At 38.2% G+C, this 127700-nt stretch overlaps 15 protein-coding genes and 1 long non-coding RNA gene across 22 annotated transcripts in view; 4 read left to right on the forward strand and 12 right to left on the reverse strand.

The window, feature by feature from the left end:
• LOC131768285 (uncharacterized) overlaps nt 1–5729 on the reverse strand; it is a 10558-nt gene extending 4829 nt beyond the window's left edge. The window contains exons 1-6 of the mRNA XM_059084018.2: nt 5567–5729; nt 3752–4162; nt 2669–2866; nt 1927–2070; nt 1051–1236; nt 112–318 (exon numbers count right to left, since the gene is read on the reverse strand). Coding sequence (XP_058940001.2) covers nt 112–318; nt 1051–1236; nt 1927–2070; nt 2669–2866; nt 3752–4162 — 1146 coding nt within the window. The 5' untranslated portion in view covers nt 5567–5729. The remainder of the gene's footprint in view (nt 1–111; nt 319–1050; nt 1237–1926; nt 2071–2668; nt 2867–3751; nt 4163–5566) is intronic.
• Nucleotides 5730–7416: 1687 nt separating this feature from the next.
• LOC131768292 (plasmolipin-like) lies at nt 7417–13064 on the reverse strand. Of its 2 annotated transcripts, none has more exons than XM_066163267.1 (5): nt 12902–13064; nt 11388–11564; nt 10147–10323; nt 9362–9493; nt 7417–8761 (listed from the first exon to the last, which is right to left on the reverse strand). In XM_066163267.1, exons 2-5 carry the CDS (start codon nt 11547–11549, stop codon nt 8666–8668), a joined length of 567 nt encoding a protein of 188 aa, XP_066019364.1. In that variant the 5' UTR covers nt 11550–11564; nt 12902–13064; the 3' UTR covers nt 7417–8665. The 2 variants fall into 2 exon arrangements, with proteins under 2 accessions (XP_066019364.1, XP_066019363.1); XM_066163266.1 differs by having other exon boundaries at nt 12891–13064.
• Nucleotides 13065–14986: 1922 nt separating this feature from the next.
• LOC131800293 (plasmolipin) lies at nt 14987–24532 on the reverse strand. The gene is made up of 5 exons (XM_059117978.2): nt 24393–24532; nt 18988–19125; nt 18185–18382; nt 16404–16517; nt 14987–15754 (listed from the first exon to the last, which is right to left on the reverse strand). The coding sequence occupies exons 2-5, from the start codon at nt 19108–19110 to the stop codon at nt 15677–15679; spliced, it is 513 nt and encodes a 170-aa protein (XP_058973961.2). The 5' UTR covers nt 19111–19125; nt 24393–24532; the 3' UTR covers nt 14987–15676.
• Nucleotides 24533–28602: 4070 nt separating this feature from the next.
• Nucleotides 28603–38369, reverse strand: LOC131800292 (plasmolipin-like). 2 transcript variants are annotated; one of them, XM_059117976.2, is made up of 5 exons: nt 38231–38369; nt 32765–32929; nt 31870–32049; nt 30381–30503; nt 28603–29759 (listed from the first exon to the last, which is right to left on the reverse strand). In XM_059117976.2, exons 2-5 carry the CDS (start codon nt 32912–32914, stop codon nt 29682–29684), a joined length of 531 nt encoding a protein of 176 aa, XP_058973959.1. In that variant the 5' UTR covers nt 32915–32929; nt 38231–38369; the 3' UTR covers nt 28603–29681. The 2 variants fall into 2 exon arrangements, with proteins under 2 accessions (XP_058973959.1, XP_058973960.1); XM_059117977.2 differs by lacking the exon at nt 38231–38369 and adding an exon at nt 35908–36067.
• A 4366-nt stretch (nt 38370–42735) lies between these two features.
• On the reverse strand, nt 42736–46936 carry LOC131800316 (uncharacterized). Its single transcript, XM_059118006.2, has 5 exons — nt 46785–46936; nt 45469–45563; nt 44587–44763; nt 43740–43874; nt 42736–43059 (listed from the first exon to the last, which is right to left on the reverse strand). Exons 2-5 carry the CDS (start codon nt 45553–45555, stop codon nt 42967–42969), a joined length of 492 nt encoding a protein of 163 aa, XP_058973989.1. The 5' UTR covers nt 45556–45563; nt 46785–46936; the 3' UTR covers nt 42736–42966.
• A 2882-nt stretch (nt 46937–49818) lies between these two features.
• Nucleotides 49819–51080, reverse strand: LOC131768298 (beta-1 adrenergic receptor-like). The gene has a single exon (XM_059084031.2). It carries the CDS (start codon nt 51078–51080, stop codon nt 50124–50126), a length of 957 nt encoding a protein of 318 aa, XP_058940014.2. The 3' UTR covers nt 49819–50123.
• Nucleotides 51081–53639: 2559 nt separating this feature from the next.
• Nucleotides 53640–58723, reverse strand: LOC131768276 (uncharacterized). 4 transcript variants are annotated; one of them, XM_066163958.1, is made up of 6 exons: nt 58594–58723; nt 58250–58446; nt 56092–56171; nt 55134–55334; nt 54628–54771; nt 53640–54173 (listed from the first exon to the last, which is right to left on the reverse strand). In XM_066163958.1, exons 3-6 carry the CDS (start codon nt 56155–56157, stop codon nt 54051–54053), a joined length of 534 nt encoding a protein of 177 aa, XP_066020055.1. In that variant the 5' UTR covers nt 56158–56171; nt 58250–58446; nt 58594–58723; the 3' UTR covers nt 53640–54050. The 4 variants fall into 4 exon arrangements, with proteins under 4 accessions (XP_066020055.1, XP_066020054.1, XP_058939993.1 ...); XM_066163957.1 differs by having other exon boundaries at nt 58250–58418; nt 58594–58705; XM_059084010.2 differs by lacking the exon at nt 58250–58446 and having other exon boundaries at nt 58594–58694.
• Nucleotides 58724–59797: 1074 nt separating this feature from the next.
• LOC131800282 (trafficking protein particle complex subunit 8) lies at nt 59798–79603 on the reverse strand. The gene is made up of 28 exons (XM_059117967.2): nt 79299–79603; nt 77793–77975; nt 77156–77245; nt 76499–76670; nt 75364–75520; nt 74377–74826; nt 73587–73693; nt 73007–73157; nt 72538–72635; nt 71934–72039; nt 71342–71473; nt 71039–71110; nt 70171–70323; nt 69088–69505; nt 68603–68721; nt 68255–68329; nt 67729–68007; nt 67064–67410; nt 66545–66643; nt 66355–66409; nt 65767–65863; nt 65331–65396; nt 64473–64531; nt 63740–63883; nt 63075–63179; nt 62697–62830; nt 62052–62132; nt 59798–61828 (listed from the first exon to the last, which is right to left on the reverse strand). Exons 1-28 carry the CDS (start codon nt 79453–79455, stop codon nt 61489–61491), a joined length of 4446 nt encoding a protein of 1481 aa, XP_058973950.2. The 5' UTR covers nt 79456–79603; the 3' UTR covers nt 59798–61488.
• Nucleotides 79604–81902: 2299 nt separating this feature from the next.
• Nucleotides 81903–85779, forward strand: LOC131800285 (calmodulin-like). Its single transcript, XM_059117969.2, has 5 exons — nt 81903–82081; nt 83776–83806; nt 84170–84313; nt 84689–84934; nt 85496–85779. The coding sequence occupies exons 1-5, from the start codon at nt 82079–82081 to the stop codon at nt 85528–85530; spliced, it is 459 nt and encodes a 152-aa protein (XP_058973952.1). The 5' UTR covers nt 81903–82078; the 3' UTR covers nt 85531–85779.
• LOC131800286 (uncharacterized) lies at nt 82111–83719 on the forward strand. The gene is made up of 2 exons (XR_009341451.2): nt 82111–82715; nt 83473–83719. It is a non-coding gene; the product is annotated as an uncharacterized lncRNA (long non-coding RNA).
• A 139-nt stretch (nt 85780–85918) lies between the features above and the next one.
• Nucleotides 85919–88677, reverse strand: LOC131800283 (retinitis pigmentosa 9 protein-like). 2 transcript variants are annotated; one of them, XM_059117968.2, is made up of 6 exons: nt 88520–88676; nt 88318–88348; nt 87763–87892; nt 87114–87205; nt 86709–86770; nt 85919–86376 (listed from the first exon to the last, which is right to left on the reverse strand). In XM_059117968.2, exons 1-6 carry the CDS (start codon nt 88645–88647, stop codon nt 86145–86147), a joined length of 675 nt encoding a protein of 224 aa, XP_058973951.1. In that variant the 5' UTR covers nt 88648–88676; the 3' UTR covers nt 85919–86144. The 2 variants fall into 2 exon arrangements, with proteins under 2 accessions (XP_058973951.1, XP_066020327.1); XM_066164230.1 differs by having other exon boundaries at nt 86359–86492; nt 88520–88677.
• Nucleotides 88678–88701: 24 nt separating this feature from the next.
• On the forward strand, nt 88702–91232 carry LOC131800299 (NADH dehydrogenase [ubiquinone] iron-sulfur protein 6, mitochondrial-like). The gene is made up of 5 exons (XM_059117983.2): nt 88702–88861; nt 88977–89030; nt 89184–89265; nt 90252–90292; nt 90905–91232. The coding sequence occupies exons 1-5, from the start codon at nt 88736–88738 to the stop codon at nt 90971–90973; spliced, it is 372 nt and encodes a 123-aa protein (XP_058973966.2). The 5' UTR covers nt 88702–88735; the 3' UTR covers nt 90974–91232.
• Nucleotides 91233–91705: 473 nt separating this feature from the next.
• LOC131800298 (protein VAC14 homolog) lies at nt 91706–101533 on the reverse strand. The gene is made up of 16 exons (XM_059117982.2): nt 101362–101533; nt 100920–101070; nt 99925–100092; nt 98614–98676; nt 97499–97606; nt 97257–97366; nt 96839–96945; nt 96586–96725; nt 95878–96126; nt 95409–95474; nt 95082–95311; nt 94287–94461; nt 94060–94178; nt 93518–93597; nt 92817–92973; nt 91706–92141 (listed from the first exon to the last, which is right to left on the reverse strand). Exons 1-16 carry the CDS (start codon nt 101460–101462, stop codon nt 91985–91987), a joined length of 2181 nt encoding a protein of 726 aa, XP_058973965.2. The 5' UTR covers nt 101463–101533; the 3' UTR covers nt 91706–91984.
• Nucleotides 101534–103463: 1930 nt separating this feature from the next.
• Nucleotides 103464–104975, forward strand: LOC131768274 (uncharacterized). Its single transcript, XM_059084007.2, has one exon. It carries the CDS (start codon nt 103612–103614, stop codon nt 104107–104109), a length of 498 nt encoding a protein of 165 aa, XP_058939990.2. The 5' UTR covers nt 103464–103611; the 3' UTR covers nt 104110–104975.
• A 2034-nt stretch (nt 104976–107009) lies between these two features.
• Nucleotides 107010–109874, reverse strand: LOC131768299 (proline-rich transmembrane protein 4-like). The gene is made up of 2 exons (XM_059084032.2): nt 109763–109874; nt 107010–108602 (listed from the first exon to the last, which is right to left on the reverse strand). Exon 2 carries the CDS (start codon nt 108597–108599, stop codon nt 107574–107576), a length of 1026 nt encoding a protein of 341 aa, XP_058940015.2. The 5' UTR covers nt 108600–108602; nt 109763–109874; the 3' UTR covers nt 107010–107573.
• A 3317-nt stretch (nt 109875–113191) lies between these two features.
• Nucleotides 113192–120687, reverse strand: LOC131768275 (proline-rich transmembrane protein 4-like). Its single transcript, XM_066164086.1, has 2 exons — nt 120377–120687; nt 113192–115100 (listed from the first exon to the last, which is right to left on the reverse strand). The coding sequence occupies exon 2, from the start codon at nt 115085–115087 to the stop codon at nt 114110–114112; it is 978 nt and encodes a 325-aa protein (XP_066020183.1). The 5' UTR covers nt 115088–115100; nt 120377–120687; the 3' UTR covers nt 113192–114109.
• Nucleotides 120688–127700: the final 7013 nt, after the last annotated feature.

Genomic DNA, 127700 nt, shown 5'->3' on the forward strand with positions numbered 1-127700 from the left:
TAGGGAGAAGTTACATGTTCATCACTTCTGAGAGTTAACGGGTTAAGACGAGCGGGGTCATTTTTCTATCAAAGAGGGGGCCATGGGAAGAAAAAGGGGATCGTTACTTGCCGTCAATGTCCAGCGTGAAGGCCGAGCACAAAGCTTGTCGAAACTCATCACAAATGTCAACGTCACAAGAACAGTCATCACCCAGGAAAAGATTGTGATTCCTCTAAAGAATTCTGCTGCCGGTTCTTCGTAAGTCTTATTCGTATATTTGAAAATATTCATGTCAAAGTATTTCAGGACGCACACCCATGCCGCAAAGAGCAGGAACTGAAAATGGATGAAAAATAGGGTAAGCTTTGGAGGAATTACTAATATTGATGTAAAGTAAGTGAGAATGATCTGAAATAGAGGAGAGGATTGGCCCACTAAACGTGAACTGTTGTTATAGAACCCTACACTCCACCGTTTGGAAGTAATCCTTCCAAAATTATCTCCACCCGCTCAAGCACTCCTTGCCCGTTGAGTGAAGGTAGCACCACCTTACGTCCCAACCAATTTCCGTTATTCATTTTAATCGTTCTGTTTTAAAGTTACTAATCTGTCAAGTAAAAAGGCATCAAAGGCATGCATTACTGATTTTTGATCGTCGTGCTTATCAAATGGAAGACAGTTAATCGTCTTTCGGACTACAGTGGTGCCCAGGAGTAGGACTTAAAGGAAAAAAAACTATTCATTACAGAAAAAAAAAACCTGTTGCCCCGTGATTCTTGACCGTCTATCCTAACTGAGCCGCTGGTGTCTAGGTGTGCCTATATAATCATCTTTTCACGGGCCTTCTGTATTCTCCAAGTTTAGAGCTCGAGTTCCCGCGTGAACGCAATAAAAGGCGCTGGAAATTTGACTAATGCAAACACAAGAGCTTAGGGGAGGGGGTGGGGGAGAAAATGAAAAGACAAACCCTGCGCTCATCCTCACGTGCTCTTTCTGCGCTTCTTCGCTAATATTTAAAGAAGTAAAATAGCTTTACACAGATTTCTTCCACAAACACTCATAATTTACCAATTCCGCTAGTTTGACGAAAAAGTATTGTGACTGTAAATACTCCTTGTTGATATCCAAGGCCTGTCTTTGGGGAGATTCCTGCGCTTGTTCGGTTGGTGTCTCCTGAGCTCGCTGTGTCTGAAACAATTTGTACTGTAATACCATATCCAATGCAAACGCTATACATGACAAAAATCCAAAGACCTGCCAGGATTTAGAAAAGAGAAATTATATCTATATGGTTATTTCGACCGAGTGTCGGAGACCGAGCCGTACAAACCGATCAAAACAGAAGAAAACATCAGAAGAAGCTGATAAGAATTAAAGAAGGTAAAAAGTAAAGGAAACCGCCAGCAGGTAGCGGTTTTCTTTAGGATATAAATATGATTGGTTTATAGCGTTGACTAATCAGAGAGTGCAAAAGTCAAATAAGAAAAAATAAATTCATCAAACCCACGCTGCCTCGTCTATACAGAGGGATTATCTCAGATTTCCCTGAAATACTTCGGTTAAGCAACCGAGGACTGAAACAACTCACAATACCTTTCGGGGTTGTCGCGTGCACTGTTAGGCTTTTATCCGACAACCTTTCTCGAAACAGCTGTATACTTAAAGTAAAAGTCTTTCCAGAATAAGCTTAAGTGGGATTCGCCGCGTGAATATTCACCATGTATTGAAACTGATTTCAATTCAATTTGTTTCCCGTCCCTTTTTGTGTGTGTGTGTGTGTGTGTGTGTGTGTGTGTGTGTGTGTGTGTGTGACCGAAGTGTCCTCTTGTACAAGAGAGTCCAAAGCCTCAATTGATATTTAATCCTGGTTCAGTACAATACGCCCATGGGGAATCGGAAATCATATTCATCTTCGGATATTTTACATTTTATTGTAGAACTTACCAGGGCAACACTAAGGGATGCCACGAATGGTCTGTATGTGCTTGGCCTAATTTTCTGGAATTTTCCAAAGTCAACGGCCCTAGGGACCAAGTTTCCAGTACAGGCGAGCAGCAGCGCAAACATGATGAAATAAAAGACGAGAGACTGCAAAAGATAGAAAACATAATATATCCAAGAATAAGAAAAAGATAACCATACAGGTTTAAATTAATAGAAAAATAAATGAACACATGAATGAGTGGATGAATGAATAATGAAAGACCAATAAGAAAGAATATATAAATTGATAACTAAATGATTGAAAGATCAATAGGCTAGTATCGAATTGTTTGTGCGAGAAAGTCTGGTAACTAGTTTTGAGCACCAGTCGGGGCTGAGGGGAATAGGAGTCGTCTCGACATGGCAGATTATGATGCTCTTTTCCCAAATATGAAAGTTCCTGAGCTAGCTACAGAAGTTTTCAAAGGAAAGGGATATTCAAATTTCTGTAAACGGTAAGAGGGCGGAAAGGGGCAGAACTGTTAGAGCTTGGTAAGAATGCGGACGAAGTGAAGGTTCCAAAACTTGACAAGGAAACAGTGCAACGCGACGAGTTGATTAATTCCAAGATAACACTACCAGGAGGAAAGTTACTTCCCCATCTACTTTCGCGTAAGTTTTGGACTCATGAATTCACCGGTATTCAATCAATCAAAATCCGATGATACCGAAACAAAAGTTATTTAAATGAATCATAACTTACCACCAAAGTAAGTCTAGACTCTCGACCACAACTACAAAGTTTGGTAAAGCTGAAAATATGAATGATCATGTAAAATATCACCATCAGCCAGCAAAAAATGGTAATACCCTTGAAGAAGTTGGCTTTTTCGTCTGCATCTGGAACGCTGAGATCACCAGAGTACTTCACGATACTTGCCCAGGCCCCTAGGAGAACAACCTGCAAAACAGATATTTTATAATTCTCGGAGGAAATAGGTCATGACAAATGCATCAATTTTTTTTTGCAATGCGGCTTCATCTTCTCCATCCTTAATCATATCTTTTAGTCTTTTCTTGTCCCTTATTGTTTTTCTACCCTGACAAATGTTTTGTAAATAAAGGAGAAGTGTGGCCCGGGAACCCATTAATTTTCATTTCCGTCATGAAAAAAATGGAAACTCACTGCGGTTTATTCTCTGCAACTAACAAGCTAACCAATCGCAAACCGTTTCCAAATGTGCAAATGTTCGACTACGGAAGGCCGCCATTATGTAAATGCTCGGTAACCTGGCCGCAAAGAGAAGATGACAACACATGGTTCATGAACTGTTCCTACCCGGTTTATCGCAGAAAAGCCACTATTTGAGTCAAGAATGCCTTTATGTATAGCTCCGAATTAGTCCAGCAGATTTATAAGACTCATTACTGACTTGTGAGCGAGCAGGTTGCCAGGTAAGAATCAAAATAGAGGCGTTCTTGGCCTAAGTCTTAGCACATTGAAAGAAAAATTCGAACGGCTATTTTTATTTTTTTTAAATATCAAACTGCAGTCTGTGTCATAATCTCATAAATGAATTCTAATGGCAGAGGTAAAAATTGTATGGTTTCTGAAGACAAACTTTTCTTTTAAGGTTCTCTCTGGTTAACGACAACTACCATAACTGAGAAACAAAACAGTGCGACATAGTAATAAGACCTAACACTTAAGATTTGTGAACAATTAAGAAACCATACCATTGTTCTCTTACGGTTGCATAAGCCGCGTAAACCTCAAATTTACACAAAATCGTGGGCACCAAAACCTTTTGTCTTTACATTAGAAAGCAGCAAAGTCAGTACTTACAAATTCCACTATCTTAATGTAGCAGAGAGGGGACTTGAGGAAATTGGTATCGATCGTAAGGTCTAGACCCTGTCCAGCCTGTGGTTGAGAATATACAGGTTGACCAGGTTGGCTTGGGACATTAACCGGTTGAACCGGTTGCATTAATTGACCTGGCTGAACTGGTTGTTGACCATAGTAATACTGAATAGGCTGCCCATCTGGTGTTGTTGCTGGGTGACCAGCAGGCATTTGCACAAAAACCGGTTGTTGTCCGGGTGGCATCTGGTACATGATTGGCTGTCCAGGGGTGGGAGCCATGATTGGCTGGCCGGGAGCCATCTGTTGATGAGATGTTACAGGCTGACCAGGGGGACCCTTCACCTGGGTTTCGTGCTTGACTGGAAGTTCGGCTGGACTTTCACCCTCCATCTACGATAACACAAGACGAGTGTCTAAATGCTAAAGAGGATTTCTGCACTTGAAAAATATTTCTGAACTAGCGATTTAATGTTAGAGACAAGCTCGGAAAACTCCTCCCCTATACTAAACTATACTTTGGAAAAATCAAAATAGATTTTGAATCGCTTGACATTTCTAAACAAACATCAGATAGCGTTAAAATTTTGAAAGAACCTTTTAGTGGAAATTCTCTGAAAATTTCTCCCTTCGGGGTATTTCAAAGTCAATTAAAGACCGTGCCTGGCGCACTGCGTTTCAAGACTAAATACACTTAATTTACAGGGGCGACGGCAGTTTGTGAGAGTTAAAGAAATATTATCAAATTTCCATTTCAACTGAAAAATAATTAGCTACAGCGACCACATACGTTTTCATGCTCTCTCCGCTACTATCACTTTCAGGATCGGATCATGTTAATGAAATTAGATATTTTGCGTGACAAGCCAAAATAAAGTCTGCGTGACATAATTGAGCGTGGGCCAGTCACTAGAAGTTTTTTTCGCCCAAAAAACCTAACGGACCGGATCACGGTTCGGAAAAAAAAAAAGAGAGATTTGAGAAATAAACAATCTAAAGTTCGAGATCATTACGCGATGTCAATTTCACTAATCCCTTGGGCATGGAGTTTCCACTACATATTTCACGGTTGTTCAAACAAAACCTTGCGCTACCCTTAAATCAATACTACCCACATCCATTTCTAATAAGAAATGATGACTGATCTCTCGCCAAAATCGTTTTTCCTTAGACCTTGAAACAACTTTTTACCATACATTTCTTTCTAGCGAGTTGTAATTTTTGCCCTGTGGCAATCGCAGAACTATTTTCCGCAAACACAAGGCTTGATTACTAGCATCTCATTCATTAGAGAGGTTAAGTTACGACCAGCTAAGAAACAAGAGAAGTGAGTGTCGTATAGACAAAAGAAAATTAGCATATAATTTCGCAGCCGTTGAATTGCAAGCTATCAAGTTATCGTACACAGTAGTGAAAGCTCTTGAATACAGTTTCGAGAGCTCTCAAGCTCATTCTTGAAACAAAAACGGATCGTTCAACATCTAAACTGTTCTGATTGAGAGAAATTAAGTCTAACCGAAGCAGAATGCGCCATCGAATGGCGTATAAATCAACAGACTGTATCGAGCTTGTTTAAAAATGTTAGCTGTTTCCTAGATATTAAAGACAACACACCCTTTGAAAAGGTGATCACTTTACAACGCAAGTACCGATAATGAGAGGCAATCAAGGATTGCTTTAAAGGAAAATAAGTGAGGTAAAAACGCAAAAAATTCAGGCGGAAATTGTTAAAAAAAACGAGGTGTTGTTGTGATCTCATGGATGCAACAAATTTCGAATGCTGTGCGTTATCCTTACCTCACTTCAGCTATGATCCTTGCAATGATTTTTTTCTCCTGTCACCGCAAATCGAGAGGCACGATGTTGTGTTCTGTTGAATATTGTAAAACTTCGACACGCCAGCTGAATACTCAAGCTAACATATAGCCGTGGGTGTTGTCTAGACGTCACGTACGTTTCTCGGAATCTCCGGAACCAAATCAAATCAGCAAGCGATTGACTGAAACGTCATGATCAAGTGCTTAGTAAACCGGAAGTAGTTTTATCAGAGGTATGTTAGCTCACTTCCGCTCAGTACGTTACAGAACGAGCGGGGGTCTTAATTTACCAGAAATTAGTGTAACCTTGCCAAATAATCCTTAACCTATCCATACTTTTGCAGCTCAGAAGAGAAGAGCTGTTTTGAAAGTCGTCCAGGTCCTTGTCTAATTATTATGTCTTGTGCTTCTGTTTCCGTTTTTCTCCGAATCAGTGCGTGACTGAATGAAATGCCTCAAACGGAAATGACACAACTGGCCTATTGAAAGACTCATTTGAGCTCTGAAACGCAAGAAAAAAAAAGAGGAAACATTTTCTGTATCGTCTAGTAACCACTAGTGGTTTAAAAGGAAAAAGTAGGGCACATTTCGCAGAGATCTCATGCTGGTTTTTTCCAACGCCCATAAATAAAGACATGTCACATAGTTTCAAGCAAATCTGATTGATCTTACAATATCTAACAACGCTCGTAATGTACTTCGTAAAACTCGAATCAATAACGCGTTACCATATCATTTTATGTTAAATCCATCACTTCGTGTTAAGGTCAGCTTTTCTTTTTTTACGTTGAATTCTGGACACAAGTTTTGCTTTCGGTAGGCAAGCGTTTGCTTCATAAACATTTCTACTGTTGCGTCACGAAAATAAAATCTGGTGTGCCTAGACTGCCTGTGACAAAACAAACAAATAACAGAGTATCTTGCACAGCCCAGTGTTGTTGCGTGGGGAGTTTAAATCAACTCTGACCCCGAGATGTACAAAAATGGTCGCGCTAGGGAGCCTGACGTTCAAGAGGAAAATCGATACTGAAACCGTATGGATCCACAAGTCATTTCTATATCTCATGATCTCATCAGTAAATTACTCAACGTATACTCAATATGCTACTCAGCTGACTCGTTCCCGGACAGTCTGCTGCGTGTACCTTTGCACTTCGAAAAGTGTTTCTCGTTAAATCACTTGAATCAGATCATGTATAAAACTTTCCACTACGCTTTCCAATACGAGAATTACTTCTGAACTATTCCCCCCTGAGTGGTCAGTTATCGGAAACACAAAATCAAATCTTGAAGGAGGTTGTAGTCGCTAAGGAAGTCAAAACCGCGTTCGTTTATTACCGTCTAGACCCTAAGTTTAAGAGACAGTATGTCTGTGTGTACGACTTTTTTTCCTTAATAGAATTTTAGGAGGAAACTACGGAATCCGAGTTGGCTCAGTCACTATTCAAGTTTTTTTATTTTTATAGACAGAACGGTTGCAAAATTGTCGCTTAAGAGCAGTGGTCGAGTAATAGAGTTGTTGTCGTTTACTGTCACATTCCACACATGAAAGGCTTCAAAATAATCAGTAAAATGACATGTATGAGTAAAGACATATGAAGAATACAGTGAGAAGCAGAAGATAAAAAATGCGTTATTAAATGAGCCAGAATGAAATTTACGGAATTAAAACTGATGGGTTCAGTAACACCCTGTATGTAAGGAATAACAGCAAAACCAGTCGCTGGTTCCCTTTCATCAAGAGCGTTACTATTTGTAACTGGTTTTTGGCAGTTAATTGATGAAAGGGAACCAGCGACTGGTTTTGCTGTTATTCCTTACATACAGGGTGTTACTGAACCCATCAAGAGAATTTTGAATAGCCACAACGTTAAAGTTGCTCAAAAACCTTTTCAGACTTTGGGGCATATTTTCGCCAAACCTAAGGATCCTGTCACGAAAGAACAACGAACCGACGCCATTTATTCTATTCCTTGCAATGACTGTGATAACGAATACATCGGACAGACCAAACGCCAGTTTGGTACACGGTTAAAAGAGCACCAAAAAGCGGTTTTTCTTTGCAAAAAGGAAAATTCAGCTTTATCGGAGCATACTTGCCTAACCAACCATACAATTGGGTGGGATAATTCTAAAATTATCACTACTAATCGGCGTTACCACCAGCGCCTTTGTTTGGAGGCTTGGCACATAAACTCCGCCCACGCTCCTTTAAATCGTGACGATGGCGGTCTGCTTCCTGACGCCTATTTACACCTCGTCAGAAAAAAGGCCGCTAATTAGTTGATCATATAAAAGGACCTCTTGTTGCAGCGTTTAGATCACCCCTGATGAAGGCACTAGACAGGAGTGTCGAAACGTTGGGTCTATGAATTGTAACTTCTTCGGTTACATTCATTAAATCTGCAAACCAGTGTAGCTTCAAACTATGTCTGATTGTCCACCTGGTTGCCGTGTGAACTGAACTTTAATATATTAAACAGTATGCATGTTTTCCATACTGTTCTTTATTCCTTTTGAGCTGACTGGAGAAAGTTGCATGTTCAAGAGCTTCTTTAGTTGGTGATCATTCCCTTTACTCCTGTGATCTTAATGTTTGATTTAACCCTTTAACTTCCGGGTCAAACTTATCATTCTCTTGACTGCCAACCATGCAATTCTTATAATGTTAGAAATTAGATGCTAAACACTTGTAGGGCTGAAGCCGCACTTATGACATAATAGATAACAACGTACTTTTTGGTTCATTCGCACAGAACGTTTGTTCGTGTTCCCTGAAGAGCTTTTATTTGGTCTCCTGTTCCGTGACGAGACAAAACAACAGCTACGAAAAAAGGCACTACCTTTGTTGCGGGCTAATATTTAATAGGTTTTACCTAATAAAGGACCATAAGTAGGAATAATGAAGATCTGAGACACATCCAGAAACGGCTATCTCGGTACCTTGAAAACCTTCCCAAAATCACTCTTGTTACTTCTTTTACATCTGGATAGGAAGCGTTCACTGATGTGACAGTATCGATAACGAAATAAATCGAGGAAATAAGAGAAAATCAAGCGTCTTTAAGGTGGTCCAAGTCTATAAAGCGATTTGCACTTGCGTCTTTCCAGTAATTTTAAGGATGTTCACAACAGCATCTCCAATGAACACAAACATGGCAATAAATCCAAACGCCTTTAACGGAAAAAGTGTGAAATCGGAGTAAATTTCAGCGGAATAATGAATCCTAGTCATCTTTTTCTGTGTTAAAGACACAGATCGTCTCTGAATACTTAACTCCTTTAAACCCTAAAATCAGTATCCATATTCTCCAGACTACTCTTTATACATTTCCTATAATGCTGACAGGGAGAATTCGTTTAAAAAATCAAAATACTCTTTTATTGGTGATCATTTCCTTTATTCTCTTGACCTTAACGTGTGATTCAGAAGTGATATTATAGGGAGAAATTTGATGCTTGTCACTCTTAGGGTTTAAAGGGTTAAAAGGCCCTTAAAACACCAGTAGGTGTCATGGCTGACCAGCTAGCCGGCCTTCATTATTAACGCTGCAGGACGCGCGTTTCCACGCTCGTTGAAAGATTTGAGACGAGCCGGGGAGAGATTTGCCAGGCGTCTGACACTGATATTGTGTGCCAGACTCCTTGCAGATCCCTCAATTGCTAGCATTGCTCAAGGTCTCATACATATCCCCAAGGAAAAAAACTCTTGTGCCGAAACGCTGCACAAAGAGGGCGTGTGCTCGCAGGCAGTTGAACTTTACTTAAGACATACCACAGCAGCGCGTAACGGGCCCAAAAAAGGAAGAGAGTAACCAGACTTTTCTTCTATCTTTCTGACATCATCAGCCAACAACGCCGAACTGATCAGCAAAAGAAAAGCCACAACAGCAGCAAATATCAGGAGCTGGAAAGGAGAGCAGAGGACTTCATACAGATGATGAACTAACTTAAACCTTTAACCTGATTTACGTCGATAAACTGATTCATTTTTCCTTAATTAAGTAGATTTGTGACGAGACAGCGTAACTGTCCTGTTGGCTGTAATCGGCCATTGACATCAGCCAATTAGACTGGGCACACCTAAATGAATTCTTAATCAGAGGATTGACTCTGTTCAGAACCGCTTTAAATCATCCATGAATTAAGGAGTCATCGAATGGTATGCAAAGTTTTTTTTTCAAATTTGCAGAGGGTTGTGTCTACTGATTGCAATTCAATGATTTAGTAGTTGCTTTTGAGCTTTAGACTAAAGAGAAAAAATTGGATGTTTTGGGGGGCTGCAGTGTTGCCTTGACAACTTTGCAAACTGTTGAAGTTGCGTTACTTTTTTTATGGAGTTTAGTCAGTTGTTTTAGAGCTTTCATTGGCGTAAATTTGTTACCCCTTTGTTTGGAATTTGAAGAAGATTCGGAGTTTTTATTTTAGCCAAATGCTGTGGTTCATTTAACAGGTTTAAGATATATTTTTAACGGAGTTTGGACTCTAGCCTCTTTTTCCGTAAATTGATTTTCAAGACCTTCTATCGACTGGAGCTTGATGAAAAAAAAAATCTTTTACCGTAATATTCCAGTTAATGTTGAGGTTGATCTTTGTGTGCAAATTGAAGGTGAACAGCACAAACCAGGCGATTACAAGAAGCCATGAAGTAATGGTAACAAAAAGGAAAAAACTCATGCGTCCCCAGTTTGCGACGTTTATGTCAGCGCCGATAGAAAACGCTAGCAACAACAGGATCTGTGGAGAAGACGATAAGAAAAGTTACATTACTCTTGATTAATACATATCGCTTTTCAAATATATTCGGTAACTCAAAACTATAATAACCTAGAGGACAAATGAGATCAATGCAAAATTACTTTAAAAAAAGCGAATTTTGAGTAAAAACGTGTAAACAGTGTTGAACCCATAAAATACAAGTGACTGAGTCACAAAGTTTTTTTCTTTATCTTTCTGATTGTACTGGAAGAAATTAAAATTATAGTGGTGCGTGTTTCCTCGGCCAATCGCAAGACGTGATAGAGAAAAACCATGGGCAGTCGATCATAATTGCCCTGCTGCGATTGATTTGACTATAATCAGCTGACAAATTTTTGTCGAAACCTCAAACAATTGAAATTCAGCTGCCTTTGTTTTTTCTGTCGACTGTTTTACAGTCGTCTGACATTACATTCGAGCAAGGGGAAAGAATAGGAAAATTATTTTTTCTTGATTCGAGATGATAGAAGGGGGGAGAGGGGGGTTGATCCTGTGCTTGTTACAGGCATTTACTAAGTGAGATAGCGATTGAGAAAAAACGGCGATTATCAAGAAAAGGTTTTCATGCACCTGCTCTCTTCCACCGACCGAGAGCCTCGCGCAAGCTAGAGGAATACAGATTTTACACCATAATTTAAATTTGCCCAAATCACACCGTTTGCCTTAGACTACTGAGATGAATTTCCCATCGAATGTGAAAAGGGTAAAGGATTGCTGTGATTTTTATTTTTCATCGGTCTGTGATTGGTTTAGAAAATTCCTGCCATTTCTCAACCAATTAAACTTCCTATACTAATAGGAAGATCAATCGAGACTTGAGTTGCTCGCGTTTTCCCGCGCTTCAGGCAGTTCAAATTTCCTTTCTTGACGTTGAGTTTTCTCTCTATTTATAGATTAGTTTTTGTGAATACTTTCTTTTGGTTTTAAGACAGTCAATGGAAATGCACTTAAGTGGAACTCTAACGCAAGGAGCACTATGCGCCAAATAAAAAAAAAGTACCAAAAATATCAGAACATATATCTTATCCACAAATAGTACGTACAAATTCCACGATCTTCAATACTCCAGGAATTGACACGACGTAAGCTTTGTTAAAAGTTATTGTAATGGACACACCGGCTCCACCTGCATTCCCTCCTCCAGAACTGTCCATAATGGCCGCATTAGGTCTGGATACAGCCTCTTTGTCCTCTGGGTTTGACATCTTTAAAATTGACTTCTAATAAATTGTAAAATAAACATTAAAGAAATATATCTAGATAAGTCGAGATCTACCAATTTGCACAAGAAAGAAAGGCTAGTCTAGAGCGCATCTCAGCCAGTAGTCACCACTGATGCATATGAGATGGAATACGACTGAGCATGTCTCCCTACACTTCATGTAACAAGCCTGAATTATTTTGGTAGAATCAACCTCTCCTCGACGTTCGATTGTCACCTATTCCTATATGCAGAAAAGCTGTCTTAAGTAAGTCACCAATGCTGCACTCATTATGGAGTTTTTTGTTTAGGCGATAATTTGCGGACACGTCGGGTCAATTACGCTGTTGGTACCCCAAGTGGCATATTTTTATCCATCAGATCTGTGTTTTTACTCGGCTTGAGAGACTTAAAGAGTAAAAATCAAAGCCAACGTTATTAAGCTTAAATTATTCTTAGTTTAAATAAATTGTCATAATTCTGTAACTGTACACTTTTGGCTACCGCGAAAAATTAGCATAATAGTTCCTTCGCACTCTAGATCTCCATTTGAGGTTAAAATGGTGGGTAACAACAAAAAATAATAATTAAAAGAGAAAGGGAAGAGTTAGTTCAGAAAATTAACAGTATAAAACAAATTTACGTCCTAAATCTGTAAAGCATTTTTTGGAAACTACTGAAGTAGCGGCTGAATGTGATCGTCGTCTCGGTAGCGAACACAATCGACGGAGTGTCGCGTTTGTTCTTTCTTCTACATAACCACCATTTTGCTTCCTGTTTGGCTTCTATACTTAATAAATCAAAATGGAGAAAGCAAAAGAAATTGTTAAGCGACTCACTGATTCGTTGGGCTATCTGAGACCAAACAGTAGCCACGTATAAACCTTTGTGGCAAACGAACATATTCACAAATACAAACTGTAGTGCAAATGTTTTTTGTAGTTTAACAGAAACGCCATATTGTCGCTCGGTACACTATAGTACATCTGTCTCAATCATTTTACTTTTTCTGAGAGTTTCTGCTAAATTTCCTCGAAAATGGATGATTTTTAACTTCATTCGGTTACCTTTAAGGTAAACGTTTCACGTTTGATTCGGTTCAGCGGGAATCTATCTAATGTACCATGGTTAAATAATCCAATCGGTCTCAGAGCGACGGCCCAAAAGGTTTAAATTGCTCTCAATAACTAAGCAGACCGTGCCAATTTCGAGGAAACAGAAGACACGCTAAATTGCAAAGCAACTCCAACGATTTACAAAATGCGCGAATTCAAAATTGAGCACCCTCCATGAAGCTATCGAAGCTTGCATTTTAAGCAATATTATTCACGCTTTAATACACTACCTTGATCTTACCAGTACCGTTTCAATTTCCTTTCTATCCTTTGATGGGTAGCTGACCAAAAACAAAACCCCAAGCGAAATACTGCTTCGTGATTGCCAAACAAGAATGACTCGATATTTACTGTAGTAACTATAACAACTTTTAAATACAACGCAGAGGTCGCGTTAACGGAAACTTGACACCTAAACGCTAAAATTATATGCAATGAATTAAATAGAGACGATTTTAATTCGCATCTCAAAGTGAGCCCGCAGAACTCTAAGATTTTTCAACTGAAACTTGTCTTTTAAACCTGAAATGCTTACTCCGCGAGAAAATGTGCCTTCAGTCGATGGGCGCTGAAATAAACAAAAATGGACATTTCTTATCGTTTTAATAAATTTACTTCCTAACGATTATGTTTGCAAATGTAAGCTCAACTGGGATGTTAATTCATAATCTGCAACCAAAGCGAACTCAGTCAATCGTGGAGTGAATCCACTTTGGCTGACACAGAATGTATTACTTCTATTACAAGCCACTTTAAATCATAAGCTACGCCACATTAATTATGCAACATGCAATATGATGAAATTTCTCAAACTTATAAAGCCATTTATTTTTTTGTCATATATATTTCAACTTAAACAGAGAACGATCTCAATTCTAAAACTTTTCGGTGTTAAGGCTAATAGATCTTCCAGGTCGGGTTGTCGTGGTAATTGGATCACTGTTAGTTTGTTGACGCACTGGGATCGTGATAGCACGAGTTTGAGTGAAGTGAAATTTGGAGCAAAAGAAGCAGAGGTAATTTTTTTTCTGGGCTTACAAAACTTCACAAGTCTCTGAGAGTAATGTGCATAAATTTACAAGCACGTGTATCGATAGATGTCAAACTTTTGATTTGGAAAGTTTAAAGTCAAATCCATTCTATTTTAATAACTCAATCCCTAGCTGCGTTCCAGAATGGCTTGGTTTTCCTCAGTCAAGGTGTTTCCCAATGCGGTAGTTTGTCCTATTTCTGTTTCAATGGCTGAAACGCACAACTACTTTCAAAGTCGTTAGCTTACATGGCACACTTCCAATCAACAAAACGTGGCTGGCCATCTAAGACTACTGGACCAACTGGTTTTCCTAGGTTCAAACCGCTCAGTATACAAATAAAACAGAGTTGATGGAACATTTTCCCTTATTGACAAAGCTCAACAGATTATGTTTATATTCTTTTCCCAAGCTGCAATCAAACAGTTTCATTCTTTACAGGTGTTATTTACAGGTCTCCTCTACTTAGACAGTTCGCTGCGATTGTGTTGATTAACCCTGTCAGTGGATACACCTGTATCATTCATAACATGTACATATGCACTTTTAGATTTGGACAGCGGTTTTCCCCGATTGGAAAACGGAAATGCCTCGTTATCAGGCAATTTTTCTCAGCGGAGATTACTTTTGGAAGGAAAAAAAATCTCAGCTCATGAAAATAGGTTATTCATAAACATAGCCTCACCTTTGAAAAAAAAAACTCACCACCATTGATCTTACAACAGGCCCTGAGGGACAGCTGAGGGCGGGGGGCTGGAGGTTTTTTTTTGGGGGGGGGGGAGCACATGGTTTTCAGGGAGAACGAAATGGGCATCAGTTGTTGCCAACAGAGTAAAAAAGGTTGAGCTATAGAATATTGACAGCCAATGAACGAGGATTATAAGAACATTGCAGAGCCTTATGGGACAAAACTAAGAAGTCGTGGTTCACACAAGGTTCAATTGAAGACACAATGAGCTCCACTCCTTAGTCATAATTACGAGGAGTCAGAGAGATTTTAGCATAAAACTGCCATTAGTTATACCAGAGAAAATAAAGCATATATTTATGGAACTATTACAGCACATGTCAAGTTCCCTGGAGGTTTTAAGGCCTTATTAACGCGCTAAACGATGAGAAAATCTCTTTTTTTCTTTCTTTCCACATGGGTTTGATTACAACTACTTGCATTAACTTAATTTTGTTAGGTGGGTTGATTGTTTGATTGAGGTGAATTATAGCTTAAATCACGATATCAATAAATTCTAAACTACTATGCCAATGACTGGTATAAAAATTAATAGGAAGCTGCCAACGTCAATGTTGCTGTTGTTTAATGCCCATTTCATAATAAGAGTATAATCATATGGAATATACTCGTTAGTGATTGGTTAAAAGTAGAATATACGCTCAGATTGTATCGCTATCTAAGAAATTATTTGAATGACTATAGCAAAATATACTTTTTTCCTGTAGTGCAGGCGTATAATTTGAGGTCTAGCATCGCAGCAAAGGTAGCATTTCTTAAGATTTCTCAGTCGTAGTTCTGATGCCGCTGAGGGTGGATGAGACAGCAGGCTCTCGAAGCCCAAATCAAACATGGCGGCTAAGTGCACAATAACGAGCTGCTTACGTTATAACCCGTTCTCTCAAACGCTACCTTTTCCCAAGATCTGATTGTAAATTCTCCCCTCTGGCTGCTCCACATTTCCTCGTGAATTCTTTGCGATAATTTGGCTTAAGATCAAAAACAACTCACACTATCTGATAACTTTGGGTATTCTCATTACCTGTTTACTGGATAATCTATGGATATTGTAGGGAGAAGTTACATCTTAGTCACTTCTAGGAGTTAAAGGGTTAAATATACGCATTCTCCCTGTCTATTTCTAGATTTGTTTCATTCGTTATAGATTAAATTCTAATTAACGGTTACCGAAATGGCTATCAAAAAAGTTTAAACAAACTCGCAGGACTACACAGTTCATCAAAATGTGGGCGTTGGTTTACATCCTTCCAGTTCTCCTCAGGAAATAAACAACAGCATCTGCGATGAAGACGAACATGGAGATAAATCCAAAAGCCTGCGAAGAAAGACAATGCAAACATGTAAGTTGCCGTGGTATTTTTTTTCGCCAGAAATTGGTCAAAAGATATTCGTTTTTCTTTCAATAGTGAGACCTGGTATGAAATCAGGCCTTTTCTTCAAAATCCCGGTAAACATGATAAAGAAATTATCCTAATAGATTCTAAATGCTTTTAAAATTTCTACCACCCGCTGCCGCTCCCAGATAAGCGCCCTCCTTCTGGAAATCTTACGAAATTTCATTCAGTCGCTTGCTTTTTTCAACACGGAAATGGAATTTGATGATTGAAGAAAACTTAAAAGAATACCAAGTGTTTTCATGTGGAGAATGAAATAAGTTGGTTTAGCAAGGGTTTATCGGCTATACTCCGAGTGCTGTATGAAACATGAAACATGATAATTCTGTATATGGAAATTTTTCTCTCAGTGATAAGTTTTGATTTCCGGATCCGGACATCAATTTGGAAGAGGGTTTAATTCATGCCAAACACCATCTTCGTTATCCTTTGTATTTATGCTTGACATCTTTGTCGTATTGTAGAGCAGTCCCTTACCCAGACCTTTCAGAGCCAAGTGGTTGTATTTCAGTTACAGTCACACGGTAGGATCTGGGTACGAGATTAATTGTAGAGTAAACTCAAACTCACCACAGCAGCGTTTAATCTGTCAGATAACGGACCATAACCACCTGCTGTCTGAGCAGCTAGCAAGGCAGAACTCAACAGAAGAAGAAATGCTGCTACAAGAGCAAATACAAAAACCTAAAATGAAAACATCACGAGGTTATGGCATCTGATTTGTTTTTGTTTACGTTGAAGCTTTGACTTTAAGTTTCGTTGCTCGATAATTCACCGTTACTATTATTTTATGATGTTCTGTACAACTAATGAGATTGGAATACATGCAGTAGCTAAGCAGTAAAACATCGAGCATGCACAAGGGAATCAATGTTTACCAGCCGTGCGCAGTGCGCTCATTTCTCGCGCAAATTTTCAAAGTGGAACAAAGGAAACAACCGCTGTCCTGCAACATATGCGAAACGTACGTTGAGACTTCTCGTATACAAAGTTTGTGGTTGCACGTTTCCTGCTGAGTTACCATTTTGTTTTGAGCTTTACCAAAAAAGTGATATGGTTTTCAAACAACGTTACCTAATAGCTAGTGAGCTTTTTTCGAACACAGGGTAAGTTAGTCTTATCAACTGAGTTTAAAATGTAAAACTGTAAAGAGTTTAAAGGCTGACGTTTCGAGCGTTAGCCCTTCTTCATCGCTCTTACGAAGGGCTAACGCTCGAAAGTCAGCCTTTAAACTCTTTACGGTAGCCAATCTACGTTTTCAACTCAGTTGATAACACTAAATTACTCTGTTATACTCTCCCACTGACGCAGCACCACGGTTTCGTCAGAAACGTACCCCCTCTATTCATTTGTTCCTAACACAACCGACCTACTTTTGACACCCAGAAACACGCCACCTAACCTCAAAAACGTTTGAACATGCGCAGAAGCTTGACCGCTTTGTTTCTTGTAGCCGGCATCTCAACGATTATCGACTTGACAAACAGTTTGTAGATACCAAAAACCAATTTGAAACACTGACTACAAGTACAAGAGTTCTCCTTTATTTTGATATTCTTTAAGAGCAATTTATATTTCATCCAAAATTTTGGCAATGGCTAAGGTTCATTCATACTTTATGCAAACAACGAGGAGTGGAGAAAAACGTTGTCGCCAAAGCTAAGGTCGTTTCTTCTTGACTGCGTTTGACTTTGTTAGTATTCATTAAAACAATTATTCTACAAAACTCCGTTACGCCGCATGTTGGTAGATTCAGTCAAAGATGTAGGTCCAGGATTAGCATTCAAGTGCAAGATCTGATCATCCAGATTTTAAGGTTCTCTCAAAGAGAAATCCGTCGTCGGCTTCTATGACTGAATCAGTTTCGAAAACCGGAGGAGTTAAGTCACTGAATGTGCAGACAACTTCGTGGGAGCCTAAACGGGAAGGCCAGTTAGGCGCACTAAAGATAGACTTTTGTTTCAAAAAAATTAATAGATATTTGCGTGCGACATATATAGAAGATATCACACGGAGAAATAGGAAAATACGGACTGTGCTAAGAACCAATCAGATTGCAGGATTCGTTACCGTACCCTCTAGGAAAAAAATAAATGAATTTTATGTGTTGAGTGACAAGAACAATACTTCACGAGTGAGCACAACAAATGAGTGAGATATTGACCACTCGTATTAAAAAAGAAAGATAAGCCAGTCGGTTCCTAGATGTAGTGGCCGTATTGATTCTACGATTTTTTTTGTTCCCATTTCATCAAATTATCTTTTCAATTTTTTTTTTCCCTTATTGATTTTGTTGGAACAAATAGTTACATCTCGTTACTGAGCTATGTATTTGTGGCTTTTCCACTCACCGGGATATTCCAGTCAATACTGAGGTTGATTTTTGATATGATATTGAATGCGAACAAGACAAATATCGCGATCACAAGAAGCCACGACGTCACAGTAACAAAGAGGAAGAAATCCATACGTTCCCAATGTACGACGACATACTGAGCTACAGCTGCGTACCCATCAGCAGCTAGGGCAAACGCCAACAACAGCGTGAACTGTAGAGATTTAAGTAAAAATAAAACTTATTGCTTATTGAAATATGCAGGCATGGATTTCATCAAGTTTAAAACTCTTAGTACCCAACAAACTTAGTAGGTACATATATATAATGGTGTATAGGGAATAATGGTAAATACATGGCCCCAGGTGGATAACGCTATCCAATGGTTAGATCTCTATACTGCGCAGTCCTTTTTATTAACACTTATCCATCAGATAGTGATTTATTGGCTGGTCAGCGTTATCCGCTTCTTATATACCAGCATTTTGCAACAGTTGTGCTTAACCCTTTGACTCCTAAAAGTGACTAGTATCTAATTTCTCCTTACAATATCACCCCTGAATCACATATTAAGGTCACGAGAGTGAAGGAAATGATCACCATATAAAGAAGCTCTTGATTGTTCGACAAATTCTCCTTTTCAGCACCTTAGGAAACATATAAAGAACAGTAGGAGAATATGCATACTGATATCGGGTTATAAAGGGTTAAGCCTCAAATTTAGTGTCTTCCTATAAGTCCTCATTAGTCCCCCTCCCACCCTCTTCCGCCTTTCATTCGCTACAAAAATGACTCAACACACTTGACGGAAGTACTTACAAATTCAACGATCTTCAGTATTCCAGGAATCGAGATAATATACGACATAGTTAGCCCAATATCCCCAGACGCCGGGGCCTCGTGCGATCTAGCTGTGGTATCTGGGTTCTCAGGATCTGCCATCGTTTATCTGTTCTTCTGAAAATTTAAAATTGAGAGATAAGAGATGTTTTCTGTTGGACTTTCTTTACAATAAACACCCTAATAGCAGCTTCACCCTAACAGCAGCCCCTTCTCTTTCTCAGATTTAACTAGTGATTTGTTATACGTTTGCGTTGAATTGCAAGCCATCAAGTTGTCGTATACAGTTTCGAAAGCTCTTTAATACAGTTTCGAAAGCTCTTAAGCTCAGTTTTGAAACAAAACGGATCGTTTAACATCTAAGGTTACTTCCCACTGTCAGAGGCCGCAAAAAAGCGATTTTTCTCTTATTTCAAAAAGTTGAATTCAAACATGAAACCTTATGTTTCCTTTAAAAAAATATCTGAAATCTTTAAAAGCACCCGAGTTATTAAGAAAAACGTATTTTTAAATAAATGTTAATAAATCAGGAAGGTGTCATAATCTCGGACATGGGCGAGTCCCCCGGGGGAATTTTCGCGGTAACCGCTCATGTTTGGACTCGATGTTCGTGTTAATTCCATATCTTGTTTACATCGCGCACTTTAAAAAATTTACATAGGGAAGCTCTTTGCTTATGGAAAGTCTTTGCTCATGGAAAAATCAAAAGCGGAAGAAACTCCTTGGGAAAAAAAAAGAAAAAAAACAGGCTTAAAGAAGGAAGAAAGGGTACCCCTAATGAAGGCCTAAATGTAATAACTGTCCTAAATGTAATTAAGTCCTGAATGTAATAATATTTGGTCCTAAATGAAATAAGCCTCCAATACAATCGTTTAACTGCGCTAGAGCATTGTTGTTAGAGCGGACATTAACATTGAGATGTTAAAGTGACAGCTGTTGCACCAAAGAATCCTCTGATCAATATTCATTCGCTGGTATCAGTCAGTGTCTTTTTATTTGCCAGAGACGTAGGTCAAGAAGCGCTGGCCACAAACCCTTATACTGATGTGCTTTTGGCATTAAATTGACAGACGTCAATACAATGAAAACGATGACCAATACCTCTCTTTATATCATAGGCTCAGACTCTTTAGTGCAACAGATTTTGACGATATATTTGTGTGATCAGTGCTGAAGTTAACACTTTATGAACCAAATTACAAGGAAAGGAAGTCTACTGACCTATACGTTAGACAAATTCCGGGTTCGGAAGTGCAATGATTTTTTGTACTCTCTTCCCTTGCCAGATTTGTATGGGTCTGCACGAAATATATTCATATGCGGTATTGACCGAGCGTGAGGTCAAGATGGCTAGATATTGGCTGAGTTCTTTTGTTGCGTTTTCATGGACCGAGACAAAGTCGAGGTCCATAAAAACGTAGAAAAAGACCGAGGTTAATATCTAGCCGTCTTGACCCAATAAACTTGGTCAAGAGAGAACATAAATTCCACGATCGATCTAGAGTTTTATTTCATTTTTTGTCTTCATCTCTCCTAACGGCCGTGAGGGGAGAAGATGAATAGATAAAAAATATACATTAAAAAAGAAAGCTCGATAGTTTCCACTTATAATCATATGGTACATGAACTGATTACCGAGGTGGAGTGAAGCCATTGAGGGCTAGAAATGCAATCCCAGGTTCAAAATTGAATAAATCAAGATAGTCATTCTTACAGATGAACTCAAAGGCTTCATTAAAATAAAGTGACACTGAATAACCTTTATGGGCAAAATTTTAAGCGACCCTTGTGATATTAATACTTTTGTTTTGGATTAACAAGTGACACAGCGAAATCACTGAACCTGTTCTAAAATTGTGAAACACTACTGACGACTTCAACACCAACAATAATATCAACGATAGCGGGCTAGTTTACTATCAATTGTAGTCAATTTTTTTCTCAAAGAATCCTAATGATTACGTATCAACCTAGTCTATCCACTTGAACTTCCAGCCAATCATTGGCCCACACTGGACTGGAAATTATTTTCCTCAACTCAATCGATAAACCGCTGAGAGACAGATCATGCGATTACCGTGCTTGTCATTGAGTTCAGTCGGCGATGACATGCTCCAGATTTTTGTTAAACGTCTGTTTTGTGATTGGCAATCTGAGTGGGCGATTTGCGAAGATGTGCTCGTCAGCAGCTTCTTTGCAATAATGCCTATTCAATGTAAGTCACTCAGTGTATAATTTGATGCAGACCCATGTAATACCTTACTCGTTGGTCGGATTTGTGCATGCATTTCAAGTTCGGATTTATACATGCATATCAAGATCAAGAGAACATAAATGTCCCAATTATGTTCCCTTGGAAGGAAAAATGATTTGTCCATACTGATATACTCACGAAGATATTCGAGATTTTGAGAGTAATAACTCTATTAAGTGCTGTCACGAGGTCCGAATTGGGAGACAAAATGTGCATGCTAATAAGGTCTATTCCGGCAAAGAAAGAAAAAAAAAGGAATACCGTACCCGAACCTGCAAAAAGTCAGTGGACTCCTTTGTCCAAGTTTGTAATTTGGATCGCTATGACGAAGGGCTAACGCTCGAAACGTCAGCCTTTTAACTCTTATGGTGGCTAATTTACGTTTTAAACTCATTTGTTAACAATTAATTACCTCTTATACTCTCCCACCGACGCAGCACCACGGTTTCTTTAGAAACTTACCCCTTTTGTAATTTGGTTTATGACTTGTTAGCTCCATCACTGATCACAAAAGTATTACGTTATCACATTTTTCCAAAATCTAGGGTACTTAAGGGTCTGAGACAGTGATATATGGAGAGGTATTGGTCACCGTACTCATTATTTTACCAGCTGTAATTTGATACCAATTGTTCATCAGAATAACGGTTGTAGCCAATGCTTCTTGACTTAAGTCTAGCACATAAGAAGACGCTGATTGATATCTGCGAGCCCGCAATCTTACTTAACTACTGGTCAGAAGATTCTTTGGTGCAACAGCTGTCACTTTAACATCTCAATGTGGATGTCCGCTGTAACAATGCACTGGTAGAGTCATACGATTGCAATGGAGGCTTATTACATTTAGGACTTTATTACATTTAGGACAGTTATTAAATTTAGTCCTTCAACATACCGTTTTGTCAAGTAAAGGAAAAAATTCCTTTATGAAAGCGACTTATACTGGCGAAGCTTCACGCTGGCGTCCAGATTTCGAACAAAGAAGTTGCTGTTAAACCAAAATTTGCCATACATGATGTTAAAACGAGGTTTCCTTTTATGCAAGTACCAGCTTTACAAAAAGAAAAAACAATCGCTTCGAATCGAAAAATTTTGAAAGCTGTATGTCGATTCGCTGTCTTGTGTGGGGTGTAATTACCGTCATTATCAATAAAGGGCAAAATTACTGAGCGCTGATTGGTTGAGAGAGAGGGCATTTTTTCTTAATCGAGGGCATTTTTAGTAATCAAGAGAGGGCATGATTACCTGTTAATGATTGGCTAATCCGGTGCATAGCAACCGTTCGTTATCTTGAAATTTGTTAAAAATAGACTGCGCACGTGATTTTCCTTCGTATAAATTTTGCCCTTTATTGATAAACAAGTAATCCCATGAGACCTCGTACTATTAAGGATTAATTGCACTTGAGTTTTCAAAATTTTCCAAATTGCCCTTGTCGCTTCGCGACTCGGGCAATTTTGGAAAATTTTGAAAACTCTCGTGCAATTAATCCTTAATAGTACTTGGCCTCATGTGATTACCTATACAAAATAAATGTTTAATAATGGTAATTGAACTGAGTGGAGCTAAATTTGGGCTGAAATCACAAGTATGATTTCAGGCCAAAATTGCACGACACAAGGTTCAATTACCACTTTATTACATCCATTTTGAAATCGCCCAAGCACAGGACTTGGTCAGTTCAAATATTTTATTGATGCAGTACTGAGCTAGTTTGAAATTAAATTCATCCATTTTTTAGGGGGGAAAAACAAGAGTTTTGGAAACAAAATTGCAAAATTTGCCACATGTTACTATTTGTCTTTCATTTTCCTGAAATTACATTGGTTAGCCCATATTTCACATACTGTTCTCTTTAAACAAGCCTTGAAATCTGATTGGTTGTTTTGTTTTCTGTGTAGCCTCCTCATTGGCTGGAAAAATGAATCGCGATTTAAAGCAAAAAATGGTGCGATTCGTGAATAAATCGCACCAATTAGAGCCAATCAGATTACAGGGACCACCAGTGATTTCAAAATGGGTGTAATAAATTATGATATCCAAAATTTCAGTCATGACATTGAGATATTTAATTGTGCTTTTCCCATATGACGTCTTAATTATGGGGTGCAACTACTGCCCAAATTAGTATTTGGTATTTTTTCACTGCAATATGCTATTTGGTCCCTGTGTTATGACATTATTCTATCCCAGTTGACTATTTTGCTTTTGCAATGTCCTGATTTGTCACTGTTCCTTGGCGTTCGGCAACTATACTTTGCTGTTTTGCCATTGCATTCTAGTTTTTTCAATTTCGACATTGGGACAAGCAGTTTTGCTGTTGTGATTTGTCATTTTCATAGCGTGCGTTTCGTTATGATGTTTTGACAAGGTAACGTGCAGTTCGGCATGACACTCAGAAACGAGTTTCAGACAAGATAATTTATTTCCCGCCAGAATTATAATTATGTTAATATATTTCCGCCCTGTCGCACTGTCCTGGTTGGAAACATGGCAGCTCTTCGTAACAGAGCGGTGAATTTATTAGAAGAGGCGATCCGTCTCATCAGGGAGCACACATCCCAGGGTCCCGATAATGATTCTCCAAGGTACGGTGCAGTAGCCGGTGCATTGAACGGACGGGAAACCAACGGGTGAGTACAGGAAAATTTTCGAAATTTATTTCCGCCGTGCACGGCTCGCGAAAGGTCGACTAGTTTCTCAAGCAGCAGCGGCAGACAGTGTATCGTAAATTTGAATCCTCCTTCAAACTCAGTGTATCCTGAATTTGGAGGAGGAATAACGCTTAATTCAGAAGGGCTCGGACCTCGTCGTAGTGTTTCGAACCCTCTACGAGCAATTAACTTAGGGTAGCTTTCTTCTAGCTTCGTCTTGACTTCCATTGCGTTGGTCTTGCGGTTGATGCATGATGAATTTTATTTCCCGAAGGACACCCGCGAAGGTGGGAATTAATCTTAAAACGTTCTGATAGAGAGAAATCTATAAACCTATAAACCGACGCAGAATGCACCATCGAATGGCGTATAAATCGACTCTGCGCGAAACTTCAGGTGGAAATTGTTAAAATACACGAGCTGTTGCTGTGATCTCGTAGATGCGACAAATTTCGAATGCTGTGCGCTGTCCTTACCTTACTTCAGCTATGATCCTTGCGCAAATTTTTTCTCCGGTCACCACAAACCGAGAAGCACGATGTTGTGTTCTGTCGAATATTGTAAAACTGCGGCACGGCGCAGTATAATGACGCTAACATATAACTGTGGGTGTTGCCTATACGTCATGTACGTTTCACGGAAACTCCGGAACCATATCAAATCAGCAAGTGATTAACTGAGACGTCGTGATTAACTGCTTAGTAAACCGGAAGTAGTTTTATCAGAGGTATGTTAGCTCACCTCCGCTCAGTCACATTTCAGCTTGAACGAGCAGGGGTCGTAGAGGTTTGCAAAGGGGGGTTCCAATCACATATCACGCTGAAATTTTCTATTAAATCACGCATCACCCTGCAAATTTTGGGGCCATTACGTGTCACGCAAAAACCCTTTGCCACCCTCGTCTTTGTTAACCGGAAATTAATGTAACCTTGCCAAACAATCCTTAACCTATTCATACTTATGCAGCTCAGAAGAGAAGACTGAGCTCTTTTGAAAGTCATCCAGTTTGTCTGATTATTATATCTTGTGCTTCTGTTTCCGTTTTTCTCCAAATCAATGCGTGACTGAATGAAATGCCTCAAACGGAAATGACGCAGCTGGCCTATTGTAACATTCATTTGAGCTCTGAAACGGAGAAAATGAGGAAAAATTTTCTGTAAGGTCTAGTGACCTCTAGTGGCTACCGATTTTCAGAATTATTTGTAGACATTTTTTGAGGAAAAAGCGGGGCGCATTTCGCAGAGGTCTGATGCCGGTTTCTTTCAACGCCCGTGAATAGAGACATGTCACGCAGTTTTAAGCGAATCTGAATGATCCGATGTACAAGATCTAACAAGGCTCATTATGTAGTTTGTAAAACTCGGATAAAGAATGCGTTACCATATCATTTTATGTTAAATTCATCACTTCGTTTTTATGTTAGCCATCTTTTTGACGTTGAATTCTGGACACAAGTTTGCTTTCGGAAGGCAAACCTTTGCTTCATAAAAATTTCTACTGTTGCTTCACGAAAACAAAATCTGGTGTGCCTAGACTGCCTGTGACAAAACAAACAAATAACAGAGTATCTTGCATAACCCGGTGTTATTACGTGGGGAGTTTACATCAACTCTGATCCTCGCGCTGTAACAGAGTATTTTCACATAATTGTTCGTGTTGAATCAAAACTGGTGATAGATTCTCCGGCTTAGATATAGAGACGGCAACAGCTGTATTTTCTATGAAGCAGTCAAAGTTTTTCCTTTCCTTGCTACCGTCTGGTCGTCGAAAACTCTGTGTTTCATTAATAGTTAAGCTCCCAACCTTAGTTCGAAGTTGTCTGATGAAGGAACTACCTAAGTGTTAATTCTTCAAAAAAAATAATAGTCGACATCGTTTACCAAGGTGGATAAACTCTATGCCAAAGAGATAAGGAAAATCACAATCAGGCAAAGCAAAGGAGTAGGAACCTCTCGATTAATATATGAACGACTAAATTACATATTTATTAGCCGTTTTTTTTTTCTTCCCCCCTTTCCTCAGTCTTTCAGTATGATTCTCATGCCTTCTGTGGCGTGTTATTTTATTTAGCAATTCTTTCATTTTTCTATTTGTCTTGCCCTCTAATGGTAATTGTGATTAAGCGCTTGACGTTTTCCTCTTCCTTTTCTTTTTTAGCCCATATTTCACATACTGTTCTCTATTCGTTTCCTAAAGTGCAGACTGGGGGAATCTGCATGTTTAACAACGTACCAAGAGCTTCTTTTTTGGTGATGATTCCCTTTACTCTCGTTACCTTAATGTTTGATTTAGGGTTGACACTGTAGGGAGAAATTACATAGGTGCTAGATACTCGTTTTCTGAAAGTTTCTTCTAAATTTTCCTAGAAAATGGATGATTGTTAACTTCATTCGGTTACCTTTGAGGTAAACGGTTCACGTTTGATTCGGTTCAGCGGGAATCCGGCTCATGTACCATGGTTAAGTGGTCCAATCAATCTCAGAGCGACGGCCCAAAGGTTTAAATTGCTCTCAATAACTAAGCAAACTGCAACAATTTCGAATGCATGTACAGCACGAGTTGGTCAAACCTTTGACTGGTAAGAAACTATGGCTGCGCTGCTTTGAAAAACAGAAGACACGCTGATTCGCGAAGCAACTCCGACGATTCCCAAAATGCACAATGCACCCTCCATGAAGCTACCGAAACTTGCATTTTAAGCAATATCATCCACGCTTTAGCAGACTACCTTGATCTTACCAGTACAGTTTCAATGTCCTTTCTATCCTGTGGTGGGTAGCTGACCAGGAAAAAAACCCAAGCGAAATACTGCTTCGTGATTGTCAAACAAGAATATTCTTGATATTAACCGTAGTAACTGTAACAATTTTTATATACAATGCAGAGGTCGCATTAACCGTAACTTGACACCTAAACGCTAAAAATTATATGCAACGAGTTCAATAGACACGATTTTTATTCACATCTCAAAGTGAGCCCACAGAACTGTAAGATTTTTCAACTGAAACTTGTCTTTTAAACCTGAAATGCTTATTCCGCGAGAAAGTGTGCCTTCAGTCAATAGGCGCTGAAATAAACAAAAATGGACATTTCTTATCGTTTTAATAAATTTACTTCCTAACGATTATGTTTGCAAATGTAAGCTCAACTGGGATGTTAATTCATAATCTGCAACCGACCACTGCAACCAAAGCGAACTCAGTCAATCGTGAAGTGAATCCACTTTGGTTGCCACAGAATGTATTACTTCTACTACAAGCCACTTTAAATCTTAAGCTACGCCGCATTATCTTAGTTTGTTATTGTTCAAAGATAATTCAGGATCTGCTAACATGGCTAACATTACTAGTTTGCTTGTGAGCACCTAGAGGAGAGAATAAAAAATTTAATGCAATACGATGAAATTTCTCAAACTTATAACGACATGTTGTTATTTTCACATATATTTCAACTTAAACAGAGAACGATCTCAATTCTAAAACTTTTCGGTGTTAAGGCTAATAGATCTTCCAAGTCGGGTTGTCATGGTAACTGGATCACTGTTAGTTTGTCGACGCACCAGGATCGTGATGGCACGAGTTTGAGTGAAATTTGGGCAAAAGAAGCAGAGGTAAATTTTTTTTCTGGGCTTACATCACTTCACAAGTCTCTGAGAGCAATGTGCATAAATTTACGGGCACACGTATTGATAGCTGTCAAACTTTTGATTTGGAAAGTTTCAAGTCAAATCCATTCTATTACGATGACTCAATCCCTAGTTGCTTTCCAGAATGGCTTGGTTTTTCCTCAGACAAGGTGTTTCCTTAATGCGGTAGTTTGTCCTATTTCTGTTTCAATGGTTGAAACGCACATCGACCGTCAAAGTCGTTAGCTTACAGGGAACACTTCCAATCAACAAAACACGGCCTTGTAGGCTGGCCATCTAAGATTACTGGACCAACTGATTTTCCTAAGCTCAAACCGCTCAGTGCACAAAGAAAGCAGAGTTGATGGAACATTCTCCCTCATTGAAAAAAAGAGATTATGTTTATATTCTTTTACCAAGCTCCAATCAAATCCTGATAGTTGTGGCTGTGTGATGTCGGGTTGTAGGATGACTAGTGCAGTAATCTGTCAGTATGTGTCGGTTTCCTGTAAACTGTTGTCCGTAGTGAGTTGTCGTCACGGCTTACCAGGCAGTCTAGAAAAGGTAGTTTACCATTTTCTTCGACCTCTCTGGTAAACTGTATGTCAGTGTAATTTTCCGTTAAGGTGGTGCTTTGAATTATCAAAGTTGCACTGCTGTAGGACTCCAAACGACCAAAAGTTTAAACCAAACCAAAAGAGAATGATATGTAAACACAGAAAGATTGTAAAGCTATTGTGTTTACTACCCTGATAATAATGCTAAAATGAAAAGCTTTTAAAAAGACGATGCGAGTTATCTCTCATGTTGGCCTCTTCCGCGTATGTTGACAATTTTATCTGCGTTTGTTATGGTGCAATTTCAAGTCAATTACCGTACAGCTTTTTAGCTACCTCTCTTGCTTTGGAGAAATCCAAGGTTTATGTCAACTTTGCACAAATACGATAAGTTTGCATTCTGAAATGGGTTTTGCAAATCTAGAATCAATTAGCAGTATGGAATGATAAAATTAAAAAAAGATTCAGTTAGCAGCGAAGGGAAATCACTATTAAACTAGTAAGTCGTGGTTCACACAAGGTTTAATCGAGGACGCAATGAGCTCCACTCCTGAGTCATAATTACGAGGCGTCAGAGAGATTTTAGCATTAAACTGCCATTAGTTATACCAGAGATACTAAAGTATATAATTATGGAACTACTGTAGTACATGTCAAGTTCCCTTGAGGTTTTTAGGCCTAATTAACGGGCTAAACGATGAAAAAAATCTATTTTTTTTTCTTTCTTTCCACATGGGTTTGATTACGACTACTTACATTTACTCAATTTTGCCAGGTGGGTTGGTTGTTTGATTGAGGTGAATTTTTAGCTTAAAGCACGATATCTATAAATTCTAGACTGCTATGCCAATTGACTGCTATAAAAATTAGTAAAAAGCTGCCAAAGTCAGTGTTGCCGTTGTTCAATGCCCATTTCATAATAAGAGCATAATCATATAGAATATACTCGTTAGTGATTGGTTAAAAATAGAATATACGCTCAGATTGTATCGCTACCTAAGAAATTATTGGAATGACCATAGCTAAATATACTTTTTGCCTGTAGTGCAGGCGTATAATTTTAGATCTAGCATCGCAGCAAAGGCAGCATTTCTTAGGATTCTAATGCCGCTGAGGGTGGAAGAGACAGTAGCCTCTCGATGCCCAGATCAAACATGGCGGCTCAGTGCATGATAGCGAGTTGCTTACGCTATAACTCGTTCTCTCAAACGCTACCCTTTCCCAAGATCTGATTGCTAATTCTCCCCTCTGGCTGCTACATATTTCCTCGTAAATTATTTGCGAGAATTTGGCTTAAGATAAAAACAACTCACACTACCTGATAAGATTGGGTATTCTCATTACATGTGTACTGGATAATGTATGGATATTGTAGGGAGAAGTTACATCTTAGTCACTTCTAGGAGTTAAAGGGTTAAATATACGCATTCTCCCTGTCTATTTCTAGATTTTTTTCATTCGTTATAGAGGAAAGGTATATAGATATAACGATTAAATTCAAATTAACGGTGACCGAAATAGCTATTAAAAAAGGTTAAACAAACTCGAAGGACTACACAGTTCATCAAAATGTGGGCGTTGGTTTACATCCTTCCAGTTTTCTTCAGGAAAAAAACAACAGCATCTGCGATGAAGACGAACATGGAGATAAATCCAAAAGCCTGCGAAGAAAGACAATGCAAACATGTAAGTTGCCGTGGCCCTTTTTTCGTAAGAAATTGGTCAAAAGAGATTCGTTTTTCTTTCAAAAGTAAGACTTAGTACGAGACCAGGTCTTTCTTTAAAATCCCAGTAAACATGATAGAAACATTATCCTGATAAATTCTAAATGCTTTCGAAATTTTTTACCACCCGCCCCAAATAAGCGCCCTCCTTCTGGAAATCTTACGAAATTTCGTTCAGTCCCTTGCTTTTCTCAACATTGGAATGGAATTTGATGAGTGCTGATAAATTTAGAGAACATCGAGTATTTCCATGTGTGGTTTAGTAATGGGGTATCGGATGTACTCCGAGTACTGTATGAAACACGATAATTCTGTCCAAGGAATTTTTTTCTCTTGGTGATAAGTTTTGATTTCCGGATCCTCTCACTAATTTGGAAGAGGGTTTTAATTCATGCCAAACACCATCTTCGTCATCCTATTTATTTATGCTTGACATCTTCGTCGTATTGTAGAGTAGTCTCTTACCCAGACCTTTCAGGGACAAGTGCTTGTATTTCAGTTACAGTGATACGGTAGGATCTGGGTACGAGATTAATTGTAGAGTAAACTTAAACTTACCGCAGCAGCCCTTATTTTGTCAGTTTCCTTAGGAAAAAACCCCAAATAATCTGTTACCATATCAGCTAGCAAGGCAGAACTCAACAGAAGAAGAATTGCTGCTACAACAGCAAATACAAAAACCTAAAATGAAAACATTACGAAATTATAGCATCTGATTTGTTTTTGTTTACGTTGAAGCTTTGACTTTAAGTTTCATTGCTCGATAATTCACCATTATTATTATTATTATTATATGATGTCTTGTACACCTAATGGGATTGGAATACATGCAGCAACAAAGCGGTCAAACGTCGAGCATGCACAAGGGAATCAATGTTTACCAGCCGTGCGCAAAATTTCAAAAGAGAACAAAAGAAACAGCCGCTGTCCTGCAACATATGCGAAACGTTTACGAAAATCTTCAAAGGGAAACAAAAGTAGGAAAAAGGAAAACTTGAGACTCCTCGTAGAAAAAGTTTATATGATTGCAGGTTTTCTGCTGAGTTACCATTTTGTTTTGAGCTTTACAAAGGAGGTGATAAGGTTTTCAAACACCGTTACCTACTAGCTGGTAAGCTTGTTCCTAACACAACCGACATAGTTTTGACACCCAGAAACACGCCACCTAGCCTCAAAAACGTTTGCACATGCGCAGATGCTTGACCTTTGCGTTGCTTGCAGCCAGCATCTCAATGATTATCAACATGACTCTCAAACAGTTTGCAGATACCAAAATCCAATTTGAAATACTGACTACAAGAGTCTATTTATGTTGGCATTCTTTTAGAGCACTTTATATTTCATCCAAAATTTTGGCAATGGCTAAGGTTCATTCATACTTTGTGTAAACAAAGACGGATAGAGAAAACGTTGTCGCCAAAGTAAAAGTCGTTTTTTCTTGACCGCGTTTTATTCTGTTGATATTCATTGGAACAATTATTCTACTCCGTTTCGCCGTACATTGATTGATTCAGTAAAGGTGTAGGTCCAGGATCAGCATTCCAGTGTAAGATCTGATAATCCAGATTGTAAGGTTCTCCTAAAAAGAAATCCGTTGTTGGCTTCTACGACTAAGTCAGTTTCGACAACCTGAGGAGTTAAGTTACTAAACTATTTGAGTCGTGCAGAAAACTTCTTGGGAGCCTGAAGGGGAAGGCTAGTCAGGCGCGCTAAAGACAGACTTCTGTTTCAAGAAAATTCCTAGATATTTGCGTGCGACATATATAGAATATATCACACGATGGAGAGAAGACATGAATTTTACGCGTCGAGTGGCGAGAACAATGCTTCACGAGTGAGCACAACAAACGAGTGAGATATTGATCACTCGCATTAAATAACAAAGATAAGCCACTCGGTTCCCGGATATAGTGGTTGTATTGATTCTAAGAGTGTTTTTGTTCCCATATCTTCAAATTATTTGTTGAATTTTTTTTACTTATTGATTTTGTTGGAAAAAAAGTCATATTTTGTTACTGAGCTTTGTATTTGTGACTTTTCCACTCACCGGGATATTCCAGTCAATACTGAGGTTGATTTTTGATATGATATTGAATGCGAACAAGACAAATACGGCGATCACAAGAAGCCATGACATCACAGTAACAAAGAGGAAGAAATCCATACGTGACTTGCTTGCTATGATATTTACATCAGCAGCTATGGCAAATGCCAACATCAACGTGAACTGTACAGATTTAAGTAAAAGTAAAACTTAGCTTATTGAAATACGCAGGCATAGATTTCGTAAAGCCTAAAAGTCTTAGCACCTACAAACGAAGGAGGAATGTAATGGTGTATAGGGAATACCCCGATTGTTGAAGGGCGGATAACGCTATCTAATGGTTGGATCTCTATCCAGCGCAGTCCTTTTTATTAACACTTATCCGTCAGATAGCCCTTTGAGCAACTGGGCCCTGAGCAATAAGAACATACGTTCAAGTAAAGGTAAGGTTCAGTTAGAAATCGAACCAAATGGCTCGTCTGACCAAAATATTTCCCGGTTTCTCTAACTCAAAATGACCAGGGCATTGCTCCTAATATACCAGCGTTTCGCATCGGTTGCGCTTAACCCTTTGTCTACTTAGAGTGTCTAGTATATAATTTCTCCTTACAATATCACCCCCGAATCACATATGAAGGTAACGAGAGTAAAGGAAATGACCACCAACTAAAGAAGCTCTTGGTTGTTCAACAAATTCTCCTTGTCAATGACTTAGGAAATGTATAAAGAACAGTATGGAGAATATGCATACTGATATAAGGTTGAAAAAGGTTAAGCCTCGAAATCAGTGTCTTCCCATCAATCCTCATTAGTCCCCACCCCCCCCCCCCCCCACTTCACCCTCTTCCGCCTTTCATTCGCTACAAAATGACTTAACACACTTGATGGAAGTACTTACAAATTCAACGATCTTCAGTATTCCAGGAATCGAGATGATATACGACATAGTTAGTCCGATATCTCCAGATGCAGCTCCTCCGCCGCCAGACTTTTCCGCGGGGGCCTCGTCAGATTTAGCTGTGGTATCTGGGTTCTCAGGATCTGCCATTGTTTATCTGTGCTTCTGAAAATTTAAAATTGAAAGATAGGACGTGTTTGCTGTTGGACTTTCTTTACCATAAACACCCTCATAGCAGCCCCACCCTAATAGCAGCCCCACCCTAATAGCAGTCCCACCCTAATGGCAGCCCCACCCTAATAGCAGCCCCACTCTATTAGCAGCCCCACCCTAATAACAGTCCCTCCTTTTTCTCAGATTTAACTAGTGATTTGTCATACGTTTTACACATGTACCTCTCGTTCAAATGAAGAGCAACCTCATCCCATCTCATAACACTAATAAATTGATTGACTGATTAATTGAAATATTAGATTGATTGCTCCCATTTGGAAGCACCGGAAATTAACCAGCACCCGGTCAGCTTATCGTTTACGTTAACTATCACTCAAAGCATTCTTGTTTGCCCCATTGCTGTTGGTTTCAAGTTTACCAAGAGAATGACAGTTAACATCGCCAGATCTTTAGACACTTGGAAATGTCTTTCGCAATAGTATTATGGTCAATTGCAGGTAGACACTCAACACAAGAAGCGAGGTTTAAAAAAATACAAATTTCGGTTATTCTTCTAGGAAAAAAAGAAAGGTACACTGGGTTGAATATCTTCAAGGAACATAGGTTTGGAAATAAATCAAAGGGTTATTGCACCCTTTTGTCAGGTGTAAGACATTGTGTGTAACGTTAACGCTCTCAACACGTCAAGTCGAAGCTTGCAAAACGGCCTCGGAGACATTTTGTTTACCAAAGGTGTCATTAGAAATCTCCGGGAAAAGGTGGACAGTTGATCAGCCTTTTATGGTTTGTTACAAGCCTGATGATATGCATGACTTCTAAATAACAAGTATATATTTCGGGTCCTCTTTTACAATAATTTTTCTGCTTTGCCCAGCGGGGGTTGGCATTTAGTCAATAAACTTGAATGTTATAATAACTCCGCCCCTCTTGCCCTCTTATGAAAGAAAGCCGTCAGCTTTTAATAAACAAAAAAAAATTAATTATTAATCATTAATTTTTTTCCATCCATTCAAAACTTGACAGCATCTTTGTTTCTGGTTTCTCAAACTTTTTCTGGTTGTTCATTTTATTGTTATATTTGATGACCAATGATCTCGTTCACAAGCAAGTTCGCTATCGAAACCGTTTCGAGTAAATGTTCATGAAGTGACTTAATGAGCATTCACTCGTTGAATAAAGAAGGTTTGTAGCTAAGATCATAGATAGGCCTTGCCTGTAATTGACCTGATATTTTTTGAGCCAATTATTAAGTGACAATATCTCGCGTGATGTGTGAGTTAAAATAGAGCGTCAAGTGGTGTTCAAGAGCAATATTAATACCATGCAAGAGATTTAAAACTGATAATCTCCTATACCATTTTTTCCTGCTTGATGGACATACATTAATATCTAAATAATTTGGTTTTATCAACTGAGTTGTAACACTCCCCTACCGGGAAGCACCACAGTTTCTTTAGAAACTAACCCCTTAATTTATTGAATTCCTAGTAAGTGAATTAGGCTTTCTATATAGATGTAATTTTGATACATAGTCCAACAGAAATAAAGTCACTTTAACGAATCCAAAAATAAAATTTTTCTAAATGGCAGGTCAAGTTTGCATGCCTCTTAAAAGAGTTCCATTTTTTTTCAGCTAAGAAACCCTTTGACACTTCTCAGCCATGAATTCTCATCGAGTACCGAAATTACTAATTCAAATGAATCTGCGAGAAACCTGATTTTGTTTTTTATCTTTCGCAGTAATTTGTATTGGACTATTAATTTAAGGCCTGTAATCTTTATTGCTTTTAAAATCCTTTGCTCCACCTTTAAAACAGAAGCATTATCATTTCATACGGTATAGCAATATGAGGCAACCATTAATTTCAAATCAAGTATAATTAATTTTACTGTTTCATCTAAACTTTTATGCTTTATTTCATCCAAGTCACGCACTCTATCTTAATTTCGTATAAGAGATTTCTTTTGCTCAGTTTCTGCCGTTTGCCTCGAATAAGTTTTTCAGTAGAAATTGAATCTTTTTTAAGAAGAGAAAATGTGATGATTGAAATTTGACTGACAAAAATTTCGAACTAGAGATGCTGTGCTTATGAAAATCACTTTGTCAAAAAGAAACGTGACCGAGATTTTCCTAAATATTTTGTATTAGTCCTGCTCTGTTAAACGTTCTTCAAAGCTCTCTCGATATATACTGTAGTACGAAAGCCTTTGTTTCGATTAAATTCTTGTAAAATGAGTTCCCTGTGAACAATTGATTTCCGCGTTGGGAGTTCTTTTGTTTGACTGACTCTTGGTGGACTATATAACTATCAATCATAGCAGTCCCACAATCGACACAACTGTGGATGTATTTTTGAAAGATAACAAATCACATCTACTTTTTGCGCGTTTCACGACAACAAAATGAGCAAATGTTGTTTGGGTCTCAGAACAGTAATGATTAGTATGCGCGAACAATCTGCTACTATTTTGCATATGCAAAATTGAAAAAACGGTTTAAATTTTTCGCTCAACATCTGTTTGAGTTGCTGTGTTCCATAGAATCAATAAACAATCCCGCTTTGAGGAAAGTGCTTCGTTGGAAGAACGTCTTAAAATTCTGGTGTTTTGCGCACCTGTAAAATTTTGACTGACTTCTTGGAGTGCTTTCAATAGCTCAGTTCTCCTAGTTATGAGTGACAATGGCCGCAGCAGTTTTTATGTTTGTTTTTGCTTTTTTCTCTTCTTTGGCTTTAACCGCCGGCTGCTGGAACACTGCACTGATTTCGCTGAAGGCTAATCAGTTCACAACCTACAGAAATCATTAAAACGGTGGAAACTGTGCCTGAATTTAAAACGTTAACAACCAACGCAAAGCTGGTTAATACATTTAGCGACGTTTAATAACGAGGCGAACGCATTCAAAAGTTTTGTTATATTACATCTAAACATAAAATAATTCGATGTACAACATTTCAGGTAACTCTTACCCAAAGATAAGTCCAATTTCTCTTGACCTAGAGCGATTTCCCGGGCGAAGAAGAGGCGAAGATTTTAAGCTTCCAGAGCTGGATGATCATAGGAGCTAGGATACCGTAAGCGTCGCTTAAACAGCGTAAACAAGAGTGAACGCCTTCTTTTAATTTATGCAGTTGATTAGAGATCATTCAAAAACGTGACAATTTTAATGATGCTGACTCTGGGGAGTCCAAATAAGTAGGTTGGCAAAGTTTTTGCGAAAGATCCTCGTCAACAATGCACTACTAGTTACCTAAGCAGCCCATATGATCTAAATTTTCCATCGTTACTCATGTTGTATTCATGTCAGAGCTGTTATTAATAACATTTTCGTTAATGTAATTCCTTAGAATATTCTAAATGGAAAATTCATTTTTTTATTCAAGCGTGGAAAGAAAGTAAAGAATAAGCAAAGGAAAGGAGAACAAATCATGCAGAGAGTTGATTCTTTTCGATGCGAATAAAAAATTTAAGCGCAACAGGAACAAAAAAAAATTACTAATTATTCATATCCAATGACAGCCATTGAGAAAAAATAAGTTGACATTTATTGTTTCTTGTATTCAACAAAAGCTGTATTTCTTTGTGATCTGAAAGTCAAATGTCGATTAGCAATAAAACTAAAATTGATTGAATTCGTTTAGTGAGATTGTTTGGAAATGAAAATTATTAACTCATCTCAGTGATCTTGCGTGTTAGGCAGCCCGCTCAAGGCCTGAAAAACACATTAACAGTGGTTGCTCGGCCAATATCATCGCGTTACACTTTGCGTTACAGGTGTTCATTTATAATGTAAAGAGAAAAAGTAGGAGGGGGATTGGGAAGAGCAGCAACCAATCCCCCTCCAGTTTTCTTCTCATTGAAGTTCCTGTCGCACTGTTATCGTTGCCTTGGCTATTTGTGACACGGCTGTTCGATTTTGAACAGTCTAGACTAATATTTATCGACTTAGAATCTAATTACTGAGAAACAATATCAACAGGTTAAAAAGCTGTAGTGGGGAATAGGTAAGGAACCCACACTGACGCTTTCCTCTTCCAGCATTTGATATCTCAGATCCTCACGAGCACACAACAAAGTCATATCTCAGAATGACTAAAAACAACAATCAATTGTTGTTTTATCTTATGGACACACCTTGATCAAACTGACTGGCTATAAAGCTCTTTCAAACAAAGAAGATAAACAAACTTATTCATCAGAGCAAACAGAACGTGACGCTCGATTTCTGGGCCGATAGTACACAATCGGTACATCAACATGAGCTTACATCAGTACTAAGTATCCTATTTCCGACACTACAAAGAGTCGAAATTTTCGGAATAGAAGAACTCTTAGCCGAGCAAAAATAGAGAAGCGAATTTCCGAAGCTACTCACTCCTTCAAAAATGAATTGTTACTCCCAGGAAGATCTCCACTGGAGTATTTTCTTTAACAGGTTTTCATAAAAATTCCTAGAGCATTGTGACTTTGGAAATAATGATTTTCAAAAGAGGGATTCGCCTAAACTGTTAAATTTCTCTTCATTCTTTTTAGAATACTGTACGCCTATTTTCCACCATAGCCTTCCTGAATATCTTAGTGAAGACCTCGAGCGTGTTAGTAAAAGAGCCATGTCAATAATCGCGCCTTATCAATCAAATAAACAATCCCTAGATGGCTATGGACTCTGTACTCTGCGCCAAAGACGCTTTGATCACTGCTCTAAGCTATTCGGTGGCATCACCAATTCGAACGATCACAGTCTCGCCCACCTGCTCCCCCCACGTCATCAAGGCTCATATAGCTTGAGAAGCAAAAGAACTTTCAATCTGCCGCGATTTAACCGTTTTAAAAACTCATTCATCGCGGCTATGTGCCAACGAGTAAATAGAATTGTTTAGTAAACTGCAATGCTCGTAGCCAGTAATTTGTACAGAGCACTTTAGTTATAAAGAATCCCCATTGTAAATATCCCTAGTTTTAATTGTACTATATTTATATTGTAAAAAATTATTCAATCCAGCCTTTGGCTGCGAGTTAGTTATTCCTATTAACGATCAACTTTCAACTATCAACCATCAACTAGTTAGCGCTACCCGGCAATTTAGTGCGCAAAACTTTTCTGATTTCAATGCAAGCTTGTTAATTTACCAGTTAAAGGTACAAAAATAAAACAACCATAAATTGAATATTGAATATGAAAGCGGCTGGTGGGGAAAAGTTGTTCAATTCGTGTAGCAACATTTGGTAACAGACGATGTCGTGTAAATACCTCGTTGTATTGCGATGTGCAACATCATCTATAACTCTTACCTATAGATTTCTTCGCTTTCTTTGTATCTTTTGGTTTAATTTCCGCCTGATGAGAAGAAATGGTTTGAGTTAGACGGGACTTGTTGTTATGGGTTGTGGTGTCAAAAGCGGTCGCTAAAACAGAGCTAACAACGTTTACCTTGAAAGCTTTGCAATTGACAAGGGAGTGTCACGCAATTAAGTTTCCGGCTAGAGGTACGCCCAAGGAGCACTAGTGACGAGTTTCTGAGTCGGGGATTATCGGAAATTGTCGGCAATTGCATTATGGCGGACTATTCCATTAACACCATTCGCGATTTACCACAATCAAGCGACTTGATTGAGCCGGACATGAACACTATAACATGCTTTACGTATGAAGAATACATTATTGACTTTAAATCAAGGAAAGTTCGCTAAATTTTGTGTGGCTGTTTCCTTTACCCTCGTCGATCTTAAGTTTCTTGCTCAGCAGAATTTTAGCCTAACACTGTAGCCGCTAAGACCTACGCTTTCAAAGGTAAACAAAACTTATGAATTGTATCGCCACTATAATGCACTTGTCACAGTGCTACTGGTTAGAAAGATCTCCAAAATGAAATTTCTATTGTCTTGTACCTCTAGCCGGTAGGATCTCAGAAGGCTTAGAAAATACTACCGACTGGAAGTAAAGTTTGCATATTCAGTCAACTTTGCCCAATTGTTGCAACGTTTTGCTTCGCATTTTACTTTTTCTGCACCCCAAGTTAGTCTTACACTCCACTGAATCACTTTTTTCAAGAATACGTATACACTTATTCATTTTTTATTTGGTCTTGTACCTCTAGCTGGTAGGATCTGAAGGGGCTTATAAAATACTATCGGCTAGAGGTACAGCTTACATACTTAGTGGACTTTGCCCAATTTTTATGATGGTTTGCTCCACATTGGACTTTTCTGCACTCCAAAATATAGTCGCACACTTCTTGGAATCACTTTTTACAAGAGTACATTTACATTTATTTTTTCTTAATTTGGTCTTGTACCTCTAGCTGGTAAGATTTAAAGAGGCTTAGAAAATACTACCTGCTAGAGGTACAGCTTGCATATTTAGTCGACTTTGCCTAATTTTTAAACGGTTTGCTTCACATTTTACTTTTCCGCACTCAAAATTAGTCTTACACCCCTTTGAATCACTTTTTTCAAGAATAAGTATACATTTATTTATTTTTATTTGGTCTTGTACCTCTAGCTGGTAGGATCTTAGGTGGCTTAGAATAAACTACCAGCCAGAGGTTCAGCTTGCATAATTAGTGGACTTTGCCCAAGTTTTTTAATGGTTTGCTCCACATTTTACTTTTTTGCACTCCAAGTTGTAGTTTTACTCTCTTTGGAATCATATTTTTTAAGAATACATTTGAATTTTTGTTCTTTTATTTGGTCTTGTACCTCTAGCTTGTGGGATCTCGGGAGGCTTGGAAAAGAATACCAGCTAGAGGTACAGCTTGCATATTTAGTCAAATTTGCCCAATTTTTACTGCAGTTTGCTCATTTACTTTTCTGCGCTCCAAATTAGTCTTACACTCCTTGGAATCACTTTTTTCATGAACACATTTACATTTTGTTCTCTCTTATTTAGTCTATAACCTCTAGCTAGTAGGATCTTAGGAGGCTTCAAAAATACTTGAAGTACAGCTTGCATATTAATTGACTTTACCCAATTTTTATTACAGTGTGCTTTGCATTTTACTTCTTTGCATTCCATTTTAGTCCTATACTACATTGGAATCATTTTTTTCAAGAATATCTTCTTGTTCCTTGGTCATGCACCTATCACTGCTTATTTGATGGCACAGCACACAAGATTTGAGCATCAAATGACTCTTTATGGGGAATCCGCTGAAACTAAAGCAGATATTATTAGGCAATAAGCAAAGGGTTTCTGGTTGGTGTTCAAATAAGAAAGGTTTGATTTCTTTTTAATAATAGCAATTTTTATTAGAAAATACAATAAATAACACAGGCACAGGTTAATCTCATTTCAGTTATATAATTGTATAAATTCTGTATGTATAGTAGATGACTATTTTCTTTTTCAAGAATAACTTGCCTTAAGGTCTTCATGCACTCATACATGCTGTTAAATATCATTGAAAATACAAAGGAAAAAAGCCAATATGGTGAATGAAAATCAAGTTATCCTACGACTACCTAAAGATGAATTGATTTTAGCATTTCAGACAATGGTTGGCCTTGTCAACAGTACTTCAAATCAAACAAAAATATCATGAAAATAGAGACTGTTTCTTTCTACAAAATTCCACTCATACTTAAGCAGATTATTACATGACAAACTTCTGTAAACCTAGTTGACATGTTCAAGTCTAAAATAAATTTCGAGTCAAATTAATCTAGAACTGATTATTTATATTGGAATAAATCCACAACTGAAGAAAATAAAAATCAGGCTAGTTTAAAATTTATTAACTTGAAATTCATTTAAAACTTAACAATGATAAAGATTTCAAGCTTACTTCACATATATAAGCTGCCCCCTCTGGCTGGTAGTGTTTTCTGAGCAATCCAAGCTCCTACTAGCCAGATGAACATGACTGCAAAGCATGAAAATATACCTATGGAGTGACTCCTCAACAGTATAAGACTTACATGGAATGTAGAAATTTTTCCATAAATCAAGAAGTAAATGAAACGAGCTAAATTCACCTTAAATGCATGAAGTACCTCTAGCCTGTAGTATTTCCTGAGCTACCAAATATCCTACCAGCTACAAGGACACGACCAAGAACCAAGAAGATATTCATGAAAAAAGTGATTCTAATGTAGTATAAGACCAAATGGAAGGCCAGAAAGTTAAATTCAAAGCAAACTGTGATAAAAATTAAGTAAAGTCGATTAAATATGCAAGCTCAGGTACCTCTAGCTGGTAGTATTTTATATGTCCCTTCAGATCCTACCCGCAGGTACAAGACCAAATAAAAATGAATAAATGTATACTTATTCTTGAAAAAAGTGATTCAAAGGAGTGTAAGACTAACTTAAAATACAGAAAAGGTGAAAAAAAGTAAACGTCGCTTGACTATTGGTAAATTTCAATTGGTGTTACTGGAATAGTCCGCCACAGTGCCGACGATTTCCGATAATCACCTGACTCGGAAACTCGTTACTAATGCTCCTCGGGCGTACTTCTACCCAATCAGTGCTGCCATAATCGGAACGAAATGGCATCGCTCACCACGGCTATCGGAGGAAAGCTATTTTCCAAAAAGTCAGCTTAGAATTAAGCTGTTTAACTGTATAAACATACCCAAATTTTTACAACCCAGGTTTCCTGACGTTAATGTAGAAAAGGAAGAGAAAGGCAGGAGGTTCTCAATTGAATCCAGGTTAAAGACCCTCCCGTAGGACCACTTTGCCTCACCCCTTAACTAATGCCTCCAAACTGGCCAAAAAAGATCGAAAACTACTGAAAAAGAATATGAAAAGACAGGATAAGAGCACCACACGCTGAAAACACATTCTGCGGTGGAGGTGGAGAAGGGAGGGCAGGCCGTAGTTGCTATTACGAGACTCCCTAGCGACAGGGCGATCGAACAATATAAAGTGGGTCCGCGAGCCTGATCGAAGAAGTTGAGACTGGTCTGAAAACCTTGTTGTTAGTCTCTGAATTTTATTTCAGTGTACGGGAGTACACTGGATATAGTTTCGAGACATAAACTAATGTCAATGCAGGAGTAAGCTTTGTCATGCTAGCTATCAACAAAGTCGACAGACGTGGCTATCATCAAGTCTGTATTTGGAGTCTAGTAGTCTAGTTCCAGAGGAGTGGGGTGGCTCTGAAAACTGCGATAGACTTTTACTCTCATTTCTCGTCATTATGGCGAAATTAGACTCTCAGTCTCCCGGCCAAAAAGGTCTTTGCAGGGGGCAGAGACTTGGGAGGAGATGAGTGCTTCGTTATGCTGGCCTGAGCTGAAATGTCGAGTATTTTAGCAAGCCTGGTTCTCAGAAATAAAAAAAAATCAATAACGCTTCAATAAAAATATGTGAACTTCATTACAAGCAGAAAAGGTGCTTTTATTCTGCATGTGCATTGCTACGTTTTCTTTTAAATTTAAGAAAAATTACATTCCAAGTTAGCAGCATTCAATGAAAAGTCTGCTGTGTCACATATTAGGTTTTGAACATACAATTAGCGACGCAATTGTTGACACATTGACGTCCACAGCCCCTGTTACTTAATTTTATCTCTCTTCTCCCACCTAAGGTAACCTCAGTTTGCTCCCTTTTCCCCAAAAACAGTATTGTACCGTGATTCTGTGAGCTTTAAGCTACAAATTTGACAAACGGGGGAAGGGGGCCTTGTCAAGCGCGGTGCAAATAGTATTATAGTCTACGAGTAACCCTACCCTCTCCCTCAAGGAGTAATGGAAGTCCGTTTCTATTTGGGGGGGAGGGGGAAGGTACGGCTACACGTAAGGTAGTAGTAGTGTTATTCTACATATATAAAGAACTGTTCAAACACAATGTATCAACTAACTTTTTTATGTACAAAGATAATTATAAAAGCACAAAAAACCTGATGAAGCACATTCAAACACAAAGGGCCGACGTACTCCTCGGAGTCAGCTTTTGGGCTGTCACGTAACTCTTTCAAGGCGACGTTCCATGAATTAAACCTAACTACAAAACCCGCGTGACAACGTCATTGGTTACTCAATGAAAGAGATCATCGTGGAGTCATATTCACCGATTAGTCCCTAGCGTTGTCCCATTTGTCTTAAGCGGCGATACTGAAACAAACTGACGATGATATCGATGATGAGTAACAGCACGACAACAAACGCCAGAACCTGAAGATAAAATAAATATGAATATGTGATATCTAGTGAATAAATACTTATGGAGCACTGGCATTGATGCTTCGGATCAATGTCAGCATCTAAACATCTGTACAGCTACTGCCCCCCTGACCCAACAGTAACCATACTCAACTTGTCAACTTGTTTGTTATCAGTTGACTGTTTGTTGGGTTAGGGGAGGGGTAGGTGCGCAGTCGTTTAGATACTGAGATTGATCCGATGCTTCATGTTCAAAGGCCCTTTTACGGCGGGTTTCTTTTTTCTAACGGTCTTTCGAGCGTGAAGGGAAAGTTGACAATATATTGAAAGTAAAGCGCCGCCTGCCGAGACGATGGGAAAAGACTCATCACTTCCTTCTCTGGTCCCAACTTTATATCGTCCTGATGTCTTTTAACCAAAGTTTGCATAGAAAGGCCAAAAGGTCTTGAAGATGTGATCGAATAAAGTGGCAAGGGTCTTAAAAAAAGACTAAGCCATTGAAATCTATATTTGAATTTGTATCCCTGGTTCTGACGTAATGTCATTGACGGCAGCACTCAAGTAGAGAAAGTCAGTTGTAATCGGTCGACCAAGGCGGAAATTCCTATTAGTGCAGCACCTTTAGCATCTGAACAAAAATTAGCGCAACAAAAATAGGCTACAGAGAGTTACTGATTCGAAAATTAACTTACCACTGCAGCCACGAGACGATCGTAGAGCCAACCAGAAAAATCATTTCCGTGTCTCTCCCTGAAGTCTGCCTCTTTAGCCAGGAGTCCAGCACTTGCTGTGAGCATCACGGCTAAAAAGCCACAAAAGATTACGTCCTGTAATGTGACGAATAGGAAAAAAATCTCAATGAAAAAAACCTTTGAGTTTTTATTATATTCTAATTCTAATAATAACTTCGCGCAAAGAGAGTTACACCAAAAGCGTGGACATCTGTCTTCTCCAGTATCACTCTCCCCGATTTTTACACCCACCTCATACGTCGGTGTCAAGGTGTTGACGGCATGCGCATGCGTTTGTTTGACCGACGCTGAAATAAAGGTAGTAAAGATATTGGTGCGCAGGCCTAATTTTGAGGAAATTTGATGGAGCTGGCCTCATCAATCAATTGCTGACCGACATTAATGACAGGCGATTTTCTCTCACTACAGGGGCGGATATAAGAGTTTTTGTTTTTAGGGAGTGGGGTCCGAAATTACTTCTCGACCAACCCACGCCCGCCCTCCTCTTCCTCTATGTGAGCAGTAATGACATAAACTACCAGGCATCGGTTGTTTGAAGGTTGGATAACGTCATCCACTGGATAAAACTCTATCCGGTGGATAACTCTATAGGTTTTGCTATCACTTATCCGCCAGATAGCGATTTATCCGCCGGATAGCGTTATCCGCTCTTTATGCAACTGGGCCCAGAGTGATATGCTTGAGGTACACAGCCCAGCCGGATGCATAGATGACTTTTGCAAAACTGACAGTTTCAGTCGGATATTTTGGGTTCAAGGTTTCTTTCCTCTTGATTTTATGTACTCACCATAAGATACCAGTTGAAGGTCTCAAACCGCTTCTCCAACGAGAACAGAAAGAAGGTATACAGCAGAAGGAGAAGTATCATTCCCACAAATACAGCCACGAAGAAGTAGGGTAGGTGAGGGGGACTGTAAAATGATTCATAAAGCTGACCGAATATGAAGGAGGCCAACAGCAAAATCTAGAAAGAGATGCCAAGCACAGTAAGCGCTCTCTGTAAGCCTAGCTAATGGGTGCTTTCATTGTTAAATGCTTCAACCAGTTTTGAAATTAACTGTGAATATATGGACATTATATGTGTGAACTGCGGATAAAGTCGTGAATATGAAAGCGATCTTGGCAGTAATGAACACTACTCGAGCATGCAGCAGTTAAAATAAGGCCTGAAAAAAATTCATTTAAATACGGGATTTGAACCCATGACCTCTGCGATACTGTTGCAGTGTTCTTCTGACTGGGCTAACAAGTCAACTGGGAGCTTATCATTATGTTAGTTCTAAATAAATTGAACACGTGAACTGATGAATAAATAACTGTAAATATATGAAAATCATGTATGTGAACTGCGGATAAAGACGTAGATATGATAGTGACCTCGAGTAAACAAATGCGGGCACCAACGAATACACTTCCCCTTCTTTAGTTATTATTCGGTGCATTGGAATTAACTTTAAACCCTAGAAGAGGCTAGCATCAATTTTCTCCTCACAATACCACCCCTGAATCAAAGACTATAGTCATGAGAATATGGGAAATGATCATTAACTAAAAAAAAAAAAGCTCTTGATTGTCGAACAAATTCTCCTTGTTAGCACCTAAGAAAATGTATAGAAAACAGTATAGAGAATATGCATACTGATATTAGGGTGTAAAAAGGTTAACTTACGCTCTCTAAGATCTTAAGAAATCCTCGTATGGAACAAATGTAGGCGCTATTGATCATAGGTCTGCGGCTATTTGGATAACTACTCATCTTGACAGCTGAAAAAAAAGGATCATCTCCTTTCATGCAGGTATAGTTTACTACATGATTTAATTGATTAGTAGGCCATGTTTTTGCGCTTGGAAGAAAATTGTCCCACTGCCCGTGTATTCTTATTAATTCTTTCAGCTTAGTTCTTTCCATAAACCGCTAATTGTTAACGTCATAAAATTTCTGACAAATGGATAAAACCACCTTAAATTTTTAAGCCACTTAAGTCCAGGGAAGATTAAGGAGAATTTCGAAAAGTGATTTTTTACAAGCTGGTTATTATCCCAACCAAGAGTCACCAAACTTATCTGTTAGCGTATGAAAAGGAAACTAAGAATGTGTTTAATAGGATTTTCCATTGCTATGTAAATTTCTAGGGGCCGGTTATTCAAGCTGTTTACTGCTGCCGGTCGCTGTAGTCCTAAAAGAGAATCCTACAACTTATATTATTTCAGAATGGCCTATTTGATAACACAAGTTATTTCAAGGCCTGTTGAAGATCACGTGGGAAACAAATTTCTTTTTAACTTGACTTAACTTGGCTAGAATTTCCAGACCGATCAGTAGTTTGAATCTTGCCAATGTAAAAAGTTAATTATCACATTATTAGGACTTTAAGTGTCATGAATGGCAAGTTTAATACCTGAAGTCTTCATTCACAACGTTAAAGATAACTTCACTGTCTCTGTTTGATGTACAACTTTTAGTAGTTACATGTCTACGTACACGCATGTAATAAATATTCATCACCCAGATAAACTGATATTTTAATGTTTGTTAGATCCGCATGCTATAAGAATGAATTTGCTTGCCAGCTGACACTCTGACACTAGCCAAAGTATTAGTGCTTTTTCTGTGTAAGCTACTGACGGAAGCTCAGGGGACATCTACTTGAAATTTCGATAGGAGTTGAGGCAAACCTATTGTACGCGCTCAAGTGAAATTATTGACCGACATGTATAAAAGTTGCGTCTTGTTTACAACAGACGCTCGAGAAAGGGTTTTACTCGACATTATAAACACTTCTATGTCTTTATTATATTTGACTAAAGGCTTTTAAATCTTTCAGTAAAATATTTAGTACAACAAAAAGTTGACCCCAGCCTACACCGTCATGATATAAAATTTCAAATTTTTTTTCGAAATTTACGGTTCGCTTCGTTATATTTATCGCACACAAGCGCCTCGATCGCCGCTGTTATGATTGCTTCAAACGCTTCAGTCCTTACCTGCCTGTGAACGCTTCAGCTGAACTTCAAAGAAAATTCAATCCTGAGTTTGTTAAGGGCACAATTCAGTACAGAGATTTCACCGAGTCCACTTGCCTTCGCAAAAAACACGCGACAAATCGGCGTGATAAAACCACAGCACAGAAGAGCTGCAATATCTGTACTTATAAATGCTAATTGTTCAATGTCATGCATGAGGTACTTTAATATTCCAAGTACACTTGATTGATTGGTTAACAACCCTAACCTTAAATGACATAGGGTCTGAAATATGAAGCATAACTTTATTTTCATCAGCATTCGTTATTGGCTTAGTAAAAGCTCGTACAGTCCACAATAATTTCAACTCAGTGGGTTACTTAAACACAATAGCTTTTAAAGACTCGATATCTCTGTTTGATAGTCCTTACAAGCATATTTAATTTTGCATCAATCCTTAAAGTTTTACTGACCCAGGGTACATTTTTAATGAGATCCCTTGATAAAGGTTTATCATAAAACGCCAGCATCACAAATACATATGTCATGGTCGTGACTTTCACAAAGCTTCTTGCGATTAAGTGCTTTCGCATCAGCAAAAATAAATCAAATGATAACAGGCTAACAAAGCATTTCTCAACGGAACAATACGTCAAGGCGTGCGCTTGAATGGAATTTTTTTCAGTTTTTCACTAAGATCAGAGAGATCCGTCCCAAAATATTCCACTCTGGAATATTCCTATTTTTTTGGAGAATGCGACCAGCTCTATTTCTAAGTGCTATTTAAAGATTTTTTTTAAATTATCTTAAAATTTCAGTGACCTTCCTACGTAATGGCGACCAAGCAGTACATCCGCTCGCCTCTACCAACACCTGCTCGATCCTCCTTCTTTCGCCTTTATGTATCTTCAATCTTTCAGAGGCAAGTTAGATTCCGTAAAGACCTCAACATGATCACGATGAGATACCGCCAAGATCCAGACGAAATCTTGTTAATTTAAAGGACAAGAAAAGGGTGGGGAGGGAGAAGGCTTCTTATTTTCTTTTTCTTTCCTTTTTTTTTTTTTGGGGGGGGGGGGGCTGGTAGCCGCCTTGATCAAAACACCTGTAATCGTCTTATTGATATTCGAGAAAACTTTCAGTTTCACATTTTCGACGATTGCGAGGTGTTGAACGACCGAGAAAATTTTAAAAAAGACATATACTTGTATAGTGGGGGATGTATGCCATACTAAGAGTATTTATGTGTGTCAAGATACTTGCCAGAACCAAAAGCCAAGTAATAGACTCCCCCTATGACCTTCTCGAAATTTTGGCCGTACATGTGCGCTTTCTCGATGATGTGGGATCTACATAAGCATTTGAATTCCTTGTTTACAATTCTAATTTTGGACGTTGTTTTGTAGAAAGGCCTTTTTGTCGATAATTACTGACTACCGAATGACAGCGATTACTCTTTTTAGAAGGTTTTGTATGAAAGCTGGTCATCTAAACTGTCGCTTAGTTACCGCGACACTGCACCCGGCTTTGTGACTTCAAGCCGGGCACAGTTGTTCATGAAACATCTGTTTTCGCTGGCTACAGCCATAGGACTTGCTAAGTGGAGTTTTTTTTAATAAAGAAGTGACGAAAATGCAGAGAGGGTAAAACGAATTGTTCTCAAAATGAGGTATTGAGTTTTTTATCCGGCAGCTAGAAAAGGTGTCAAAAGTAATATTCTGAAGCATTCATGTATTTGCTTAGTTAAAAACGCATCGTCTTTTTGTGCAGTTTAGTTGTTAACGCTCGTAATTGTGTGCTTTAGTTCGAGCCAAATCAAAAGAAAGACGCTGCAACTGCTGAGTTATAATTGTTGCAATCACATTTTGAATTTTGTATAAAACTGACGCACTTTGATCATTAGGCAGAGAAAACTATGGTCCGTAGGCCAAGCTGAATGGATTCATAATGTCCCTGTTGAATTGAAATACATGAAATAGGGAGCCCCTCTGTAAGATGGTGAGATAAGGAATTCTAAGGCGGGCCAATTTGTAAAAGAAGTTCTTGACCAGCAATCAACACACCATTCTATACCTTTTAGCTTAATATTTATTTGAACGTGCAGGTGATTGAAGTGAAAGTAAATAATGGACTAGTTTTAAGTAAATATCGTTTATCTCTGCCTCCTTATTCATCACAGTCACTTTTCGAAAACTGAAAGGTGAGTTTCAAATGACGAAACTAGATGATGATTTTAATGAGAATTTTCCTGAAATAACCGTGAGAAGCGCTTTTTTTAGAATAAGAACACTTCAAAATGCTATCCTTTTTCTCATTGAAGTTAATTTCGGCCTCGAATTGTTAAATGTATGTACATAGCATGTGTAGCATGAGAAATAAAAAAACAAGACGGATCTCTTTCTCAGAAATAGCTATTTTCAAAGATTTCAAGGTCGGACAACTCAGTATTTCTCAAGTTATGATAGTTTCGGGTTTAGTGTTCTGTTCGTGATTTATGTCACTCCCTCGTTTCACCTCTGAAAAATTAACTCCACTCAGATACAACTCTACTGTGTATGCGTATTCCTTTTTTTTTACTCAAATTTGATGCCTCACTCGAACTTCTTTACATTGTGAAAAACTTCCTGTAACTGTAAAAAACTCATCTGCAATTTGAGGGCAAAGAAGATGCCGATGTCACAATTTGATGTCCTAACTACTTTACGTGGCTTAAAGCTACTTCATGCCTTCGTTCATCCGCCATAAAAGGCAAAGAAAATCAAACATTTGCGACTCCTATGATGTGAGCATAAGACAAAGTGAACCAATTGACCAAATGCAAATGAGAAATAAAGACCATTTATTTTACATTCCGTGCAATATTGATATGAAACATATATGCCTACGAGATTTTACATGAATCGACCGGCTAAATAAACATCAATGTTGTCGATGTTTTCGTCACTTGGTCGAGCGCTTAAAATCGATTCCAAGAAAGTAACTGTAATCTTAATTAAAATATACGTGTGCGATTATATAAAAAAAAATTTAAGACTAATGCATGGCCAAAATTAAAGCCAAAATCAGTCTGTCTAGATCTTCGCTTGAACACAGAACAAAAGTAACTTTACTTAGTACTACTGAGATTACACATGTAAACCACGTCCTCCTAGACTTGCCATTAATAAAAAAGTCTCAATTATTTTCTTTTAGTTTTTCTTATGGTCACTCCGGCTGTTTTATCATAATTATAAACATACTGCGTTCCACGACAGCGGCAGCTTTTAAAATTAAGAATCTACAACGAGTTTTTTCAGTCTTAAAGTACACGGACATGCATGACTCAACGTTACAGTTTGCCGCTAAAATTTACTGAAGAGTTCATAAAGACTTGCAAGTGATGATTTTCTTGTATTCGATGCGAAATGACCTGTTAAGGAGTCCGTACAGAACAGGATTGATGGCGGAGGACATGTAAATTGACAAACCGTAAAAGTAATAAACTTGCCTCGGCAACATTGGCGCGCCGTTGGTAAAGTCGATCTGGTCGATGATCATTATTGGAAACCAACAAAGAGAGAAGCCAATAAGGACAGCCGCCAGAGTTTTGGTGACCTTCACCTCCTGCACGTGTGCATTTCTTTGGCTTTCTGAGTCGGCGTTGCCGCTTTGAGGGAAAACTGCGCGACGTACCGACCAATAGATGCGGCAATACAGGCATGACATGATGATGAAAGGACTCATGATAAACCCCATTCCCATGCAGAGGGCGAAGATGAAATTCTGCTCCATGGCGAAGGCGCAGTATGCTTTTCCCGGGTGAAACGTGAAATCGTCGCGAGCGTAAAACATCGGAGACAGGGTCGGAAGGCATGCAAAGCAGAAAACACCCACGGCGAATCCAATAGATTTCTTCACCGTAAAAATCCGGCGATACAAATTGGGTTTGACGACACAAAGGTATCTGTTGATGGCAATGACAACCATGAGTTGTAGCGATATAACCGCCAATGTCAGAGGAAACGATCCCTGAAATTGACACACTTCTTTACTGTAGATCCAGCGCCCCGATATCAGCACACCAACGGTTAGAGGCATCGTACACACCGACATTGTGATATCGGTCACAGAGAGAGCGCAGATCAGAACGTTCGTGGGTGTGTGGAGACGCGGGTTTCGAGTGACCGCTACACACACCAATATGTTTCCAAGGAAAGCGCTCAGTGCTACGAAAGCCATCACTGCTGATTCCACCACAACCAGAAGCGTTGTTCGAGATACAAGTTCGTCAAAGAGCCGGTCGTTGTGAAAGTTTCTCAACTCTTCCAAAGTTGACATGGTAGAATGCTTTGGAATTATATAGGGTACAAAAAAGAGTCCAACTTGTGGTTAACGCGCTCGTTGCTAAGTGCCTTGTGATTCAAATCACTTCGCTTACCAATCTTATATTCGAACGTCACTTGGCAATTGGCAAGATTTCCGCTGAAGCCAAGATTATAATCAAAAGTAGCTTGCAGCTGGCATTACATCCTCCAAGCTCAAAAGCTACTTTCTCCTAAATTGCACCACGCATTTCTCACAATTTATCAATGAGTATTTCTTTTTGAGTCGGGTCGTCGTATGCTTAAATTATAACTTTGTTTAATATCAACTTTCTCGCTTAGCCGTAAATCGATGATCGTGGGGGAAATTACTTGACGATCGATCTGGGCAATCCTTAAAGGTGTTAATAAAAATGGTACTGTATCCATGACTACTTACGCTTACAGGTAAACGCTGGTGAAGATTAAACAAATGTGCCACAAAATATTTATTTTTCAGTCTGCGATCAATCGAAGACCTTTTCATCAATTTTTTCAACCTCAAATCTGTTTGAATTATTGCACTTTATATAACCAATCAATTGCAACTCACGTTTCACGTTCACGTTCAAGGTCGCTCTTAAAGTCGATACTACTCCCAATTCAATAAATTAGTAACAAATATTTTTTTTCTAAATTATCCGGCAGGCATTTCCTAATTTGAGGAAGTTCTTCTTCGCCAGTTTTTTTTGGCGACAAAAATTTATCGATGGTACTTAATACAAGGAATTGAAGGGAGTAACTATAAGGACGGTATGTAATATTGCTTTGTTCACAAACTAACGCACGAAAAGTGATCTGAATTAATAAAGACAGGCACAGGATATAAAGGAAGTGTTATAAAAGTAAACTTCTCAAGCATTGTGCAAAGTGATACCTACTACAGGTGTTTGGTACTTGGTGGCGTAAGTTAATTTACTATTTGTGGCCTATAGAAACCAATCCCCCTCCTAGCACCAGTCCGCGCGGCTAGCCATGTAAGTTTGACATTCGCGAGGATCATGCAAATAAAAAGGGTGTGAGCTCGAGTTGAAATGCAATCGTTGGTACGTTCTTATGCCAGCCGTATTCCAAAATCGTTAGGTTAATTGCCCTTTTGTCGAGTGTCCCATATTTTTTACGTTACTAATATTGCCTATGTTATACAAATTTCTTCTTATTTTATATTTCCTATGTTATCTCCAATCTTGTAATTAGTTGTACCGCTCTTGATGTATTATGTTCGTAATACTTTACTTAGAAACCACAAGCAGTGGCTTGTAAATAGAAGAGTTCGGTCGAGTCGTCAGGAAATTAAACTCCTGTTAAATATATTGCTGGTGCGTTGGTTATGGGCCCATATATGAAATTGCTCATCACAAAAATATTGAAAAATAAAAACCTATTTGAACTGTGTATACAACAAACAAATAGATACCCTCGCATGAAATAAAATTCGATAAATCCGATATTTAAGTCCGAAAAAAGGCATTGGAGTATCGACAGAACTCGATCCCGCCCCTTCAAGATACGACAAGTTTGGTCCCTCTTCCATATAAGCTTCATCGTAAAATGCCAAAGCAAAATTTGATGGGCACGGATTCGAATCTTTTCTAAGCCTTATTTATTTTTTCAGGCTTTACTTTCTTAAATTATTTAAACTGAAATTCGCTTTTGGGGTCAGATGGTCCCATTTGCTCATAATTTAATTTCTCTGTGGTAACTTTTATTGAATATCTTTTTATTCTTGCGTCTTTTTCAAAATCTTTTTTTATCATTTTTACAGCAGAACATCTCAACCAGGAGGGACAATACCTTTGTTAAAAAAAAAATTTAATTCATCAAAACTAATTCCAATTTATTGTTTGTTTAATCTTTGTGAAGGTTTTCCTTTCTGCAAAATGTTGACTTAAACACCTCAAGAGGCTCTTCAGTAGCACCTGCGTTTTTATAAGTCAGGTTTCAAGAAAAGCGGCAAGGTTTCTTGAACTGCCCTAAAAATAGCGACGTTCATAGTCGAATCTTTGAAGTCAATTGTCCAATGATAAGGTTCCCTTTGGAGTCGCAGCACGCAAAAATTAGTAAATACTTTTAGGATCTTGTAGACACTTTCCACGTTAAGGCTGAGATAGAAGTAGCATGTTTTTTAGGACAAACTTTTCTTTTTTATAATCTCCATTTAGCTTAAGGCAACGTCTACTGACACTAATAATGATTCCATTGATTAACGTAGCCCATTAAAAATGCCATGGGCACACTGATATCACGAGACAACAAACTAATTTGGCAGTGAAAATTTGGCGCTATTCTGAGGAAGGGGTCGGATCAAGAAAATTATGAAACAGGGAAATGTGAATATGACAACGATATTCGCTGTAATAAACTTTCTTGAGTTATAATGAAAAAAAGGCAAAGATCTCCATCATATTCATTTAACTTCTTCAACCGCTGTTCACATACATGATTGTCATATAATCACAGTCGCAGGGAAATCTGTTGACCTCTTGATTCATTTGGGATATAAAAAAAAGTTCATTATATAGCAGATTCAGGGTCGTTTTAGAAAAGATCACAAAATATTTTTTTATTGAGAGTCTGACCATAAAGAATAGCTAATTTCCGACTTACCCTTAGCCTCTTTTCAAAGCAAGTCCTGGTGCTGATCTGTTTTTATATAACTATAAGATTCTCATTCAGATGTAAATTAAACTCATTTTTCATACGAATGGTTGAGCACCAGGTCTCGTTTTGAAAAAGAGGCAAAAGTTGATTCGGAAATGGCCCATTAAGGTTAAGGATGTAGAAACAGGATCATGACGCGCAGGAGTATTGTTGAAAAGATACTTGTTGGAGTTTTTCTGCCAACACCTTTCCCCGGCATTGCATTTCCTCCAATGCACTTTAAAAAGGATGCATGTGAGCATCACATGGCATATACGTTCTACTAACTGCTCTGGTTTAATTAAATCTAATCTAAGTAAAATCTAGGGTTAGGGTCAGGCAAGGTTTCATCGTCAGGCCGGCCGTTGATTTTCGTATACAGAATCGCGGAATCCATAAGAAACAGAGCCGCCGAAACAAAGCCACAACACTGGAGAAAAAAAGGAAATAGAGATAATGAATGAAAAAGTAGGAACTAAAGCTATTATAGGATGAATTTCAAACATTGATGAAATGAGATATTTATGTTCTCGTATGTCTAAACAGAGTTGCAATCGGATCAACTTAGAGACTAACTAAACAAGAACAGTCTAATCGCGACTGAGCTGCAGAGCAAGATACTGGGTTCAAACGATTGCCACAGCATCTACGCTGAGATATGGCAAATTAAGTATCTTAAATCAATGAAGTAGAGACAGAAACGGTGGTTAAACTGCCAGCGCGCTAACTTCCTCATGACAAGGTCCACGTTCGATTGTTGGTTATGGTAATTAAGTTGCCCAAGTCAATTTTTTCAAGGAGGTGGGATCACCCCCGGCGGTCATACTTATGTCGAGAATACCCCCTTCCCCTATCTAGTACTGGCATTTTTTGCATGCACTTACCACAGAAACAGTCAGAACGTGGGTGGAGCTCATGCGATGAGGAATTTTGTGCCAATTGGCACTGTACATGTCCCTCAAAATGTCCGCAATGAGAGAGGAGGAGATTAAAAACAGCATCACAAACACAATGTAGAACACTAGGAGCTGCATGGAGGATAAATCAGAAGAGCGGGAAATTAGTCAAATTATTTGGAGTTTCAAGGAAACCAGGATTTAAGAAATAGAGATTCTATCTTGCGAGTAGGTTTCATTAGCGCCGATGCACAAACAGCGAAGCCCGCGAAAAGCCAGCAGGGGGAGCCAAGCGAGCATAGGCGAATTCCGTGGGGGGTATGGAATTTTCTCGCCAGATCCTTCGCTCCGTCGCCGCTCGCAAGTTATCATGATTCTACTGTAAAAACAAAAAAGGGTCATTCCTTGCTGGCTTTTTCTCAATCAAATTTAGATACTTCTCAAAACAAATTTCAGTCACTTTCGATCCACATCAACGGTACTGATATACTCACCAGAATATCCCAGTTCTTTCCAGTTGTTATATTCCCTTCCGATATAAAAATGAATGTCAGAAACACGCACAAGACGACGATCCAGCCTGTAGCAAACACCGCCATGAAGAAGTCAAACCGCGATCGATACTCCTCATGCCAAAAGAGCGCATATTTTTGGTCAAATTCAGCCAGGCAAGAAAACGCCACGCAAATGGAACCCTGTTAACATCAGTTAAAATAGAAATATATGTGAGCCAGTACCCTCATTTTTGTAAATAGTGATCAGTCATTACAATCTCCCGCTTTATACTCTGTTAACGACTACTGATCCCCTCTTTCCCCCCTGAAAATCATGTGATCCCTCACCGTCCTCCAAATTAACACCCTGTTCATATCATTTAAAAATAAAATGAAAAATATGAGAGCCAGTAATCCTCATTTTTTTAAATAAGCACTAGTCATAATAATCGCCCTCCCCTCCCCTAAACGTTGTTAACGACTACTTATCCTCCTTTGTTTCCCCGATACCGTATGATCCCCCAAAGCCCCCCAATACCTTTCCCACTCCCCCCCTCCCGTGACAAATAATGACTTGTCCCTCAGTTTCTTTATTTGGTTCTCATCCTTTCTTCTACCTTACTCTGTCCAGTCCCTCTCACTTTTTCTCATTTTCTATCTTCTTCACATTCCACTTGTCTTTTTATGCATGTTTTTTCTAAAAAAAATAAACCTTTCAAACGAATTAAAAGAATTGCATTTCATAAACTTGTATCTTTCATAAATTTTGGTATCTGTAATTATTCACTAAGTGGGATTGTCTTTTTCCTCCTTTTTCTATCTTTCAGCTCATATATCACAAGGCCGTACGGCTTACTCCCCCCCCTCCCCCCTCCCCCCCTCCCCCCCCCCCTGCCAGTGCGCACAGCCTTCATACAGGGATTTTTGATAATTGTATTTCGTTGATCGTAAAACTTACAATTTCTAGAACTTTCAGAATTCCTTGAAGGGTCATCAAGGGGCCAGAATTCACAGAGGCCGGCATGCTTCGTCCCTTGTCTAAAATTTAAATACCAGCTTAAGTAAACTTATGCAAATAGCGGAGAATGTGAAACCAAGAGGCTAGCAACGAAAACTCTAAAGCGGTTTACAAATGACCAAATCGAAACAATGTGTAACTATTTTTCCCTGTAGATTCCTAGTAGACTCGCAAGTCATAAAACAGTTCTTCGATGCCAAGTACAGATCCTAGTAGTTGAAATTACGATTCCAAACCTCATGAACGATATTGAAAATTATAGAAATTGGATAAATTTCATATCAAATATCATAGGTAAATAAAAGCTGAGGTACAATTTGAACACATGCTACGTTAAAACGAAATATTTAACAGATAACAGGAGCGAGGTACCTCATCCTCCCTTGCAATTGATAAAATTTCATCGACAATGGGATGTTCTGCTTCTCACCTTTCATTCTTTTGCTTTTTTTTAAAATAAAAACTTGCAGAGCGCGTTTTCCCTTTTTCATTTTGTTTTCCAAAACAAAAATGTACGCCAATTACATCACAGGAAAATGAAGAGATTAGATTTGCCTCACCTATATTGCTTTGGGGGTCAGTTTAAGTATCTTTTGTGAGGCTAGAAACAATATTATTCAATGGCTTTCAGAGTCCTTTATGTATTATGTATGTATGTATGTTAATCTGGAGAAGATGAAAAATTCTCAATAAAGTTCCATTGTTGGTGGCAAAAGAACCATTTTTCTTCATCTCACACCCCTTCAACTCTTTAAGTCCCACTAGTGATCGAGAGAGAATTTCTCCTTACACTATCAATATGATATCAAGCAGACTAGTAATGAGAATAAAGGAAAATATCAATTAGGAGATTGTTGGCTGATCCAATTCCAAATTCTCCAAACAAACATCACATAAATTGTTTGGCAGACAGTAAGGAGAATTACTAATGAAATCTTGGGAGTTAAAGGGTTAAGCGCTGAATAATCTGCAAGTGTTACTATTTTCTGATAGCCAAGCTTGAGTAGAAGGGAAAGCGGGAGAGAAGGATCTATGAAACAAAACAATCAGAGGTTTTTCCAAGAATAAGTTATTTTCAATCTATTAAAATTCCACTGAATAAATACGGTTGTTCAGATTGCCTCAAGATAAATTCTGCTACATCGAAATCGCCAATTTTGACTTCCATGCACTTTCCCTTCCCTAACACTATCATCAGTTTCTAACGAGGCCTAAAACAACTCAAAACGTCAAAATTTGTCTTATATAATTGAAGATTAGCTGCAAGCTCTACTAGAGGCTTTGGCACAGTAGCGAGGTCGCAAGATCGATACGCTCATCACCACGGTTCTCGCGTGTTCGCCACGCTGTAGACTACCAAGCAAAGCCTGCATGCAGGCTAATTCAGAATTCAGGCTGACGAACAACTCTACCTTTTTCTTGGACTGACGTCTACAGCCTCCACGCTCGGTGGCGATTTACAGCTGTTACAGTAGTTTTCCAATACTAAACCTTTGCCGCGGATCACAAAGGTGAAAGCTTAACGTTAGACTTTGAGCAGTGCATGCATCAGATGAAACCGATACAGCCAGCATGAGGCATTTTTTTAAAGCCGTTGAAACAGAATAACCGCTTGATATTAGCTGCTAGTGATAAGCATGGCGCGGTTCTTTAAAAACACGATAAACTAATCTGGAAAGTTAAATTTTTGTTTCAGATTTTCTAAGGTAACGTGGTTTATCTCTTCCATCCGTTTTACCAGGTATTTGGATATAACTCGCAAACCGCTTTTGCACAACCATTTCGTTAACATATCATCGCGTGACATTCGCGCCCGTCACGTGGTTTTGATAGTCTACATAATAATTTTTCACGCGAGCAGTAGTTGTACTGTATGGACTTGTCTGTTTTGGATTCAGTTATTTTTGTTATTACATGTATTCGGAAAGCGGTTAAATTTTTCCATTACCTGTATAAACATCCACTACTAGAGCTATTTAAAGAACATGCATTATATTTCTTATTACGCTGTTTTTCTTGTTTTTATATAAATATTTATATGTATATTATCATAATAATAGATCCCTGAAGATCCAGTCGCTGTTTTTAAAATACATACCTCGAAGACGTTACACGGAGTTAGAGTATCGCACAAAATGGTTAGGATAGAGCGGGAAATCGGGAGAGTTTTCCCTTTTCCACACGCTTCCAGGTGTTCGTTCGTACGCCGGTTTTTCCCCTAATGAGACTTGTGTCCTCTCTCGTACCCGACTCTATGATCCAAAGTCCTATAGCGCGAAATCTTCGATCAGGTCGCTTATGTAATTCAAATGGTGGACTGGATTAGTTTAAAATTTAAATTGCACGCCTTTCAGACTATGAAACCATGCGGAAACATTGGACGATGAAGATCAAATTATGCTACAGAACAAATTAAACACTGGACAATGTCTGTCTACTGACCTTCAAGTTCGCGGTGCACGTGGAAACTATTTTGCTTTAAGGAAGGGTCAAATAAGATACAAGAACATTCTTAAACAGTTAACTTCTTGAGCATTAATAACCAAAAAATACAACGAAAACAACGGAGGCGTATTTTTTTACTGACAATCATGTGTCTTCCATTTTCGGTTTAAAGTCATGTGAAAGCCACAACCAATGTCAATCAAACGCTTGCTTGGTAAAAAGTCTTAATGGCCGGAGTGATGGCTTTTACGGCTAACGGTTCATGTTTTGGCCATTTTACAGCTAACACTGGTTTCACTCCGTTACGATTGAAAGGAAATCTTCACAATAAACTTTTTTTTACGACTGACGGTTACAATTTGTCCAATTTAGAGCCTAACAGCTGAAGTTTGTTGCCGTATTACGGCTAACAGTTAACCTGACTGAGACCCTCTTATAAGGGAACGTCGTTATTTATCTCCCGTGGGGGGAGGATTTCAGTTGTGTACCGGTCTCTCACGAAAAAAATTGAACTGATTTCCCCCCAGTATCTGGCTAACCGCACTATCTGCGCACCCTCCCTCCCCTAATCCAACATTAACCCTTTTTTTTTTTTTGTCATCAGTTAAATGTTATTGGGTTAGGGGAGGGGTAGGTACGCAGATTCTCTTCTGGATAAGGGTCAAGGAGACAGTGACATTTAGGAATTTCTTTAACTTAATTCTTGAACGGCAACAGTTATGCCAACAAGTTGCATTGTTTCAACTCAGTTGACAATGTTAAATTACCCAGTTGTACCAACAGATCTCTTTGGACTAATCAAAGTATATTACGTAAGTAGTGAGTGTCGTAACTAAATGAGTATTTCGTGCAGATTAGCGTTACACTGATGTAGAATAATTTCCATCATAAGTTTTAACAACTCGTACTATCGTATATATGCTGTAAGTTAACCCTAAAATCAGTATGCTTATTCTTCATTCTGCTTCCTACAAATCTCCCGAGTTACTGTAGTGGGATCGACGTAATTAACAACCAAAAATTTTAAACACAATTGAAGACGACTTTTCTCGTCTTGGTTCTTTCTCACTCACAAGGCAATCTCCTGCTAAAGGTGTTTCCTACTAAGACACAAGCGAGTGTAAAGGAGGAAATGTTTGAAGTTTATTCTTTTGGCCATGCTAACTGGTAAGCCCCTAACCATTCCAGTAACACAGGCATGTTTCTTTGTTCCTATAAGTTTATTGTTATCAATTTTTCCACCTAACAAAATTTCCAGTCAAACTCAAGTGGAACCAATAAAGAACCATTAGACAACCATTTAACAAATTTGTACGATCTTGATATCATATTTATGCATGCATGCAAAAGGCAGTGCTAGGTTTGTCGATGAGATCCTAACCAAGCAAAGTCACCAGCAAGAATGCGTTTTCTCCATTATAGTGATGTCATCAGCACTAGTTTTAAAGTTAAGACAGTGTGGATACATTGTTCACAAAAAGACAACTGCATTTACGGTTTGAAACTTACAATTGATATTAAAACCAGCGGGATCCATTTCAGATTGGACGTCAATGTGTCCAATTCTCACACTAGTTTTAAATCTGTTCCAAACAGCTTTTCAAAGAGTTAGAGACGAAGTAAAATAATTTTCTTCATTTGTGCAAATGTTTCAAGAATATCTCCCGACTATTTCTTTTTTTCGTCCTTGGATTTTAACGTGGTTAGAAAATAAAAAGTCAATATTTCGAGGAAGAGCTGACAGAATTTGAAGATTGGTGCCCATTTAAAGCGCTGAATAATAGTAAATAAAATTCGTATCTTTCGACTTAATACACATGACTTCAAACATATAAAAGAAACTCACAACCAAAAATGTTTCTTCGGAGCGATCGTTCATATCAAAATCAAAAAAGAAAAACAAAACTGCACACGTCTCTTAAAAGTGTGTAACTCTGAGGTAAAAATAAGTCATACACAAGGTAAAATTCTGTGGTCCATTTGAGGCTTTTTCGATTCACTTGATCTCTTTCCTTTAAAATGTTGATTTAATTACCCTATATTTGCCGTAATCTATGGTGGAGAAAGGTAAGGCAGTTGTACTGACAAGCAAAGCAGGTGTCGTTGGCCAAATAACACTCGCCTTGATAAAAATGGAAGTACCACAAGAATGAGAGTAGAAAGCCAGACAAACGTAGAGACAAACATAAGTGACGATTAAAAACTGACGGTGAAAGTTTCAAACTCACATCGCGTCCCTCGAAATTTGCTATGCAGCAAAGTAAATGCGTTCATTACACAATATGCTCCTACTCCCTTGACGATCTGTCACAACGTGACATAACAACAGTCCAGTGAATAAGGCATTATCACTTACGGATCTTTGTAAAATTCGTGATCAGTTCCGAGTGTTGCCATCCCTATCAAAATAGTAGCGGCGAACATACCTAACATTTCGAGGCAATCATTGTCATGCAAACCGCAGTTTTTGTACCCAGGCTTCTGAACGAGAGACCGTCAAATATGCAGCATCCTTGTTAATAACTTTATGTAAGGTTCATTATGGCTCGAAGAACTTTGCATGTAGTAAATGTTCCCACTGAGTTGCCGTTAACTATTACCGTTTTTTAAAAAATATAATTTTCGCGGTATTGTATCATCTCATCAAAACTATGAAGAAACACGGAATAATAATTCAGATCTGCATTCCGAACCTGGATTCATACGAATTGATACCTATCTATTGTTTCTTTGATCGATTAATGTCTTCCTGTTTCTCCTGTCCTACAAGCTATTTACAGTTACACTGTTACACTTTTCTACCTCAACACATTGCCCCGAAAATTCTGGCCACTCGGGGTATACTGAATTTTTCCTAAAGTAATACTGAATTTCAAAGACAAGTTTCCGAAGTCAACTTTTGTCCTTAGGATTGCTAAAAATGTTTTCCACGACTGTAAAGCTTGGCGGACACGGTTTCTGGAGAATTAAGACACCCCCAGGTTCGTGTTCATCTGAAATTCTCGCAAGAACGCGCAAATTGTTCATGTTATAGACGCCGGGAAGCGACACCAGGGCGTTGAATTTTAACATCGAAGTTCCGTTCGGGTCTAATTGAAATCTTCTCGATGTCTGTCCAACCCAAGTGAATGAGCTAGGAGATGACGTAGATTCTGTATCCTTGTCGAAGGAAACGGTATTGTTTGTGGAATTGCTCGATTCACCTTCTGACACTGATGAGGAGTTTCCGACACTGCGAGGAGAAAAATGAAACAGAATTTTTGTGGAGGGATGATGTAAACATAGAGTCAGACGACAAAAAGAACATGCCTATCATAGCGAAGCTTATGAACGTTGTAATATCATAAAGCGATTAGGAGTATCAGCAATTTTTCTGCCCAATTGTTAAACGGAAAAATCAGGAAAAACATAAGAGATTCAAATAATTCATTGTAAGTAAATCGAACTGAACAAACCTTGGGACTAGCTCCACAAACACGTCGACGGTTGTTGAACAACAGTTGTGTAACGACAGCTCCACCACAACACGCGCCAACCTGAAAAAATAAATAAATAAAAAAGTTCCAGAGAATGAATCATTCTGCCCAATGATGCTACGTATTTATGTTTTACTTCTCTGTCTTGGTAATTAAGTCATTTTTCTCTATTCTCCACTTTACTGTTGGCATGTTCCTATAATTGACTTCCAAGATCTCATTAGTAATTCTCCTTTTCGACTCCCATACATATCTTGTGACGTTAGTTCGGAGAGTTTGATCTTAAATCTCATAATCTATATTTTTCTCTATTCTATATTGTGATTAGAAATTCTGTCTTGGTCACTCATAGGCTACACAATACGATTTACGATTCTTGGCCGCGGAATCCGAATAAAGTCGGAAAACTATTCAAGGCTGGACAGGCGAGGGTCGCATGAAATAGAACGTGTGTCACACGTGAACCTTGAAATGGCCTAACTCACCATAGAGTTCTCAGTAGCTCAGTGATCGAGCATCGGTGCACGGATTCCGATTTTTTTTGTTGTTGTTGTTTTTCTTTTGTTTCTTTAATCCATGACACAAAGGACAATATAAAGCTCCTAACAAGGAATATTCCCTTACCTGCTAGAGGAAAAATTGACTTGGAGCGATGCAGGATGCCGCAAGGAATACTTGACAAGTAGTTCTGAGTTACTAACGCTATCCGTGTCACCTTGTGACGTCGTTTCAAGAAAAGAGGAATTGAACGGCGGTACCTGAGTGAGCACATGAAAATGTTAAAGACTACCAGGGATATAAAAAATAGAAAATTATGGCTACAACCCTTACATCGTGGATGGAAGATTGGACACGAACGAAGATAAAAAGGTGACTGGTATGAATATTAAAACGAGAAAATTATGGCAGTAATCGTAACTTTGTTGATGGAAGATCAGAGACGTAAAGGAGATAAAAAGGTGAGTAAAGAGGAAGAATGGGAAGGAATACCAGCTTCCTTACCAGTGGTTTTGTGACAGCTGACACTGTTTCCGCCAATCTGTTGATATTTACGTGACTCTGGCCATTGACCATTTGCTTTTGAAAGTCCTTGTCTATATATGAAGTCTGAGAAATAATAATGATAAAAAAAGCAAGGGCGAATTATGATCATCAAACGCTTTACTTTCATGCCAATCATCTCTAAAACAGCGCATGTGCCAGCTAAGCCAGAGAGCAAGTAAAATCTCTTCTCTAGCATTGAGATCGGACACTGCATAAAATAAGATGAACTGAGCCCTTCTTAAGCGATGATGCCGGCGCAGCTCAGTTTGGCTGTTCCATATGTCGCGCTCTCTAAGTGTGAATTAGTTTTCAGAACCATTTGTACATCACCCGCGCCTGACTATGTATCGAAAGGCCTCGGTTCGACCCCTAACTGGGTATTTCATGTTGTGTCCTTGGGTGAAAAGTCTCTCCGCGCCTCTCTAGACCCGCGGATATAAAAAGGCATAGGGAAATAGTGAGAAAAAACTAGCAGTTGGGGGGGGGGGGGGTGGGTGGGGGGGTATGTGTGTGATGTAGAAAGGCTGCTATACAACAGAATTCCTCACCAGTGGAGTAGCATTACGAGTAGCCCATTCATGCTACAAAAATTGCACCAGAAAGTTGACATTAACAAGCCTCACCTGCCAGAACACAATCAAACCAATATCCACTTGTGAAGTGTCGTCAACACTCGCAGAGTCAAGTTTCTTGGCGAATTGTTTCTGCTCTTTCCAGGCGTCTGATCTGAAGAAGAAGTCAACGGCTGGAGAACACGAGGCAGCGATCTGCAAAATTGACGAAAAATAATCGTTAATCATATAAACTATCGTGTGAAAGAAAAGACCTTAATGTGACCGGCTAAATACACGACAACGAAAGCAAGCTTAGACGAATAAACGACCCACTGATCCATAAGGTTTTCATGAGGATTTCAAACCTTGCCAAGAGGACTCAATGACTCACAACATATTGACCCTTGAACACCCAAGTTCTGATCAATAATTCCCATTTCGGCCGCAATACATTTTCTTTAATAATAGTCAAAGGAATTTGATTTCAAATCAAGAAAACACCCCGACAAGTTTTCCTTGTCTCCGTTACCGGTTCGTTGGACAGTATATTAAAAAGAACTTGCACGGAAGTCACTGCTAGGTGCTAGAAGGCAATAAAACTTACAGGCTAAGATAATAGAGGCAAATGTACATTATAGCACATATCGCCGTTCTAGGAGGATCAAAAGTGAGCGTAAAGGTCAAGCCTAATACGTTTTACATGGGTGTCTTGTTTTGCCTTTCATTTATCTTTTTCTTTCCTATGTTTTGTCGTTCGTTTCTGTCCTGTCTTTCAATACTTTGTTCAATCCATCGCTCCTACCTCATTTTCAACGAAGCAAACGTGGCTGAAATGGAGTTCATCTGAAGAATCAGAAGCACCTGAAGTGAACAAAACACAAAGACAAACAGACATTGAAATGTAACCATAACTGAAGCATATTATTTGATTAGTTAAAAAAACCGAGCGCGGAGAATTGTTGCCCGGCGAATGCAGGTTTTAAAAGGAAAGATGTCGCTCGTCTTGTTGAATGTGCGGGTCAAAGAAAGTTAGGCTACCACTATATACTATCTATATGAGCAATTTACTAACACAACGCTTTTGACAATTCCGATCCTCAGTAGCAGTATGCAGGACGTTTGTCACATGTAAACCTTGAAATGGCCTAATTCACCAGAGTTCTCTGTAGCTCAGTGGTCATGCATCGAGGCACGGATTCCGAAAGTCTGAGGACCGATTCTTGTCGGAAACGCAAATTTTTCCTTTGTTCGACGTTCATGACAACACGAAAAAACTTTTTTTTTTGGTATTTCATGACTGAGCTCAAAATTTACCATCCATCTTAAATATTTAATAAGGCCGGTTCAGGCTGCCTAAAATATAATGAGCTGAAGGAAACTGGAACAAGTCTAAACGAGCGGCGTAAAATCAAACCCCAGGCAATTACAGAATAAAAGGAGCAGAAAACGCGAGGAACCAAGTTGCCATTGATTGTTAGAAAAGCTCTCCATCTGATTGGCCGACAGGATAGCGCGAGTAATATCACAGAGTGTTGTGACTGAGCAAGGGCTATGCATCTCGGTTTACTTTAAACATATACTGGAAATTGCACTAAAGCGAGCTATTTTCAAACAGAGCTTTTGAGGCGTGCAACTTCCGACAATAATTCTTGGTATTTACCGCTGTCCTTTGTTGCTTTGAACTGGACAATTACTGTTTCGGCATATCGTACTTCAATAGCACCATCTGATTAAAAAAAAATAACAAGACATTGCTAAGGTTACGTCGTGAAGATAACTTTCAATGACACTTGGACAATGGCGGTCGACAGGACAGAACAGAGATAATTGAAAAAATCAAAACGAACAGCTTAACTGAAGCTGCATTTTCACAGGACAGTTCCCTTCATAAAAACACTTGTCAGCAACAAAGATGTTCGGTTCATGCAACAGCGAAGAAAAACTTGCGACAACACATTTTTCTTAGTTAGTCTACATAACTCGTCCGTTCTTTTCACAAGCACCTTTGTCAGGAGAAAAATTGCCAAGGAAAACTTGCTCGTAAAGAATTGAGATATAACTCAAACAACTAAACACGTCAAGAATGGTTTGGTTACCTGCATTGTGGTGACTGAGAGGCTGCAAAGTCCACTTCTTGCTTGCACAAGATACTTGAACGATAGAGAATACCGCGTGTTTCCTTGCTACTTCACCCTGTAAAGTTTACAAGCAACAAAGTGATACTTAGTTATGTATGGCTACTACAAGGCTTGTTCCGCGGGAGAACCCTGCCTTGTGATTGGCTGCCCCCGAGAGAAATTGTTCGCTTTGTTCCCGTACTCGAAACAAAAACAAAAAAAGAATTACTCAATGCTAACTCATATCCTTCGTTTGATCTGCAGGGCAATTCGACAAAAAAAATTCCGCTGCAATACAGTCGAAGAGTTCAATAATCGTCCTGAGAATAGTCGAAACAAAGAATGTCCGACGAATTTGAAAGATATTTTTTTCAATTCTTTGGACATCCTATAAATCCTTGTAAAGCGAGCCTTCTTTGCGCTTGATCGGCAGGAATTGGCCTCACTATACACTTCATTTTCATTTAAACCACACGAAAAAATCCAGCGAAAATCGATTGCACGCCTGGCCCTAGACGCAAAAATTTTTACCAAGAAGACGAACTGATAACTTGAAAAGTCACTGACCTGTACAAGACTTTCCACATCCAAAGCAATAACCAACTGATTCTGATCTTCAGAACTTTAAGAGACAAAAGTAAGCATACCTATTAAGTCTTTACTAAAATGCGTTATTTGTTTACCGCATCTCTGCACTTTAAATCAGCAGATTTCAATAAAAAATGCACTTCTCAAACAAGCATCGTCAGTAACGTACCTTGGTTGAGAAACGGAGTGTCTGTTCCGCCTGGCCGTGGCGCGCACAGCAACAGAACTATTCGTGGTTACGTCAAAGGCATGTTGAAGCACTCGATAACTGCAAGACAAAGGTTCAAGTAAACGCTCATCACCAGACCCAACCACAAATTCACAGATGAAAGACAAAACCGTAAAATATTGATACTAGCACCACAATAACTATCTTTTCCTGAGTAATGTTACAAAATCGTGGAGTGCATTTCGATGGCGTCAGTGTCGCAAAACCAAACCAATATCACGTGAATCAAAGCCGTCCAATCAGAATAAAGGAAAATATCGTAAAAAAACCAAAAGGAACCCTTGAATAAGCAAACTTTCTACAGCGCGGGAAAAAGACGGTGACCAAGTCACCAATGGTTTTAGTTTTGCAACTGAAGGTGGCATGAGGTGAGAAGGTGGAGTAAAGAGAAGCCATTACAATCCTCGATTACTTTTGACACTCCATTGCAAACTGCACTGCTTAGCTACATTGCATTACCTCATTGCAGATTTGATGTCCGCAGACTGGTAGTAAAACAACATTTCTCGTTTGAATCTGCCAGGTTTGCCATGACCTTGAATCCAAACTGGTAGCTTGGTCGTATGACCAGGCGGAAGTCTACCTCCCGGAATGGGAACTTGAGAGACTCTTCTGACATCGCTCGCAGCTGAGCTGCATTTCACATTCACCGCCGTATGTCCTGTGACTCCAAAGGTGAAGAACTCGGGGTTGGGTGTGGCGATGTAGAGGTTTTCAAGGTGACACTCACTACAGTTAGTGAACTCTGCCATGGTTTGGACCACTTCGTTACAAAGCAGTTTGTTAGCAAATCCAGAGAACCGAACCTGATGAAAAAAGTGTTATCTCGTAAAATTACTCCGAAAAAGTTTTGAATCGATTCTACTGCAAGTATAGCACGATTGTGAAAATGTCCGGACAGAATTTTGAAACTCGAGTGCCGCACGCTCTTGGTGATCATGATACAACATATACACAGCGGTTTCAGTAAAAGCCAGTTACTGGCGTTCTATTGTCGTCTGTTTAGGTTCCCACACCAATCACAACGCTCAGAAAACAAAAAGCAAATCCAAACCCAAATTAATCCCGATACAAAATTCAAGAATTGCTCTGCATATGGTGTAAGCGCGGATTATGTTTTTTACCTCAAGTAACGGCATAGGCGATACAACATCCAAGTTAAGACGATAGTCTGGACCATAGATGACACTCGTCTTTTCTGCCTTGGTGTTATTAAGTCGAGGACCTCTCTGATCAAAGTCTAACCTCCCCTGCATGCTGATGTCTGACAGCGCCGGGTTCAACCCAGGAGGGACGGAGATTTTCTCTTCAACTGGTCCATTGACGGCGACACTAGTCAAGCTGTATTTAATTCCTGTGATATGTAGTCGCCCCGTCTGACACGGAATCACAGTAAGACGGGCCTGTAGGAACACAGCGCAATTTTTCAGTTACCATGGGCGGGTTATTTAAACGCCGAGATTTGACTTCAGTGGCCGGTCTAAAATATCAACAGTTCTTTAAATTTTTTCTTAAGTAAGTTAATAAATGTTGGCTTTCTTGACATTGTTCACAAAAAGAACTGTTTGGTTCAACGTTACTCAAAAAATTCACAATACCTCAAGTGATTATATGAGGATAGCTGGATTCATCCTTCTTTATTTTACTTACAGCTTTTGTTTCATTTCCACTGATATCAAAATTCTTGATTATTTCCGTTTTGACCACATCTTCCACTGGTGAAAACTACAACAGAATATTAACGCACGTATAAATTTGTTAGGTAGTTAAACGTTAAAAGCACTTTTCCTCTCATCAGCAATTTGGGAAAATTAAAAAAAAAAACACCTTCTGTTCAAAGTAAATTCAAGTATTTTCTCTTTGACGTGCAAACAACTTAAGGCAGATGGGAAGAGGTTAAATTTTTTCCGTTTGCCGATAAACGTAAATGTACAACCTGTTCTACTCTAGTATTGAAATGACTGCAAAGTTTCCTCTTCATGATTTACTATCGCTAACCTCATTTGAGACGCTATCTTCTTGACCTTCAGGGGTGAATTCCCATAATAACAAAAGATTTGTCATGTTTAATGGAATCTTGAGGGGATTTTTAAGAACAACTTCTACTCCAACAGTCTCTGAAATGGCAAAATAATAACAGCACAGTTGAAAGCTAAATACCTGCACACTGCACCACATTCAAGACTTACGTAATTAGAAGGATATGGCTGACATTTCGCCAAAAGATGGAACAAAAAGTGAAACTCTGTAACACCTAGGGTATGCGGCCAGGTTGCTAAGTAATATTGAAAATGGAGGCGTACGAAGTGGAATTTTTAGCACATTCGAAAACAGTTTTAAAAGTCAGGTGACTCTCTGGAATCTTAAAACTCCCATGATGTCATCATTATTCATAGTTTGCAATGGTGGAGGTAAAAACATTATGGTTTAGGCAAAAACCTCCCTTACTGTATCAGATCTAGGATGCAAAAACTTTTTCATACCTTTAACAACACCAAGAGGCCTCGCTCTGTTATCAGTCTTTGAGCTTAAACACGGCGTTTGGCATCGAAACGAAGGAGGAAAAGTGGTCATATTGATACTCTCATACGCTTCTTGCTGTAATTTAATCCACCTCTGAGCCAATGTATGATTAAATTTATCATCAAAAGAAGTTTGTCCAACAGAAGTCCAGTTGCTATTTTTGATTAACTCATCATTGACACTGAATTTTTGATTAAAAAAATTGTCCTTTGTTTCGAATGTACTGTTCACAGGTGTCCTTTCAGGTTGTTTTCCTTGAAGACTGTTGTGTCGATAACATGGTATAACCTTCGTTGAATCGTGAACAATTAAGGGTAAAGGTAAAACAGGAAGCTTATTCACTTGCGCCTTCTCTTTCACTTTGATTTCCTTTAATTGCTGAAAGAAAGGCCAGGAAAAAGAATGACATCAAACACTTAACATATTGGCATACATTTAAGACAACGAAAACTACTTGTCCCATGCAACCAACGGACGTACATAGAATAAAGGGGGTAAGTTCCTCAGCCCTTGACACCCTAAGGTCAGTATGCATATTCTCCATACTGTTGTCAGTACATTTTGTAGGGTGCTGACAAGGAGAATTTGTCTAACAATCAAGAGATTCCTAAGTTGTTGATCATTTCTTTTATTCTCGTAACCTTTATGTATGATTTAAGGGTGATGTTGTAAGGAGAAATTAGATGATGGTCACTCTTTGGGGTTAAAGGATTTAGAAACAGTGGCACTGCGACAGTGGGAGGGGTGGGAGGGGGAGAAGAGGCATTACAAGATAATTTGATTTTATTAATGGGTTTGATAAAGCAAATTGCCTTCTGTAAAGAGTTTCTACGCTAGAAACCTATTTAGAAACTCTTAATGGTGGCCAATTCATTTTCTCAACTTAGTTGATAAAGCCAAATTATCTTGTAATGCATAGAACTCAATGGAAAGGTGTAATCTCCGCAGGCCGCAGCAGGCTCTCATTGAGTTCTTAACACGGGCTCTCAAAATTAGTGGGTGGCCGTGAAGCGGTTGATTTGTTCCATACAAAATGCATGTACCTTAAAAACAAAGAGGAATTCTCTGAGGTAGGACGCCTGTTGTTCTGGTGCTTGAGAGCTTTCGTACTCCAACAGTTGTCTAAAAAATGATTGAGCATCCTCCAACAAACGAAGATTAAATGACTGGCGACCGATAGTGAAGTTGATGTGGTCCTGCAAAAGGAAGTTCGCAACTTTTAGTTCAGTGATCAAATTCACGTAGAGGTAGTGACTTTTTTCACAACGTAAACGAATTATCCCTTGCTTCTCTTCTTGCAATTCCTGACAAATCGTCATAAACTTTTAGAGCACTTTTTGTTAGTGTTTTTAAACCAAAGCAAGGTAGTCAGAATGGCCACCAGATAAAAGGAAATCTTTATCTGCAGCCAATAGCAACTCTAAGTAAAATCCAGCAAACAGCTTCAAGTGCGGGAAAACGCGAGAGACTGGGTCGCGATTGGTGTCTTATTTTAAATCTGATTGGTTGATAAAGTGGCGCGAGTTTTCAGGACTAATCAGAGAGCAAAGCAAAGGAAAGCAAAACCAATGCAATCCTGGGTTACTTCCAACACTCAATTGAAAACGGCACAGATTTAACCCTTTAACTCCATGACCAAAATTTGTAATTCTCCTTACTGTCAACCATACAATTCTTATGAGGTTAGTGCAGAGAATTTAGTATTAGATCAACTAATTATCCCCGAAATTGATAGTTGTTTTTATTCTCATCACTTGTCTGCTTGATTTTGTATTGTATTGTATTGATATTGTAAGGAGAAATTCTCTCTTAGTCACTCTAGGGAGTTAAAGGGTTAAAAAATAAAGAAGTTTCTCCTAAAATACATTGTGCATAGGTAATTTATCTTGACTGGACGTAGTAATTTCCAACCTCTGCAAGGTGCCATGACTTTTCATTGTATACGTAAAGAGCTTGCCGATAACATCTCAAGGAATGCTTTCTCTGAAAAGGCAAAGGAAACAAAATTATAAAAAAAAAACAAAACAAATATCAGTCCAATTACTTAAGTCAGCAACTCCGAAATGCTTGAAAAAAATCCAGAACGGTAATGAGGAAAATATCACAAGGTTAAGTCTGTACTCGAGTCAGGTGGCCCATTCATCGTGAACTCATTCCGGTTTCCTTAGCACGAAGCGACTAGGAGTATGAATATATTTCTCCACCGAGCCGTACCTGCGCAGATTTGCTGTAACGATGACCAGCCAAGATCATGTTAAAAGCATACTTGCGAATCATGGGTGGATTGCTGTGAAGAAAACAATGCGCTGCTTGCTCCAAAAACAAAGCACACAGAAGGTCAGAATCCTGTAGAGGAAACAAAAATAAGGAAAACGTTCCACGGACACAGAGAGGGATCAGAGTACCAACCTTTCAATTCCTTGAGAAACCCAAAAGTCATTTCACCTTTTTATGCAACAAAACCAAAGCTGGTTAACCCTTTAACTTCCAAGGTCTGATTGTCCATTCTCCCCTCTAGCTACTACACATTTCATTGTAAAACAGTTTTGAGAATTTGGTGTTAGATCAAGATAACAACTTCTGCTTGATAAGTTTGAGTATTCTCATCACTTGTCTGCTGAGTAAAATATGTAACACGTAGAGAGAAGTTACTTATTAATCACGTGTAGGACTAAGAGGGTGAGGAGCATCACATCTGATAAACCAAGGTCATTAACTACATATTCTCTAGCCGTAACTAATGCTTTTGTCTGACAATTCAATATATCTGCAACAAAGCGTTTCTAGAAGAAATTTTTTTTTTTACCTCAGCAGTCATTCGCATGAACTGCATGGCGGCATCAAGGTAAATATTTCGTGCCTTGAGAGTTTCAGCACTGAGGAGGGTGGCTCTAACAGCAAACTGGTGCTGTCTATAGAATGACAAATTAATTTAATTAAATAATAGGATTAAACAATTTTTTTTGTGATCTGCTACTTCACAGGCGAGGGGAAACAGAAAGTGGAAAATGGTTCTTATATATACACAATACAATTTACATAGACTAAAAGTTCTTTATTCATCTCTCTTCTGTCAGATCTCACATGAGAACTAATAATGAACTCATATGTTAGAATTAACGTAATATACAATAAGATACGTTTACTCTTTCTCTGAGAAGTAAAATTTGTTCAGTTTCAAACCTTTCAACAGAACTTACAAACAAAGACTTTGCTCCAGTCCCTCAAAGAGTGAATAACATTATTCCCTGACTTAAATAGTTAAATAATAGATGAGCATTGACAGAGCAATCTTTGTCATTCCCTGTGTAGCCATTTGAGCCCTGGATAGAGTTTCCCACTAATCAATCTACAGGAGGTTTTCATTTATCCTATCTGATCAAGGAACTATATCAAAGCAAAATATGTACCTGCATGCATTGAGGTAGGTGGTGATTGATGTTTCCATGTAGTGTGTTGGAAAAGGACGATTATTTGATGCCATAAAAGCTGAGATGGCTGCCATTTCCTAAACAGAATTATTACAAAATGTCCATAACATTACATTGTACAGGCCCTGCTGCAAAACTGTACATTTTATTATCAGAGTAAAAAATTCATTATTAGCTGCAGAGAGAGGTCTTCAAGGATTGTCATTTGTTAAGAGAGTATAAAGATACCAGCATGCAAGCCTGTCACAGATGTTCAGTTAATAAAACAATGCAATAGCAGCAGAGGAGTGAAGAAGCGGGAGGTTTGCGTGACTTGATCAAGTCACATGGTTGGACCCAAACCTCCACCATTTTTTTAACCCCTTTGTTACTTTCAAACTGTTTAATATTGCGCTTGGTTTTATCAACTGAATACCTGGAAAAGGCTGCTAGCACACAAAAAACTAACCAATGCTCCAGCAAAATAAAACCAAGCATGTTCATTGTTAAAGTCCCTCTTGGCTGTATGGTAACTGTTGTATGCAAGCTCATAGTTTTGGACCAAAAATGCCAAATCACCCAGCTTACGTTGGAATAGCTCAGGGGAATCATTACTGTATCTGAAAGATGAAATGGAAATGCACAGCAGAACTTGTAAGAACATGATGGCAATCGAAATGGACTTCCTATGGCTCTGAGGTGAAAATGAATTGAAATGACATACGGGGAAGAAGTGTATAAATGTCACTGACTGTAAATTCACACACAAAAACAATATAATTTAATGTTCTTTTTTTAGAGCATATAACATCACAGAAATAAATCCAATGACCCTGTGACCCTCCAGCTACCATGTACCACAAATCTCCTAAAAAAACAGCACAGAGGAAGAAAAGTTGAAGAACTTAACAGTCATCACCATACACCTACAGCTGTAAGAAGTTTTGGCTGAGGATTTAATGAGTTCTGTTCAAAGCAGATCAGGGTTTCGCTGGACAAGATTTGACTGCATGTTACACATGCATACATGTATAAATACAAATGCTTACATGATTCCCGGAACCAAACCAGATGCCATTCCAGCTGGTTTTCCTCCACCAAACCACTTCTTTGTTGCACTGAAGATTGAGCGATGGAGACCTTTACGTGAGACAATCTGATCAGATGAAACAAAAAGTTTAAATTATAAGAAAATTCCCATAGAGATACTGTTCCCTTGAAAATAAGAGAGGGACAAAAAATGAAAAGAGTTGTTTTTCATGTGTTTCCTATCCATTAAGGTACTATGGGTGTGTAACATATATAAATATAAAATGAAAAAATACTAATGACTAAAGTACCCAGTGTTCTCCTTTTCAGGCAGTAACAAGTAACATTTACCACCTGTAGTAACTCTTATTACCATTTAAAATTGCTTGGAATTCTTGAAAATTCAACAGGTAAAAGGATTGCTTTACCAGTTTGAAAATTTATTTTACCTGTCATGCATAAAATAAGAGAGAATACTGAGTACCTAGGCTTGATGAGATTAAGAATGGTGCACCAGACAAAAACAAACAAAATCTCCTCTTAGCCCCTTAAAAAATCTGATTGAAATTTTGTTTCCTTTGATATCAACAAGAATTTGTTTAATATTAAAGAGCTTCTTTACTTGGTGGTCATTTCTTGTATTCTTATACCCTTTGTTCTTAATTCAGTAGTAACTGTGTAAAAAGAGATTAGATGCTAGCTGCTCCTAAGGGTTGAAGGGTAAGAGAGATGCATGGAGACAAGAGCTCAGTGGTAGAGAATTTACACTATAAAAATATTGTCTTTGATTAGCTAATAATAAAATGTTACCTGATCATTAAGATATCTCATAAGTTTCTCAATATACTGGAGGAGTCCTCTATAACCCAACTCATGAATGAATATCTTGATCCTGTCATGATCACTCAGACTCAAGCACAATCCATGATTTCTTTGAGCTGTTGGGCCTCTTGTTCCACCAGAGAACTGCCGACTGGAAAAGTAACGGTAATGGCTGGCAAGATGATGATGGTGTTTCTCACTATGTTTGCCAGGAAGACGTTTTGATAGTTTTTCATTCTCCAAGTCATCCTCAATCTCAGCACTGTCATCAAATCTCAAAGGATCAATCAGAATTGGTCCTGAGCTGCTGCGTACCCGTCCTCCATCAGTCTGCTCATGAACTGCTGCCTCGGGATCAAAGTTTTCATCAACAGCACAATTCTCAGGGTCATCTTCTACAGACTGTGCATTGGCATCCACTTCATCATCATCCCAGTCCTAGGGGAAATTACCATTCAGTTAGCATGTAAGATCAATAAATTGTGATGGTATGATGCAACAAATGTAGTATTGGAATTGCATTGTACAATAGCATAAAATCATAGTGGGTGAATGGAAAATATCTCTAGACGACTTCACTGCATAAAAAAAATTCCAGTAGAATCAGTGGTTTGACCCTAACTATTACAACAACAATATGCCTAAGGCATATTTCATCACGCTTCATTGCCCAGCATCACATAATAATTCTATATTCTTGGACATGTGTTTTAGTTTCCTTTAGTATGTCAACCAAGTGGTGCATTTTAAGTCTGGAAAGGAGTAAGATTAGTAATTGACTTTTTTTCCCCTTTTTAGTAATTTACCATTTTAAATGTTTCTAGTTTGGACTGAGAAATGAGAATACTTGTTCAAGCTTCATGGGTCTGTCCTCCTCTGTTTTACACCCAAATTTCCCACCTGCAATAGTATACTGTGTAAACAAACATGTCAGCCAGACAGTGTAAGTGAGGAACAGAACATCAAAAGGCTCACCAATGTGTCCTCACTAGTTGGAATTATGAATTGACTCCATGGATCAGGAAGATTTGGAAGAGGATTGGAACCACTATTACTCACAGAGTTGATCTGTAGCATATGGCAGGCATTTGTACCATAGACAGACTTCATACTCTGGTAAATTGATTCTGCCCTGTGAAACATCAAAAGACAATGCAAGATTAGTAATTACCTGAAACTGTCCTCTTTGGAAAAAATCAGTGGGCTCCTTAAGGCTCTTGTGTTAAAAAAATGGAGCGCTCAGCTTTGAAAAGCTTTCATAAAAGCAAATTTGCACAACATTTGATATGTTTAACCCTTTCAAACCCAGAGGTGAATGCATATGAAGTATAACATTTTTCTTAAAATTTTCACCCTTGAGCACTCACAATATATTGTCTTAAAAACAGTTTATAAGAAATACAAGTTTATCAACAACAAGGCTTTATCTTGACAAAACACCAGAATCTCCTGTCTGATTTACAAGCTGGAAATTCATGGTAGTCAGTGGAGAGAATTACAATGTACTTATTGGATATTGGGAGTTAAATGGTTAAGGCACTTTCAAACACACACAGGTAATGTGAATAAAGAAATCATCAACCATGGGATTTTATTTAGATAATATATCACCGAATGATCAGAACTAGCCAGTAAGTAACTTCTTCCTACAGAATCACAACAATAAAGTGCTTCTGGATTCAGTGTCATATAACCAAAACCAAAGTAACTGCAACTGCCAATTACATCACAAGCATTGGATGAGACTTCAAAGCATAAGCAGGCAAACTGACTTGGCAAGGGAAAATGGAAACAAGGAAGTGGTTATTGTTTTCAGTTTTGAATTTAATTTCAGTTGAGGAAATGACAAATGTTTACTTGACCAATCTCATTGTGAAGAAAAGCTAAATCAAGGCAATCCTGGAAACTGAAATTGGCTCTATCCAACAAAAAGGTGATTAGCGTAGACCAACTTTTCAGTGGTGTATATTGATACAACAACAAATTCCCTCAACAATTTAGAAAAAAGTGTATTGCTATAGAAAAGAGGATCACAAATAAGATACATGTATCTTAACAAAATAATACAAATTCAAAAACAAAATGAACAACCAGAATAAGAAGTTCTTACTTTGACTCTTCACCAACACTAACATCATGTAACAAAAGATGGTATTTAAACACTGTGTTGGTGAACCACTTGAAATGGCCATGTTGGTCAGATTGTTGTTCTATTTGCTGTGAGCTCATGGTTGCAAAAGCATTCATAGGATCAGGATGATGAGAAGAAACAACTATCAGGCCTTTGGTAGCATAACCAATCAAGGAAATTAATTTCAATTGCAAAAGGATATGATTATGTACAAAAAAACACTACACTACACTACACTACACTACTAAGTGTACACTACAACAGGTTACTAGATTGAAATTCACATAAAAAAAATTAATTAATTCCACATATTTATAATATATGTATTTTTTGGGCAGCAATTTCAGCAAAAGTGTTTTAATCTCTATCCTCAATTAAGGTAAAAAAAGAAGTAGACTTTTACTATCACAGATATGACTGTTATAAGAGGCTGGGAGTACATAGCAGCTTAAACACTGCAGCCATTTATACAGATGTAATGACCAGATGTCTCAGAAAAGACCATGCACTGTAATCAGATAATCACAAAAAATACTTGTATACATTGTGCATTTATTAATGACAAAAATCCAACTACATAATCAACACATTAGCCAATACCACAGATATAACAAAAACATTTCCTTGAAAGGATACAAGCCAGAAAGTGTCTGATAAACTCATGATCAGACGGTTTCACCAACTGAAAAAAACAGTCTCGGAAAGCTTCAAACCAAGGTGCAGAACCTAATAGGGAATTATAACAAATACATCACCTACTTCATCAAAAGCTAAAATTTTTTAATATCCCAAAGCCCCAGGAAAGATTTAATCAGTAGTTTAATCAGGAGTGCAGTCTTCATATACTATCAAATGTACATGTACGAATAACGAGAATTGAGCTTGACATCACACTGGGGGATATTGTTTTGGGCCCAGTTGTTTGAAGACTGACTGGTGCCAACCCAGGCTTAAATCAAGTCCACGTTTCTTTATTCCTATGTTCTAAAGCCTTTTTTGGGATAATTTTCTCTACTCTTTTAAGAGCATACAATCATTAAATTGTGAACAAAAAGAGTTATATTGAATTTTCTTTCAAAGCTTTCAGATCTAAAATCAGATTTCACACTAATCCTGGGTTATCTTGACCCAGCTTTGAACAACCCAGCTGTGGTACATGACCAAATTCTTTTGAATATACTGCTAAGTAGTGAATGATTATCCCTTGTTGAAAATTTCAGACCAAAGGAGTGAAATTTGATAAATTATTGCAAAACAATGACACAAAACTCACCTCTTGCCTGAGCATCAGGAGTCAGGGAGCTAGGATCATTGTTTAATGGCTGTGTCCGTGATACAACTTCACTCAACAATTTGTTCACAACATGCTGAGGTGGGTGAGTGGCAGACATTTCAACTAGTCGGATATGCCAGTTTTTCACTGGATGGATCACACCAGAGGGATCTCTCATATGAGCTAAATGTAAAAAACATCAGGTAATACATGATTATCACTAATCTGTGATTAAATTAATTTGTTCACCTTTGGGAATCAACATACCACTAATCCACTATTAAAATATTTAATAATCAATTAATACTAATATCTGGCATACGTGTCCTAGATTAAACGAAAAACATTATATGTGTAATGCCCATATACAAATGCCTGAGAGGACCTGTAAAAAGCTGTAAAGCCTTCCACAAGGTCCCACAAGATGCCAATGCAAGAAGAAAGCAAAACAAAAAAAAGAGAAAGAGCAGCAGCCATTTGTCAACCATTTCAAGCCCAAAGGTGATTGACTTGTAACTTCTCCTTACAATTCAAATACATTACATAACATACAGGTAAGGAGAATAGAAAAGCTTATCAGCAAAAGAGTGGTATGTTGTCATGGAGCCAAATTCCCCTGTGTAATTTACAAGAGACTGTCTAGCAGTCAGAGGGGAGAAATACTACTGGGGTCTTGGGACTTAAAGGCTTAAAATACTAATAAACTGAGTGGGGTCAGGCCAGAGGAGAAGATATTTGGCTCTTGCCAATAATGTACTGGAAAATCTCTATTTTGAATGTACATGGCACTCATGATAGCCTGTGCAGCAAAGATGAAAAACATAGAGGACAACATCACTGCATTTAGCTCAAATGTAATCACACTGAGCCAACTCTTTTTGATAACTGCCTCTCTTGCCATGTTTTCATTTGACTAGGGGTCATAAATTTTCCCAAATTTTTATCTTGCACAATTTTTTTCTGAAGGAAATTGTTTTTGCGGTAAAGTTTCCACACAGCCCCATACTATTGTATAACAAATCTGTTTTCCCAATGGCAATGTATTGTTTTGGTCATTGTTTTCTCTATTCAAGAACTGAATACATAATGTGGTACGGGGCTGTGCGGAAATTTTACCAAAAAAAAACCCGAGATTCTTATCGGTTTTACTTGTTGTGCAGTTTTGTTTTAATTGACAGATCAAACAGATGTTTAGTTCGTATTTAGTTGTACGTTTAACAAGCGATTTAATTACTCCATCAAATCACTCTCTAACCGTCAAAAAATTGTTGGTTAATCATAAAAATAAGAATATTTTTCTTGTTTCTGATCAATAGAACTTTTACAGTGTAACTCTCCATATTTAAATTGCTTCCGTCTACGCTACGTAAATGTACACCCTCCTACCACAATCCTGTGTAATCTAAACTGAAAAATTTGTAATAAAATCAATCTCAAACATTTGTAATAGTTAAGTCGAACGGTAATCTGATAAGGTAGAGCATATAATTATCCTTATTTTATTACCTTCACTTGTAAGATGGCAGAATGGACGGACCATTTCCACAAAACTCAAGTTGTTCTTCTGAGAGACTTTCTCGGCATCTTCACTGCACATAACGGCAACCATAGGGCAAAAAGCGCTTTGTATAAACTCAAAAGCGCTTTGCGTGCACTGTGCCATCGCCAGGAGAAGAATACTGAGCTTAAAAAATAAGTTCTTCTACTAAAATCTGGAATTTACTGCATTTTGAAGGAGTCTTCGAAAGGTTGAAACCATCAAGATGACCCGTCTTCCGTCCGCCATGTTGATATTCAATACCACCATTGCGCACGTGCAAATTATCAAGCCCATACTGCATTGCAGGGCTGGTGGAGCTGATGATGGAGAACGTCAGGCGGAAATAATTAAAACAGTAATCTAACTTGTACTCAACTGAAATATAGTAGTCTGCAATCAGGCTATTTAGCCAACATGGCCACTCTATTACCCCAAGATTGATGATTTCTTGCCAATGCTAACACCGTATATGACGTATATACTAACGAACGAGGCATCTGTGTTTTGGACTATTTAGCACTTTCTTGTGAATTTTTTGGGCGTTTTAGATGTTTTTTCTCCCGCAACTAATTAGACGCGAGTACAGAAGTAACTATTTTTTTTTTCCGGAAAGCTTGATTCATGAGCTATTGTTCAGCCGAGGAGACCCTAAAATGATCTTGGAAAACACAATTACTTTCTGATTGAAACCGCGTGTTGTGATCGTACGTTTGCATCATGAAAAAAGTAGATAGAACGTTTCAAAAATTTTCGGCTACAATCACGGTCTTATGGCAGAAAGGTGGGGAAGGGGTGGACAAAGGCGTGTAATTTTTCTCCTACCATGACCTACTCTCCTGTCTCCCGCCTTGCATCACACAACGCTGCTGTGTGCTGATTAAAGGTAAACAAATTTTTGCATCTTTGAATTTATCTTCCGCCTACAGCCTTTTCGCAGCCCTGTATTCTCGATTTCCAAGATTTCTGTCCTTATAACCCCTTCCTCAAGATACTGGTATACCTTGCGGTGCGTCGTTTCTCCTTATATGTATTGCCATACCCCGCCTGTCGAACAACTTGGAATGCTTGCCTCATGCACTTAAATCAAGGACTAAAGTGTTTACACAAAAAAAAAAATTTAAAAAAATGCTCCTAGCATTTTAATTTTCTCTTATTTCCGAGCTGAGCATCGAAAGCATAATTATCCGATTATTTGACACATTGCCAACATTGTGTTGGGTAGGTTATTTGACAAATTGTTCATTTGTTTACACTGAAACATCTCATTTCGTATTATGCAAATATTTGCTAATCACACTTTATCACGATGATTCTTATAAAACTCTGCTGTCAACCTAGATTGTGGGCAATAGTACTAAATTACTTTGTTTGCAGAAAGATAAAAAGGCAAAAAATCTTGATAACAGCTGCCTACATTGATATTCTCTGGCTAAAACTTAAATTATGCACTACATATTTCGACGGCCAAAACATTGACCATAGGCGATTGGTAGGTCGTCAAATGTAAATGAAAGGTTCCCATCACAACTTAACAAAGAGCCGAGAAAATGATCAATTGATACAAGTAGCTTACAAGTACGGTAGTTTCATCAACAAAGAACACTAAGTCCTCTTTTAAAAAATTTATGCTGAAAATTTAAAACGGGAAACAATGACACAATTATTTTAGTTGTGCTATGTTAATTTTTCAGCACCATTGACAGTAAGATGTGAAATATTTATAATTTTAAATAAATCTGCCAAAGAACTATCACTGTTTTTAGGCAGCAATCATGTCAGACACTGGATGTTCAAGATTTTAATGAAACTAAAATTTCATTTGCTTCGCGGATAGCAGTTTTAGCCTGACCGAGATACCGCGGTACGGTATTGCAATTCTACTCTACTTAAAATGTAGCTCTAAATTCATCCTTTGAACAACAACATCAGGTGATCTGCCAAAAAGATTAGCGATGATTTGCATACTGACAGATCTTTTTAGGGCGGAAATAAAAATATGAAGAGTGAAGTAGGCGATCCGCTAAGAAATGTCGATTGTGTATCGCCCATAACCCAAAAAGAATTCAAATCAGTTTTGTCTAAAAACTGAGGCTCATCGAATTTTCTTCCAAGAACTTCCCAAGAGTGTACACCTTAGTCTTAAGTATGCTACCTTTTATTCTGACTTGGGTGTTTTGTAGTCGCGTATGTGGTTAAATAATTCATGTTATATCTTGGCCCATTTATGCAACAGACAGAAAAGTTTCTTTCTACTTGAGTGACAGTTCTTGAAAACAAAGAATGCACGCAAACGTCTTCAGCCTTTGCTCAAAATCTTTTCTGTCGCATCGACAGACGCAATATTGTTACTTATGATTATCTGCTGGTTTACATTTGGAACATGTATACCTGTTATTTTGGCTATGCGAACTGGCATCTACAACAGTCTTATTAATTAAACTTGACAAGATCTCTCGGGATTAATAAGGATTTTTCGCTATCATTTATTTGCGTTTCCAAAGATTGGTTCCAAATGACAGATGTGCGCGTTACACAGGTGAAATTTATGCATATTCCTAACACTTTTCGTTGGCAGGAAACCTTTTGTTCGCACGCATAATTTGTTATAAAATACCCAGCTAGGCCGAGATTATTTATTCGGGGCTGTCTTTTACTGCGGAGTGCATCAAAATCGAAGCAAAGAATATCCGATCAATTTCCTACCCATCTCCTTTCATCAAGAACAGGTTTACACTCTCCTGTCAAAATGGTAAGTCGCCTTAAAGGAAAGAAATTGTATAGATAGATGTCATTTTTTAAATGTACGCTATTTATGCTTCCTATAAATCTACTAACTCCGGATCCAGGCTAAGTTCACCATCGGCGGCCTCGATGATGTTCCACTCACTTACGTTCAAGTTTAAAATATAATACCGCTGCGTCTTCGCTTGTTTGCGCTTCATACAGCAGTCGCTGATTACATGAAACAAAAAGACAAGGATAAGAAAACGAATATTCGCAGTATGTCATCGTGAAATTGAAAACACTCAATAATATAACTTCATCTGTGGCTATTAGGCATCGCTGATGCTCGCTCGAGTGGGAGTGTCTGTTTCAAATCGTCTAGTTGTGGGAAAACCACCAACAAACATCCAAAAAATATTTCAAGTTCAAAATCGTGATCGCGACTACAGCGCGCTGAATTAAATCGTAGTTATACCTATTAAATGTCTTGGAAACTGGCAAATTTTGCATTAGGGAGCGGTGTAAGATATGTTACTTCTTAAATTTTAGATCACGCCCACTTCGTTTACCTTGTATGATTTTATCGGTGGATTGAGTCTATACAACGAAAAAACAAACCCGTCTTGACATATGAATCAAAGAGACCGTCCATAATACCTGTATCCTTTTCCATAATTCATTGTTAAAAACAGAAAGCGTAAGAGATGGCGGCCATGTATTTATCGCCAAAATTGTCCGAAAATTGTATCACACAATTGGCTTTACATCTTCAGTTGGTATTGAAGCATGACGAATTAGGCTAGAAACCCATAAAACATAATTTTCAAAGTAAATTTACCCCAGAATAATCTAGTGTTTTAACTTAAAAGAGGCTTAATTTTTTTAATTTCAAATTTTTAAAATACTGGCGGACGCGGAAGTCCATTTCCGGTGATTCGCGCTGTTTTGGGCTCCACAGCATTTTCATCGAGCCGAGATGAAAAGGAATTAAAAAAAACATGGAAAACATATTTCGCTATACCCTTGGTTAATAATTAAAGTTGGTGACCATATTGTATTTCCCGCAGGCCCGGGGAAACAAATTAAATCTTCTTCATTATCACTCGTTTTTCAGCGCCTTGCCTTTTTTTAAGTAAATCATTAAAAATATTCAAAACCAATACACAGAAAAAGATTTTCAGACTTCAAGTTAAAATGTCGTTCTTAGGGCATAAAAAAAGTTTCAAGGTCATAACAAAACACTTTTCACTTGAGAAAACCTGGCGAAACATTTTCTAAAATATATTTTCATCTCTTAATAACAAAGTAGTTGAATTCAAATGCGACAAAAAGGCCTAGGTGGTCTTGAAAGGACGCAGGTTGAGTCATCAAACTAAACAAATACATATTTTGATACCTTAATTCAGCTTTATTCAGGCTCACAGCGGAGACGGAACAAAATACAAATGGCTTTCTCGAACGAAACGCGAAGAATTCATTTAACGATGCAATATCAAGGCACTGGTGGAGTCATTTCCATCAAACAGATCAATTACCAGCTGCTGTGTCTAAATTGTTCCAGAATGAAGTAGCTAAAGTTGTTGAAAACCTTTTAATATTGTAGTACCCCCAATAGCAGGTGGTCGGATTCTCTATAATTAATAGCCGCTTTAGTGAGAGAGATTCTCTGAAAAAACATGTGAAAGTGAAAAACTGAAATCTGCTTCTTTTAAATGACAGGCTCAACGATTGACTGAAGCCCAGCGTGAAGGTAAGAGTTGCAGAAATGTAATAATAAGGAAAAGAGAGATTTAGAATCACTCACAATTTACAATTTAGAGCCCGCGGTTAGTCAGTGGAGAAGCCTGAGAGATGCTCTACCCGGCATTCTTTTAGCTTAAGGGCTTATCTATGGTGACCCTAACGCCTACGCCACTATTACATTTATTCCCGAAAAATATTTGTAAACTGTAACAACAAAGGTGCGGTTAAAAGCTTTAAGTAGGCCCAAACCTCAACTCAACCCAGGATTAGTGTTTTTATGTCCTTCCTATTAGTCTACAATACACTCTTTTCCACAACCTATATCTCCTAGCTAATTTCGTGATATTCATTAGCCTTTCTTTCTTTCAAGAAATAGAGGCAGCTTTCAAGCTGTTCGACAAAAACAATGACGGGCATATCTCGGTGGAAGAGTTAGGCGAAGCCATGAAGCAAGCTGGACAGGAGATGTCAGTCGAGGAAATTAAAGACATGATCAAAGCAGTGGATCGCAATGGTACAAAAACTACTCTCTTCCTAGTTTTTAAAAGGAAGAAGGAAGAAACGTGTATAAATGTCTAAAACCTGGGATAAAACAAGTGTGCTATTCGAGAATATTACGATCTCAGTTGTAATCTGAATCCTAAACTTTTTTTGAGGCAAATGTTAAAGTCGGATGGCAAGTTGTTAGGGAAGCCTGATGAAATACTGAGGGTAATCTTACGATGGACTAGCATCCAGGGGGGAGTAGTAACACTCCTAGTCGCTTCATGCCAAGGAAACCGGGATAAGCTCCGATTGGGTGGGCTAAGCTTGAACACAGACTTTGCCTTTGACCGCGGTATGATCTGATTTGTAATGTTCTTATCTTTGTTTTCTATTTCTCCTTTAGGCAATGGTAAAGTAGAATATAGTGAGTTTGAGGACATGATGGCCAGCCAAATTGGAGAACCGATGACTGGTGACGACCTCAAGTATTACTTCAAGAAGTTTGACACAAATGGAGATGGCTTCATAACAAGTGACGAGCTGGGACTGGTGATGAAAACGTTTGGCGGCAAAACCTACTCAAAGAAAGAAATCGATGACATGATCAAGGAGGCTGATACGGATAGCGATGGAAAAGTCAGTTATGCAGGTACTTCTTGAATGAGAGCGGGACTTGGGCCGAACTTTTAGTCAACCCCTTTCCCAGGTCTCTACCTTTTCTATTACTTCCCGCGCTTTTAAAGCAATTTTTTAACATAATCTTGAATTTAAACTAGGATTCCTCGTTCTTGCTGTACCCCACCCCATGGTTGGTCCATGAGACTATCGCCAGCCACCTGAACAATATGATATAACACTGAAAAACATCGTGACTTCGTCTCATCCTTTTTCTCGCGTTTCAGCCAGTTTCCTAGTTTTTACCTGCGTCTCTCAGGGTATCATTCTTCATTCGATTGGCCGTTTTGATTGCTTTGGTGTTGGAATTACCAAACTCAGTCGAAACACACCCTGGAGGATTCAAGTGATCTTTCCCTTTCGTTATCAAATGCCGCTCTAGCATTAGCAGTGTACATCACCGACGCTTATTATCTTTTGTTTCGCGGAAAACTTGTAAACTAAATTTACGACTTAGCGTTTCGTCCATGTGAAATAACCTGATCTATCTATTCTGTCTATGCTAAAAACGATCTTTCTTTTTTTTGACACGCAGAATTTGTTGTCATGGTTACACAGAAAGGGCAATGATGCAAAGTAATGACAATGGAAGTGGTTCGCTTTACTTTAAGTGGTGGGCTTCAAGAGGATTGCCTTTGTCACACTGCTGTTTAACAGATTCACGTTTCTTGAGCTGGCACAAGTAGTGTGGTATACTAAACGAACGACAGGGAATTTGTGTGTTCTGTCGATAGAGACTGAACTCTAGAAGCATAAGAATATGTGTAGCTATATTTACTAGGTGATACTGAGGGATTAAACTTTTGTCTTTCTCCAAAACGTTTCTGTTTTTTAAACTATTTTCGACCCTCAACTTAATATGTACCTATTGACTGAGTGGGAGAGCCGGTTCTGGAAACCTCCGTTTTTTTCGGGGACCGAAAACTCTACGGAAATAGCGGATGTGATTTCATATCCATCTGCCTTAGTGCACAAGGGATTTCCTCCGTCCAGGTCAAGGGATCACATTTTATGTGTTTTGCCGAAAGCCTCTTCTCGACACGATCTCAACAGGACCAACTTCCTGTCTCGGCTAACAGACTCCGATTGTGGAGGGCTAGGCTCCAACAGATCTGACCACGTGCCTTTTGACAAATGATGATAACTTGATAACACATGCCATATTATCCCCTGTTCTAAAATTCTCATCTTTTGTCCTTTTTCTCCCTTAAATCATCTTTCCTTCTATCACCGTCATTGTGTTTTGATAACTTCCGGTGTTTATGTCGATGTTTTTTGCTCTCTTTCCGTTTATGTTTCACCTTGGATTTTTTAAGTCTTTTTTTTCTGTCTTCATCACCAGAACCTTTGCTGCTTTTCTCTGAATCACTCTCGCTTGTTGTTGACTCTTCAAGTAAGGCCTTGAGCTGTTGTATTCTGAAAATATTAAGATTACCAACTGAAGCTGCGATATGTTCCTTGACTGATTTGGTAAGATGAAGTGGCATCACCTGATACAGTGACATATTCTGATGTGATATTGTAAAGTGACACTGCAAGTCATGAAATGTTGTAAAATTCAATATGCAGAGCACCTCTCTCCACCAGGAAAACTTTCAGGGAAACCAGACAAAATGGTTGTGGGTTACATATATGTACATTTAGCATCACATCAAGCAGAGTGACCACAGTTCTGAACTGCGTCATTCTGTAGTAATATGGATAAACTTCACCAGTGAGTGTAAACAAGGTCAAAAACAATATCCCACCTGCTTTCCTTTTCTGCTCTCTTTTTATCTTGAATGAACTCATGCATTGGGTCTTCATGTGCCTGATTTGTATATCAAAAATATTTTTACATTAGGGTGCACAAAATGTACATGTTTAACAGATATTGAAAAGTCATTCAAAATTTAATTCAAAACTTAACAACGAAATAAAATTTGTGCCTGCATTTCTTTTTGTTTACAACTGTATATTGTGAAGCTATTCCCTTGTTTCACTATCTTTCAAAGAATAGAAAGTTAGTTGTGTAACCAATCAGATTGCATCACTTATAGTGAACCCTAATAGATACTTTTATTTAATTAATATTAAGTAGTTTGTAGTTTGTTACTTTCACTAAAAGTACCTCTTATAATATTTGGTCTGTAGTTAAGTCAACAAGATCTCACCATTCGAAACTTTTCACTGTTTTTGTTGCCACTGATAAACAAGGGACACTCCCTATCACCTGTCCTGTGGCCATAGGCTTTACATCGCCAACCTAAAGAAGAGATCATTTAAAGTTTTAAACCCAAGTAAGTGAGTCTGGAGTTTATCCAGGTTTCTGAAGTGACTTGGACTTTGTATTTCTACTCCTGTGGATAGGATGCTAGTTCACTGCAGGTTACCCCCATCCCCTCAGCATTTGCCAGGTTCCTTTGACAATTTGTTGGTACCCATTTACTCTCTAGGGTGGAGAGAGGCACTGTGAAAGTCAAGTTTCTTGCTGGAAAATACAACATAATGACCCTACAGCACCTCTAGACCTTGAGCCCAGCTCACTGACTGTTAAGCCACTTCTTCTCCCACAAAAGCCAAATGAAATGAAAAAAAGACTTCCAAATTTTGCCTGATTTACGCACTACATGCTGTACCTGTTTTGGTCACACAGCCATTAGCAACAAAGGAGAGCAGGGTAAGAAAGCAAATGAAGGGCTTACACTTCCCTCACACTTCTCCCACAAAGGAGAAGTGTGAGGGATACTCTATAACACCCTTCATGAGAAGAAAACTCTTGTAATGTACACTCAAGAAGATCCAGTTTCCAATATAACTCACACTTCATAACTTTGACCTCCTTTCCAAGTGGCATCCATAGGCCTTTAGTGGGGGCATGGGAAAGAAAATCTCTTGCACTCTGGTTTTCAGGTAAATCAGGTATACATTCTTCTGGAAGCTCTTCTTTCTCCTAGTTGAAAAGGAGCCATCAAAATCATCATGAATTTGCATTCCCAACTTACCATACAGAGACAGCAAAGGTTAACTTTTGTTAGGGTATTACTGGCAACACATACTATAGATACTTAGTCAAGTGAGCTATTCATTGTCATGGTCGTAAAAATCGGTTGGTGCGGTAATGTTGCAACATGGTTGCTGGCAGGTCTGTGCTTTTCTGCCAAGTTACTCTTCTGCAATATGGAAGCCCACGTAGAACATTCTCAAAAACTGTAAAGGACATTTCTAAAATTTCGCAAAAGGGAAACTCTGGAATAAACATAATAGGTGCAGAAATTTTACTTTCAAATCTCTCCAAAATGAGTGTTTAATTACGGAGCAACTTAACTTCCAGCGCAAGACAATTTACAAACAAAATGTTAGATACCAGTCTCTTACCTTTATGATCCCTGGGGGTGGCTGTTCATAGCTAAAAAGGCAAGCACAGTCATGATAACACGCAAATATAAATTCCATTGGAACTGAATGTATTTCAACCTTCGCAGATGCCACAAATTCAAAATTTGCTAGCCTAACAATCTCATGGTCAAAATATTCCTTCCCGACGCTAAAAATAGTTTGAGAGAATTTTTACCCTTACAATGTTTCATAATGTTTAGCCAGTTCTATTTCTTGATTTTCACTACGTTTCCTCTTCTTTCTTTCCTCCTTTCTTTCGCCTTTTCCTCTTTTTCTATCTGTTTTCTTGTCTGACGACCTGTCCGCCATGTTGTTGTTGAGTGCAGAGGTAGACCGCTGACTCATACCTAAGTAGATTTATACGTGCGAACAGCATTGTGGGATACCTAAAGTCAAGATGGCGGCCTTCTTGCGAGTTGTTTCTCGACGACTGTTTGTCAGAAACAACCTCCGTGGCGTCGTGGCCCTCCACTTTTCGGCTCCAAATTCTGCTTCTCCAGATAAAGTGACTCACACTGGACAGGTGGTTAAGGATTTCGCTTAATCACGGCACAGTCAAAATTTTTAATGACTTAAATGACTTTTGTGGGCACATATATCAGACTTATAATGCTAATTAAGTTCTCTGAAATTTGTAGCAATGGGAACCAAGCGATTACAGAATGGCCCGCTTTACAGACAGGCCAAAGGAGGTAAGGCATTTTTATTTACAAGTACGGTATTACAGGCCAGCTTTGGCGCAATAAAGAGCTGACTGGGTGGTATCATCAGTAAACATTTAAGTCATATTGCATCACATGCAGTTTATCGTGCAACTTTAAGTTCTAATTTTCGCCTACCTGTAGGTAAATGAGAAGTTTGCAATTGACCTGGTCGCAGAAGAACCACCAATTGAGATTCATGGGCGTTTTGTATGGTGTGATGGAGGTTAAGTCTTCTTCCTTGCCTTACTGCTTTGTATTGTTTGAACCTAAGAGTGATCGGTATTTGTGTAGTCTGATGGTGTGGGCAAGATTTTAAAAAAGAGTTTTGGGCAAGATTTCCGCACAGCCCCATACTTCATTATTCATACAGTGCTAAGATAAAGAAAACAATGGTGAAAGCAATGATTGCCTGACGAACTGCTGCTTTGTTTTACTATAGAATGGGTTTATATGGAAATCTTTCCGACCTTTGCTTTAACCCCATATAAAAAGGAAGTCTTAGGATTAACAGTAAAGAGTTTTTTTTGTCATTTTTTTTTATCTACAAACTACATGAATAGGAAAGTATGGGGTTATAAGGAAATCTTGATATCAGACTGTTTTGAAAACTTGAGTTAGAGTCATTGAGGTCTCTGTCATTCACTTTTGCCCACAACTGTCTTGGCAAGATTATCTTTACTAAGATGATCAGTCCTCAAATTCAATTTTAAAGCATCACATTACACTGAGCATGTGTTCTGTGTTAATTCAAATTAACAAATGTTTTAGAGGAAACACTTAGCCTGTTCTTAAATACTTTGTGAATCATTTCTAGCTGCACATACAAAGTCTGCATGGTTTGTTTTGTTTTTTCCTCTGTCAAATGTACCTGTTTGGCTTCTTTCAAACTTTTAATGTTTTATATATTCGGGAGGCAGAAGAAGAGATTTACTCTCAAAGTCGGAAAACTTTGGACACGTGATGTGATTTGGGACTGTAATGTTTGTTGTGTGATAACCAATCACACTGGAGATCATTACATACAAACAAACCACAAATTGATCCACTTATCACTCTTACTCACTGATTAGTTTTCTCACATCTGATTGGCAGGTATTTTTGCCCACTTATTTCTGAGTTCACAGTGATCCTGGATAAATAAAAGTTGCCTATCATTATAAGCTGTGAAGAAAATTTGATTTGCTTGTCTCCTAATTCTTATTATCTTAGGAGGAGGACCTCTTGGACATCCTAAGGTGTACATCAACTTGGTAGGATTTACTGTATTTTGTGCAAATTGTCTGTCTGGTAAAACAAACCTCTGCATGTTTCATGTACATGTACATGTGTTGTGTCTTGATACTCCCCCCCCCCCTCCCCCTCCCCTCTTCTCTGCTTGAGGGAGTATCTGTTAATGGGATAAGAGCACTTACAGACAGATTGTAAGGTATAGAACCTGTTTTAGTTTTCAATTTTTATCACAATAACAGATCACAGTTTTCCACACCTGTTTTCAATAATTCCTTACATCAACTCTGTAACTAACAAACTGATTCACTATTGTGGGGATTATTTCCCTTTAACTATACTAAACGTTTTTAGATGTTAGTATGGCAAGATTAAGGGATAAGGTTTGTTAGCTTATTGTACAATGCCATGCTTATCAACTGGGTGGGAAGACCCTCCTAACAGTCAACAAGCATTTTATCACATGATGGCCCCTTTTCCTCTTCTTCTTTTCATGCACTTCTTTTTTCCCACATCCCCTGCTCACACTGTCCTATATGGTCCTCTTATCAAGATTCTAATGATGTTTATGGGTAATTGGAATTCTGTAAGAATGCACTACACAACACAAACAAATTAATGTTTATGTGCTGCAGGACCAGGAAGGACCTCACGCCTGTGGTTATTGTGGATTAAGATATGTCATGGTTGCTGATCATCATTGAAGAAAGACGATGGACCTGCTGCCTAATGTTACTGTTAAGTAACTAAGAGAACTTTGAATGACAATGTAAATACAAGGAGCTGGGTGACTGTTACTGGAAATCAGTTTATATTATTTTGTCAATTTCTAACTCATGAAGACTTCTATCCTCTTATGAGAGGCAAATTAAATCATTTTTTAAGGAAACAATTTCACAGACTGAAGAAATTTTGGAAGAGGGGTGCCAGAACAACTAATAAATGGTTTGAAATCCATATTCCTATGTACTACTCTTCTTTGTGTTTTGTATTGTGTGCTGTTATTTTATTAAGTTAATAAATTTGTCTTGAAAAGGAAAAAGAGTACATGTACATCCATTCTCAATTATCACAGCATTGTACTTTCTCAAAAGCCTTCATTCCCTCCTTACCAATTAGGTGTGGATCAACATGATACCATCACCAATTGACTGTACTCAACATCTGTTTACTACAGTATGCTGTAATAATCTAGAAATTTTGGACAAGATGCTGAACCTTTGTGAGATTTCCTCTTATTAGTACTATTCAGATGTTACTCTCAATACCTTTAAGCTTCACTGGTCATTAAACCTTTGACACTAAGAGTTATAAGCATCTAATTTTCCTAACAGTATCCCCCCTGAAACAGAAATAAAAATCCTGAGAATGAAGGAAATTATTGCAGACTCAAGAAGTTCTTGATTATTAAAAAATTATCCTTTTAAATACTGTAAGAAAAGTATAGAGAACATGCAAAACTGATGTTAGGGTGTAAAGGGTTAATACTGTCTCCTGGCAGTCACTATGTGGTAAAACATCAAAAACGTTTTTGCCTAGTCTTAATCAACAACTGCATTCTTAAAACAAAGATCATCTTTTTAATAATTTTTGATCCAACTGAGCTGGCAGTCAACAATCTTTATAAACTAATGAAATTATTTTACACTTGAAATACCTTCAAAATAAAATTTGTACTTTTTTTATATGTTATTATATAAACCCTGAAAAGGTATCTACACATTCAACAAATTCTTAGCCAAGTGTGGAGAGCGAGAATGTTTGTTTATAAAATGTTTTTGTTGTACGGTCTTGAACTGGTGTAAGAGTTCCTTGAAATTTATTCTTTGAACATGTTCACGCAATGGGAAGTCATGTGCACCATGAGTATCACTGAAATGAAAGAATGGAAAAGAAAAAAAAATAGCATTAAGTCAATCATGCACCATAAGTCTTACAATCCTAAAAGAAAAGAAAATTTGTACACTGACCAAGTGGCCTGTCCAGGAAGAGCTTATTCTGGTTTCTGTAGCATGAAGCAACAAGAAGTGTTTCCATCCCCCCTGTATGGGATGCTGGTCCATTGCAGGTTACTCCCCCCACTCCAATCAGCATTTTGTCAGGTTTTGCTTACAGTTCACCAGGAGCCATTTAGGTTCCTGGGTGGGGCATAGTGAGGGTTGTGTCTTGCCAAAGAGCACAACACAATCATGCACCCTGCCTGTTCTCTAACGCAGACCTCTTGACTTGATTGGGCTACCTTTCAGTTACAGCATCTCTCAAATATGCAGGTGATGGTAGACATCATTGACAAAGGGTGGCCATCAAATTTGGGGTATCAAGTACAAGGGACTTGGAAAAAAGAAAAATCTAAATAGCTGACGTCTCTAAGGGTTTATCATTTCTGCCAAAGGCAAACTTTCATAACAAACTTAAACATGGAACAAGTATCATAATTAACTACAGTGCTTATCTGAAGAGAATTGACTTTATGGTGAACTAAAATCATCAATAGTTACTTTTAAGGTCAGTCAAAACCTTTCTTGAAACAGAATTTGTGAATTTTACCTTATGCCAGATGGCAGTGCTCTTCCATTTGGTACACAGTCTAATCTGTTTCTTAAGGTTGTAAAAGCATCACTTTGTGGAAGGAGCATCAGCAAGCCATACAAGGACTTCAAAAGAAAATGATTTTTTTGTGTGTCCAAAAGCTGGAGACGTAAATCTGTAAAAAAAAAAATACCCAACTGCATCAAATAGAGTACAAATAACCAGCAACATTGTGTGGTTAACTGGAAAGTTGTTTACTTTATACTGTAATCTGACCTAAGTTTTATACAAGAATTGTTGCAAACTGCCCCTCTGTTTGCTTTGCTTTTGTTTGTAGTTTGATGCCCGTTGCAGGCCCATCAAAATAGGGCACAACTTGTAAAAGTACTCAGCCATACTACTCACCAAAATGTCTAATGTGATTATGTCTTACTTGGAGCAATGTACTGAGTGTCAAAAGTAATGCAGGACAGCACTTGTTTAAATTAATTTTCCTTTGCAATTGGTGAAAAAAACCACCCTCTCAACTAATCAGATGCATGCTACCCACATGTAGAACTAGTCAGGACATTATACTGTTTACTCTTACTTTTATTAACAGCCAAGAGAAAATCACTGATAACATTAATGAAATTCAGTTCTACATCGTCAGCCTCCAACTCTCAAGAGAAACTTATTTTAATTTCTTAATTCAAATTGATAGCAAAGGTATGACTCACATGTGAATATTGGAGACTCTATAAGCTGAACCAACTTATCAATCTGAATAAGAAACTCAACATTTACCTCAAGATGTCCACTGGTAAAAATTAAGTCAAGGAAATTTCTAGAGGATGTTGGCTTTGAAGGGTTTTCAGAAAGAAATGGTTAGCTGGATGATAGTGTAAAAGAACTGGAAAGACTATTCTAAATGAATAACTAAAAAATAGCCCAGGTCAACAAAATTCTCCAATTTCTAAAGTGCTATGAATAACCTAGCTATCATGAAGGAAACTTATCTGATATTCATCCTAACACCCCTCACCCCAATCAAACCCATCACACTACCAATCTCAATTTCTGCTGTATGAAGTGACTAATCCATCACAGGTAACTCCAAACCCCTTAGCCTTCAGCCCCTCCCTCCCCTCTCAATCACTCCCACCCATTTCATGTTTTCTGCATTAGACAAAGTTTGCTTGTCTGTTTCTACTCTTGAGTGGAGGGAGGCAGTGCACTGAAAAATGAATCCAGAATTAGTATCTGGGCATGACAAGGATACAAGATCATAAGCAGTTCGCAGGCATGTTGGTAGTTCTGTGTCAGTAAACACAGGGATACTGTTGCCACAGGGTTGTGACACCAAGACTGGTATAGACAACAGAAAAGAGAACAGCTCTCCTGAAAACATAAGAATAATCATGATCACAGTTAATCAACCAGTAGTTAATTATCTCCTAATCATTGAGATAAGCCAAAATGAAAAAAAAATGTAATGACTCTGCTTACTGCTGTTGCCAGCTCCCTTAGCTGATCTCTGAGGTCAAACAACTCACTGGAAGTGAGTAGAATCATATTCAAATACCGCACCATAAGAGATGCAAATTGGAAGTCACTTTCTTGAAGGAGAATTTCTGACATTGCTCTGTATATGTCCTCTGCATTTAACAAAAGACAAAGCTGTCTGTAAAAAAGAAAAAAAGACAACAACTAAGCCTAGTACAAAACTCTCAACATTCAAGAAATTGATCCAAAACAATTGCCTTAAAAGAGATAAATAGGTAACTTAAAGTGTAGCTTCAACATTTAAAATGATAACCACCAAACTTTCAACAAACCAGGAGCACATTTCTTGCAAGTCCTGGTAACTTTATGGACATAAAGCCATAATTTTAAAATCATTATTTTAAGAACAGAGAAGTGGGTTCTGGCATCCTAACTCATCCAAATTTTGTTTCTCTCACTATAGCTATTGCTTCTCTTAGCTATTTTAAGTTTGTCTATCATAATAATTTTCAAAACTTTTGCAACCCCAACCTTAAATGAAAACAGAACTTCAAGAAAAGGATCCTAGTACAGTGCATTGTCAGCAAAGAGAAAGGAAAGGCTTTTTTTAACATACCCCATCAATGCCAAGCCAAATTTTTTACCAAATCTCACAAACAAGAAGAAGTAGAATGCTGCAAAAATTGTTACATACAGATACATACAGGCACTTTGTGATGTCTACATGATTTGTTAATTTTTTTTTTTGCCAATAATGTTAACAATATATCAACTACCAACTTGTGGATGATGCATTACCTCAAAATAAAAGAGCCTCTCTCCTCTAAAAGTTTCCTATCAGTTCTAAAAAGGGACATGACATTGTTCATGAACTTATGAAAGTATTTATTCAGCTGCCTGTGAGGGGCTGCATTCTGCTCTGAGCCTGGCAAGCTACCTTCAGACATGCTTTGAGAGGGACTGTTCCTTGGAGGACCAGCTGGAGAGGCTGAGATCTCTGCAAGTGCTTCTAGGACAAGAAGAACAACCTAAGGAGAAATGTAACCATTATAATCTAAGTTACACATTGACACAACATTAACTATTAGTCCAGAGTCAACCATGACCCCACTGGGCCTCTCTTACCTCATCTGATGGATCTGACAATGTCTTCAAAAGTTCTGGGAAAAGCTGCTCAATTTGACCAAATATCTGCAACATATTTCAAATGTTTGTGCAAATGTACAGTCACACAAATAAAGAAAAGTTCAGACTATGATTAAATGAGAATAGCACTATATACATCCTACTAGAAAAACCCTGCACAATGTGACTGTGAGACTGAAGCACTCATTTTCAAAAGAAAGGCCAACTTTCTCCCTTTCACCCTATGCCCATCAAGCCTCTCTAATTTGCCTATTTGAAAACTATTCAGAAAGTTCTGACTCTAGAATCCACCTAAATCCTTGGCTTAATTGCTATTATACTAGTTTTCTAAAAATGCTGTTAGTGCAATCAAATGGCTGCAAAGTAAAATATGTGAAACTAAGCCTCTATCAACAGAGTTTCTTCAACATAAATATGATATTAAATAATCTACGACAGTTAGACCCACCTTGTTTGGTGTCTTCATGTGAAGCAATAACACCCATCGTAAAACAGCTATCCTGGTTTGTATAGACTTATGTGATAGCTGCACTGTTAGCACATCTACTACAGGGCCAAGATCCAGCTGAGTTTGAGTTTGTGGCTGCACAAAATCATTGTCACAATCCATAGACACAGTGTCACTATCAACATCCTTATCATCATCCTCTGTAATTAGTCGCATTAAGCTTTGATTGACTGTCTTGGCCACCTCTTTGATATGTGGATAACTGTCAAGGACAGAACTTTGAGTCATGATTATTATCTGGCATATAGAGCAAATACATCTGCATGAGAGGCAGCTCTACTGAGAAAGCTGGAGGCTGACTTTGCAGACTCCTACCATGGCACCAGAGGAAAACTGAAGCACAAAGGCAGAGTGCATAGGGGCAGGTGGGTTATATGAAATGGGAAAGTAAAGGGAGGCATGCACAAACATTTGCAATTCACAAGGGGACATGAAAGTCATAGGGGCAACAGTAATGGGAGTAGGGGGGGGAGCAAAACTTTCTCCCCATCCCCCTTTTGTCTCCTTCCCACAAATAGAGTAACTTACCAAAGGACATGAGAGTTAAAGGGGCAAAAGGTCAGAAAAAACTGAAAAAAATTATTGTTAATCAAATTAGTATGGAAGAAAGAGGGTCTTTAAACAAAGTCGTGATAACAATCAAAAAAGGATATTCTGTTTATCTTGATCATATGCCATACAAGGTAATATTGCTTTTAAAATTCCTGCATTAAAGGGTAGCATAGTCCGTCCTGATAGTGTGATGAACTCCCTCAGCCAAGTGATAGCAGTAAATTGTATGACCTCATCTGCAAAAATGACAATATTTTCATTGCTATAACCATGTTCTTGTTAACATCATCAAGACTGTCTAATAACTGAGGCTCCACAGATAGCAACTTGAAAATGACTATCATACTACCCTCTGACTGTGAGTGAATAACCAAAATATTGACCATGTCAGCAAAATTGACATTCTTGGTTTCTCTCTTGATTCCTCTCAGGAACTCACCAAGCGCTGCTTCACACCTACACAATAGGAAAATCAAAAGTGACAATCTTTCACTCCATTATTAATTCATCATACTGTTTTAGATTACTTTCAACACTCCATTGAAGATTTTCCTTACATAACAGTATTTTAACACTTTAACTCCCAAGATCTTATTGTTAATTCTCCTTACTATCTGCCATATAGTTCTTGTGATGTTAGTTCAGAGATTTTTGTATTGGATCAACTAATTATCCCCAAATTGAAAATTTTCCTAATTCTCATCACTTATCTTGTGGGAGTTGAAGGGTTAGTGACAATATTTCAAATGAATAATAGAACCACTAACATTTTCCTTATCTCAGGATTGCGGTCCTTGAAAATGTTGAAGAGACCATCAAGGAACTCTGGAAGGTGTGTAATTAGATCCAAATCTGGTACAGCATCAAGCACCACCAACTGGACAAAGAACAAACGCCAGGAGTCAATTTTATATCCAAATCATATTATATCTGCACATATTATATGTTAAACCTTTCAGTAAGATGTATGTATCTCCTTATAAGCAGTGCTAGGACGCATTACACTCACCCAGGAGACCAGGAATTGTTTTGCAAATGGGTTGGCTGTGTAAATTCTGTCTCTCAACAGTGGAATGAAGGAAACTAGGTCAAATGAGGAGCTTTCTGTCACAATATCCTGCAAAGGAAATTGAAAATTCCAGATTGTTAATGACGTACATAACACATATTATACATAGCAATAGTTTTCTATAACTGCTTTACACCCTGACATTATTCATATTCTCCACACCATTCTCTTTACATTTCCTATTGTATTAACAAGGAGAATTTGTTGGACAATCAGGAGCTTCTTAAATTGATGATTATTTCCATCTTTCATTCTCATGACCTTTCAATTTGATTCAAGGGTAAAACTGTGAAGAAAAAATTAGAAGCCAGTCATTGGTAGGTTGATAGCTTAACAAATTAATTTTCACCATCTTTTGAAGAACTCCATGTTAAAAAAATAGTAATCACTGTTGTTTATCTGAAGGTTAATTCAATTTATCTATAAACATTTGCCTTAGTCTTATTACCCTCATACTCACAAAATGTGAGTTGGAATTTCCACACCCTGCTTTTTCACATTTCCATCAAAACTAGTTAAGAGAATTTGGTGTTTTATCAGAGGTTAAGGGATAAATTTCTCTATTCTTGCCAGACATTCTGGTTTCAGATATTTCCTTAGATCAATTCTTTTTAAATCAGTGTCATTTCCATTTCCTTTGTTCTTCAATAATTTTGTAGTTATTGTAATCTAAAAGAAATAAAAAAATCAGTTGACTGGAGTGAAAAAGTTTTCAACCAGGACAAAATTTGAACCATCAGAGGCTGAGTGTATCCTCCAACAAAGGGTTGCTAAATATTTTCTTCCAAGAGAAGTTACAGAGTTATTGAACTACATCTGGGTTAACTCTTTAACTCCTAAAAGCGACTTATATCTAATCTCTCGTTACAGTCTCATTGCGAACTCCAAACACGTAGGTAACAAGAATAAAAGAAATGGTAACCAACCAAAGAACCTCTTGATTATCAAACTAATTCTCCAGGTCAATACCACAGGAAATGTAAGGAGAACTGTATGGAGAATATCTCTACAGATACTGGGGTGAAAAGGGTTACTCATCAGTTTTCTTAACCTACCTTGACCAATCTGTCAAGTAGCTCGGCTCCATTTTTTACATTCATATCAGGATCAGCAGCAAGCTGAAAGGAAAAAAATTGACATCTCAGTCTAATAGAAGTGCATAGATCAAGCCTTAGCTGAATGATGGACTTGTGACAGAGCATCATAAAGGTATACAGTAGTCTCAACCTTTTAACCATTTGCCCCTGGACATATATTTAGAGGTTCGTGTTATATCTCAATGCTTATAACTCTCACAACCAACTATTATTAGGAACATTTTAATTTTTAATCTCAGTTTAACTTTAATTAGATATAAACACTATGAAATAAAAACATTACAGCCTGCTTCATGACTGCTGAACACACAATCAAATTGGCTACTTAGAGTGCAATTGATAATGGTAATCTGAACTGAAAGAGTGCAATTGATAATGGTAATCTGAACTGAAAGAGTGCAATTTATAATGGTAATAGGACTGAGTTGAGTCCAATTTGGTCTTTAATCATACGAGTGATTAACAAAATCAGACAACTGAGAAGCGGGAGTCCAATTTGTTAATTACAAGTATGATTACAGACACAATTGGATAACACAAAGTCCTGTTACCAATTAATCAAAATTATGACAAAATTTGTAAAAGAAACTAGACAGCAAGTCTACCTTTTCATAAAAAAAACCAACAGTTAACTTAGCAAAATGCGAGACAACAGCATGTGCACATGACACGTTCTGTCCACTTACACAAGCATGACATGTTAACTGTCCCTTTAACAGTCCTATTACACTGTCCAATTACAAGCATGACGTGTACACTATCCTATTAGTGCTTAAATCAGGTAATTTAATGTTAACAACTGAGTTGAAAACGTAAATTAGCCACCATAAAGGGTAAAAAAGCCAATGTTTCGAGCGTTAGCCTTTCATCAGAGCAATAGAAAATCAGACAACTTCAGTGCTTAAATCAGGCTGGTGATAACCAATCGCATTGGAGAAGTTTTTCATAGTTTTGGTTAGGTCGGAAATTGTATACCTGATTTCAAAATCAAATGAGCACACAGGGCAAGTTTGATTTGAAATCACAAAATGATTTCTGCCAAAATTGCTTGACATAAAGCTCAAGTACCAATTCGTTACATCCATTTGGAAATCACAATATTTAATCACCCAAATGAAGAATATTAGTCAGAACAATATTTCGTGCTTCCTACGTTGCCTCCTTGCTGCCATTGAAAACAACCATTGTGACATGTGAGAGGAAACTCCAAAATTATAAATTATTATTATAATAATTGTAATACCTTTGACAAGGTTAACTTTGACTCACCTTGCTTAGCCCATCAAATACATCATTAAAGAATGGTAACACTGAGCCTCTTGCAACCTTGGCAATGTTATAAAGTGCCTCACAGGCATAGTAACGAACTCTACTGTCTTGATCATAGAAACAGGTTAACACTGGTGGAATAAGACTTTTCAAATATAGACCAGCATCCTAGAAAGAACATTACAAAACACTTCACATCAGCATTATAATCAAAATACAAGGTTAACAAATGTCAAAATTAATAACCGATATGTCTTCCATCACATATCTTTGAAAATGTCTGAGTTTAAATATTTTACTTTAATGCATTGAGAAATCTTTGCAGGAGCCTTCTTAAGGGTTTTCATTACAAAGTGTTGTAGAAGGTGAATAGAAAGAAGAATGTTTTCCATAATTGGCTAAAAGTAGCTCAGATCATTGAAATTCAGGAGGAGAATTCTGGGCAGTACAAACAAGTTTCTTCTATCTTTGTTGCCTGCTGAACATCAACACAATTGTAAATATGACAATTATTCATTTAAGTGTGAGTGCTGGATACTTGCCAAGCAGCAAAGCTGTGAGGTAAATATCCACCACTTCCAACAAGGCTAATGAGATTAATTGTTTTAGAATACAACACATAAAAACCAAAATATTTGTTTGTTTCTGTCAATATACTAAAAATTGTTGGAAATTAAATTCTTGATGTATGATTTTGTCTCTTAGGCTGTTCAGAGGTACTTGCTAATCACTTGCAAATTAGCCAAGCAACACCTGCAAAAAGGCACTATTCATTGTGTGGTGTATACCAGAAATGAATGTCATTGTTCGTGCTTGTCACTGTTCTTATTATTGTTGTAATCTCTGCTACTAAGGGGTAAAATGAGACCAGTACATTAAACTTCCTTGAACATAAACTGACTTCCAATAACAGTTACAGTAGTGTTTAAGTGCTTGACAATTAACAAACACAAACATCAATCACACATCCGTTAGGTGAAAGCAAATATGGTCACCTTTCCCAGAGCTATAGCTGTGGCAGCGAGTCCAATAAGACCTCCTTTTCTCGAGTGATTATTGTGTGAAACTGCAAATTCGTCAGCGAGCACAGCAGTCAGTCGTTTTATTTGCCTCACGTCGTTACTAGCCACAAATTCTTTTACCATTCTAAAGTAATCAAACAGAAGATTTCACGACGAGGAAGCAAAGAAAACACAAACATTTCAACACGTGTGAATCATACTTCATTTACAAACATTTTAGTGCAGTGTCTAATCTGATAGGCGAACTTAAGTTTGGTTTACTACGACTTTTCGCTTTGAAGAAGTATACAGCACATAAATAAACGAAAATAGAGCAGGAGATCTCCAAAAATAATAAAGCGATTTGACGACTCGCAACAAGATCACACGTACGAGTACTTGTTCCGGAAAACAGGTCATGACTTGACATACTTACCGCTCAATTTCCAAAGCCGCTGTTTTACGTTTTTCGTAAAGCTTATCATTCAATCCACGAACAACATTCTGTGTCAACGGTAGAAAGTCCTTTTCCGCCATTACAGCGAGGAATCGGACCACATCTAGGCGATTTCTCCCGCTGAGAAATTGAGATTGAAAGAGAAATTGCCCTGTGGCGAATGCTCGCCCCAGTCTTATTTTGTTTTTACGTCATTTTAACCCGCATACGGTGTCCTCGTGCATTTTCGAGCCTAAGACCTTTTCGATGTACTCGTATTTTATGATATTCGTCTTTAAGATTTCTTTTAATTCTATTTTTTGGATATCTTCAACTAGTTTTAGAGATAAAATTAGCGTTTAATTTTGTATTCGACGTTTTTCTCCTTGCGTGACTTAGCGTCAGGTCGGTGGCAAAGCATACATGCAATGTTTTGGAGTGTTACGCCAGAAGCACAGATAAAATCCATGCCATGAAGGAACGTCAGTACGTCAGCTAGTATGCAAGTTTCCTCTCTTGAAAGAGTTAAATTTCAAGCTAATTATAGCGGGTAAAAATTACAGGAAAAAGAGTTCCGCCAAGTTGGAAGCAGCTGTTCAGGATAGGGGTGAATCCGCCTAGTTTTTGTATTCAAATGCAAAAAGGTTTGGTTTTGAAGTTTTTCTGTTTAGAATCAGTCTGGATTGATGGATTATAAACCTTACTGTCTCATACTATCCATAAGAAAATTTTGTCCAATTCTCTCGTCTCTCTATTGCGGACGCAGTTTCTCCAAAACGTGGTATACAACGGACAAATTAAAAGTTTATAACCCTAGAGAAAATCTGGATAAGGAACCACGAAAAAATTCTTGCAACATCTGAGAAAATTTAAACAACAACAACCTCTCAGTTGCAACAAAAAACTTCAAAAGTAACAATGTGCACGTGCAAAGACAAGAATTGAGTTGGCCAGGAAAAGCCCCTCCCCTCCCCCTCCCCCTCTCTATTCCCCTCCCTCCTTTCCACCCCCTTCTTTTTTCCTGATTTCTCAGCATTGAAATGATTGGAGGTCATTATAGGTTTTATAGTTTGTTGAAAATGTTTATTTTTAAGTACACACGGGAAGAATTAAGAGAAAGTGTGGGGTGGGGGGACTTATATTTGTAGAACGAAAGGTGACTTTCCAGGTGGGTCTATGATAAAAATTTGACTTTTTCACTTCCCCTCGACTTATTCGAAGACAAATTTAGTCGATCATCTAATATCCGCGGTAAGATCGAGTTTGTAATGGCATCTCAATGATGACCGATCGGAATACGTCGAATCAGGAAATTCATGAATATACTAAGAATACTACATTGCTTACAGATGCGCAACGCTTGTAGTAAAAAAAAGAAAATCAATAAACAATAAAATTTTAGCTTTAAGCGGAAGAGGTTCTTTGTTCTACCGCCCACGCGCATAACCTTTTTGAAACCTCTTCTACAGAGATAGGCCGATATTCGAACTAATCATTAACCACAAACTTAGCAAGAAGACTGCGGTTTGCATGCGGCTCTTACGTTTCGCTTTGTTCTCTTTGCTCCGTTATAAAAGTTGTATCTTGTAGGGGCCACAGCGATCGAAATTCTGGGCTGCACGCACTTGGAGATATATACATATCCGAACTTGCTCAGTTCAATTTTTGCCGACGGGCTATTTCACTCCCCCCAGCTAACAGCTTCCTAGTGTAAATTTTGGACTCTAAACAACAATTTAAAAAACTCATGACAATATTGCGAGTTCACAAACATTTGTTATCCTTTCCTAGAAAAAAAACTTCTAAAAATTAGCCACTGAGCAATTCTTCTACACAAAATTTACTTTTTCCAAGAATCAGACATGAAGTGGTTTGAATATAGAGAAATTGATCATGTTATTTTTCTTAAAACAAAAGAGCTTTGTTTTCTTTATTACAAGCTCTGCAGGTTAACCCTGGCCCCTAATTCAATTATCACCTCTTGACTAATGCTTAATTTATTGTAATTGACACTTGTTGAAATTCGCAAACGTGACAATACCAAATATCCATTATTTTCGTCTGAGTGAGCCAATGGCTTCCTATTGTACACAACAGGCAAAGTAGTACGCCAATATCATCCAGTCACGCAAACTTCTCGAGGCCAATACTGACGCGGCAGAACTTTAAGGCACCTCGTACAGCGAAACTCTTTATTTCGCGCGCAGCATTTGATTTTAAGCGAATTTTCCTCGGAAACATTGCACAGAAATGGCTGACTGTCCTATCATGCAGATTGACGAAGACTCTCCTGCTGTACCGATGTCAAATTGGGAAGCCGAAGCGGTCCATGATTATGGAAAAACGTACGCGCAGAAATATTCCGACCTCAGGGATGATCAAGCCACTGTTTGGACGAGCATGTACGAGAAAAACCTTGGGAGGAAGGTCAGTCGCTTACCGCCATGGGAAGTCTCTGAGACCGGTCGAAAAGAGAGTACAGAAATGCACTTCGGTGACCCTACCAAGAAAGACTTCGCTTCGGTCATGTTAGAGAGAGCAGCAGAAGCCGGTGCACTGACCCACAAGAAACATTTCGAGACTGCGGAGCAACGGAGGGAGAGGAGAAAAGGAAAGAAAACTAAAAGCGAAAGTGAATCCAGTAGAGAAGGAGAAGAAGAGAAAAAAGACAAGGAGGAGAACGCAAGGACGTCCTCGCTTTGCCAACATGACGATGAAAACGCTGAAAACGCCACCGGAAAAGAATAACATAACCTGAACCAACACAATACATACAGACCTCTAATGTTCTCTCCGCTGTCCTTGAACTCGGAAATTAAGGTATTTGAGCCTGATTAAAACTACCACAAATACTTGATCTTGGCTGCTGAATGCACATGACTGAGTTTGAATCTTCATTCCGACGACAAAGCTATTTAAAATTGGGTTAATTCACGAACGTTTCATCACAAATACTGGGCGGGAGAATCGATTTGAACTGCTGCTCGAGAAAAAGCGTATGATCGTGTTTAAATTGGCAACATGATGTCTTCATTCAATGTACATTTTTATTTGTTGCTAAAAGCTTTTGAAGGATCTAGATAGTTACTCGTTGTGAAGAAGATGTTATTCATTTCTCGATAAGTTGCTGTATTTAATAAAACCTGATGGATAATTTGATCCACTTCGCGTTACGTGTAAAACAGCCGAAGTGACCTTTATGTCAAAACAAAAGCTTTCAAAGTACTTAGTAAACACCTGCAGAATTTTCATATTTGAGAAAAGGAAAAAGTTTTCTTTCTTAAGTACCTCAATGCAAATACATTTGTCAATATTTCCGTAGCGTGACTGTAGTGTGTTATTTTGCCTTCAGAGCAATAAATGAGGTAGAATATGATGAGATTATTTCAATTTTCGCGATAAACCTTGTAAATGGAGAATTAGTTGTAAATTGACTAGACACATTAGTGTTGTATTAATTCGAAGCTGTACCGAGCACGTTGATTGCTTTCAAAGCTTGACGACTCCATTATCCTGCGATTGCTCTAGTTTCCATTGAAACTAAACGCTGTTTTGGAAACTCTTAGCTCAAAAGCGCTCAAATGCATTCTAATACATTATACCAGTTCACTCAATTACAATTTCATTAAGTCTCTACTATTACAATAATTCCCGAACTTCGTTGTTGTTGCCTAAATTCAGGAAAGGGCTTGTTTAAAATGTAGCAAAAAGCTCTGTTTAACGGGAAGACTTTGCTATTATTCGTGATAGCTTCTTGAACGGAGCTTCGACGTGAGAAGACTTTTCAAAGCTTGTTTCAACACGCTTTGAATCGATGGACTGAATCAGTGGCGTACGAACCACTCAAAAAACCCTGTCATCCCCTATTTACACGTACTAAGTTTAATCAAGGGCCACTTTTCATTTCAAACAGTATTCGAAATAATATTGCCTAAGGGGTGCGTTTTGCAAACAACATGTAAGTGCCTTTCAGTTTAATTATGCAAAACCTAAATATAGGTCAAGACAGATCCAACCTTTATCAAGACGCACATAAAATCTGTTGAGTGCCGCTCTCGCTAAGAGCAGTCCTCTCGACTTCCCGTCGAAAAAAAGTTTTCTTTTATTTTTTGCCCACGAAAAGGGGTTAGGACACAGGTTTCAAAAACAGTTTAGTTGTTCTCCGATTCTCCTTTTTTGCGTCGCCACAGGCCAAAAATTATATTTGGCTAGACCACCCGTGTGGACAGCGATCGAAAAGTGTAAAATTTCACAGATTTTGTCCAGCGCCCAGCGACTGCAATGATATAGCTCACTAAAGTCAAGAGGACCGCTCTTAGCGACAGCGGCACTAAATTGCCTCAACTTCCCGTTAAAACGTGGTCTAGGTTGTCATATTTTAAATTGCGTAAACAGGATGTGGGTCGTAGTCAAGAAAGTTCGCAATTCAATAGCCATTTCATTTTTAGCCGTTCATGCGAGATCGATCGAGCAAAAGGTTAATTGACCGGGGAGACTTAACTCTTTCTGTTCATTAGCAACTCGACCAAAAGCCACCTTTGACAAAAAAATCAGAAACAATCTACAACAAACATTGCACACACCGTAATAAGACATTGGGATGGGAAGACTGTCTCTCTTGTACGTGGGAGTAACAGGCATGCGCATGCTTATCACTTTACTTTCAGCCATTATCATTGTTAGCTATCGTTTGGCGAAAGCAAAGTATGGACTTTAGATTGCGGATCACGGATCATGTACTTTAATATGATAAAAAAAATTTAAGACTGCGCAATAGTTTAAAACGTCATAAGCTTGTTATTCAGAACCAGCTTCTGAGAAATTTATGTGACTTTATTATTTTCGTTTGGTTGATTGTGTGGTTCTTTATTTTTTTTTAGCAAAATTCTGCTATTATTAAGTCCTTATTACGAAACAATTTGACACGAAGCCATGACTGATCGTAATTCGTGGTTGTTGAAGGTGCTGCGTCAAGGCTAGGAGATAACTCCGCGTGTACCTATTGAACTAACCAAATTACTAACAAACACTCGACTGAGAAGCCCGTCACATAATTATCATTAAAATCGGTTACCTCTTGTATGGGCAGTCTTAACCTAAAAAAACTCAAGTTATAATCACAGCTTATACATGATAGATGTCTTAGCACAAATATTGAAACACTAAATTGGCCATAAAATCAAGATAGAGAAAACTCCAACAGATATTTATTACAATGTTTGAATTTGGAACGGTCAACAATGATTCTGAAGGTATTATTAATTGGTAAGTTTCTTTTTTGAAATGATAATTTTAGTATTCAGGGGGTAATTTTGACATGCAATAATTTTTCGTTTCACAGCGGGATGGCGTCTTGCTTTTCACTGGAACATTCAGAGATCTCCTCACTGATTTAGAGTCCAGTACAAAAAGAAGGAAGTAATTAGGCTCTTACTTGTAATTAGTCTTGGTACAAAAAATTGAAGCAAAAGTCTCACGCAGAAAATTCGAGAGGTCTGTTTGTCTTCTAATATCTTCCCGCGAAAAAGCTCTTGCTTTCATGCAAAATTTCCTCCATAGAAATTAGGAAAGTTAGAAGGTAACGAGTTCGGGTGAGTGTTCTTTCTAATACAGGCGAAATTTTATTCAAAGCTAAACAAAGGCTGTTTTATTAATTTCATTTTCGTAAAAAAATGAAAAGCAAATTAAATATTAAAAGCAAGTAGTTTTTCAACCAGTCACGTGGTCCTTTGAACACAGCCGATAGATTTCCAGCTATTGGTACGAAGCGATCTGAACCAGCGCTTCAGCATATGAAAAACTATGAATTGAAACACGTATGCTGTTATCTCAATCGATTAAAGCTCTAATCTACATTTATTCAAGTTTGAAATTCATCTTCAGGGGCGTTGACTTGTAACATTAACCTTGAGAACAGTTAGAAAGGGAAGCATTTGACACGTGCTTAAAAATCCGCCATGAAGTGACTGCTTTGCCGTCTTCTTTCATTCTGTCAATCCGAGTGCCTTCAATATCAATATTCTTCTCTTGAGTAAGCACTCCAGCTTTTTTCATCGAGCTAACCAGTGTAACTCAGGATGACTGAAAGCTAATCAGTCCCCCTTCTGAAGTTAGAATTGACGGTAAGCTTCAGGACATGTTCTAGTTCCAGTTACTGCATTAAGAGAAAAGAAATTACGTTTCATTATTTTTAATTTCACATTTAAAAACATTTAAACAGCAGCTACTGCGTTGGTAGCGGCGAGCTCCACTGGGACAAGCGATGGTTTTATCATTGCCGTCGACATAACTCGTCGCTCAGCCCAATTGTCGATCCTTGTTTTCCCTCTTTCTGTTTGCATTGCACTGTAAGCTATCGTACCTGCCATGGCAAGCTCTACCAAGCGAAAGCTCGACTGAAAAGCCAGCCACGGCCAGGGAGAAGGATGGACGACTTTGCTGTACATACTGTAAACACCTAACATAGAATAGAACTGCAGCCCACACACTGCAAGGCCTAGGAAACTGGTACCAAGTGTAATCTTAGCCACTTTTGTTGTGCTGGCCTTGCTTGTCGTATTTAATGAAGGACGTACACTTCTCTCCATGGCAATAAGTTGCCGCTGAACATTCTCTACGCTGTTCATGACTCGGCATCCACTATAGATGAAGCTACCGGATAGAAACAAACCCCAGATAATGAAGAATGATTGGCACACGATCAGGAGAGGATCCAGTTCTGGTTTTATGGACGCTGATGTCTCTGCGGTGAAGACAATGATAAAATGTAGAACAATGACAGCAGATAAAAATTTCACATTCTGCAACTTGTTTGGGACGATCTGCATTTTAGTGACTTCAAGAAAAGCCAGTTGAATTAGAGAAAATGCTGATGTTAGGCAAGGGTAAGCAACTCCAAAAAGAAGTAGTGTCAGCCATTTTGGATCTTCGATACCATTTTGTCTCGACTCGTAAGGATCTAACAATAGATACGCAGATCTAGTAGATCCCAGACCGAACAGCAACAGGTTGATGGCAAGGAACAAAGGCTTTGAGCCAAATCCTTTTCTGCGGTTAGCGAAAGCTACAGCAATAAATGCATGAATGGCGAGGAGGCCAAATAGGATTCCAAACCCAATCCAGTGTAGTTCCCATGCCTGACCCCAAATTTCCCGCGCAACTGGCCAATCAGGACCCGGTTCAGGCAAGGCTTCTGTGGGCAACTTACTGGGATTGTTTGTCACTGTGGAATTTGACATCACCTAAGAGAATATATTATTTTTTATTGAACTTTGAAGGAGTCCACTCAAACCGAAAAAAAATAAACCAGAATCTAATATATCGTCTAACATATCGTAATTAAAAATCTTAACTGACTCAAGGGCAGTTGGGATAGCAAGTATTTTTGCGTGAACTTGCAGAAATTTCAAATATAACGGACGCAAAGAAGTGTCTAAAAGTAGCACAGTTTGGGCGTCTAGAAATGATTTCCTGCTTCTTCACAGCATTAAGAGTTGTTGCTGTAAGGTGCTGATTGGCATTATCTTCAACGTGAAGCCAGTCGGAAAATTCTTGTTTAATTGGGTAGAAAAACACCAAAATAGGACAGTAATACCAATACAGAAAAAGAATTCTGCGGGGATAAAAAAGATTGAGTACTCGCAAATCGGACAAACTTCAAGTGTTTGCACAAACCGCAAGACGTTGATTCCTCGATTGTTAAGAGAGCATGATGCAGCGTTTTCAAAAGGCGGATATCTTCAGCCACAAGCAGGTGAAAAAAATTCGTTATCCAATTTTCACGGCATTTTATTTAAGCAAAATAACGTCCGGATACTCCCCCAGCATGATCTTCGAGAAACGGTTCCTTAAGAAAAAAGATTTTTAATTGATTCAGAGCAGTATTTCATACTGTATGAATCATGCCGATCTTGACGCTGCATCAAAGAAATACTAATATCTTTTAACACGAATCAGACTCATGTTACAGAAAAGCTATGTTTTCTGTCAGCATTTTAATAAGTAAAAGTAAAAAATTGCAGATTTTGGGTGAAGATCCGTGATTTTCTCTCGGCAAAGAACTCGAATCTTTAAAGAGCTTTGCTCAATTGCACTTCGTTGTAATCTTAGTTACGCTTACCTATCCTCTTTCCTTCATGTTCTAGAAATGCCTATCTTTCTTTATCTTAAAAAGTTTTTCAGAGGCTCAAAAAATGACCAATAGCAAAGTTCAGCATGATGTTCATGGTAACAGCAAATGGCAAACCTTGAACCTCTTGCTGGCTGCTCTCAGCCGTTTGTACACTGCAGTGAGAGCTGATTTGCCTCGACTGTGAACAAGGAGTTTTTCTCAATTTTTCCACCGTAATTCGGAGGATTACAGGAGAGGTGAGTCTAATCAGAAATATTTTTTTCTATTTACCTCAAGTGCGATTTTGTCCCCACAAGAACCGCTGTCTATGAGCAAATGAATCCGAAGAATACAGAAACTGTCTGAGTTCTCCTCTACACTTACCAACCATCAAAGTTCTGCGACTCTGACGTTTCCAAAGAGAAACCAGCTGACAGAGTGGTTGTTATTTAGGTTACTGATATCATTTACCAGGTGAGTCAGTTCCTATTTTAATCACATTTCTTCCCCAGCGGGATTTTGATGGGATGAAGCATCATGGGATGTAGGCCATGAATAAAGCATAAAGACAATGGTTTCGCATTTCAATTGAATATTTCACGGCCCATGTAGGATATCTCTTCCAAGAAAATTCATTATTACTTTAACAATTTAGGGCGGGGAAACAAGGAAAAGAGGTGACAATGAACAAGCTAACTAGATTTTCAAGACTTTAGTCTTTGTTATGCGAAAACAAAAAGAGACACGACATTTATTTTGATATTGACCCACTGCCTTCGCCCCATTACCTATCAACTTTGTTCCCTACTTAATCAATTCGCCTCACGTCTCACTTGACTGTCATGCAATATAACGTTTTTCAGTGGGAGAGTTACAATCATTAATTTTCGCATTGCATGTTACAATCACATGCAATAACAAAGCTAAGAAACTACTTAAAAAATTCTTAACTGTTGTAGAATTTTCCTGAAACGACTTTTCCAATATACCTCTGAACAAGCCAAAACGGCAGCAGCAGTTGCACTTCTGATGGCTTGAAACCTTGTTCATTTTTATTTTAAACGAGACTGAAAAATTTCAATTAAGTCAAATCTTATCTCTCAAGTCACAGTCTGATTTCAAATCGTAGAAAGAGTCATTTTCTAGCAAAAACTCATTATCATATACAATATTCAAAAAGTCAAATTTCTTGGAACAGGTGCCATGTCAAATGTAATTTAGTAAATGAAACTTTCGTCAAATTATGACCGCTCAGTTTTGAATTGCGTCTTAAAATTAAGACGAGGAGACAAAGCTATTCTTCCAACAGAAATTTAATGGAAGGTTCTTCTTCGTAAGGTATGCCAATTGACATATTTTGCGTTTAAAGTACACGATTAAATTGTGTCAAATAAGATGATTGACTCCCGTGTCAAAAATGATATGGCTCATCACGTACTAGCGGAATAGTCTGGAATCCCTAATTACTACACAGCAGAATCTCACAATAACCTAAACCAAATGTTCCATTCGTATCTAAGACTCTGCAGGTTTAGTATTTTACGAGGGGCCAGTAGATTATTAAGAAATAGCTACCATGGCAATAGTTCGAGCAAAGAAACTAATTGGCCGGAATTATGCTTAAAAAGATCAGTCGTTGGTAGTTTCTGGAAAATATTTGAGATTCTATGAAATGACATACATCTTAAAGTTAAAGATGATTTCTGGACTTAAGGTACATAAAATTATTACGCCTGGCAGGAAAGTAAGACTCAAAGAATGTTGCCAGCTTCCCCGTGGGGATTCCACCCACAACAATTTCGAATAATCTCACGTTCGGCTAAAGTACGAAATTAGCTGCAGGAAACTCTTTCACGAGCCAGGCTTTACTAGAATCAACAACTTCAAAAGCGTTCGTGTGGGTTTAGAGTTAAAATCTTGATAGTTTCGTACATATAAAGTGTTACTTTCACTCAAACGATGATCGGTTCAGAATTTTGTGGAAAATAAATACATAATACCTGATATAGGAGCTATTTTAACTAACCTACCTGTCCTTCTCTTCGATGATGCAGATTAGAAATATTAGCGGAAGAATCCAGCGTTAAGCCTGTATTCGTATGAATGTATTAAGCTGATGAATTAGTTTGTCGTGGCTTATATGCACAATTTACTTAGTTGTGGACTCAGAATTCTGTATTTGCTTTGCTTAATGTAGTTTTTGACGGCCTTTGCGGGCTAACATAAACGACCGTTACTCAGTGTTTCCACGGACAAACATAAGAGCCCAAAATTGATTTCGACGTCGCTTTCAACGGAAGTCTCAACAAAATCTTCTATAGAAAAGGCAGTATTGAAGGACAGTGAGAAAAGGGATGTGGTTATAGAAGGCGGAGGCAAAGACAAGAGGGAATTTCAGGGTTTTTTCATTACGACCGGAGAGAAATGCTTTTCAGAGGAAGAAAACACGAAAGGGCAACTTGTTGAAATGACCGATGCTGCAACGGAGGAGAAGCAACTTTAACACTTCAGTACGAAAAAAAGAACAGCAATGAACAATTATTATCAGAAATGAACAAATATTTTATAGATAAAACATTCATCATTCAGTGCTGTAAATTAAGAACTGGTTTCTCAAGACATTATGCTATCGTTACTTTGCTTCTTCTTTTTTGATTTAACTTAATTTATGACGGACTTCAGTTAATCGCTTGCAAACGCCATTCCTAGCTAATGGTCGATGATTAGAAGTTTTTGTTTCATCAAATAAGTCAAGTCTTACATTTCCATCGGCAGGCATTACGTTTCACCCCACAAAAATGAAGATGACGATTTTCTTCCCTTTGAAGACTGTTTTTTTACTCTCTGTTCGTTTCTTATAACCTCAAAAATTTCAACAATGATTGTGATAATGATTCCATCTGCACGCGTCAAGGTTTGAAATTCCTTTGATCTCATGTTCTTGATCTACTTGATAACTATGGCTTTGAAATGTGTGAAATATGAGCGGAAATGGACTGATAGGGACGAATATAGCTATCTACTAGTAATACACCATGAAACCAAAACATCATTATTTTGTGTCAGCAGAGAGTACTGTAAATGAGCTTTAAGGGTGGCCCTTTGCTTGAAACGTCTGCTTTAAATTCAACTTTAACCCCAAAGTGGAAGTCTGCGTTAAGATAGACACATTCCTTGGGGGAGTTCCTTCCGTGCAGGCCCTTCGAGGCATTACTACTCATATTAACCAGAGCTAACGTTCACCAGTATATTTCTGCACTTCACCAGTCTTTTAATAAAATATCAGATTGCTTTCCAGGTCTCGATACAATACCACATCACTTTGGTTGGTTCGCAGCCGACCAATCGTAAGCTGAGCCTCGCAAGACATAAGTTAAGTTTACCACATGCTCAAATGCAGAGTCAACAGTCAGTTTTAATTTAGCAATCGGTATATTTTTTTACTCAACATATGATCGCTTGTGTCAGCGCTAGCATGCGCTTCAAATTGACAGCACAATCTGCATGACCAGTCAGCGGATACGGATCGATCTTAGGTGCCTCTAATGCGAATGGAATCCATTTCTTAGATATTCAACCCACGCATTTCTTCTTGTGTGATGTTATTCTAATAAATGAACCACTTTCCATTTGGAACAAAGAGATAATTCTGTTGTGGAAAGGTATCCCAAAGGACTGAGTGAGTAAGAGAGAGAGAGCTAGAGCTTTAGTGTTCTAGAATGTTTTTATTGAAGGCCTTAAGCGATTACTTAACTATTACAGGGTGCCCTTTCGAAAAAGCTCAGAATGTATTAGTTTTAACTTGTTTTTAGTGGTAGTTTTATTAACCTGTGCTAACCTATAAAGAGATGATCGAAAAAGCGTGTGGGAGGGGCAAAAACTAGTCGCCTGCCTTTCCCGTTGCCTCTACTTAGCTTTTAGTTACTGTCTCGGTTGACCAGTTTGCCTGCAGTTGTTGGACACGCATATAGTTCAACTAATGTTGTTAGTGTCATTGCTTACCGAAAAAGATTAACCTCCTAACGTGAGTTCAATGCAGTTACTTTGTCTTCTGAGCGTAGCTTCTATTTACGTAAAAAACAACATAACTCCAGGAGTAGAGCTACGTGAGCTTTGTACAGTGTTGGTTCATCTTCTTTTCTTTGCCAGCCTTGTAAAAACCAGTAGAAGTCTCGGTTTATCCTCACATTATTTCATTAGTTTAGGTACCAAAGTAGAAATTTTCAGTGATATATTTCGATGCAATGTTCTGTGATTTCGAGTTATATTGTATTGCATGATTTCTCACCAAGCAATATCACAATGTCATGTCATGTCGTGTCGTGTCATGTTTATCATGTGGAATTTCAATATGGTTCACTTGGTGCAGTATTTGGACAACCCATTTTGGGCAACAATTAATGATTGGAAACCATTTTCCATTTGAATTCATGACCCAAGGGCGTAGATAGGGGAGGGGGGGCCTGGGGTATCCGTGACCCACTCCCCCTCCCTCATTTGAAAGTATTTTTTAAGTAAAACACGGGGTGAAGGTCGACATGACAATCTGGTGAGAACCCCCTGTTACACCGTGTGACCCCCCCTCCTTGAAAAATCCTAGTTACGCCCCCGTATACGCTCAAATGAGAGTACTGCATTCTATTGTGGTTTAATTCTTGAGGACAAATTCACTCCCTCGGTCCCACTCACAGCGTTGTCTTTCTTGTTTCCCCCTTCCCTTTGCATCACACTGTAGGCTATCGTGCCTGCCATGGCAAGCTCAACGAGGCGAAAGCCCGATTGAAAAGCTAGCCAGGGCCAAGGAGAGGGATGAACGACTTTGCTGTACAAACCGTATACGCCCACCATGGAATAGAAATTCAACGCACAAACAGCAATTCCCAGGATGCTCGTGCCAATGGTTATCTTAGCCACTTTAGTTGTGCCAGACTTTACTTTCTTGTTTCGCAGTCGCTCGTTTTTCTCAATCGAATTCAGTTGCTCGTGAACGTTTTCCACTCGCCTGATAACTTTGCATCCGCTGTAGATGAAGCTACCAGAAAGCAGTAAGCCCCAGAGAATGAAGAAAGACTGGCACACGATCAACAGGGGGTCCAGTTCTGGCTTCATGGAGGCGGAGGTCTCTGCGACCAATACAATGATGAAGTGGATCACAATGACAACAGAGATAAATTTCACATTCTGCAGCTTGTTTGGACCAACTTTCAGCTTAGTAACCTCCAGAAAAGCCAGATGTATCAAACAAAACGAGGAAGTTAGACATGGAAAAGCGATTCCAAAGAGAAGTAGTGTCATCCACTGTGGATCCTGCACGCCATTTTCTCTAGATTCGTACGGATCTAACAATAAATACACGGATCTGGTTAATCCGAGCACAAGGAGCATCACGTTTATGGCCACAAACAATGGCTTGCGAGCGAATCCTCTCCTATGATTCACCATCACTATGGCAACGAAGGAATGAACGGCCACCAAGCCAAACAAGATACCGAACCCAACCCAGTGTAGCTCCCATGCCAAGCCCCAAATTTTCTTCGCAATTGGCCAATCAGGGCCCGGTTCGGCTACGGCTGCAGTTGTCGGCTGTTCAACGGATTTACTTGCAAAATTCGACATTAGTGATAAAGGTCTGCAAATCAAACATAAGAATGCTCATTTCTTTAATGTGTATTTCCATCGCGGGTAAAGCACGTTCTGAATGGTGTTTGTTTCCTGAGGACGAATTTACTTTTGATAGCGATTTCCATCACGATTACTTTATGAAATGATAGACAAAACTTTGTTCTGCATTTCATTTTCTATTTAACATAAGTTAAAATTTCTCAATTAAAAAGGCAATCTTTCTATGATTTTTTAAATCATTCGGAGACAGTCAAGATACATGGAGAAGAAGGAGGTAAGAGATAGAAATGATAGTGGTGCTGATGGAAAATCAATAAAACTACACAAATAAGGCAATAAACACGGAAATGGACACAATTCATAATCCTAGTTTGAATATCGTCCATTACGGGTTAATTAGTATGCATTCTATCTCAGTTTTTTGATGCGTTTCCGCTATTCTTTGATGCGCTCGTTTTTTTCAGTTAACAGGAACTATACAAACAAGACACTGGACGAGAAAGTGTTATTCTAATAATGTGAGGTTTTAAACTCGATGCAAATTGACGATAGAAATTAATTGACCATGAGCATATCTCGAATTGCTTTACATTTATGTGAACGAGGCTGGACAAATGTGAATAAGTCTTCAAATGCAGGCCTGTGTTATGCAGATAAGGAAAAATTTTCCGTATACTAATTTGGGCCTCACGAAAAGTGATAAAAATGCCAACTTAGGAAACCACCCTTAACCTTATCTATCTCACCTCCTTGTTTCCTACTGGTGTTTTCGACTTGAACGCTTTCGAAAGGTCCTCCTCATCAACGATTGATTAAAATAGCGTCTAAGAGCAATATTTATTTGCCAAAAAGGATGAATGACGTCGTGGGCGGAATACATTCACAGCGTTAAAACTTGGGAAACTGTAATTTAGAGTTTGGATTGACATTTTCATTGGTGTCCACGAGGTGAAACTGACTATGACGGAAATGACTAATGATGAAAACGTAATTATAACACCACAGGTGTCATATATGATCGACGTTTCATGCGCTTTGCCAAAACTACATATTTAAAGTGTGGGTTCGCATTTTGAAGTTAAAAGTTACTTTGAAGAATGCAGCCCGAGAGATATCAACGCCCTTCGTCAGTGTTTGTGCCTTAAAATGTAGGCCAGCTAGAACCACGAGGAAAAGGAACTTTACCGAGATGAACGGCACTTCATTTTTTTTTTCCTCTTCACGCTATTTGCATAAACATAAGATAAGCTCATATCACACACACACTTGGCTTATAAATCATGTTTTCATGTCTTCAGTTTTCGCTCTCAACTTCTTTCTTTTAAAATATATGAGCATCTAAAGCTTATAATTTCTTAACTTACGGCTCAGTATTGAAGATCATCCATTCAAAATTTTCAATTAATTCGTGCTTGACAAAGAACGTCAGCAACATAACTTTAATTTCCCTTAACAAACAACTCATGTTTCATTCAACAACTACCTCTAACACCGCCAAATGACTCTCGAATGACAAATTTCTGCTTTTGAGACTACCTTCTTTATTTTCAAATCTTATCTGAAAATGATGACTTAATGGAACTTTAACCAATCCCGCGTAAATTTCTAATTTTGTGATGGAATTTTCGGAGTCACTTTTTAATAAAAGAGATGACGAATGTGGAATATCAATTAAGTAGTTCTTACGTTCTCAAGGTGGCTGTCACCGTAAGTTTTTCAATTGTCTAATCAACTTTCCAATCACTTCATAAAAATCAACCCACGCTTAGGCTTTCAATAAAGTGTGACAAAAGCTTTAAACAACAAATCCCCAAGTTCACTCTTATACCTCAAGCTAGCAAAAGTTTTATTGACAAGAAAATTGAAATTAAACTGTGTTTTAAGTTTCGAAAAAAAAAAAGAAAATTCAAATCAATTACAGATGTGATACACTTTTAATTTACTTTATTCGTTGTCAGCACGTACGTGTGCTATACTTTATGAATACCTTTAATAATTAATACTTGAAAACTGAGAAAAGATAGGGGTATTTTTAATTAAAAAGGGATACAAATCTAGAAACCAAACTCATCCGTTATTTCGATTCTTTAGGGAAACATTTTTGAACGAAAGAATATGACATCTAAAATGGAGAAAGACCGTCGGTCTCGTGATCGTTATCAGTGCCAAAAGAGCTATCCTGAAAAATCTGTGAAGAATATTGGCAAACAAGCTAAAAGAAGCAGGGATCATAAAAAAAGCTTCAAATTAGCTTAAACACCCACTTGAAAAGACCTCAGGGTAGTATTCAGCAGAGTTTGTGAATTAAAAGTGAAATAGAATAAGAATTGATTGCATGAGTGTGGGCTGTCCACATAAAGCTGAATCCGTCGAAGGAAAGTGTTTTGAGATGAAGGCGCAGCGCATGAAAGAATTGACTCTAATAATCGATTAAAAGTGTTATCAGAAATCGATCTGCTTAAATCCTTTTTCTGATAACTCTCATGATGTGTGATTTATTCTGAAAGTAAGACAAATGGTAATCAGGTATCGTTTGAAGATTCAGTTCCATATTTAGAACAAAACCGTTTTCAAAAAAATCATATCTAATTTTCGAACTAATTGTTACTTGATATTGGTATAAAATGCGCATAAGTTCAAAAAGAATCTGGAAAATTGGATGCCTTCATTTTTAAATATTCTGGTATGTTTCAAAACTTCAAGACTTCCTTTTTTTAGTTCAGTAGGTTGAATGAAGTTCGGCTCGGCTCTTAGGCATTGGGGTGGTGCGATCGGTTTCAATCGGCGTTCTCTCGTTAAGCTGAGGAATAAAAGGAAAATTTGATTGGCAGATTTTGTTGTTAGTTATCTGAAGTTAGTGCAACTAAATTATTGGAGTTTGAAGTCACTGCCATGCTACAGTCAAGTAACCTAAGGATCAAATTCATTTCAGTTCGGTATTGGGGTAACACAATGTTTGTAAAGGGCTCAAGACTTCAGCCGATAGTTCAAAGCGGTGATATTACCGTCACCGTGTCATGGTCCAAGGAATAAAGAGAGGGAATTAGGTGATAACAAGCTATAAAAAATACGATCAATACATACACAGGTTCTCGTGTAATGGAATATTTCCGTATCGTCAGTCTAAGTTTGAAAACGTGCGCTAAATAGGACAAAAAAGGGCTCTAACACCCAAAGAATATCACACCGCAAAAAAGAATCGATCATTATTTAGATAAATTCTTCTTGTAGCCTTTGTTTTCACTTTATAAATGATTCAGAGATTGCTACATTAATAAAACTGTTGGAGTCGGCATTTCGTCAATTTTTGTGCATGCATGATTTCGCTAATTTGCACTCACCAGCAGTGCGGCATACCAAGTCATCTTCATGTTACACTTCTACTCACCTGTTGCAAATCGGTGCGACTGTTGCTTAATCTAAAATGAATATCCAATTGCATGGTTCATGATATAATTTAAGTCAGTTTTGACTACTTCTTTCAGGAAACGGTTTAAACAGTTTTATTGATAAATCACAGCTGCTGATAGTAACAACTATTTTTGGTGAGAGGAAGCAATCATTCGTCCTCATCATATTGGCGTGGCCGGAGCAGTAACAGATTTATGAACCCCTTATGAATAACGAGTGAGCAGCCTTCCTCAAAAATCAAGATCTTATTTCAGGCAAAATCGCCTTTTTAAAATTAATTTGGATAACATGATGAGGAAAATGGCCAAAGATAGTCTGTTCACCACAGGAAAATGCCATCCGGTGTCGTCAAAAACCCACGCGAACAAATATAAACTTGTCTTCATCACAATGACGCGATAAATCATGTTTGTATAAGCTTGGTTTATCGTTGAAAACTTGTCAAAAAAGGCTAATACACCTTTGATAAGTATCTTTTTTGAGATACTGATCTAAATCTGAACTGGGATTTAACACGCAAAAAAAAACCAACGTTAGGGTTCGCCAATTTTAACATAATAGTTTCTCGGCTTTGAGGTTGTCCAAATACAAAACAACTAACGTTTATTTTTCTCTCTGAAAGATGCTGACGTCTCTTTCGCATCATTGGTTCAAGCTTGAATAAAGTTCTTTTCACCTACTCTATATTGCGTTTTAAAAACTGACGTGATCTAATCCTGCATCCTAAACTTCGTTGCGTTTTTGCTCTTACCGAGAAGAACAGGATCAGCATAGCCAAGTTGTTTTCTTTGATCCGAATTCCTTTTTTACAGTCGCACTTAATAACAGTGAACATTTAGCTTACATTTGATACAAGGACTGAACACGAGGTAAGTAATGACATCTTCCGAAGTAACTTGAAGAAATGTTATGTTATACTGATTGATAACACTTACCACCGTATTCAAGTTAGTTTCTTCAAAAGGAGCTCGTGGATTAAAGGAAAGAAATTAGGTGGGAAAAGAGAATGTGTTCTTTGTAAAACAGAAAAGAATCGACTTAAGGATGCAAGAGCCCAAGAGAGTTCCAATCTCCACCTCCTCTGAACTTGGCATTCGATATACTTATCGTGCGATCAATTTCTTTCTTCCGGATAAAGCCTAGTCTTCGGTGTGGTCGTGAACATCACTTAATTGCAACAGGACAACTTTCTGATATATTAGGAGATGAATCATCGAAACGAAAAAGAGATAAGAGTTTGGATAAAACTTTGTAGACTCAGTTACGGCTGATGAATAAAGGGGTAAGTTTCTAAAGAAACTGTGGTGCTGCGTCGGTGGGAGAGTAAAGCAGGTAATTTAGTGTTAACAACTGGGTTGAAAACGTAAATTAGCCACCGTAAAGGGTAAAAAAGCTGACGTTTCGAGCGTTAGCCCTTCGTCAGAGCGAAGATCATCGCTCTGACGAAGGGCTAACGCTCGAAACGTTAGCTTTTTTACCCTTTACGGTGGCTAATTTACGTTTTCAACCCAGTTGTTAACACTAAATTATTAGTTACGGCTGCTCGACGATGAAAACTAAAAACGAGTGTATTTAGTCGCTCTCACTCAAACCTCCTTTCTGAAGATCTCTATCTCCATTGTTGATTCAATTTTTTAAAAAAAAAAAAGGGAATAATTTCCCAGCTTCTGTAGTCTGTGCAACACCATTTTGCTTAATAATTTCATGATAATTTCGTATTCCAATGCACTAATTTGTTCTTGCCGAAGATAGTAACTAAAGCTTTCTTGAATTTGCAAAATATATTTCGACTGATAGATTGAAATTTTGTTTTTTTGTTTGTATTATACATATTCTAATAGTGCGAGCGATTTTAAGTGCGGCGTTACTTACCAGTGAATTCAACTTTTCTTGAAAACTTTCTCGTTCCTGAATGGACACTGTGTGATAACTAACTGATCCTTACCGCTAGTTGTAATAAAAGATGAATGATTATGGAGAAAATTTCAGTGTTCTTGCGGACGATCCAATAATATTGTCGGGACGCGATTACAATTGGAAATTATCCAGAGCTTCTGTTTTAAATTATGTCCAAAATATGGTCCTGATTGTTCTCAAAAATGAAACATCGCCAACGAAAGGACACGTTTTTCTTGCCAGTGTAATTCAACATGCGAGGGTTCACTTGGGTGTGTTTTGTTGCCAAGAAGGGTGAAAAAAAAATAACAACGTCAGGTAAATTTGACAAAAGATTTGAGAGACTGTGCAAAGCTAACCAATGACGTTATTTGGTGGAAAATGTCAAAACAGAAGGCTTCCTGACGCATGTTAATTGGTCTGTCGCTGAAACAACAGGAACTTAAAGATATTAAATAGTAAGAATAACGTAGTCTGAATATGATTGACACTAAGCTTCTAAAGAAGCTAAGCACTGCAATTAGAACATATACAAACGACTGAAAATGTACAGAGAAGCAATTTATGGCGGCTTAAGATCCTCAACGTATGGCTATCAATAAGTCTGGTTAAGACGTAACTGCAAATGAAAGTACATTTAATAACTTTGATTTGCATATCTCTTAATCCTACCACTCGTGTTTGCAACTGAAGAAATTGGTTTTAACATGTACACTGCTGTCAATAAACTTAATCAGTTGGAACGTAACTGCAAATACACAATCAATCTAATTTATTATCTTTTAATCTTTGCAGTCCGTTTTGTAATTTACCAACATCGAAATAGGAAAATGTTTTTGTAGCTGAAGAGACTTAAAACAAGCTGAAAAGAGTTTTTCAAATGCATTTGCCGTTTTGTAACAGCTCTTACTTTTACGAGGAAACTCCTTGAAGGGTTGTTGAAATATAAATGATTGACGTACAGGAATAAAACCTAATTAATTCACAGAGTACATTATTGAAGAAAAGGGCTGGCGGTCAGAAAAAGGATTTTCACTGCCTTCAAGCAAGCAGGGAAAAGGCAGGTGGCTAATTTAAACGCGCAGTTTCCTTGGAAAAGTCTTCCAAATAAAACAACGGCAATGGACGTTGCTTTTGCTGAAAAAAGCTTTCATCAGCACCATTTCCATTTCTCACCGCTAATAACTCAGATAAGACTGAAATTCAGAGAATGCAAGTAGTCAGAATTCACTAGGCCGAAGGCACAAACTGATGACATATACTGGGGAGGAGTTGTAACAATCAAGTCGGAGGGAGTTGCTCAACGCTTTGCCTCGTCCTTCAGCCTGGTTCACACGTACGATGCAAATGCAAACGCATATGCGAATGCAAGGATTTTACACGTGTGAACTACTCCAACGTAAATGAAAATGGAATGAAAAACTTTTCATTTTCCTGAGCTTGCGTTTGCGTTTGCTTCCCCTACGTATGAACCGAGCCAACGCAAATGCAATTGGGAACGCAAGGCGAAAAACACAAGTTCCATCAGTGTATGCCATCACGGCACAATTCGAAAAAAGATGACGTCGACGTCTTCAGCCATTACGGAAGAAAAACTTGGGAGAGCGTAAGAAAATTTTCTGTGTCGGTCATCCACGGCGCTGGCGCATCTCACTTTCCTTGCGTTTGCGTTGGACGCATGAACTCGCTTAAATTTGCATTTTCGTTTGCATTTACATCGCCGTGTGAACCAGGGGAATGGACCAAAATATTCAAATGAACGCCTTGGGTACCAGCAGGCAAGAGAAGGCTACGAAAACCACGTGAGACGTGACGAAGGATCATTAAAGGAGAGCCTTGAGAGTGGAGGCTGAGAACTTGGACTGAGGCAGCCATGGCGGCAGAAGATAGAGCAGTCAGGAGAGTGGAAGGGAGAGGCACTGTTCTCCAAAAGGGGAGTAAGGAAACATGATGATAATATGAATAATTCAGTTTGCTTATAGAGCCTCATCAAGAAAGTCTCTTTAATTATGCTAAACATGGCAATTATCCGGGTCCTCCTTCCTTAATACGTGTAATGATAATCTGAAATTTGTAACCAACGTATTTCAAAGGTGGCTTGAGGTATTGAAGATATTATGATACGTTAAAGCGGTATATGCAGTTATTCATACTCTTTTGAATCTTTGCTCTATGTAATTTGATGATCGTATCATTCTAGGGACTGCCGCTCTGTCTTGTCTTCACTAGATTTGATACTTTATCTATTTTCTTTCTATAATCAGCTATACGTCGCGATTTTGGAATATCCCGAAAGATTTGTGACTTTTAATTAAGTAGCAGTGACGAATTCTTCTTCAAATATGAACGCCGTTCCTTGAAGCATCATGGAAGATTTACTGCTAACAATATACACCAAACCGCCCCAATAATTCGGTGTGGTAGTGTAGCCTCCTTATCGTGAGGTACTTGGTTAAAATTTCTGCACAGCCCCATGCTCTTGTAGAACATAGCTGCTGTCCCAACGGCAATCTTTTGTTTTCGCCTTTGTTATCTTTATCCAAGAACCACTTGAATAATGAAATATAGGACTATAGATGAAAATCTTGCCACTTGTGCTCTCAAATACGATTATCGAAAGGGATAAAATTCAGTCTACATTTAAGTAACTGAGCAGAAGCCAAAATGCATAATTTATACTGCATGCACGAATTTAATTTACTAAGTAAACTTAAGCAGGTTTTGCCCAAACATATAAACGGACCAGTGGTTCTCTGTAACACATTGAGATGGAGGAGAGAAAACTGTATATGATTTTTCATGTGTTTTATGCTGAATTATTTGGTCCAAAATAACTCATTAGGATCCAACTTGTGAATTCATCGACCACCAGCAGTGATCACGCGAAGAAAGATAATTGTTTATCAAAAGAAGGCGTGATAAATTCACCCTTCGGCTAACCTCACGGAAAATGAAACATGCACCTGACAAATTAAAACGCTTGCTTTCATAACTGTAACAAGCCCACAGAATAATCGTTCTTTGTATCTTTCGTAACAAGCCCACAGAATAATCGTTCTTTGTATCTTTCATACTAGGCGCGGCACTTAAAAGCCGTCAAAATCTGATTACAGTTTACCTTGCAAGGTTCTAAAAATATTATTTATTAAACCTCATGGTGCTCTATTTTGGGAACTCTCCAATACATTAATAAGTAGAGTCATAGGTCTGATTATTTAAACAAAGTCTGGCTGTTTTTTGACAAAATCGCGTCCTAAAGAATCCTCGAATAAGCTGAACCTTAAATCCGAATATTTGTTTTTAGGAACAGCGTCAAGAGCCAAAAGCCAACAGTGGAAGGACATTTATTTAATGAAATAAACCTTCTTAAAGAGAAAGCCTGAGGCCCACTGATTGCATAAAACCATGGTTTAGGTTAGTCTTCGTGTAAATAACCGCCCCATATAGCTATTTGCTCCACTCGCCAGTAAGGCAAAATAAACCAGAGAAAATTACCTTACCTGATCGCTGTTGTATCACCAAGATTAACGAGATTTTCTATTCTCACTCTACAACATTTTGGGTAAGTTATTTTCTTGCACAAAAGAGGAAAGAAATTAAAGTAACTCACCTCCAAGTTCGCTCCTCGCTGGAACTTAACAAAAGCTTTCGTGAGAGACTCCTAGTTACTTAGACAAGGCTTCCTTTTACAGAATTTTTATTTTTATTTGAATAATAATAGACTCCATGACTGGCATTCAATGATGATAATGGGTTTGTTTGTTAGCAGCAGGTTTCCATTAAGGTGTCCAAAAGAATTGGTTTGCGAAGAATAATTACAGCTTGTAGCCCAGCGTGCTATGCTGATCATTGTTAGTTTTTCGACAAGAGGTCCAAAATACCTTTATTTTGAAAAGGTTGATAATTAATTAGGTTTTGAATCCAACAACACTTGGATGTGAAGAAAAAGACTTTATATATTTCCCAGGTAAATAGCTTAATTTCAATGACTGAAAGACAAGATGAAAAGGTTGGAAAGGTTTCCGTGAAGACCGGTGTAAAAATGCTTTGCTATTAACAAGTTGGACCATCTCTCAATGGGCCATTTCAAGATCATTCACTCAGTTTCTTAATAGAAAAGCTTTCCAAAAAAAATACTGTTGATTTGCATGAGAATGACCATGAATGAAAATTAGATTTTTCGTTATAACCATGCATCTTTTCGGATCGCAAATGCAGGCTTGGTCAATTCCTTCATTTACAACTTCGTTAAACATTTTGCTATCGTGTTATGCTAACCCTTCCAAAATAATTTTACGTTTGTTCGTTTATAGGGGGCGAATAAACGTAATAATACTCTGTTCTTATGATTGATCGTTTCCCCTATGAAGTAAATTTTATTAATTTGATTGTCAAAAGAAATCTACTGGAAGTGTCCGTCTTTCTTTAAGTATGACTTGCAAGATGATTATGTGCTAAAGATAGCCAGTAACCGTTTGAATCTTTCTATCTTCAGCCACACCTCACGGGGTTTGTACTAGTATCTTTCGAATTAACGTCCTTCTATGTCTACGCGCGCGGGAGCCCGAAGCCATCTTCTTAGATATTCCATACTCATGACAGAGGCCCAATAAAACCGATATTGTTATCTATAGCAGCTGTCGCGGCTTATAGTCTGCTTTTTTCATTAAATAATTTGTTTATAGAAGGAAGCTGGCATCATTATTGCTTTCATCTTTGTGTACATTCCGCGGCAGCAACTTTATTTTTTTATGATTGCAAAAGCGTCATATCTTTGCACTACACCTTGTTGCTACGACAACATTTCCCAGGACCATTTGTATCAACTGCATATTCACTGTATAATCAACACGCGACTCAGATATATTAATCAACACGCGACTCAGATATATCGTTCTCTTCATGGCAGATAACCTCAAGAATATTCTCTTGGGGAATAACTGTGATCCTGGATAGATAAGATAGGTTACAATACCACGATCGCCAGATTACGTGACATCTTATCATTGAAGTCATCTCAATTCATATATATCAGTAGTGTGCCCCGGCAGTATGGTGGAGAGCCAATGAGGGCGTGGCCTGAAGGTCACGCGATAAAGAGGGGGTGTGGTTAGGGGGTGTGGCCTAGGGAAGAGACATACCCTAAAACGAGAAAAGACGCACGTTCCCCTCTTTATCACGTGACCTTTAGGTCACGCCCTAATTGGCTCCATACTGCCGGGGTATACTACTTATATCAAATCAATATATGTTATTTGCCGGCTGGGAGGTCCGTATGGTGAAAAACTGTGACCGAGGTCTTGAAAATACTGCCCGAGGCCGTAGGCCGAGGGCAGCATTTTCAAGACCGAGGTCACAGTTTTTCACCATACGGACCGACCCTTAGCCGGTAAATAACATATTTATTGTTTTTAAACTTGACGAAATTCTCTCCGAAAGAACCCGAATGATTTAGGGCTGTTAATACGGCAAGATCTTCCATAAACTGAACAATTGTTGAGCGAGTAAATGGTAGTTAAAATAGAGGTGAAGCAAATTAAAGAGAGATGCCTCAGCGAAACATTTTCATTTCCGTAACGATAAAGGTGATTTAAAAGGCTTCCAAACAAACTTTGAAACATTATTTTTACAAGTATCTGTCACAATCTGACACCTGTCAATTAGAGAGCGCGTAAGAAAAAAAAAGCATAAGAGCATTTGAAAAACAACGGAACTAGTTTGGCAAGGACTGTCACGACAATGTTTTCTTCAAAATCAGTCAATAATCTAACGGAAAGTATTATTCACTCTCATCGACGATTCATTCATGTACGAAGATTTACCTCTGTTCATTAAGTAAACGGCGAGGAAAGTAATTGTGAGTAAATTCAACTTTTTTATTTTGAAGTTGTGAGAGTTCGCTCGTTTGTTTGCTGCAATGGCGTGTGTAAATCTGGTCTTTCCTTCACAAAAACTAAATTCGAACGGCACACTCCAACGAGACACAAGGGAATTTAATGCGGCCTTTTCTCAAAAATTCCTTCAGTTTCTGTTGTGTAATTTACGGTACAAATGTCCAAATTGAACGGAATTGGAAAGACTCACCGGGAGCCTATATTTGTTGTAGAACTTAAATTAAAACTTTGCTCGCTCTTTCTCTACTAACAATTTTCTCGAGAAAATTCAGATATTAAATTAAAGTTCCATCGTTCAGTTTAACTGTAATCAAATACCTCACGTTTTAACTTTCTGGGTACTTTTTGTGAACGATTAAAATTAATTGCAGACAGTTTTTAGGCCGCTTGTCAACCAACGTAATGACACTATTGTTTATACAAATTCATTCTGAAACCAATATTTTTCTGTCAACCAAAGTGATTTGAGAGAGAGAAAAGAGAGGATTCATAAGTTATTTATCGGCTTGAGGTAGTGACCGACTTGTTTGCTTTAAAATACTGCCCAGCCGGAAAACGAGGTATATTTATGAAAAATGACAACGAAAGTTGGGATGTACTCGGCGATTCACGAAAGCGTTACCGTGGCCCGTGGGCAGAGATAGGAAAATACTGACCGGGTAAAGAACCAATCAGATTGCAGGATTCGTTACCGTGCCCTCTAAAAAAACAATAAAACTACGATATTTACCAATAAAGACGGGTTGACCTGGTATATCACTTAGCGGGTTAGTCGAAGGTTCCCTCTTTTATATTCTAGCTCATGTCAGCTCCATTTGTTTAATTGATAACATGTTTAAATGCGCGATGGCACTTTAACAAAGATTGCTCCATTCCCTGTGACTTTTTCGTTGTATCGACTGGAACGCTAACCACGGCTAAGGAGAAAGATGGACAGCGTTATTGTAAAAATTAGAAACGCATGCGGTTTCTTAAAATTTCAAATTAAATTTGATGCAGTTTCTTTAAAATTCAGATTACTCCAAACGCCAAATGAAACATTACAACTCGAAAATAACCATTAAGCAACCTCGTTCCCTGACTCTCGCGAGGATGGGATGAAGAGAGACTCTGGTGACCAGGTTGCTCATTCGATCTCTCTTAGGCTGATCTTCTCTTTCAAAAGGGCCATCATTCATTTGGCGGATACATTGCGTAGCAACCGAATATATCTCTAAAAAAATTTGCCTTTATGTTACAAAACAGATGGATTGTCATTTGCTTAAAAGGGACGAGAGTTAAAGAAGAATTTATGAAAACGCCGACTGTGAAAAGTCCTCATGACTATGAGACATAATTCAAAAGATTGACAGGCAATAAACTGTATTCAGTATTTAGCTAAATGAAAATCACGTTGGCGCGCGCAC

The sequence above is a fragment of the Pocillopora verrucosa genome, chromosome 3, assembly GCF_036669915.1.
Source record: "Pocillopora verrucosa isolate sample1 chromosome 3, ASM3666991v2, whole genome shotgun sequence".
NCBI lineage: Eukaryota > Metazoa > Cnidaria > Anthozoa > Scleractinia > Pocilloporidae > Pocillopora > Pocillopora verrucosa.

Excerpts from the sequence above, each read along its gene's own strand:
- LOC131800292 (XM_059117976.2), bottom strand. The coding sequence starts at position 32,914 with ATGGCAGATCCTGAGAACCCAGATACCACAGCTAAATCTGACGAGGCC. Across the intron at positions 30,504-31,869 it reads GTATTGACTGGAATATCCCG|GTTTTTGTATTTGCTGTTGT; the intron begins GTGAGTGGAAAA and ends TTTTCATTTTAG. Across the intron at positions 29,760-30,380 it reads ACAAAATAAGGGCTGCTGCG|GCTTTTGGATTTATCTCCAT; the intron begins GTAAGTTTAAGT and ends CTTTCTTCGCAG.
- LOC131768292 (XM_066163267.1), bottom strand. The coding sequence starts at position 11,549 with ATGTCAAACCCAGAGGACAAAGAGGCTGTATCCAGACCTAATGCGGCC. Across the intron at positions 9,494-10,146 it reads ACATTAACTGGAATATTACG|CTCCTGATATTTGCTGCTGT; the intron begins GTAAAAGATTTT and ends TCTCCTTTCCAG. Across the intron at positions 8,762-9,361 it reads GCCCGTTACGCGCTGCTGTG|GCGTTTGGATTTATTGCCAT; the intron begins GTATGTCTTAAG and ends TTTCCGTTAAAG.
- LOC131800293 (XM_059117978.2), bottom strand. The coding sequence starts at position 19,110 with ATGGCAGATCCTGAGAACCCAGATACCACAGCTAGATCGCACGAGGCC. Across the intron at positions 16,518-18,184 it reads GTATTGACTGGAATATCCCG|GTTTTTGTATTTGCTCTTGT; the intron begins GTGAGTGGAAAA and ends TTTTCATTTTAG. Across the intron at positions 15,755-16,403 it reads ACAGATTAAACGCTGCTGTG|GCTTTTGGATTTATCTCCAT; the intron begins GTGAGTTTGAGT and ends CTTTCTTCGCAG.
- LOC131800283 (XM_059117968.2), bottom strand. The coding sequence starts at position 88,647 with ATGGCGGACAGGTCGTCAGACAAGAAAACAGATAGAAAAAGAGGAAAA. Across the intron at positions 88,349-88,519 it reads GCTAAACATTATGAAACATT|CTATGAACAGCCACCCCCAG; the intron begins GTAAGGGTAAAA and ends TTGCCTTTTTAG. Across the intron at positions 86,377-86,708 it reads AGAGCAGAAAAGGAAAGCAG|AATACAACAGCTCAAGGCCT; the intron begins GTGGGATATTGT and ends TAATATTTTCAG.
- LOC131768298 (XM_059084031.2), bottom strand. The coding sequence starts at position 51,080 with ATGTCAACTTTGGAAGAGTTGAGAAACTTTCACAACGACCGGCTCTTT.
- LOC131800299 (XM_059117983.2), top strand. The coding sequence starts at position 88,736 with ATGGCGGCCTTCTTGCGAGTTGTTTCTCGACGACTGTTTGTCAGAAAC. Across the intron at positions 89,031-89,183 it reads TTACAGACAGGCCAAAGGAG|GTAAATGAGAAGTTTGCAAT; the intron begins GTAAGGCATTTT and ends GCCTACCTGTAG. Across the intron at positions 90,293-90,904 it reads CTAAGGTGTACATCAACTTG|GACCAGGAAGGACCTCACGC; the intron begins GTAGGATTTACT and ends TATGTGCTGCAG.
- LOC131768276 (XM_066163958.1), bottom strand. The coding sequence starts at position 56,157 with ATGCCGGCCTCTGTGAATTCTGGCCCCTTGATGACCCTTCAAGGAATT. Across the intron at positions 54,772-55,133 it reads GAAAGAACTGGGATATTCTG|CTCCTAGTGTTCTACATTGT; the intron begins GTGAGTATATCA and ends TCCTCCATGCAG. Across the intron at positions 54,174-54,627 it reads ACGTTCTGACTGTTTCTGTG|TGTTGTGGCTTTGTTTCGGC; the intron begins GTAAGTGCATGC and ends TTTTTTCTCCAG.
- LOC131768275 (XM_066164086.1), bottom strand. The coding sequence starts at position 115,087 with ATGTCGAATTTTGCAAGTAAATCCGTTGAACAGCCGACAACTGCAGCC.
- LOC131768274 (XM_059084007.2), top strand. The coding sequence starts at position 103,612 with ATGGCTGACTGTCCTATCATGCAGATTGACGAAGACTCTCCTGCTGTA.
- LOC131800298 (XM_059117982.2), bottom strand. The coding sequence starts at position 101,462 with ATGGCGGAAAAGGACTTTCTACCGTTGACACAGAATGTTGTTCGTGGA. Across the intron at positions 97,607-98,613 it reads TACTTGACAGATTGGTCAAG|GATATTGTGACAGAAAGCTC; the intron begins GTAGGTTAAGAA and ends TTTCCTTTGCAG. Across the intron at positions 95,475-95,877 it reads ACATGAAGACACCAAACAAG|ATATTTGGTCAAATTGAGCA; the intron begins GTGGGTCTAACT and ends AATATGTTGCAG.
- LOC131768299 (XM_059084032.2), bottom strand. The coding sequence starts at position 108,599 with ATGTCAAATTCCACAGTGACAAACAATCCCAGTAAGTTGCCCACAGAA.
- LOC131800282 (XM_059117967.2), bottom strand. The coding sequence starts at position 79,455 with ATGGCACAGTGCACGCAAAGCGCTTTTGAGTTTATACAAAGCGCTTTT. Across the intron at positions 68,330-68,602 it reads AAGATAGCGTCTCAAATGAG|TTTTCACCAGTGGAAGATGT; the intron begins GTTAGCGATAGT and ends ATTCTGTTGTAG. Across the intron at positions 63,884-64,472 it reads TTTGCTTCGTTGAAAATGAG|ATCGCTGCCTCGTGTTCTCC; the intron begins GTAGGAGCGATG and ends TCAATTTTGCAG.
- LOC131800316 (XM_059118006.2), bottom strand. The coding sequence starts at position 45,555 with ATGAGTAGTTATCCAAATAGCCGCAGACCTATGATCAATAGCGCCTAC. Across the intron at positions 44,764-45,468 it reads TTCTTAAGATCTTAGAGAGC|ATTTTGCTGTTGGCCTCCTT; the intron begins GTAAGTTAACCT and ends ATCTCTTTCTAG. Across the intron at positions 43,060-43,739 it reads ATCGTCTCGTGGCTGCAGTG|GTTCTGGCGTTTGTTGTCGT; the intron begins GTAAGTTAATTT and ends TTTTATCTTCAG.
- LOC131800285 (XM_059117969.2), top strand. Across the intron at positions 83,807-84,169 it reads GACTGAAGCCCAGCGTGAAG|AAATAGAGGCAGCTTTCAAG; the intron begins GTAAGAGTTGCA and ends CTTTCTTTCAAG. Across the intron at positions 84,935-85,495 it reads TGGAAAAGTCAGTTATGCAG|AATTTGTTGTCATGGTTACA; the intron begins GTACTTCTTGAA and ends TTTGACACGCAG.